Raw genomic sequence first — 121896 nt, 5'->3', positions numbered from 1 at the left:
CAATTTTCCCCCCACAAAACTTAAAATAATGAAATAAAGGGTCCAACATTGTATATACTCCAGGCATAATAGACCTACTCTGGGAATTAAAAATACATGTATTTGGTATTTTCACATCTGATCCGTGGTTACAGTAAATGATACACATTTGTCACTCTTTTGTGAACAGTTGTGCACCATGAAGCTGTAACGGTAAAGTTTTGTTTGTACCCCAGGTTAGATGGGGAAAACCCATATTTTCCGAGATCTGGATGTCTATTGCAGAGAGCACTTAATGAATACAGATGGCTACAAATGCATGTTGAGGTCTTTTTTAAATATGACATTAGATTATTTATGTTATTTTGATCAAATGTTACAAGATTCATTTCAAACCACTCTGTCATGATGTCACAGTTTGAAATGAAAAGAAAAGCCATGCATCTAAAATTTGATTATATTACAGTATTTTATAGAATCAAAAACATTTTAAAAACATACCCGTGTAACCTATAGGTGCATTTAAATTAATTATTTTGAGTGATAGAGGCATAAGCTGCAAGACTTATTGAAACTACTTAGTGTTTAAAACCTCAAAATACATTTGTTAACACTGCATTTGAAATCTTACAAAGATACAGTTTTTTTCCTCAATACAAAATCAATTTTGTGACTGTTTTAAAACAATTAACCTTAAAGACAGATGCTTATAAATACATGTATCATAATGATGACTAAAGAGCAATGATTGAAAAATGAAGACCCATTGTGATAACACATTTAATTCAATTGTCTTTTGAACCCATCACTGTGTAGTAATTTAGATCTTTCTATGAAGAAAGACCAAAGTTTGACATTTTGCTGACAAGTTCAACATCCAAATCAACTACAATATCAATTTGTGATATGTTATCATAGATTATCAAAAAACAATGGTATGCTAAGTAAATGTGTATACATATTTCAGTTATTGACTTTTAATTTGTTTTTCTATCATTTCTTCTTTCCTCCTCCCCTTGAGTTGACCTTTTTCATCACCCATTGCATACCCTCCTGAAAACATGAAAACAAATTCAATAAAAAAATACATTCAAGCACTTTTGTTATCAATAAGTATGGCCACAATAAACAAAATTGCTGAGCAAATATTACTATGTTTTCTGCTCATGGCCGCAGTATAAAATACAGTGAGTGTTAGTCTGCAGAGCTTCCCTCTGCAGCAAAATAATCTTTTTTTTTGTGGTTGGGTTTAATGTCACACCAATACAATATAGGTCTTAAGGCGATATTACCAACTTTACTGGAGGAGGACCTCACCTGCCCCTCTGTACATTATTTTAGGCATGAACGAGCACCTGAGAAGAACCACCGATGTTCCATAAGCTAGCTGGATAGCTTCCTCACATGAAAGAATCCAAAGTCTGCCTTGGATTGAACCCACAGCGGCAAGGGGAAAGTGGTTTGAAGTCAACGACCTTAACCACCCAGCCACGGATGCACCTAAAATTACCTTTTAACAACAACAGTATCAATCCCCCCCACCCCCACAGTGAGCCCTAAGGATAATTTCTACTCTCTAGAGCAACACCTGTCAGAACAACTTAAGTCTTTGTCTCCCAAAAGGTACTGCACTGCAGAGGTTTTGCTGTACTGCTAAATTACTTAAAACAGTTAAAAAAGTGGCATAATTTGATAATAATGTTCTCTGGCTGATGGTTACAAAACAAATGTTAAAAATTTTTTGTGTTACAAAATGATTAAACAGAAATTGTGATGGTGATGGGGGTATATATGCTGATGCCCCGAAAAGTATGAAAGTTCATCCTCTTATTATAATAATTAACCAAATTAGCCAATTACTAATTGAAACAAGCAATTATCATAGTATTGCAAGCAATCCATAAGTCCCCTACCGGTTAGAACCCCATCAACATTCTGAAGGGCCATTGGCCATTCACTAATGTTTCAATTTTTTTTCTATTTTAAGTAAATTTGTTGGAAAAGTTCTTTAAAAGCGATCACAGGAAACAGTTTTTATGAACAGACAGACAGACGGACTGAGGACACTCTAAAGTTAATATTTGAAACATCCCTGTTACCAAAATATAACATTTTAAAGCAAAATTCTTAAAGAGGAGATAACTCTTGAATTAAAGATGCAATTTCACAAAAATTTTCAGCTCTTTTTGACTTATCACAAATATTGTTATATTTTCCATATTTTAAGCCTATTTGTTGCCAAGGCAACTGATATTTTATCAAAATAGGAAGAACAGATAAGACATGCATAATCTCAAGACTGCTATCTACCTATATGTCAAGTTTCACAAAAATATTTCCAGTACTTTTTGAGTTATCACTGGATTCAGTTTATGTGTAAAATTTGCCAAATTTTCAGTCTATGTGTTGCCATAGCAACCAGAATATTCAACATAGGAAGAAAAGAAAAGGACGTGCATAATCTCAAGACTGCCATCTACCCATATGTCAAGTTTTATAAAAATATTTCCAGTACTTTTTGCGTTATCACTGGATCCAGTTTATGTGTAAAATTTGCCATATTTTCAGCATATTTGTTGCCATAGCAACCAGAATTTTCAACAAAGGAAGAAAAGAAAAAGACGTGCATTATCCCAAGACTGCCATCTACCTATATGTCAAGTTTCATAAAAATATTTCCAGTACTTTTTGCGTTATCACTGGATCCAGTCTATGTGTAAAATTTGCCATATTTTCAGCCTATTTGTTGCCATAGCAACCAGAATTTTCAACATAGGAAGAAAAGAAAAAGACGTGCATAATCTCCATACTGCCATCTATCCATATACCAAGTTTCATAAAAATATTTTCAGTACTTTTCAAGTTATCGCGGGATCCAGTTTTGTGGACGGACGGACTGACGGACTGACAGACGGACGGACGGACAGGACGGACGGACGGACAGACGGACGGAGGGTAAACCTAAAGTCCCCTCCGGTAAACCGGTAGGGGACTAAAAAAACTTCATCAGTATCAAACTTTTTTATACCACAATAAACAACATTCAAAGTTTAAGCCATAACTAGGAATCAGCTCACCAGGTAATTCCAATATTGTTAAAATAGTTTCATTAACCGATATAATAATTATTTAAGCCAGCATACCTTAACTCCTTCCCCTTCACGAGCAATACACGGTTGTACTTGCCAGTCACGATCTCGCATACTTGTTAGTCCCAGTTTAGACGAAATTTCGTCTGCACTTGCTGCCATTTCAAGATCTTGTTTGTTGGCAAAAATCAATACTGGAACACCTGCCAACTTAGATTCCTCTAACAATTCATCTAATTCCTGCATAAAATACAACCACAAGAAGGCAATGCTAATGTACAAGTATGTTGTAACACAATAATATACAGTCAACCCAAATTTCGTACTGTTGTGATGAAAAAAACCGACAATACTGTGCAGTTGGCACAAAACCTAACTTGAGGATAGGACAGTTTGTAGTAATAATTCATCAAATAAATAAGATTTTTAAAATTATCAGATCAGAGCTGCTAAGAATTATTGACATTTTAGATAGAGCTTCAAATAATTGCGACTTTCTAATTAATAATTAACCAGTGCTTTATGCAATTGAGCTGTAACAAACTGAATTGCTGTAACAGTGAATGACAACACATTGAGATAAATCAATTCAATATATTATATTGCCATTTTGTAATTGCCCTTGTATCATTTATTGAATATTTTTAACAATTACAAATAATATAGCTTTTAATGAGTAGTTACTAAAGGAGTGTAATTTTTGCTAATAATCAAATTTATTAAATCTAAGTCAACCAGTAAGATTACGTATTAGATATAAAAAAAGTTTGTTTTTGTTCTACATGAATGTTTCTATATCTTAACTGGATTATTTCAGAATGTGTTGATCTAAAATGGTTGAAATGGCAACCTTCAAGGACTGCCAAAATGGAAAAATTTACAAGTATTAAAAACTCCATTTAATTTAGTCGGTCCATGTACTGCAGTAATTAAAGATGCCCTTATGCATCAACTAAGGAAGCTAAATAAAGCGAAACATGATATTTAAAATTGTGTTGTTTTTTTTATCTATTTGTCCTACCTTAGCAGAATTCAACATTTCTTCATGGAGATGGTATTTAATTAAAAATTTCTTTGACTTTTCATTATTTTCATTTAATGTTACAAAACATACCTTAATTCAACAAAGTTAAACACACATAAATTTAGAAGAATTGTAAACATACCGTTTGAGTTTCTTCAAATCTTTTCCTGTCACTACTATCTATAACATATATCTGCAACATAACAAAAATAAATTCAAACAATACTCTAGCTGAACTGAATATGGAAAGACTTAACAAATAACCTCTCTTTTTTTACTTCTCTGAAAACAACAGTTGTTTTAGAAGTTGTTATCTATAAACTCTGTATTTTAACTGGCTGGTTTTTAAGCCACACAGACACACACTCTAAAAGGTCATCGTGCCATTGCAGCTTTACTGGTGGAGGATGAAATTGGGTGCCTCTCAATGCATTATTTTAGCAGGCAACAGATTAGAATCAGTAACATTCTGTTAGCTAGCAGGATAGGTTCCTTACATAAAAGACATGGCAAGATTTTAACCCACAGCAGTGAGGAGCAAATACTTTGAAGACACTGGCCTCAACTAACAACATCTCAATAAATCCTTTAATCTTAAGAGTTTTATGATGACTTAATGGTTAAGGTATCTGCATCTCATTGCAGGGGTCATGGGCTCGAGCCCTTCTGTGGTCACAATCATGTTTCCTCAAATGACACTAATACTGTTTAGTTCCAAGTATCTAACTAATGACTGATTCAAAGAAGCATCAAACTGTTATCGCATTTGACATACAATAAATGCATGCCTGTTTAAACTAAATCTTCACCATTAAATCCATGGCTAAAATTTTTTCATGCATGTTAATAATGTAACTATCTTAACCTATGAAATAGTTTCATGAGCTTACCAAGACATCTGTGTTATCAAAATAATTTCTCCAGTATGGTCTTATTTTTCTCTGTCCTCCTATATCCCATACATTAAGCTTAAAACCTGAAGACACCACTGATTTAATATTGAATCCCTAAAATATAAATATATATATATTAAACAAAATCACATATTGCATAAATAAAAGATGAATTTTTTTTGGACATAGATCTGCTTTAGATAATCCTTATTCATAGGCATATTACACAACAATACATCTGTAAATTATGATCATACTGATTTTATTTAAGATATTTCACGTCCTCGTCCTTATAGATTATAATATACACACATAAATTTTTAACACTTATAAAACCGTACTGTACAATATTATATTTTGCTTTAGATTGAAATTTAATGTGAATTCTTTCCTTATTGAAAAAATGCTTATTTTTAAACTTATTTCTTGAGATGAAAAATTTATAACCATACAGGCATCATTACATGATTAGAAATGCAGGATTTTGTTTTCTGTAAAACATGGCTTACCTGTGTCGGTGTTATATGATCTACTTCTTCTGATGCTAAATTCTTCAGTAATGTAGTTTTACCAGCATTGTCTAAACCAAGCAATAATATTCGCAGTTCTTTATCATTACTAGACTTGAGCTTTCTTAGTAACGCCAGAAGTCCCTGCAGATATATTTGAAATTTATATTATTTATGTGGTACTTATGAATGCACAGTTCTGTTCAGCTTATTTGCAACCTGTCACAAGAAAACCAGGCCCCTGTTCTTTTCTATAATACTATGCATTTGGTTTACATCTAGTAATTACTCTAGACATGAAAAAGGGCAGGGTGACAACAGTCTGTGTCCTTTAGGCTTAGCATGTCGATCTGATATTTGACAGACACTTTATGGTGTAGTCACATTATGATGTTAAATATTAAATCTTTATTGCTACAAAATTCAATCAAAAACTAAACAAAGATAATTATAAACAATTATATGCTGCCAACTTTTTTCATTCTTAAGTGGCCATTCTTTAGTGACGAAGTTTAGTAATTTACTTCTAAAAAAGTTTATTAACTAAACAATCTATATTATAGGTTTTTATTATTGGGCCGAGTTGACTCGACCCTTTACCATTTAAAACACTGTTTAACTAATGTTGTTTTTTGCATTGCAAAATCAATTTTACTTCCAATCCAGATTAGATACCTTTTTTAATAATTTTATCTATTTACAAAGTTCAAAAAATGTGTGTCACATACAACTAGCCTTTCTTCACTGTGGAGACTAGCCGTACGGCATTTTTAAAATAAATAATCTAAAGCAATAATGACTATGCAAACTTAACAATTTTAGTGAAAATGTAATTTTAGACGTTTTAAGTTTCTGACTTCATCATAGCAGTAAGTTATCTGTTTAATATTGAAAAATGGCTGTGCACCTATCATTAGTGATGGGAATCAGATGAAATTTGTCCCAATCGATCATCGGTTCAGTCGGATGGGACATAATTGATAACTTTTCTAATAAAATCGCGGTAGAAAGAAATAGGGAAGTAACATTTCTTCCCAAGGCACTTGATTATATTCAGTAACATGAACTTCATTTAGAACTTTTCAACACAGTTTTAACCTTACATAGTCATAATTTTACGAAATATATTTTATTTTTTAAAGGATGTCAAATAATAGCGAGCTCGACGAGCTGGCCCGAAGGGCCTGCTCGCAAAGCGAGCTTTACGGTAACGCGAGTACCTGCTAAGTGATGGTTTTGAAAACTTTCGTCCAAAGTACCGAATTGGACACATCGCAACCTTTCGAATTTAAAGATAGCGATAAAAACTGAGGAATTCTGACTGAAAACGGATGTGTAGACTGGTCACCCGCGTACGCCTATGGGAACCATAATTGGACAGGGAACCAGAATAACGGAAGCTGTGTATAAAAAATGAAAATCCAAGGCGCCATTTTGTTTGAAATCTGATAAATAAAAACAATTTTTTGTCGAATTTTGTGGTGAAAACTATCTAGAATGAAAGAAAATGGTCTAACTAAGAAAATGAATCCGAACACCAATATCTTTTATTCAGTCGTTAACGCTGTACAGACGTTTAAAGTATTGTTTATGTGACGTCACAATGTAGCGCCAAACAGCACGTGCAAAACAAACAAATCAAGTAGGCTATTTTAATGTCGCAAACGTTTTAAGTTTCACATTTATTTCAATTTAAATAATCTTTATTTCGCTTGAAAAGTTATAGGGTGAAATAAAATAAACAAAGTTTTATCAACGTTTTCAAAACTCGTTAATCATTTCACGACAGGGGCGGAGCCATATTTAACACAGTACGTGTGACGTCACACGCACTTGTCACTGCATTTGAAATAAAAATGAGCGATTATTTCATACTATTTCACGTAAAAAGTACATCGAGCTCGCTTTGAGGCTTTGCCTTTTTCATATTAACATTCAAATCACATTATATTACTATTGTTTACATCCCTTATTGATCCTGTTCAACTCCAAATTGTCTCTGAGATGATTTTTTTTTGCGATTGGCAAAGAAAATTACTGTCAGAATTAATTCCGTTTCATACTTTAAACATTTTCGATGTCGTCGCGGAACAAATTTTTGTGAATCGATTATTGTGCCTTTACATAACAGTAACTGATTATCGGAGACTTGCGACAATCGGAACATCACTACCTATCATCAACATAGTCCAACTTATTAGACTTGTCAAAGAGACATCAAGATAATTTTTGATCAGCGTATCTTTTTCCAAACGGTTTGACAGTATTGTGATTCTAATATGGGTCAAAAATGTGTAAAATGGGTCAAACCGTTCACGCCCAATTAATTAGGCTAATCATCAACAGTGCGTATAGACTAGATGTACATGATTCACGCCATGCTAGAACTTTTGACCAGCAGTACGGGTCCGTATTGCGGAAGTTGAAACATCTGGCACAAGCGAGTATAAGTGGTGGCGCGATAGCTCAGTTGGTTAAACCACTGACTATCACTCCTGAGGTCCCGGGTTCGATCCTGGGTTACACCCTTGGGATTTTTCAGAGACACTTTCAGTGTTTCCCACCTACATAGAGGTGTACTGGTAAGAAATCCAGGAAATCCTCGCATGTATCAGTGCTATACACTGGGCATGTAAAAGAACCAAGGGGTCTACAACACAACAGGATCTTGACCGCCTACAAGACTGGGAGCAAGACTGGTTGATGATGTTTAATCCTGACAAGTGTGAGATGATTCGCATTACCAACAAGCGGAAAGTGATAACTTGGTCCTATGCCATCCATGGCCAAACACTCAAGCAGACGAACAAGGCAAAGTATCTGGGTGTCACACTTGACAATACGCTTTCCTGGAACAGCCATATTGACGCTACTGCAAAGAAGGCGAACACCACCACTGCCTTTCTACGCAGAAACTTATCACACTGTCCACAGAACATCAAGGCAACATGTTACAAAACATTGGTAAGACCTCAGCTCGAGTATGCTTCGTCAGTATGGGACCCACACACCAAGGCCAACATCAGTAAGCTCGAGAACTGCCAACGAAGAGCAGCCAGGTTCTGCACAGGTGATTATCGTCACACCAGCAGCGTCACTGCAGTGATGGAAGCTCTAAGCTGGGACACTCTAGAAGCCCGCCGTCAGCAAACCAAAGCAGTGATGATGTACAGAGTCATTAACAGCCTGGTGGATATCCGAGCCCATCACATACTGATCCCTGCTGGAGTACACACCCGAGGCCATGCCAACAAGTACCTACAACCCTTTACCAGTGTCAACTCGTACAAGTACTCGTTCTTTCCTTCTGGGATCCGACTTTGGAACAGCCTACCAGAAGTCGTGATGACAGCCCCGTCCCTAGAGGTCTTCAAGACGAGGATGGGTGCGCTGCACGAGTAACTCTGGAGCATGTTGTTTTTAACCTGTTTTTAGCTGCACTTGATGTTCCCTTCACTCATGTAAATAGTCACAATTGTGCGACGATGCTCCAGAGGGGCCCAGCACATTACCCGGAAGAAGAAGTCTATTCAATAAGAGCTAGGGACTGGTTCCCGGATTCCCTTGTATCTTAAAGCTGTTTCTTAAATGTATACAATGTATACCTGCCTGTAACACTCGTAAGAGGGGTTGGCAGTATCCAGAGATAGATAGATAGATAAGTACCCCACCCACTAATTGAAAAAGAAACTATAAAAGATGTATACATTATTATTTTGATCACAGATAACTAATCGAATTTTAAGAATTTGAAATAAAAGGAGAAAATTAAAGGAATGGTCACGATAAAAATATCTTTATACGTATGATTATGATACAATAGAAATATATTGGTTTTCTTACCATTTTTAAGAAAATATTTCGGCTTTGTGTAACTACGCGTGACGTCACGTTTTGTGCAGGTTATATTTGCCTCCCGAAACGGAAGAGTCTCTACATTTTGGAGAACTTCTGTAGATAATGATTTAAATGAAATGACATTGAATTTTAAAGGATAATATACTGTGTTAAGCTTCAAATTCAAATTTATACCATCCTAAAATCTGGCGAATGCAGTTCTATTTGTTGCTAATATTAAGATTCACCTAACTTCGATTCGGCCCAAAACTATTCGAGCCACCTGTAAATGTAACGATTCGTCCCAAAACGATTCGCCTCAGATGAATAACTATAATCAGTTACCAACAGGTATGATTCATGATTGCACTTTGTTAATATGATTAGCGTTATCATTTTCAGATGATTTATTTGTATGATAGTTTTTTTAAATCTTCTGTAGGATCGGACTGTAAATCAGACTTTGCTTCTCACAAAATTTTTACTGCAGGGTTTAGCATATAGGTATAGGAACAAATTACAATGAGTCTATGTGTACCTGCAACAGTCCATGGCCTTAGCCTTGGCTTCTCCCCATGACATCCTTGTTTTGCGGAGCTCTATATCTAAGGTGCTGCGCTAGACCTGTGTTTGTGGGTCTTCCTCCTCGTCTGGTGCCTTGAGGATTCCAATCTAGGGCTTGTCTGGCTATATTGGACTATTGTCTTTGCAGGGTGTGTCCATTCCATCTCCATTTCTTCTGTACCAGATGGAGTCTGTGATTGGTTGTTTTTCTGTCCTTAAGCTCTCGGTTTGAGATCCTGTCTGGCCCATGACCATATCCGAAAGATCTGCCCCAAGCATGTGTTAATGAAGATTTGCAGTTGTTGGTCCTTCTCCATGTTTCTGCACCATACAGAAGAATGGCCTTCACTTTGCTGTTGAAAAGCCTCAACTTAGTCTTCAGGTGGATGTTGTGATTCTTCCACACTGCCCTTAATGTAGGGAAAGCATAACAGGCTTTTCCTATCCTAGCCTTAAATGTCTTCCCCCTGTCCCCTCCTGTTTTTTACTGACAAGCTGAAAAAGAAAGAAAAAGGAAATAAAAGGGTCTTCTAGGGCCCCTTGCCCTCCATGTCAATACCCGTGATTTCCTGGTTTTAACTCAGGCATTTTGTTTTGTCAAACTTTTGGATCTCTGGCCCGGTTGTTCTGGCTATTTCTTGTATTCTTGCTTTTTTTGTCTGTATCTGGTTGCAGGTATGGGACAGGAGACTAATGTCAGGCCATCCTTAAAAAAATGTTTGTTTGCAGTAACCCGACCCAGAATTTTCAAAGTGGGTAGGTAGGTCGATTTTTTTTTTTTTATTGAACTGTACTCCCAAATAAACATAAAAATAAGATAATAGACAAACATATTAATATTCATGTAACCTATTATAAATCAAACAATACTTTATTATTTAGTCCATTTGGAATCATAGTATTTAATTTATGGATCCAAAAAGATTCTTTACATAACCGGTCCATGTTGTTGTCTATAATTTCTATAGGTAAAAATGAAAAATCTGACAATGAACACTTATTATCGTTTGATCCGAAATGGATCGCAACATGTGAAACTGGATTAAGTGACAATTTTTATATCAAATCTATGTTTATTCATTCTGCATGATACATTTTGATTAGTCTGACCTACGTATTGCTTTTTACAGCCTTTACATGTAATGAGGTAAATTACATTACGCGTAGTACAATTAACATCATTGTGTAAATCAAAAGAACTACCTGTTATGCTGCTATTAAATTGGGAACCAACAATTATATTGTTACAATGTGAACATCTACTTCGTAAACATTGGCTAGATAAAAATGTGCGATCAAGTAAAACACTTCTAATAAGATAATCTCGAATGTTTTTAGGACGTCTATATGCTAAAATAGGTTTGAACTTGGTTATGTATATTTTTTAACGCTTACCTTATCAGACAAAAGTAATAGATCCCAATATTTATTTAAGATTTCACCAATATTAGGCAGAGATGTATTAAAACATACAGTAAAAGGTATTATTGAACTAGTATTTTTAACGACAGGACTTAGAGCATCATTTTGGGACATGCCTTCAATTTTAGAAAACGCTTTCTCAATAATAGATTTAGGATAATTTCTATCAGAAAAATATCTATTTAACGTATCTAAAGACTGCTTAAAAGTACCGTCATCGAAATGACACGTCTATAACGTTTAGCTTGACTAAACGGGATACCACGCTTACATGATAAAGGATGAGAGGATGTAAAATCTAAATACAAATGCATATTTGTAGGTTTGCAAAATATATCGGTAACAATTTTTCCTGTTACGTCTTTAGATACAGAAACATCAAGAAAAGGTACCGAACTTTTAGAAATATTGTAAGTGAATTTAATATTCGGGTGGAAACTATTTAAGGAATCTATAAAAAAGTTAAGCGTTTCCAAAGAATCATTCCAAATCATAAAAATATCATCTAGGAAACGTAACCAGACATCAGGTTTTACATAAGTAGAGTTAAGAAATTGCTCTTCTAGTCTACCCATGAATAATGAAGCATAAGAAGGTGCCATAGGGCTTCCCATTGCTGTGCCCATGGTTTGTAAATAACTCTGATCGTTTAAACTCAAAGCAATTATTATGTAAAACAATATTTAACAATTTCCTTATATCATTAGCTTTGATGTTATTGTTTCCTTTATCTTTCTGTAAAAAATATATACAAGATTCAATACCTTTATTATGAGGGATATTTGTGTATAATGATGAAACATCAAGGGTAACTAGATAGGTGTCTTTGTTTAATTTAAGATTACGAACCTTATTTATGAAGTCGGTGGTATCCTTGATATAGGAAGGCAAACTTTGCATATAAGGATTTAAAATAAAGTCTAGGTATTTCGCTATGTTCTCAGTACTGGAGCTACATGCTGAAACAATGGGACGACCAGGGTATCCAAGAGGAAGTTTCTCATCATATGATTTATGCGTTTTCGGTAAAATGTAAAATTGAGGTGTACGAATAGTAGACGGGAACATGTCAAATTGTTTAGTAATGCTTACATTATTTTCCTGTATTTCATTTACACATTCTTCTATTTTTAACTTAGTCAAATTATGTTGTTCCTTTTCTACTTTTTTGTAATATCGCTCATCGTTCAGTTGTCGATTCACTTCAGGAACAACATAATTTGACTAAGTTAAAAATAGAAGAATGTGTAAATGAAATACAGGAAAATAATGTAAGCATTACTAAACAATTTGACATGTTCCCGTCTACTATTCGTACACCTCAATTTTACATTTTACCGAAAACGCATAAATCATATGATGAGCAACTTCCTCTTGGATACCCTGGTCGTCCCATTGTTTTCAGCATGTAGCTCCAGTACTGAGAACATAGCGAAATACCTAGACTTTATTTTAAATCCTTATATGCAAAGTTTGCCTTCCATATCAAGGATACCACCGACTTTCCTAAAATAAGGTTCGTAATCTTAAATTAAACAAAGACACCTATCTAGTTACCCTTCATCATTATACATATCCCTCATAAATGAAGTTATTGAATCTTGTATATATTTTTTTAAGAAAGATAAAGGAAACAATAACATCAAAAGCTAATGATATAAGGAAATTGTTAAATATTGTTTTACATAATAATTGCTTTGAGTTTAACGATCAGAGTTATTTACAAACCATGGGCACAGCAATGGGAAGCCCTATGGCACCTTCTTATGCTTCATTATTCATGGGTAGACTAGAAGAGGCAATTTCTTACTCTACTTATGTAAAACCTGATGTCTGGTTACGTTTCCTAGATGATATTTTTATGATTTGGAATGATTCTTTGGAAACGCTTAACTTTTTTATAGATTCCTTAAATAGTTTCCACCCGAATATTAAATTCACTTACAATATTTCTAAAAGTTCCGGTACCTTTTCTTGATGTTTCTGTATCTAAAGACGTAACAGGAAAAATTGTTACCGATTATATTTTGGCAACCTACAAATATGCATTTGTATTTAGATTTTTACATCCTCTCATCCTTTATCATGTAAGCGTGGTATCCCGTTTAGTCCAAGCTAAACGTTATAGACGTGTCATTTCCGATGACGGTACTTTTAAGCAGTCTTTAAGATACGTTAAATAGATATTTTTCTGATAGAAATTATCCTAAATCTATTATTGAGAAAGCGTTTTCTAAAATTGAAGGCATGTCCCAAAAATGATGCTCTAAGTCTGTCGTTAAAAAATACTAGTTCAATAATACCTTTTACTGTATGTTTTAATACATCTCTGCCTAATATTGGTGAAATCTTAAATAAATATTGGGATTCTATTACTTTTGTCTGATAAGGGTAAGCGTTAAAAATATACATAACAAAGTTCAAACCTATTTTAGCATATAGACGTCCTAAAAAACATTCGAGATTATCTTTATTAGAAGTGTTTACTTATCGCACAATTTTTATCTAGCCAATGTTTAGCGAAGTAGATGTTCACATTGTAAAAAATTATAATTGTTGGTTCCGCAATTTAAATAGCCAGCATAACAGGTTAGTTCTTTTGATTTTACACAATGATGTTAATTGTACTACGCGGCGTAATTTAATTTACCTCATTACCATGTAAAGGCTGTAAAAAAGCAATACGTAGGGTTCAGACTAATCAAAATGTATCATGCAGAATGAATAAACATAGATTTGATATAAGAAATTTGTGACGTTAATCCAGTTTTCACATGATGGATCCCATTTCGGATCAAACGATAATAAGTGTTTCATTGTCAGATTTTTCATTTTACCTATAGAAATTATAGACAAACAACATGGACCGGTTATGTAAAGAATCTTTTTGGATCCATAAATTAAATACTATGATTCCAAATGGACTAAATAATAAAGTATTGTTTGATTATATAATAGGTTACATGAATATTAATATGTTTGTCTATTATCTTATTTTTATTAACACTGTCTAATAGACATCTGTATCACTGTTGATCCATTTTAATTCATGTACCAGCTTTATTTATAGCATAAATATTTGTTTTCTACATGTTATCATAGTTTTGCCGCTAAACGCCATAACGTTTTTCGCGCGTTTAACGCGTGTTCCGTTATGACGTCGCTTCCGGTAATTTTATTATGTTTTGCACTGATGAAGGCATATAGCCGAAACGTTTGCAATTAAATTAAATTACTAAATGTTCGTGTTTGTGTGGCTTGTCTGATTACCCAAATAAACATGGAATTTCAAAATGCTGGACAATATATGCTTTGATAATCTGGTAACAATTAATAAATTGATAACTGAATTCTAATTTAATAAGACATACATTTTATTTCTTCTATTAACCTTTAAAAGAATGAAAACAAAGCACAAGGCATAATTTTCTGATTAAAAAAAATTATTTTTTTATCCAGACCATGAAAAAAAATTTTGAGTAGGGGCAAATTTTGTGAGTCGGTCGCGTTACTGCAAACAAACATTTTTTTAAGGATGGCCTCATCTGTGTAATCAAGGTCTTCCAGCTGGCTTGTCAGGATCCATTCCATTGTTTCCCTCTTGGTCTAGCCAAGGTTCTTTTCATCACCCAGTCTATAACGATGAAGAAGATCATTGGGGAGAGTAAGCAGCCTTGTCTGACACGGGTATGCACTTTGAAAGGTTCTGAGAGATCCATGTCGTAGATGACCTGGCAGAGATTGTTGTACAAGCTCCAAATTATGTTGACTATCTTATTGGGAAGGCCATAGTGCCAAATATGACTCCCACGTTTTTTGTAAACATTTACACGATTGCCAAGAAGCGAAACGATACCATTTAAACGGTGGTACTTCTATGTACTATACTACACCATGAATTCAAGTCGGCAAATGATGACATACTTTCTATTTTTAATACATGTACAAATAAATAATGTTCAGGGCTCATCACGATTGAGTCGGCACACATTTTCTGCATTGTATCCCCATTTCGCTCTTTTGAAAGATCAAAGGAAAATGAACTTTACCAAAAATATATTATGCCACAAGTGATTATTGCACGGTGATGCTGTTTGGAGGGTTGTAAACACCGGGTACATTTTTTATTTTTACTTTGGAATAATTCAACTGGAATTGATAAAAGCCGTGATTACAGGCAATGGTTAAGATATTTTGTAAGACAATATTATGGTCATTCCTATTAAATGTTAAAAAATATTGTAAACGTTTAGGAATGAAAATCAAAACAAATCCGTTTAAACGTGTAACCGTGGGGGCCTTAGTGCCAAATAAAAAAATTAATATTGAATAACAAATTCTAAAATCTTTGAAAATAAGAACTTTTCACTGCTATGGTGTTTAAATGTTGGTAGATGCCATCCTAGACAATTATTCTTTGCATTCATTTAATCACTGGAAAATTTAAGTCATGCAATTTTTCCCATGTGCTGTGACTTCTGCCAATGCCTTCTTTGCCTCTGGTGGTATCTTGTCAGGTCCTGGAGATTTTCCACTTTTCATCTTGCAGATGACATGGGTGATTTCCAGCTTGGTGACTTGTCATGTGTTGATGTCCAGATCTGGGCCCTCTTCTATAGTGGGTGGCAGGCTAATCTGTGTGGCGTTGAAGAGTTGATCCACCGATTTAGCTGTTCTTCTGGCTTTGACGGGATGTTTCCTCTGCTATTCTTCACTGGTTTGTGCTGCTGTTTAGTCATCCTGCTAGTTGGCGAGTAATCTGGTACCAGGTGGTCAAACTTTGTCTTCTTGTCTGTCCTGCAGCTCTTCTTTACCTCCTTCTGAATGGCATAGCATTCACTCTGGGCTCTCTGCTTCTGTTCTCTTGTCCTTGCTTAAAGAAGCCTCTGTCTTGCTGTCCTCTTTGTTTTTATCTACTGAATGGTTCTGTCTTGAGAGCCAGGTCTTGTATGTCTAGGTGCCCTAGGTTCTCCTTGCAGACTGATGTGCAGGTGTCCTTTTCATTCCATTTCTGTTCTACATCTCTGCCAGAGCTTCAAACCTATTCTTCAGATTGATGGAGAACTCTTGTTTTGCTTATGGAGATTTTAACTTGGATGTATTGGAGGATGGACTTTTGGTTTTCCCCTGCTTCCTGATACTTGCAATCCTGACCTGAAGCTCTGCGATGATGAACTCAACTCCCCTGTGAGCTCTGACATCTCTGAGAGTCTTCCTCCATAGACGAGATATTGCGATGTGGTCTATCTGATTCCTCACTGATTTGTTTAGAGATGTCCATGTGACCATATGTATGTCCTTATGGGCAAATGTGGTGCCTCCGATGACTAGATATCATTTCGGCTGCAGAAGTCAGTGAAGAGTTCTTTATTCTCCCATTTCCCAGTCCCTGTTTTCCAATGATGAGCTTTCTCCCAGAGTTGTCACATCCAATCTTGGTGTTCATGTCTTAGTCTGATGTCACACTTGGGGACCCTGTCTATAACACTCTGTAGCTGGACGTAGAAAGTTTCCTTTATGTCGTCATCTGCTTGGTTGGATGGGGCATAAGTATTGTATAATGGTGACTTCCTGGAAACTAATTTGAAACTTCGCTCTTAACAAACGGTCATTTAATGGGTTCCCATTCATGCAGGCTCTTGAAGGCAGTCTTTGTAAGAAGCAAACCCACTCCGTAGTCCTTTGGACCCAAAAACAGAAGAGTTTGTCCAGAGGCTAGCATGATCTTTCCAGCTTTGTTACATCTTACCTCACTTAAACCCATGATGTCTAGGTGGAACCTTTCCATCTCTCTAGACAGCTGATCTGCCCTTCCTGTTTCGTATAAAGTCTGTACATTCACAAAATCCTATCCGTGAGTCTTTCTTAGGGGAGAGTAGTCTAGTTTGCAGATTTCTCTGCTACATTCACTCTCCTCCCTGTCAATGCCTTAGATCCGGTTGTTGTGTGTTTGTGGGTGTGTTATGTCTTTTAATGTAGCTTGGGTGCTGGCCCTGCGCACAACCTTCCTCCTTCTGAATCCAGGTTTAGAACCGGCATAGGCCGAGTTTTAGGGTTAAGGTCAAATAAAGGTTAAGGTCATGTTTGAATTATTAAACACACCAGGTTTGTCATAAAGATTGTTTGATTCATTTATTTTACTATAAATGAAATTCATTAACTAATCACATAATTTTGACAATCTAAGCAAAATTCAATAATTTTACATTGACAGTCAAGATTATTTAAGGATCTGTAACTCATTTTGTTTTAACAATTTTATCTTCAAGGTCAAGTTGCCATGGTTTAATATATAAATAGTAAAAACAATGAAATTGGATATATACAACTGTAACTGAGATTACTGTGACTACTAAAAAAAAGTAAAAAATTCTAAGTGCAATAACTGCTTAACTCCTATTAATTAATATAATTTTAGAAGGACTTGACCTGTTACTGCACTAATGTGACAAATTGTTCCATTTATTTAAAAATTATGATAATAATTTCCTTGGAATTGCACTAGCATGATTCCTTCCTAGTAATGCATTGACTCTAAAAAATCCAAGACAAATTTTTTACAGTCAACTTCCATGTTTATGTGGCTTGAGGTGGGTAATCAGACAACACTAATGGAGGTTTGCTGTATTGTCTGTGACAAGTCAGTGGTAAAAATATGTAAGTTTGTTACTGCTGATGTGATCTTTATATTGTAAGGTGATATTTCCTTCAATTTACTATAAAAATAATTTGGAGTAAGAAATGAACAGGATAATGCTGAAATTTGATATAGATAGAAATTATTATTTTCAGGTGAGTAAGCAATATTTAAATACTGTTACTGGTTTACTTTATTTACATATTCATCTTCATTGTAGGTTAGTCTAGTAGGTATGTGATCTGGTTATGACATAAATGGTGTTGGGATATTTAGATTCAAACCTTAGTGGACAATAAACATATCTGCTGTTTGTAAGTATGATGCATAACTTTTTTTTTTTGTTTTTTTTTTTTTATTTAGCTCATTTCTAAAAGTTGAATCTATTTAGTTATCTGATTTCAGTGAACTATAATTGTGAATTTGTACCAGTTACATATATAGTTCTGGTTTGATGCACAAGTTTGTCACAGGAGCTAAAAATAGATATTAAAAATGAAATCTGATAATATCTTTTAAAGTAATTTAGTGCCCTTTAGGGCGAAATTTAGACATAACTTTTAATGGCTTTTTTTTAACGAATCAATGGATGGATTATCATCAAAATAATCAGTAGCATCCTCAGATCAAATTGTATTCAAATCAAATTTTTCTTCCCTATATGAGAAATTTTTAACTACATGTACATGTATGTTTAAGCAAGTTTTTTCCATTAATTAGAAGATGGGTAACAATGACACTTGATGTGTATCATCTTTTGATTGAGCTTACCTAAGAATGCTAATAAAACATTAATTTGCTCCCTTTAATGGACCATCAATGCTGAAATTTGGTAGAAGTATTTGAACACTGCTGGAACATTGATTCTGGTGAACAATGCAGGGCCATCATAGGAAATTTTATACAATTTTTGAATAATATTATATTATTAGGATGTTTATCTCAGTTACATGTAAGTTAACTATGTTGCTGAATAAAAGGAGTTCCATAGTTTGATAGATCCAATGTCAAGGACAAACTAAAAGTTCAAAAGTAAAAAATGGGATATAATTTTAGGATAATATCCACACTCTAAAGGTCACATTTTTTATTGGATTTTCATCAAACTTTGTCACACATGGTTTGTGTCCATGGAAATTTCAACATTGGTCATATGGAGGTCAAAAACTAGGTCACAAGGTGAAATCAAAAGGAAACAACATCTAGATACAAAGTTCATCAATTTGTTATCAAATCAATTTGAAACTTACTTCAAGTGTCTTTCTTGGTCGATCTCTTAATTTGAATATAGGTCACATGGAGTCAAAAACTAGGTCATATTAAGTCACATCTCAAGAAAATCATACAGAGGTCCTTGTTTTGATAAGAAAAGTGGGAACATAAAAAAATTATTCAATAAAATTATGTGTAAACCATTCAGATTTTTATTGTAATATAAACTTTTAAAAGGAGAAATGTTTATCTTTTATTTTAGGAAATGGCAGACAGTCGCATCAACTTAGATAAACCAATATGGGATCAGAATACTTTTATTGGGCGTTTAAAATATTTTACATGGGTAACAGACCCTAGACTTTCATTGTCATCAAAACAAAGCTTGCTGGAAGCTAAGACGCTTGTTTCACAGTATAGGTATTTTTTCAATTATTAATATCAATTTTTATTCAACATGAAAAAAACAAACAAAAAAACTAATATGGTGTATTAATTGGGTTTTCACTTCCACGTGATATATTTCTTGAATAAAATTTGGTTATGGGTTCTTGTCAGTGATTAGTTTGTTTCCAATAAGAAATACATTTAAAATAAATGACCAATGGTTATCCCTCACAGCCTGTTTTAATTCTTACTGTAATAATCAAAACATAACAAAGTTAACAAATCGTAATATGATATAATGTTAGACAGAATAGACAGAATGATACTTTGTAAGGAATAGTATCATTATGGTAACACAACTTATCAGAATACAAAAGTATAATAATAGTTAACATAAACCATACCTTTTGTTATATTATTATGATGGTATTTTCAAATACTTTAAGGAAAGGTGAGGAACCAGTTGGCACCACAGTACAACAGGTGAGACAAGCACAGAGAATGTGTCTCTCTGCCTTCCATCCTGACACAGGTGAACTACAGAATGTGATTGGTCGAATGTCCTTCTATGTCCCTGGTGGAATGATTCTCATTGGTGCCATGATTACATTCTACAAGTATGACTTTATTACATTAGCTGAATTTCTTAAATGGACTTGAAGCTGTGAATATGAAAATTTGAAGTACTTCAGTCAACTGTTTAGACCCTGGTCAGGCTGTAAGGATGTACAGGCTGGCCCATACATGCCATATTTCCAGCCACCCAGATAGGGGGATTTGGCTTTAAAAAGCAGGGGATTTGGACCAAAAATAGGGGGATTTTTAAGCAAGCACAAACCAGTGCTTAAAACAATGCAAACATATAATTAAATTTTCCATTTTTGTGTTGCCTCTACGGAGTAGTGGCGACATATAGGGATCACTTCTCCATCGTCTGTCTGTCCGTCCGTCTGTCTGTCCGTCCATCACAAAACTTGTCCGGACTACTCCTCATAAACTACTGGTGCAATTTCATCCAAACTTTACAGGAATGATCAGTACCAAGTCTACTTGTGCATATTGTCAGCATTTTCTGGTTCAATGATTTTTGTCAGAGTTATGGCCCTTTAATAATTTTTATTTTTAAAGTTTGTCCGGACTACTTCTTTTATACCACTAATGCAATTTCAATGAAACTTTACAGGATTGATCTGTAGCTCAAGTCCTTGCGCATATTGCACGGGTTTTCCGGTTGAATGATTTTTGGCCGAATTATGGCCCTTTGTTTAAAAGGTGTTTTTTTTCTGTGTGTTGCCAGATACACAAAAGCTTGTCCGGACTACTCCTCATAAACTACTGGTGCAATTTCATCCAAACTTTACAGGAATGATCAGTACCAAGTCTACTTGTGCTTATTGTCAGCATTTTCTGGTTCAATGATTTTTGTCAGAGTTATGGCCCTTTAATAATTTTTATTTTTAAAGTTTGTCCGGACTACTTCTCTTATACCACTAATGCAATTTCAATGAAACTTTACAGGATTGATCTGTAGCTCAAGTCCTTGCGCATATTGCACGGGTTTTCAGGTTGAATGATTTTTGGCTGAGTTATGGCCCTTTGATAAAAAGGTGTTTTTTTCTGTGTGTTGCCAGATAAACAAAAGCTTGTCCAGACTTCTCCTCAAAAACTACTGGTGCAATTTTATTCAAACTTTACAGGAATGATCAGTACCATGTCTAGTTGTGCACCGTCCGTCTGTCTGTCCGTCTGTCACAAAACTTGTCCCAACATAAAATTGGCCATCATGAGGCGACACATGTGATTACTGATCGCTCTTGTAATTATGAAAATGAACATTTAAGCTGCTACTGTCAATATCATCAGCCGGATAAAGCCTTGCCGGATAAACTTATCTATCTCCAGTCTTTAAGTCATATGATGACGTCACATGTTTAGCAGCAAAACAAAACTACATATAGATGCTATTTTATCGGGAAAAAGAAGAATGAAGCCATTTAATTATTCTAAAAACATTATTAAAAGCAGGATAAATCAAATACATGGTTGATGTTTGGCTGGAGAAGGTTTATCCGGTTCGCTGCGAAAGTGATACACTTTCTCGCTCAGCGGATAAAACTTCTACATCCCGACATCAACCATGTATTTTCTATATTTCTACAACATCATTTGATATTTTCAAGCTTTAAACAAAATAAATAACAACTGAAACATGTATCTGAAATATGGTACATCCGAAATCACATACTTTTTTTTCGAACTTAACATTGTTGTTTCGTTCAGCAATATACAGTCGAGACTTGTCATATGTGACTTTCCAAGGGACCTTCAAAAAAAGGTCACATATGACTGGGAGTCTCTTAATACAGTCACAAAGAAAATTAAAATAAAAATGCCATCTTTATACCATTGTGACTTAACATACATAACTGTGTGAAGGAATAATATGTAACTGTATGTAATTGCAAATAAACACAGGGATTTTTTTTTGCCTATTTTATAGCCGTTATTGGGTCATATTCCCAATTGAAACTAGTATATTAATTTCCCAATCCACAGGAAAATAACCCCAATTGAAAGTTACAAAATGAAAATATTGAATAAAGAATTCTAAAATCTTGAAAACAAGGGCTTCTTCACTGTAATAAGTGTTTAAATCCTAGACAGTGATTGTTTGCATTCATTTAATCACTGCAAAATTTCAGTCATGCATTTTTTCCCAATTTTTAACAAAACATCGCTGAAATTCCCAATTCCATGGGTATGGGTCATGTTCCCAAAATCCTGGGAAAAAATCCCTGCAACATAGGTACTTTAAATATTTGATGTAAATAAATTAAGAATCCCTGTGAAACGTTTGGTTTCTGCTCAATAACTTGAGTTTGCTTCAGCCTATTGACACCAAATTTGGTGTGTAGGTAGCTCATATCAAGAGGCAGCTTGGGACATCGTCGGATACCCACGATTAATAAACATGTCACATAACATGCAATCAAATGTTAATGGTTCGGCCGTGGTTATCCGACGATGAGCTTGGGATTGCTACCCAGGTGTCTGTGATCAAGGTCAAGGTCACTGTTACAAAAAAAAGAAATTCAGTTTCCGCTCAATAACTCGAGTTTGCTTTGGCATATTGTCACCAAACTTGGTGTGTAGGTAGCTTATATCAAGTGGCAGCTTGGGATTGCTACCCAGGTGTCTGTGATCAAGGTCAGGTCACTGTTACTAAAAAAAGAAATTCAATTTCTGCTCAATAACTTAGTTTGCTTTGGCCTATTGACACCAAATTTGGCGTGTAGGTAGCTTATATCAAGACGCAGGTTGGGATTGCTACCCATGTGTCTGTGATCAAGGTCAAGGTCACTGTTACTAAAAATAGAAATTCAGACTCTGCTCAATAACTTGAGTTTGCTTCAGCCTATTGACCCCAAACTTAGTGTATGGATAGCTTATATCAAGAGGCAGCTTTGGGTTGCTACCCGGGTGTCTGTGATCAAGGTTAATGTATTCAATTTCACATAAAAAACTTGAGTTTGCTTTGACCTTTTGACACCAAACTTGCTGTGTGGCAGCTTTGGATTGCTAATTGGATATCTGGAAGCAAGGTGAAGGTCATTTGCTTACAATGGAATTTTCAGTTTCTACTCAATAATTTCAGTGCACTTTGACCTATTGATTGCTGTCACATCAAAACTTGGTCGTTAAAAACCTGGTTTTCGTAGCATTGCGGCGCTTCTTGTTTGTATCTTACAGTGAGGATATCAAATTGCTGCTTTAATTTTCCTTTAAGTGTCACATCATTATTCAAGTAATTTGTTTCTGGATTTATTTATAGGAGTACACAAGCTGTTATATTCTGGCAGTGGGCTAACCAGTCTTTCAATGCTTTAGTCAACTACACCAATAGAAATGCCGAGTCAGAGATAACACCACAGTAAGTTTATCAGTTAACTAAAGTAAAATATGAATAAATTAAAAGGGCTGGTACTGTAGCAGATATCAGATATTTTTCTTGCATATTTTACCATGTCTTAATTAATTTGTTTTTCATGAACATTTTGATCATTTAAAGCATTACTATTTTCTTACAATAGCGTAAATTCACAACTTCATTCATAATGCATGACAAAATGACAGCATCTTAAGAACGCAGTTTCATTCTATAAAGACATTATTTTAGGACATGCATCTCATTTGGCCAACTTTATTTTGTTAAATTCTGGCAGGTCATCAAAGCTGTTGTCTGTTATTGTTGATATTTATAATCTTTTTTAAATAAAGTTCATGTAGAATTTGCAAGTTCTTTCTTATAATTTTATAAAGAGATAACATAAAGACAATGAAGTTTATATAAAATTATTAAAAATACCTTTTGTAAATTCTTTCTAATAATGTCATATTAAGATATCTATGATAAATGTTTCAGGAGGATTGGGGTTGCATATGTATCAGCTACTGGAAGTGCTTTAATTACAGCACTTGGTTTGAAGTCTTACCTAGCCAAGGTATGTAAATTATACATAAATTCCTCTAGAGCAGGCATTACATTGTGTATGAGGATAATTAATACATTCATTCTTTTCATGCTATTGAGTGTATTCCTGGCATGTTCCACTTCGCTGCACAAAATGGTCAACAGAGTTAAAAGTAGAAAAATCTTGTCTGGTTTTCACAGGTTAAACTGCTGGTGAGATTTCAACGAAACTTCACAGGAGTGATCAGTACCATAACTACATGTAGTTGTGGGAGACATCAAGGGCGTAGCTTCCATTACGCACAATACGCAATTGCGTATAAAAAAATCCGAAGGTAAAAAAATAAAGTAGAGAAAATCTAAGTTTTAATGGTTTTATCGCAATAGATTTAGATCTCCATTTCAGGCGTCATACTGTTTACTACAAAGTGTAAACTATGATTGCGTCACTCTATCGTATGACGTTTCTATTAATTATCGTTATATATGTGCAATAGAAATTTAAGTTTTTCGTTAACTCGAAGCATTTACAAACTTATTGCCGAGGGATAAATGAAAAGCTCAGCATTAATTTATCTACAAACTAGGCTCATAATAACTTATCGTTGGTTAAATTCTCAGAAAATAAAGATTATTAAGACTTTTCTTAAAGATTTAGACCAATCCTTTCTAAATCGTTTCCTTTGGAATAGCTCTATTTTAAAATGACTTTAAATCTTTTAAGTTCTAGATCAAGATTTTAAAAATCATCATCTCGGGGCAAAATTTATTTTTTGTTGTGTAATTAGTTGTCAAAATGAAAAGAAACAGAGGCCAAATTCCAGGACAAGCGACCCTTTTTATGGTCCTAAAACAGGACCCCATTCAAGTCGATAATGAATCTGACCAGGTAGAAACTAAACAGAATTCACAAGACCTGGCATGTGACCCTCCTGTGATCAGCAAATCAGACAACTATGTCGCGCCTCCTTTTCCCCCTTCTTCTTCGCCCACCTTCACCTTTTTGTCTCCCCCTGCTTCTTCTCCCCTCGACAACCTCTAGAAGCTCCCTGGGAGCACGATTCCTGGATATCGGAAGTATTAATATCAGAAGCCGACTAAGAATGCCAGATTCTAAGAAAATGTAGTCCTCACTGAACGGTTCGAGCCACATACAGGTTGGGTTGCACCTCTCAGAGAACTCGAAAAAAGCACCCATCTACTTAAGGTACATCATTTATTTGATGGGGTATTTTGTGCTCCATGTTTCGCCTTTAATGCGGCTGAAAATGTGGTTGTTGCTCGTCCGTTGATTGACTGGAGCAACGCAAGAAAAGTCGTTAATCGGCACACAAACTCAAAAGAGCACATGAATTCCATCACAAGAGCCGGCCATATTTTTTGTGGGCAACAAAATATATCTATGAGTAAGTCCGTTACTTTCTCATCACCGCCTGAGGAGACCTATAGAGTGATCATTAGACCATTTAATATCTCGTTGTATCTGGTAATTTCCCTACTTTCTTACGATGGAATAGAAGTGTTCTCAGAGTATAATTTTTTTGTGCATTTGGAAATAATACATACACTTAGATAAATAAGACTGAAGGCTTAAGAGAAAAGCCGTTTTTACCAAACTGATTTGATGAGAAATGCTAAAAAAACTTGTTATCTGGTTAAATGCGTTTTACAATTGAACGGACATTCATACATAAACCAATTTCATGATCTGCATCCTTAATTAAACCTCACATGGAAAATTGTTTGTGTATGTTTATATGCACGTGTAAAATAAGATAACTATAAGGCATACACTGCCTTTTTTCTTTACAAATCAGTCCGAAGTTATAATGAAATAAGCTAGAAAGTAAAACGAGATCAATTTATGGGGAAAAATGACTTGAAAATGCTTCATGCTTTACGTGCAAAAGGTGCTTCAAGACATGCCAGAGCCCACGATTTAACATCTAATTTTTGAAAATTTTCCGGGGGAGACCCCCCGTACCCCCACCAGCGGGAGGGGGTCACCCCCTCCCGCACGCTCCCCCTCTCGGCACTTCGTGCCTCGCTTTGCGTATATTTTTTCAAGCCCTAGCTACGCCCCTGGACATAATATGTTTTTGTGACAAAAACCTCCTAAAAAAAATAGAACGACTTCATGAGACATTAATTATAATGTATACATATATGTCATGAACAGTAGTATCAAGACATTATTTCATTCTAATGAAACAGAATACATGTATAACATTTCAGAGAGCCTCACCTTTGATGCAGAGATTTGTTCCCTTTGCTGCTGTTGCTGCTGCAAACATGGTGAACATACCACTTATGAGGCAAAGGCATGTTTCTTTTTTACCTCATATGAAGCAAGTTAGGTGTATACTGTAGATACATGCATCAGAGGAAAACTGAAAAATATCCTTACATAGGGAAATATAATGCATCTTATCAGGCCAAAAAGACTCACCATTTATGAGGTGAGGTACCTTTATGAAGCAAAGGACTGTCTTTGATGACCTCTTGTTTGCTAAAGAAAAATATTTATTTATTTATCTATTGTGAGATTTTTTTCTAACAATGGATTTAAGATGCATGATTTTTTATGGTCATTAAAATGTATCTTAAATAATAAAAAATTCAAAAGTCTCTCTAGAATCTCTGTGAGAAGAGTATTGTGTAATTTAAAATAATCTGACTTCCATTTCAATATAAATATCGCTGAAGTTTCAGTTTTTATTAAACCAAGCCATATAATATGCAACTGGTTAAAAGTAACAAATGAACAAAAGTACAGGAAGATGTTATCTAATAGGAAATGATGATATTTTCTTTACTTAAGAAAACTGTTTTAAGCAGCAAGAACAGAAATAGAGGATATTCAAGATTTTTCTATGAATACATGATTTATTTTCATCGAGTGGTATAAAAATAAATATTTCATGAGTGGCGGTAGCCACGAGTGAAATTTGGTAATTTTCATGCCACAAGATGAAAATAAATCATGTATTTATAGAAAAAACTTTGAATTTTCTGTTTATTATGTACATTTTTCTCTTTTTTGCGATAAAATTTGAAAAACATTCCCTTAAAAAATTTTGTGTACTGGTAGAATTTTAAAAGAAAGTAGTCCGGCAAGACACCAGTGAAAATACGGAAAATATGTTTCACTGCAGTGAAAAATAATTTTTACAGTGAAAATACGGAAAATGAAAATACGCATTTTATTTCATCAATATTTTCTCAATATTTCATTTATAAGTATATAATAAATAGAGGATATTTCAAGTTTTTTCTATAAATACATGATTTATTTTCATCGAGTGGTATGGAAATAAATATTTCACGAGTGGCGGTAGCCACGAGTGAAATATTGTAATTTTCATGCCACAAGATGAAAATAAATCATGTATTTATAGAAAAAAACTTTGAATTTTCTGTTTATTATATACATTTTCTCTTTTTTTGACATTAAAATTTAAAAGACTTTCCCTTAAATTTTGTGTACTGGCAGAATTTAAAAGAAAGAAGTCCGGCAGGACACCAGTGAAAATACGGAAAATATGTTTCACTGCAGTGAAAAATAAATTTTTACAGTGAAAATACGGAAAATGAAAATGCGCATTTTATTTCATCAATATTTCTCAATATTTCATTTTTAAGTATATAATAAATATGAATATCATTTAAGTTTAGAAAAAGATTTCTACAGAACACACTCTGCTTACATAAATAGTCTTCCTAAGGTTATTGATTATATTTTGTGTTGTAAATAATGCAAGTTTGAACTAGATAAATTTGTCATGAAATTTTTCTTTTAAGTCTTGTTTAGCAATAAACATTACCAAGTGAATCTATGTATACTATTTAACCTTAATTTTAGTGAATTGATAGATGGTGTATCAGTCTATGATGAGGATAACAAGAAAGTATCACAGTCCAGATACGCTGCCCTGAAAGGAATTGGCCTTGTAACATTCAGCCGTATATTGATAGCTTCACCAGGAATGTGTAAGTATTCTTGTTATAATTTTGATCACAATTTTCATTGGCTGGTTGTCTTCATGCAGTAATTCATGACCGACTTACATGAAAATTTGGGATTGATTTGAATATTATGAACTCTGACTTTGCACATGTCTTTAGAATCATAATTGTAGATGACTACCAAAAACCCTAACTAATGCATGGATTTTCGATCAGATTACAGCCCTTTGTTAACTCTTTAATTCCTTATATCATCCACATCGTTGTTTTATACTACTAAGAATAGAGCATCTTTTGTTAGCTCACTTGAGCCTATAGTGCTCAGAGGTGAGATAGCACGATGCCCTTCATCAGTTAGGCATTGTGTTTTGTCTGTTCTATTATCCACAATTTCTTTCAACAAAAAATCTCCTTGACCATATGGTAGATTTTGACAGAAATGAGCATTCAATGATATATTGAACATGTTTGATTGTAGAACATCAGGTTGAAAAAAAGCCACCAGTTCAAATCAAGGAAAAGTCTTGTCACCATCTACTCTTTTTAATAAAATTAGAATATTGGTTGTTTGGGGATTTTTTTTATATCAAAGGAAAAATCTTTATCATAGAATTATCCTTGCACTTTGTTGTACATAATTATTAGATAGAAAGAAAGTTTTACAGTTTTCACTCAGGTAAGCTCTTGTTTATGAAGCCCTTTCCACTTGTTGAAAACAGATATATAAATCTTTTGAAAAGGAGAAAACTGTTAAAGTATGATTTATAAACATACATGAGATGGAAGAACATAGTTCTAATGAATCACTTTGTAGTTCTTTTTAAAGAATCTCAATTATGTTTCTTTTTCATTGAACATTTAAAAGTTTTCAAAGTCTGAAACAGTATATTTCAATACAATTCAAACTGGAATGTATTGGATTGAAATATATTTTATAGTGTATATTGTGAAGGCATAGTATTTTCTTATTTGTTTGTACTGAAAAAGGTAAGTTTTTGATATAGAGTGATATTTTAATATAATTGCAGTGATTTTACCTCTTGGAATGGAGCACCTGGAGAAGACAGCTTGGATGAAAAAATATAGAATCATTAATGCCCCACTTCAAGTTCTTTTGTCTGGTGTGACGTAAGTACATTGTTTAAGTAACAGACTTTATTTTGCTTGTTAACAAATCAAATACTTCAATCTGCTTCATGTTTATAACTGTTTAGGTTTTGTGGATAAAATACTATTGACAATTAATTGGTGGCAAATACTTTTGTAAATACTTAAAATCAAATATCATTTTATACAACTTAACATTTGTGAATGGAAAACACCAAAAAAGTGTCTATTCCATTCACTAAATAGCTTTTGATTCAGATATATGTACAAAAAGAAAAGGTTTCTTCTGTTTAGCAATACCACAGACACTTGGGGCGTGGAGCTTAAAACCCCTTTAAAATCCAAATAAAATGTATATTTGTCAATCCCAGCACATGTACTGATCATATATATAAACAAGATTGCATTTGAGAAAAATGCTATGCCACCGCATGGTTCAAATTTCATAGCTGTACACCAAAGGACAAGAAAGTAGGTCACATCATCAAAATCTAGGTCACCTGATATCAAAGTTCAATTTTACAACTAAAACTGTGTACATGGTCAAAATGTCATTGCTGTACATCAAAGGACAAGAAAGTAGGTCACTGTCCCCTTGGGCAAGGCATAATTTTGACCCAAGGGTTTAATTTCAAAACAATTTTGATACAGGTCCACCAAACAACATTTCAAGTCAAATATCTAAGCTATAGCTTTTCTCCCATTCAGAAAACATTTGTTTTATTTTCTGTTTTTACTATGTGTACATAATGAGAATCACTGCCCCCGGGCAGGGCCAATTTTGACACCAGGGGAAAATTTTGAACAACTTTGGTAGAGGACCTATAAATGATATTATATATCAAACATCAAAGCTCTATGCCTTGTACCTTCAGACAAAAATATTTTTTATTTTTTCACTATATGTACATAATGAAAATCAATGACCCCCGGGGCGGAACCAATTTTGACCCCAGGGCTATAATTTGAACAATCTTGCTAGAGGTTTACTACACAATGTTTCATGCAAAATATCTAACCTCTAGCATTTGTCAATTGCTAGAAGAATTTTTTTTGAAGTTTTTACTACAAGTTTTTACTATATACATATAAGGAAAACCAATGACCCCCGGGGCGGGGCCGATTTTGACCCCAGGGCTATAATTTGAACAATCTGGGTAGAGGTCTACCAGACAATGCCTCACACAAAATATATAAGCTCTAGGCCTTTTGGGTCTTTACAAGAAGGTGTTTTAAGTTTTTACTATATGTACATATAGTGAAAATCAATGACCCCGGGGCGGGGCCGATTTTGACCCAAGGGCTATAATTTGAACAATCTTGGTAAGGGTCTACCAGAAGATGCCTTATGCAAAATATCTAAGCTCTAGGCCTTTTGGGTTTTTTACAAGAAAGGTATTTTAAGTTTTTACTATATGTACATAGTGAAAATCAATGACCCTCGGGGCGGGGCCAATTTTGACCCAAGGGCTATAATTTGAACAATCTTGTTAGAGGTCTACCAGACAATGCCTTATGTAAAATATCTAAGCTCTAGGCCTTTTGGGTCTTTACAAGAAGATTTTTTAAATTTATTCTTATAATTCCTTTTGGTTGCCATAGCAACCAGATTTCTGCATGGAATGAAATTCTTTGAACAACTTTGGAAGCCCTTCACCCAAGGAACAATCCTGCCAAGTTTGGTTGAAATTGGACTAGTGGTTTTTCACAAGAAGATTTTTTAAGTTCACTATATAATCTATATAACACACACACAAACACACACACAAACACACACACAAACACACACAGGTGAATCGCTATATGCCACCGCATCGCAGATGCTGCGGTGGCATAAAAAAAACTTAATATAAGCCGTTTTGAAAAAATTTCAAATTTCACTGTCTATTATTATAGACGTTGAAATTTGAAATATTTTCAAAACGGCTTATATTAAGTTTTTTATGCCACCGCAGCATCTGCGATGCGGTGGCATATAGCGATTCACCTGTGTGTTTGTGTGTGTGTTATATAGATTATATAGTGAACTTAAAAAATCTTTCATTGATTTCAATATATACATATAGCAAAAAATAAAAAAATCTTATTGTCTGAAGGTACAAGGCTTAGAGCTTTAATATTTGTTAAATAGGTACTCTACCAAAGTTGTTCAAATTTTGCCTCATGTGTCAAAATTAGCCCCGCCCCTGGGAGCCATAGGTTTATCTTATATGTATATAGTTTAAACTTAAAAAATCATCTTCTCTAAATTTACAAAGGATAGAGTTAAGATATTTTGCATGAAACATTGTGTAGTGAACCTCTACCAAGATTGTTCAAATTATAGCCCTGGAGTCAAAATTGGTTCCGCCCCGGGGTCATTGATTTTCATTATGTACATATAGTAAAAAAAAAAAATTTTTGTCTGAAGGTTAAAGGCATAGAGCTTTGATGTTTGATATACTCTACCAAAGTTGTTCAAATGTCAAAAATTGGCCCTGCCCGGGGGCAGTGATTCTCATTATGTACACATAGTAAAAACAGAAAATAAAACAAATGTTTTCTGAATGGGAGAAAGCTATAGCTTAGATATTTGACTTGAAATGTTGTTTGGTGGACCTGTATCAAGATTGTTATTAAACCCTTGGGTCAAAATTATGCCTTGCCCAAGGGGACAGTGACCTACTTTCTTGTCCTTTGATGTACAGCAATGACATTTTGACCATGTGCACAGTTTTAGTTGTAAAATTGAACTTTGACCTAGATTTTGATGATGTGACCTACTTTCTTGTCCTTTGATGTACAGCTATGAAATTTGAACCATGCGGTGGCATAGCATTTTTCTCAAATGCAATCTTGGATCATATATATGATCAGTACATGTGCTGGGATTGACAAATATACATTTTATTTGGATTTTAAAGGGGTTTTAAGCTCCATACCCAAAGTGTCTGTGAGTTAAAATAAAATTTGACCTTGCAAAATTAATTCAATGGCAGTTGGAGCAAAATCAATAGAGACTAAGTAGCTTTTTAATTCTTAACTGCTGGGTAGATTTTATTAAAACAGTATTTGACTGATTCTTTGATAGTAGTTCTTGACCATGAACCATTATAGCCTAGCTTCTTTGGTCCTGTATTTCAGGACCATATTGTTTTCTAATTACATCATTAAATGATGATTTATTTAGGTCTTTTTTTAACTTTCAGTTTATTGTTTATGGTTCCAATAGGATGTGCACTGTTCAACCAAAAGAGGTAAACACCTTAAAAACAGATTTATATTTAATTAAGAATTCTAACCCGACCCACATTTTCCACCATTGAACATAGAAGACCCGAATATGAGTGTTATTATGCTATAAAATCACAGTTTGATGTTCTATTTTTAGACATGTGACATAATCACAGTGTTTTTTATGCCCCCGGGCATATAGTGATTGAACCGTCCGTCCGTCTGTCCGTACGAGGTTAACCTAGAACGGCAAGTTGGATTTTTCTTAAGTTCTACCTGTACCAATGGCTTCTAAGTTTACACACTTACTAATCAATACAAAGTACTTGATCTGGGCAAGTTACATAACTCTGGCTTTCATATTTACCAAGTTATTGCCCTTTTCAGCACTTAGAAGATGAATAATGGTTAACCTTTTACGGCAAGTTGGAAATATCTTAAGTTCTATCTATACTAATGGCTTTATAATTTCCACACTTACTTATCAATACAAAGTACATGATATTGCCAAGTTATATAACTGTGTCATCCATATATCCCAGTTATTTCCCTTTTTTCACTTTGAAAATAGGGCCAGGTTTGTCTGGTTAACCTATTTCGGCAAGTTGGATTTATCTTAAATTTCTCCTAATTGCTTAATTTCTTTAATGATATCTTTCATATTTAGTAGGTGGATACCTTTGATGGTCCTCTAATTTTTTGTGGAGTGAGCGGTCTCTAGGGTCAAGGTCACTGGTTTAAAAAATAAATATAAACATTTTTGCTCATACAGCCTTTATATTTTAGTTGATGTTTTAGTTTAATACAAACAGTCATGCCAAAGGAGGTCCTCCTTTGGGTGTAGTAAGGGGTCATTTGGGTCAAGGTCAATGTTACCAATGTCAAGGTCACCAATGTTAAAAATAGATTTTTACATTTTTACAGGTGTATTGACCTTATTCTATAGACAGATGCTATTTATAATTGATAGAAACATGAACTTTGATGGAGTTAGTGGTCAGTTGGGTCAAGGTCACCAGTGCTAAAAATAGATTTTTACACATTTGCTCATACAGCCTTTATTAAGTGACAGATATATTTTATATTTGGTAGGAAGATAACTTGCATGTATTCATCCTTTTGATTGGGTAGGGATCAGTGGGTCAAGGTCAGTTGTGCTAAAAATAGATTTTTACACTTTTGCCCATACAGCTTTTATTTATTGACAGATGTATTTCATATTTGGTAGGAAGATAACTTGCATGGTATTCTTCCTTTGGATGGAGTAAGGGGTCAGTTGGGTCAAGGTCACCAGTGCTAAAAATAGATTTTTACACTTTTGCCCATGCAGCCTTTATTTATTGACAGATGTATTTCATATTTGGTAGGAAGATAACTTACATGGTATTCTTCTTTTGGATAGAGTTAGGTCAAGGTCACCAGTGCTAAAAATAGATTTTTACACTTTTGCTCATACAGCCTTTATTTATTGACAGATATATTTTATATTTGGTAGGAAGATAACTTGCATGGTCATCATTTTTATTGGGGTAGGGAACAGTGGGTCAAGGTCACTTGTGCTAAAAATAGATTTTTAGAACTTTTGAACATACAGCTTTTATTTATTTACAGATGTATTTCATATTTGGTAGGAAGATAACTTGCATGGTATTCTTCTTCTTTTGGATAGAGTTAGGGGTCAGTTTGGTTAAGGTCACCTGTGCTAAAAATAGATTTTTACACTTTTGCCCATATAGCCTTTATTTAATGACAGATGTATTTCATATTTGGTAGAAAGATAACTTGCATGAAGTTGAATATTTTTCATCTTAACAAGTCAGAGCAATGACTTGGCAACTTATATTTTTGACAATTACAAAATGCTATGACTTTGTCAAGCTATATAACTTGTGTTTACAATTTTTTGGCAATTTTTCTGTCCATAACAGAGTGAATGGGTAAACATTTTTTGAAATATTGCTACTGACAAGAATCTGAGCCGGGGGCATTTGTGTTTAACAAACACGTTCTTGTTTTCTCTACCTTGGGAATGGTGCCGGTACCAGACTGATTTGGAAAAAATGCATTATTTTGACTTAAAATTGTGAATTTTTTTATGCATTTTTTCAGCTACAAATAAGATTAGTCATCATAAATAAAGATAGCTAACAGCCTCCACTGTCCAGGTAGATTACTATTGTGTGGTGATTTATATGAATATGTTGGATTTAAATGATTTCAGAGAAATCACTTGGCCTTGTGGAAATTTTGAACAGCCATTTTAAACATTGGAAATTTTAATGTCTATTTTCTATTGGGAACAGTACCGTTTAAGTAGTAGTTGTATAAAGAAAAAAAACACTGTAATCATTATATACACGTGACGTAAAAAATAAGAAATCAGTTCTATCATTATCTATTTTTCAGCTCAATGCCTGTATCAAGACTTGCCAGTATGGACAAAAAGGATTTGAAGGTTTTAGAATCTGAATATGGTAAACCACTACCATCAACTGTATATTTCAATAAAGGATTATAAACTTTATTAAATGGTGTTAACTACAAAGTGTTTCGAAAATATTTGAAATTTGTTCACTTGTACAATGTTTTTCAAAACTGGATTTTAAAAGCTAGAGATTGCATGACTGATGTGGAATAGTGAGATTTGATTTTTCTTCTTTTTTTAAATACATGTACAGTACTTGTGTATTTACTGAATATTTTATTATGTTATGTTATCATGGAAATAAGAGATTATAAAAAATACTTTTTGTTAGTTAGCAAAGTTGTTAAATCTTTATTTTTTAATGATATATTAATCAACTGTCTGAATGTGTAAGCATTTCTTGTGTACTTTAAACAGACTTAAAAAATCTGCAAAGTAGTTACTAGTAACACAGTGTCTGTACCATGTGACTTGTGCAATTTTTGTGAGGTCAAGTTCTTGTTTGCCTTTAAACTACCCAAAATCCTCAGTGATTTATTTGCTCAAATCACTGCCTTCACAAACTTTATGTTACTGTAGATGACTTTAAAAGAGAGGCTTCTAAAACTTTGCCAAAGACAACTGTTATTACGACTTGTAAGGAAAGAAAGGAAATGATATTCATTATTCTAACACGACCCACATTTTTCACTATTGAATATAGAAGAACCGAAAGTGTGTATTATTATGCAACAAAGTCACAGTTGACGTTCTATATTTAGATAAGTGACGTAATCATTATACATGTGACGTAACCACTAAAAGAATCCGAGGCGCTGAAAATGAATAAGAAAACAAATCAGACGCAATTTTGCTTAATATCAGGTACGGCAGATTCATTTGTCGATGTTGTGTTAGAATCGAAATAATATATCCAAATCGGTGATTTTATCGCTTGATAACATCACTGTTTGTCGTTTGGATGCGTATCATTATATCACTCGGTCTACGCCCTCGTGATATAATTCGTCGCATCCGAACTCCAAACAGTGATGTTATTGAGCGATAAAATCACTGTTTGGGATATATTATTTCTTAAACTAAATACACAAAGGACAAAAACTTTAAAGATTTTTAGTAAGAATGAAAGCATCCTACTTTCACTTTACTAAGACTAAAAAAAATATGTTGGGGAACAGAACAGTGTTTGTAAAATATTTATCACATACCTGTACCACTTGCCCCTCACTGTGGGTTCGAATCCCGACAGGGTCTTTGGATTCTTTCATGTGAGGAAGCTATCCAGCTAGCTTACGAAACGTCTGTGGTTCTACTCTGGTGCCCGAATAAATGCATGGAGGGGCACCTGAGGTTTTCCTCCACCAGTAAAGCTGGAACGTCGCCAAATGACCTATACTGTGGTGACAGTGTGACATAAATCCGAAATCAAACAAACAAATCATATACCCGTATCGTTTTTGTTACTCAATAAAGCAGTGGCTGGTGAAAGGTGGGGGGCTACTTAGCTGTGATAACTTATTATACCCCCAAAAACGAAGTTTGGGGGGGGGGGGTATATAGGAGTCACCCGGTGGTCCAGACGTCCGTTGCATTTTCCTTGTCCGGAGCATAACTTGAAGACTAATGGTTGGAATTCAATATAACTACATACAATGGTCAAGCACATTGAGAGGAAGTGCAGTGCACAAGAACCATAACTCTATTTTGACTAATTACACAGTTATTGCCCTTTGTTACTTTTCCTTGTCCGAGGCATAACTTGAAAACTACTGGTTGTAATTAAAAACAACTTCATACAATTGTCAAACACAATAAGGGGAAGTGCAGTGCACAAGAACCATAACTCTATCTAAAGTAATTACAGAGTTATTGCCCTTTCTTACTTTTCCATTGCTTTCTTTTGTCGGGACCATAACTTGAAGACTAATTGTTGGAATTCATTACAACTTCATACAAGGGTCAAGCACATTGAGCGGAAGGGCAGTGTTCAAGAAACATAACTCCATCTTGACTTATTACAGAGTTACTGCCCTTTGTTACTTTTCCTTGTCCAGAGCATTAAATGAAAACTACTGGTTGGAATTCAAAACAACCTCATACAATGGTCAAGCACAATAAGGAGAAGTGCAGTGCACAAGAACCATAACTCAATCTTGACTAATTACAGAGTTATTGCACTTTGTTACTTTTCCATTGCTTTTTTTGTCCGGAGCATAACTTGAAGACTAATGGTTGGAATTCAATATAACTTCATACAATGGTCAAGTACATTGAGAGGAAGTGCAGTGCACAAGAACCATAATCTTGACTAATTACAGAGTTACTGCCCTTTGTTACTTTTCCTTGTCCAGAGCATAACTTGAAAACTACTGTTTGGAATTCAATACAACTTCATACAGCTGTTAAGGACATTAAAAGGAAGTGCAGTGCACAAGAGCCATAACTCCATTTTGACAAAATACAGAGTTACTGCCCTTTGATACTTTTCCTTGTCCGGAGCATAACTAAAAAGGTACTGGTTGGAATTCAAAACAACTTCATACAATGGTCAAGCACAATAAGAGGAAGTGCAGTGCATAAGAACTATAACTCCATCTTCAGCATTTATAGAGTTATTGCCCTTTGTTACTTTTCCTGGTCTTTCTGGAATTCAATAAAACTTCATCAATGGCCAACCACATTGAAAGGAAATGCAACATACAAGAACCACAACTATCTTTAATTGCCACAACCATAACTCTATATTTCAATTCTTTTACAAGGTATTCTGTTACTAATAACATCCTCATTTCCGAAGCAGTCTTGTGGGGGTATTAATCACATTTAGTGATAGTTCTAGTTACTTGATGGATTGTCAAATTTTTGACTCATCTTCATCTTGAAGTTTCTGTTCATTATCTTGTCAAATTGTTATAACATAAGAAAATGCAGGCCAAATGACTTTCAAGTTATGCCCATTGAAGTAATTTTCAGTTTCTGTTCATTATCAACACAACAGTTGCACACATTCAAATTGATATATGGATAAGTCAAAGGAATGCGCAGGTAAAGTTCGAATTTGGTCATGGTTCAGTGATTTTTGGCAGTTACGCCCCTATAACTTTGAAAAATCAAAGCACAGGAGGCACTGAATTTGTTTGGGTCTCAGAATGTCAGAAAGGAGAAGGTTGTGAGATTATAAACCAATTTGTTTTTGTATAGTGCCACCAATGCTTTCCAGCGTTTTAATTGTAGTAAATAAGGGTTTGTAACGACGCTAACTGTTGTTTAACACAGAATGATGTAAATAATCATGTAGCTTACTATAAGCATGTATGTCTATAAAGAATAAAACAATATTAGAAATCTTCGACCATTCGGGAATTATTTTGCTTGAAAATTAATGCGCCTGTCATTTGACCATCTTTACGCAGTGATCTCCCTTGAATTTTTCGGCGTTAGTGTGCATATAAAGGGAAGTAACCGCTTCAAAAAAGCGGACTACTTTCGGCATTTGCAATTAACAGCATCAGAGTCTGAAATTTCGCTACCATTATTTGTTTGGTCTGACAACCCAAACAAATAAAAAAATCATTATTCTCCCATTTAATTGTACACATTCCTATGGATATGTACACATTCAATTCAAAGTTTATATAATAGATACATCATAGGAATAAGCAGGTAAAGTTTGAATTTAGTCATGGTTGATGTTTTTGGACAAAGTTATCCCTCTTGAATTCTGCACTCTTGACTTTTGTGGAAATGTTTGTATAAGGTTAATCACATGTGCAGGTATTTTAGTCAAGTTTGAATTTGGTTTGATGAATTTAGACATTTTATCCTTCTTGAACTTAGAAAAAAAAAATTTTAGTTTCTGCCCGAGGTTGACATTGCAAGTGCTGGGGGGGGGGGGGGGGGGGGGGGGGGGGGGGGATTTTACCAGAAATACAGGTCAAAGTCTAATTTGGTCATGGTCAGACCTTTTTGACAGTTATCCCCCTTGAACTTGGAAAAGATTTTTAAAATCATCATTATCTTGGCTACAAAATATGCAAAGGTTAACACTGAATAGTTTCAAGGCCTTGAACTTTGTATAAGAATGGTTTGTGTTAACATCAAGTAGTTTAATTAAGGGCCTTGAAATTTGAATGGAAAAAATGGTTTGTGCAAAATATAACATTTGAAATTTTGGCTGCATGCAGGGGTATCTGTGGTGTGACAGCAATAATTATTACTAGAACTTTCTCAAGGTAACAACTTAATTAATGGTCCTTATCATCAACCACATCTTATGTGACAAGGTTTATAACTCAAAAATCAATATTATCATTGTTCATCAAGTAACTCCTGTGTATGTGTCAACAGAAATGCATTTGTATAGTTGTTATCACCATTTCAAAACCACAAAATGTGACAAATAATCGATACAGCTGTTACACGGTATATTTTGTGTCCAGTCTATAACTTTCATCGATAACAGGTATTGGGGCAATTCAACAATGACATTTATTTGCTTGAGCCAGACTTTGCATCATACCCAGTCACAGACCAGGGCTTTGACCTCCCAAGCATGAACTTGACATAGGGGTCCAGACATTGCATAGGACATACACATCATTGTGAAAATGTGTGCCAAGTAATTTCAAAACCCTCGAAAAAACTAGAACTCCGCGAGTCGGATGTGTCGCCCTTTGAACAATGTAGTTTAGGAGAAATGGCCAGGACAAAAATGAAATATGAAAAATAACAAAGGGCAATAACTAAAAAATTAATAAGTGCAGAGCAGCAGTTTCTGTGCACTGCACTCATTATCAATAAGATCTATCATTCTATGATGTTTCAAGTCCATAGCTTTCATACTTGAGGAGAAATGACCGGGGACAAAATAAAGTAAAAGAAATCAACAAAGGCAATAACTCAAAAAATAAGAAATGCCGAGTATCAGTTCTTAAATGCAGCTGCACTTTCTCTTAATGAGATCTATCGATCCTATGAAGTTTCAAGTCCATAGCTTTTTAGTTTGAAAGAGAAATGGCCCGGACAAAATTAAAGTATGAAAGTTAACAAAGGGCAATAACTCAAAAAAAAGAACTGCAGAGTACCGGTCCTTGTGCACGTGCACTTCGGGTTATTGAAGACAAGTTTGAAGTCAATCAGACTTATAGTGACTGAGTTATGTTCCGGACAAGCTTTAGGGACGCTGACGAAAAGTAATCCCTATACGTCACCTTTTCAAGGCGACACAATTATGGACCCCCCCCCCCCCCCCCAAAATGTACTCTGTAACAGACCACGCTAAGCTTTGTGTTGCGCATGACACATCATCTTATTAATGTGCAAAGTAATTCAAAACCTCTTATCTATGAAAGTTATGGACACACAAATTATACTCTGTAACAGACCACGTTAAGCTTTGATCTTCAAGTGTGACCTTCAAGGCTTGGAGGCAGGAGTCTCGGTGTTGTGCAGGACACATATAACAAACATTTGTGGAAGTTATTGATGAATGGCTTTAGACAGGAAAAGAGTGTTGACGGACAAAGCCAATTTCTATATCCCCCCCCCACCCCCTTTTAGCTCACCTGTCACAAAGTGAGCTTTTGCAATCTCTTTTCGTCCGGTGTCTGTAAACTTTTACTTTAAATGACATCTCATAAACCGCTAAGCCAATTTTATCTAGTCAACTTTAAAAATTGTTTAAAGAATTTAATTCCAAGCAGAACTCTGAAAGAAAAAACTTAAAATATCTTTTTAGAAAACAGAAAGAGCTAGAGCTTAAATATTTGGCATGAAACATCATCCAGTCAGTTCAAATAAATGCCCTGGGGGTCATTGATTTCCCTTATTTGTACATAGTATAAACTTAAAAGATTTTATGTCCGTCAAGTGGTGTGTGTGGGGGGGGGGGGGGGGGGGGGGGGGAGACAAAAGTATTTTGTACTCTGTTATGAAAACATTCTACCCACTTTAAAATGGAATCAGAACACTATGCTTTGTCTGCTTATTTAGGGCTTGTTAAGTTGTTTGCATATGAGAACTTCAAAAATTTACCTTTGACCTTACAATAATTGTATAACTTTTATCTATATCCTAGATATTTTGTTTTGGTGCTTTTCACCTCGACTTTTCATAGCCTGCCTCATTTTATCTACATGTAAACAAACAAAGAATTTTAACTTTTTATTTCAACAAGTCCGTTTAACAACATTTATTCAAGTTTATTCCTCTCCTTCCTCTTCAGCCTCACCCTCTACACTGTCCACTCCAACTTCCTCATAGTCCTTCTCCAAGGCTGCCAAATCTTCTCTAGCTTCTGAAAACTCACCTTCCTCCATACCTATAAAAATGTTCAATAAATCAGCAATATATTTTAAATGTTTTTATAAGTCGGCTTATTAAACACATTGCAAAATACATGTACTGATATTTTTTCTCTCGAATTTTCCAAACGTGCATGATGCTATATATTCTAGTGTTAGTGCAGGTCAACTTATTAGATTTCAGATTACTTAAAGAAATATTCAGAGAAAATAGAGGACCTTTAAATAATTATTAATTTATAGGACCTTTAAAAAATTATTAATTTATAGCTATCATTGTTTTTGTACAATGTACAAAGTATAAAAGTAATAAAAATTGAATCACAGGTCAGAGAGAAAGAACTTTCACGCAAAAGAGCATAGCAAGTGCTCTGCTGAAAATCTTGCCAAAACTAGAAGAACTTTTAAAGAAGTCAAAACTAGCAATTTTGGGAGGTCACAACCAACTTCCCTAAAAAAAGATGTAGACCAGTGTTTTCAACTTATTGCTTGGACAAGGTTTTGTTTCACTCGGGGGTGTGGAAATATGAATTTTTGCCAGTTGCCCACAAACAAGTTGGGCAGAAATATTTACTTGTCTGCAGCTTTACTTGCCGATAGAAAAATACAAAACATTGGCCATATCTTTAAATAAATGATGACTAAATGGTCCTTATACAAATCTTCATATTTTTATCTGAACTTTGACCTCTGTGTGACCTTGACTGCACAAACCTGAATTTTACGAGCGACACTTGCCTCACAATGGTAAACATTTGTGCCAAGGTGTATTGAAATCCCTCAATACATGTAAAAGTTTTGCTTAAAAAAAAAAAAAATTTTCCAACCTTGACCCTTAATCTAGACCCGCAACCGTTTTTTTTATAGTTGTGAACATTTCTATGTAGTTTTAATAAAATCCCCCCACGTGTGTAGGAGATATGCTACAGACAAAACTGGACACCGCCCACCAGACGCGTTCCTATAATACAAACCCGTTTTTGAAAGGGGGCTGGGCGTATAAAAATCTACTTGACTACAGGCTTAAAGCCCCCGAGTTGGACAAGTCAGGCATAGGATTTCCAAAACCCCGAGTTTCACGGAAGAGACATGTAGGAAGAAATGTAATAATTCTTCTTTGAAGATGTTTGGCAATTAGAAAGAACATACCTTCACCAACATACCAGTGCACAAAGGCACGTTTAGCATACATCAAGTCAAACTTGTGGTCAAGACGAGCCCAAGCTTCAGCAATTGCAGTGGTGTTGCTTAACATACAAACAGCACGCTGGACCTTGGCAAGATCTCCTCCTGGAACAACACATGGTGGTTGGTAGTTAATGCCTACTTTAAATCCAGTAGGACACCAATCGACAAACTGGATGGTCCTCTTTGTCTTGATGGTAGCAATGGCTGCATTGACATCCTTAGGGACAACATCACCTCTGTACAACATACAACAAGCCATGTACTTGCCATGACGGGGATCACATTTCACCATCTGGTTAGCTGGCTCAAAACAGGCATTGGTAATTTCAGCAACTGACAGTTGTTCATGGTAGGCTTTTTCAGCTGAGATGACAGGAGCATATGTGACCAGTGGAAAGTGAATCCTTGGATATGGAACCAAGTTGGTCTGGAATTCTGTCAAATCTACATTCAATGCACCTATAAAAGATACAAGAAATAATGCTGTCAGCTAGTCCAGGGTTCAAACAGACATTCAATGCCTTAATTCAAGCACTTTTTATGCACATTTTCCTATTTTAAGCACTTTGTGGAACACTTATCACTTGTTACTAATAATTTATTAATAACTAGCTGCAAATTGTTTTAAATTCCTCCATTTTAAACCAATTGCAATTTGTTCCCAGTTACGTTACTGACCTTCAGCAAATCTTTTTATCGATATTGGTACAGTAAACTCCGCTTATAGCGAACTCATTGGGACATTCAAAATCTGTTCCTTATATCCGGAGTTCCTTGTAAGCATATAGCGAATAAGTTCTTTATATCAGAAGTTTTTGTAGCGAACAGTTTTACATATAACGAACTAATTGTTTACCATTATCCTCCATTTTGAAAGAGCATTTGATTACTTGGGTTCGTTCATTGTTGTAAACTCAGGCTTTTTCGTTTTCTTTTTCCATTATAAAGAATAAACAGAGGTATTTCGATTTTTGCCTCGGTGTTCCTTTTATTTAATGGGAATTAATCTTCTACATTATGTATTTGTTAAGGGTGACTGTTTACTCAAGATAGAATAGTAGAATATTCTCTCTTTATTCAAACCAAGCGTACTTTCAATGGATTTTACTTCAAGAAATAGCATAGCAACGTTAATTATGTTGAAAACCGATTGCAAATAATTATAATTTATTTTCCTCGCGGCTGATTAATTTTAAAGAAAAAAAATAATAGGATTTTAAAATGAAATTAATTCGTTTTATTCTTGATGACAAGAACTCATGCTCTCAAAAATACCTATCACGTATTTCTATACAAATTCATTTTCATTTAACTGTGTTGGGAAGTACATACCCAACAATAAAAACGGTACATTCGGGTCAAGTTTTTAAATCTGTGCCGATGAAAAACGAAAGTAGAAAATGCGTGATTTGGTTACGGAAAGCCGATTTTGGAGTTCGTTTATAAGTCTAATTTTCTGTACTTTTTATGGCATTGGGACTAAAAAAATAGTTCCTTATAAGCGATAATTCCTTATAACCGTGTTCGCTGTAACCGTAATTTTTCATATTGAATAAAGAAGGGCAAAATTCGGGCCCAAATTTTTTGTTCCTTATAACCGGAAGTTCGCTATATGTGAAGTTTACTGTAATATGATTGTTTCAACAATTTACCTTGCAAATCTTGTCATCCTGTTCATTTTCAAGCACATTTGCAGACAAAATTAAGCACTTTTTGAGAAATTTACCAAATTTAAGAACTTTTAAGCACTATTTTTCATAAAAGGACTGAAATTTAAGCACTTTCTCTGGACTTACGAATGAACATTCATACCCGGTTTTTCATTTTGATTCGTGATTATCCGAGTACTGGAATACTCGTCCCAACCCTAATGAACCCTGTTAAGCCTGTTTTTTGCATGAAAATACCTTACCAATTCAGCAATGATTTCTGCGTATTAGAAGTTAAAACTAGAACAACTGCTTATGATTATCACAAATGAAAGAAACTGTGGAGCCTAAAAAATATATAAAAAGATGTGTAATTTAATGCATTCAAAGAAATATTAAAGATGTACAATAGCGATCTTAATTCATGTAGCTCATTCTTTTTCAAGATAAGCTGAAAACTTACCATCAAAGCGTAATGAGGCAGTGATTGAGCTCACTATCTGACCAATGAGTCTGTTTAAGTTGGTGTATGTTGGTCTCTCAATATCTAAATTTCTACGACAGATGTCATAGATAGCTTCATTGTCCACCATAAAGGCACAATCAGAGTGTTCTAGTGTTGTGTGTGTAGTCAAAATAGAATTGTAGGGCTCAACCACAGCTGTTGAAACCTAAAACATAAGGAAGCCTTGTAATCCCATATGGCACAAGATTACTTAATAATGAACATAGGCAATCTTCAAATTGACAATTGTGTAAAAAACAGAATCTTTTTTTAATGCTGCTACAAAGCGACATGTATTTTGTTATCTCCCTGTCACAAAGATTCAAGTTGAAGATCCCAGGTCATAATTATGTTTATATCAGCCAAGGAAAACTGAAAACCTGAAGCCAATATTTTAGGGTACAGTGTAACTTCTGAAAACCGAACACCCATGGGACTTGTCAAAAAGTTCGGATTTCAGAGGTTTCCGGAATTCAGAGGTTTATAATAATGTGGACAAGACTAAGCCACTAAATGTCAAGGAAAATGTGGCTATTACTGTAATATCATAATTATATAATAGTCTTTTAATCAAGATAAAGATGTGAATTAAAAAATACATTTATATTTAACACTTTATTGATACTTTATAATGATGATACTTATATCAAACATACATATACAACGATTTTTATTGTAAATAAACAATGTTTATGCATGTTAGTTACATATTTGCATCTATTTCTATGTTGCTTAATCGGAATAGGTTTTACTTTGCTCATTTTTATCTTACCTGCAAATGCTATCAGTTTGTAGAAATGTTGTTAATTGCATAAACTTACATATTGTCTGATGCTAGTTAATTAATTATTACATCAAATGCAATAAAATCCCTAAAGACTTTTGATGCATACATTGTCCCAATTAATTGTCATTTAATCCGCTAATAAACACTTCAAATTAACTGACCGTCATAAATTACTTTAATTAACCGCATCAAATTTCACAGTTTGTGATTTTAACGTGTGTCAAATTAGACGATCACCGCTAATTAGTGAATAATCGATAGGGAGATTTAATCTTCCTGCAGGGTAAACATTTTCGATTTACAACGTATTTCACACCTTTGGATATTTCCGGTTTTTGGAGGTAAAATTGCATTGATTTGACTCTAATTTTACGAAAATATCGTCCGGAATTCAGAAGTATTATATCAATAGAAAATAGAAGGGAAAAAATCGGGACCAAAAAAATTGTTTGGTTTTTAGAAGTTTCCGGATTTCAGAAGTTCCGGAATTCGGAAGTTACACTGTACCATATGTATTTAAAGCACACTAAGTCTATAGTTGATGGGATCAAAAATGGAATGTGCCTGTCAGTAATTTAATATACAGTCCAACCTCCTTCAATTTTAGCCATACACCAAATATAACAAGTCCTGTTAAAAACAAACTTATTTTCATTAATTAATCGAGAAAAATAAATAACAACAAAGGATGCGTAAAAATTAAATTTTATTGATACTGAAGACATAAATACTTGCAAGTTTACATAAAATTATCGCTGTCATCTGACCACATTGGACACGGTGCAGCAGAATTTTAATCATAGGCATTGTTTTGAAAAAGAAAAAGAATTTATACAAATATATGGTAGTGTTTGCTTGTTTATTTACTTCTTTACTTAAATTGTATACTTTCATTTTTTTATCAAAATTATTAAATTGAATACTTTAACCGTCCAATAATTAAGAGAAATCACTCGCATACAAGTAATGTTCGGTAATTAAAGTCTATTTAAAAACACATGTAATATCACGTTTGTCAAAATACACGCATGGTTGTTAGAAATTTTTCACAAGTTTTGATCACAGAGTGGATCAGCGGCAATTAGTCTGGGTTCAAATAATAGGTGTAAACATTGTCATAATTGTATAATCCGGACCGAATTTTTACTTAAAAAAATAAGAGGTATTCAGATAATGCATTTTAGAAGAATAATCAATTGAATTTATATTTATTGATATAGAGATAAAAATGGGACCGCCAATCTACTTCGGATAATGCCAGGTATTTGATTAATTTCGAATAAAAGGTTGTCGAATAATCGGGGTCGGCCTGTAGCGAGCATTTTTGACATGCCCAAAATAATATCAGCTTGGTTCCCGGTTTTCTTTTGGGACATGCAAATGTATTAATTATGTACATGCCAGTGGTCTTCTGTTTAACCGGTTTGAACCCATCAAAAGCACAGAGATAGAAAATTCCACTTGTCCGCTCATAATTACAAATAGAATTTAAGAGGATGAGTATAAAAATGTTGCTTGCACATTGGATTTACCAGTGACTCTGAAAATGTTTTTCAATGCCTTAAGCAGACTACAATTGTCTTGCTGCATATTCTTCTTGTAAATACATGCCAATGAGTGGAATTATATATCTCTGAAATGGTCATAAAATTGTGCATTTGTAGTAAACTCTACAGAGAAATTCAAACAATTATTATTATGAGTGCACTATGGTATTTGAATTTGCCCCAAAATATTAAGATGTGGCCTTATCTGAAGACTTCTCAACAGTTAATTGTTTTGTAGTTTATGATTTATCTTGAAATTATGAATTGTTGATAAATTATTCATTTTATTATTCGCTTTGATCCAAGATTCATTCTTTTTATGCCCCCGCCATATAGTGTTACCCTGTTCCGTCATCATCAGTTTCCGTTCATCATCTTAGTAACAGTTGCACACATTCAACTCAAATTTGACATAATTATGGATATGTCATGAGTAAATACAGGTCAAGTTCGAATTTAGTTATGGTTTGATGATTTTTGGCAAAGTTTTGGCCAAAGAGTCTTTGACTCGTGAAATTCTGACCCTACTGAGAGCCCTGACTGTGTCCAAATGACACGGATGTCCCCACTGACAACATATATATGGTATATAGTGAAAAAATCAACAAAGGGCCATAATTCTGTTAAATTTGGTTGCAGCAAAAATTCCTTCCTTTACTACAATCTACACATTAAGGTTGTTCATCCCTGGAAGTTTAAGCATAATCTGCCATCCTGTTTAAGAGGAGTTGCGTTCACAAAATTTCTATATATATAGTGAAAAAATCAAAAAAGGGCCATATTTCTGTTAAATTTGGTCGCAGCAAAGATTCCTTCCTTTACTACCATCTACACATTAAGGTTGTTCATCCCTGAAAGTTTAAGTAAAATCTGCCATCTGGTTTAAGAGGAGTTGCATTCACAAAATTTCTACATAGTATATAGTGAAAAAATCAACAAAGGGCCATTATAAATTCTGTTAAATTTGGTCGCAGCGAAAATTCCTTTCTTCACTACCATCTACACATTAAGGTTGTTCATCCCTGGAAGTTTAAGCAAAATCTGCCATCCGGTTTAAGAGTTGCGTTCACAAGATTTTGGGACGTATGGACAGACGTTCCAACATTTTGGGTTTAGGGGCTATTTTCTTTGTTTTCTTAAGGGCTACTAGCCCATAAACCCTTTGATCAGGGAATGAACCTATTGTTCTCTTTACTGTTATATAGCCCCATAAACCCAAAATGTTTGCTCGGACCGACGGACGTACTGACGGACAAGTGCAACGCTATATGCTCCCACTTTGTGGGGGCATAAAAATCAGAAATTTTAAGTTTCCGTTCATTATCTCCCCAATGGTACACATTCAACTCAAATTTGACATCTTAGGAATAAGCAGTTCAAGTTTGAATTTGGTTGTGGTTCAATGATTTTGGACAAACTTATCTTTCTTGAATGTTTGAAAAAAAAATTGAATTTTCAGTTTCAGCACTCATACTTTTGTGGAAATGTATGTAGCCATTATTTTGGCTACAAATATGCAATTTACAAAAGGTTAAGACTGAATAATTTCAGTGCCTTGAATATTGTATAAAAATGGTTTGTGTTAACATTGAATAGTTTTAAGGGCTTTGAACTTAAAATGAAAAAAATGCAAACAAATTTGGAACTAAATATTTGATGATACATACAGTGTAACTTCCGAAAACCGAACACCCACGGGACTTGTCAAAAAGTTCGGATTTCAGAGGTTTCCGGAATTCAGAGGTTTATGATAATGCGGACAAGACTAAGCCACTTAATATCACTAAATGTCAAGGAAGAAGTGGCCTCAGGGCCTTTTCACTAGTTTTGGGGAAGGCACCCTAGCCCTTTTTGTGGGGAAAAAATGCGCGGTTTTCATACTTTTGGGGGAAAAAAATCATATTTTCCACTGGCAGTTTAACCATTATTACTATAAATAAAGACTTATTTAAATCACACATTTAGGGGAAATATCATAATATATTTGCATATTTTCCTCAAAACAAACTAATTTTAGGAGCTTTCTGCCCACCATAAGTAATTATTAAAGGGATTTTTTTTACAGATCAATTTATTGCCACTTTATATTTGCCCAAGAATACATTGACTCATCTTTCGTAATTATAGAAAATTTACGTAGGGCATGTGAGGGTTCTTGATTTGATTCAGAGGGAACATTAGTATCAGTTCCCACCGTATCACTATTACCAGTGATTACTGGCACTGTTGTGCTAGACTCGCTATTTCCCACACGTGGGCATGTTGTGCTACTCGGACACATGAACTTGCGAGTGGATACATGTATTGGATTCTCTTGGACTTACAGGAAGGTCAACAATTTGTCCAATTTTTAATAAACAATTACAAATGTCACTAAATCGTATTTTCTTCTAGTTCTGTGACTTTGTTTACATTTGCGACATCGTAAATCGGTCGCCGGAAGGTCAACAATTTGTCCAATTTTTAATAAACAATTACAAATGTCACTAAATCGTATTTTCTTCTAGTTCTGTGACTTTGTTTACATTTGCGACATCGTAAATCGGTCGCCGTATTGTCGTAAAAAAATCACGTGTGCAGCGGGGTTTTCCCATGTTGCTTTTAGAAAGTTGCAAACTCAGACCGAGGCTGTGAGTTAACATCAAATGTATTGAATCAAGGTATCCCTCTAGTGGGTAATTGAATAATTAGCTTTCATTGGACAAAACAATGATCTATTTTTATACAAGAAAGTTTGTTTACAAGTTTTTTTCTTCGATTTAACATTTTTCTGAAAGGGAAAATCTTCGCAAGAAGGGGAATTTTAGACTGTTTTTTGGGGAAAAAAGGTAGTATGTTGGCTTGGGGAAGTAGCCGAATACCGGCTACAGCAAAGAAGGGTAAAAAGGCCCTGGGCCTTTACTGTAATATCATATATAATAGTCTTTTAATCAAGATAAAGATGTGAATGAAAAGAATACATTTTTATCTTACTTGCAAATGCTTCTGAATTTCTATCAGTTTGTAGAAATGTTGTTAATTGCATAAACTTACATATCGTCCGATGCTAGTTAATTAATTATTACATCAAATGCAATAAAATCCCTAAAGACTTTTGATGCATACATTGTCCAATTAATTGTCATTTAATCCGCTAATAAACACTTCAAATTAACTGACCGCCGTAAATTACTTTGATTAACCGCATCACTTCAAACATACCATTTCACAGTTTGTGATTTTAACGCGTGTCAAATTACACGATCACCACTAATTAGTAAACAATCGATAGGGAGATTAAATCTTACAAAGTATTTCACACCTTTGGATATTTCCGGTTTTTGGAGGTAAAATTGCATTGATTTGACTCTAATTTTACGAAAATATTGTCCGGAATTCAGAAGTACAGTCTTTCCGAAAGACCGTCGGACCTGACCGGTAAAAAATCAGAAGGTCCAATAAAAATATATGTATTGACGGCCCGACGGTCCGGTAAAAATTAAGGATTTATAAAAACCTTACATTCAACATTTTGCAAAGGCCGATCATTTACCTACATTCAAAACATATCAAAATGTTGTCATTACACAATATAAGCTCGTGCAATGCTTGTCAACTAAACTTTAATGTAACAACGTAAGATAAAAATATCCGACAACTAGTACCAGTGATATTTCTACTTGTGTGACAGACTCCGAAAAAAGGCCTCTTCCCAATTGAAAGTTTCTTTAAAATCATGCACTTTTCCCAAAAATCTGAACTTAAACCAGCTTTTTTATTTCCCAAATCAGCAATTTTAGCGATAATTTTTTCCCAAAATCAGGAGGCCAAGGCCTCTTCCCAATAAAGTGAGAAAAATCACTGAGTACAATTAAAAGTCAATAAGCGGCCGTGTAAATTACATAAGCGGCCCAGATGTGATGTGAAAGGTCACCCGCTATTAGTTTGTTTACACAGATGAAAGTGTCAGTGTATTAATTGGAACAATTTACGTCTTTAATCCACAGACTTGGAGTAATGCTTAATTACACGTGTGCTCAACTGGTGTTTAGCTATGAAAGATCGTCCAAGATGTAACAAGTAGAGATTTTGATGCTAAAGCATCAAGTCGCCGGATAGAAATATGATTGTATTATCATAAATAAAAGAAAATATCAGTTTAATAGAGTGTATAAAGAAAAGAGGAACAATAATAAATTAAGTTGAGTAATGTTTATTCATAAACACGTTTTCATTTACTTGCCACAATTATATCTTTCTTGATGAGAGTTTTATGCAAAAATTTTATCTTATGTTATAATAAAACATCATATTTGAATCAAACTTGCTTAGCAATTTTGTCAAGAAACTGTTATCATTATTAAATAAGCAAGTATTGTTTGGCAATATTTACCCGAGACTCAATAATTTTCGGGAGCTGTTTCGTTTGTTTACATAACTTATTATGATTAATGTAAACGATTTTATTATAAGTATAATTACATATATAATTATATCAATTAATACTGCTCGATGGCCTAGTGGTAAGTATCACGAAGTTGTAACCTACATGTAGTAGGCGCAAGTTCGAATCTCGGAATTGATTTTTATTATATCTTTTAACTTTATGAAACATAATAAGCATATAAGTTGATAAATCGTGTGTTTCATTTCTAGCACTTTTTTATTTCATAATTTTGATAAACGGTCAAGTTTTGCAAAATACAAAAAGTATTATAAAAGAAAACATAAAAAAATCACTTTATTGAACCTACAGTCTTCAATTTGAAACTAACTTAAAATCTAACACCTTGTCATCGAGGCTTGTAAAGCAATTGATATGATTATAATTCTACTTGTAATTCTACTTTATACATATACACCGTTGTACGTATGGTTTTCTTCAGCATCCGATAATTACCGACAAATTATTACCGATCATCGAATATTTGCAAAGTGGCTATGAAAATATATATGCTTAATTGTTGCATAAAACAATGCAATTCTACTGTAAAAGTGGTGTCTGCATCTTATGCAATATCGAAAAAATATATTATTTAGCTCAAATCAATATTCCTGTCGTTATTCAAGTTTTCAAGTTTTATTAAATATATCTCAGTATGTAATATACATAGACATGAGAACAAATTCTAATAATACACGTAATCACAGTGTATTATTGTTTGGTTTTATTAACCTGTCAATTACATACTGATTACACGGTCGATGCACACAGTATATTAATCTTCGGTAGATGTTCGGTAAGTTCCGTGATATTTACGCTGTACGATGGAATTTAATTTAATTTGTATCTCTAAAATAAGTTTTCTCAGCGTTATAGCGCAATGGGGTAAGTCACGAGTTTATAATCTAAGTGCCAAACGTGTTTTAAGTTCGAGGCCGCGTTGGTCCATGTTTTTTCTTATTAATACTTTAACATTATTGAATCTATAATTATATGATTAATATATGTTGTTCGTTTTTTTATGTTTTACTTAATTTTGTTATGTATATACTCTTTTTAAATAACATGTTTTTTAAGAATTCATATTTAAAATTAAAACGGATTAAAATCAATAAATGTCTTTTCAATGCCGTAAAACACACTACAAATCTGTTCCATTAAAATACACTGCAAAAATAAAGAAAGAGTACTAAAACAATGGCAACAGTGAGGATCGAACCACAGACCTCTCATTTATCAGGCATTCTCTTTACCGACTGTCCTATTATATATGTGAACAAGGTTAGCTTTTAAAAAAGCTAGTAGCGACTCGCTTCGTAATATTTTCAAGGGGTGTGTTTAAATGTAAAAATGACAGTTCTGTTAGCTGAAGAGACTTCAGCGAACATCAAAATAAAAGTGAAGTCAACACTGGCCCGGTGCCCGATGGCCAGTGTATATAAGTTCAGGCCAGTGTAAATTTAAGAAAATTTTGTTAATTATTTAGTAGAATAAATTCAAAACTGGAATTCGGGCCAGTAAATTCAAAATCTTAAACTCATTGACTGAAAGTGACATATAAAGTTCTCTCAGTTTAACCAAGATGAGTATGAGTATATAAGAAGGTGCATGTAAACAGATAGAATGAAGAACCTATGTCTATGCACATTTACTATATGGCCTGTTGACCTTGACCACAAAGTGTTAGATAGGTCGATTTCATAAAGATGTCTCTTTATACAAAATTAAGTTGTAATACATGTATGTTATTTAGTATTGGAATGAGAGGCACAAGTCCTAAAGTAAACACAAGTTGTCAATCAATTCAGCCAGAAAAGCCGGGATCCTATTAAAAAATATAGGGATCCCGGAAATTGACCAGTCTAAGAAGATGTTTTTCAGATAAGCCGGGATCCTATTAAAACATATAGGGATCCCGGGAATTGACCAGTTAAAGAATATAGTTTTCAGAAAAAGCCGGGATCGTATCAAAATGTAAATAGATCTCACGGATTGGCCAGTTCAAGGATATAGTTTTCAGAAAAGCTGGGATCGTTTTAAAACATATAGGGATCCCGGGATTTGGCCAATTCAAGAAAATAGTCTTTGATTTTTCCAATTAATTAGGCATATAATTATAAGTATTGTGATTTTCGCATTTTAAGTTTGTTAATAAATAGCTCTAAATATATCTATATTCTAAGTTAAATTAATTTAACGTTCATTATATACAATAAAAAAAAACGTTAAATGGCCTTTTATTACGACAACAATCAACACAAATATAGTTCATTAGGTTTTTCCTCCATATCTTATACGATCCCGGATCCCGAGCGTCCCGGATCCCGGCTAGTAAATACATACACTAAATACCGGAAAGGATAAAATGACCGGAAAAAAAAATGCACAGAACCAGATGTACACTTATGTTAATTAACCAAACGAAAACTTACTACAGATAAAACAGGTGAAATCGCTAAATCAGAAGTCAGTGTAAATATGATTTATTGAAAAGAATTCATTAAGACAAACATTTTAATCATCATTATATCTTTGCGCTCAAAACAATACTTGCTGGTTTTTAAAAATGGCGTGAAAATTGAAGGTTTTTTGACGCTATGTAAGATTAATTTTGATTGGCTAAATAATTTTGGATCCTAGCCCTGATAGATAAATTTTGTAGAAAGCTGGAAGCCAAGCTTCGATTAAATTTTTGGATGGCTTCGGAGTTTTAGGTTGTTTCTCAGTAAAATCCTACCGTAATACCGGCTCGCCGTGGCGAGCCGGCATTAACGAAAACCTTCACATAAAGTTGGCGTGACTTTCAATCCATGACTTATATACTCCACATTAATTCTCGTAAACTACACGGACCAAACCGAAGTGGGATCGATTATTTAAATGAGTCCTATAATGTATTTATAATTGACAGGTTAATAAAATCAGACTATACATACGATAAAGTTAATGTTTAATTGCCTTTCAGTGCGATAAACTATCAACAAAAAGTAGGTTTATTAGTTTTCTCTGTGTATCCAATACGATTCCGACCCCTACTGTCATACCGAGATTTTTCATACAAAATTACTTTGATTTGCACTTTATCAGCTTTATCATTCACATGTTACCTGTATGTCTATCTTGCCAGCCATTTGTTACTATTAATAGATTTCATAACAATAACATACAACGTGTAGTCACGTGATTCTGGGAGAAACTGTTTATAATAAATAAGATAAAAAATAGAATAGGTCTCATAAGATACAAACAACCAGATAATTTAAAAGTGTCATTTCAAATATCATGCATGATTTATTTATCATAAAATAGCAACGCTTGACACTTTAAAAAAAGTAAAAGCATCCCTAAATTCAATGACTGGTCCATAGGGATACGTCATTAATTCATTTTATAAATATTGTAATGTTGCTTTTTACGATGTCGGTATTTGAATATTTCATTTCATTTAGCAACATTATTGTATGTTTGAATTTTTGAGATTACTGAAAACAATAGAAGTCTTTAATTGTTCAGTAATTGTTATGCTTTTATTTACAGAAATTAATGCCTTCTCCTACCATAGGTATAATATTAAACTGTTACAAATATAGTCGCCGGTTTCTACCGGCGACTAATAAACAATACTGTGAAGGTACCAAAATGATTGAACAATTAATCTGTCAACTTCACTAAATTACCGATATATATAATTCTGTTTACATATGCCAGACTTTTGCTGAAATTTACCCTCTCATTTTGCTAGTATATAGTCTGTATGAAATTAAAGTTTAAATAGCAAAATCCATTGAATGTGGGTATCACAATAAATGAATATTTATGTTTACATTTTGATTGTGGTGAAAAAAGATAACTTCACTTCGTTGATAATACAATTTTCTTTTTGTACACAAATTTTTTGACTGCTGACACTTATCAAATGACTCAAAATGCTATACCAATCAGGGTTTTTTCGGTCCAGTAAAACTCAGAAGTCTTTCGCATAGACTGGAAGTATTACATTAATAGAAAATAGAAGGGAAACAATCGGGACCGAAAAAATTGTTCGGTTTTTAGAAGTTTCCGGATTTCAGAAGTTCCGGAATTCGGAAGTTACACTGTATATGATTTGATGTTACATATAGAGCATTCTATTCATCTGTCACACAAGAACAACTCTCTTTAGCTATCTGTTACTTAGTAAAGGTCTCCCATTACTGAGGGACCCTATTATGGGCAGGAGATTTTTCATTTTAAATCCAGTAAATCACTTTACCCGTTACCATGTTATTTTTTTTTAAGGCTCTTGAAGCAACTGCTAATGTTGTTCAACAGCTAGATGTTAACAATTAACAAAAAACATCTTTGACATGTTCCAGTAGGAAAAGTAGTGTTAATGCTTCACAGCCTGCATTTAAGCTACTAGCAGCTGTAATAGGCAACTTTACATCATTAACAAATAATTACCTGAGGTGCTGGGTAGATGGCAAATTCCAGTTTTGATTTCTTTCCATAATCTACAGACAGCCTTTCCATGAGGAGTGATGCAAAACCAGACCCAGTCCCTCCACCAAAACTGTGAAAGATCAGGAATCCCTGCAGACCTGTGCACTGGTCAGCCTAAGACAGAAGCAAATCAATTGAAATGTTATCCCTGCTAAATAAATTTAAGTGACAAAATCCATAACAATAATGCATTTATTACATACTTTTCAGGGGCTAATTGCCACTCATGATTGTGAATGGGTCCTATACAAGAAAAATCGCTAGAATAAATTTGTCTTTTATGTAACAGCTCCTTCTTTGTGCAGTGTTTTTTTTCTTTATATAACTACTACCCTAAAATGGTACTGTTCCCAATAGAAAAAAGACATTAAAATTCCCAATTTCCAATGTTTAAATTTCCCAAAATGGCTGTTCAAAATGCCCACAAGGCCAAGTGATTTTTTCTAAAATCATTTAAATCAAACATATTTATATAAATTACCACTCAAACGTTCTGGACAGTAGAATCTGTACACTGTTGTGTAATAAAATACACTTAAAAAAGAGAAATATGCAAGTCAACAGAACAAAAGTGAATACCAGTTTTCTTATGCGGTCAAGAACAAGATCAACTATCTCTTTTCCAATGGTGTAATGTCCTCTAGCATAATTATTAGCTGCATCTTCTTTACCTGTGATTAGTTGTTCTGGATGGAATAATTGTCGGTATGTTCCAGTACGAACCTCATCTGCAAAATTTTTTAACAAAAGGTACTGCCAAATAACCAGTAACTTCATTGAACTATAAAATGTGTAACTTTTATCATTCAGTGTAAGAAATTAGGATTTGAATCAACTAGGCTGGTCGGACTACCAGATTGGAATATTCACAAGCCCAAAAGACATTTGACTAGCACAATTCATTTGTTCATATTGCCTCTGAAAATACAGAAGCCTGGTCGGGCTTGTTGCTGTGAAAAGTTGGTAGCCCGCGGAGAAATTTAGTAGTCAGGGGCTATAGGACTACTGCTAATTTCGAACACTGCTCATTATGTTAGAAAAAAAAAACGTCTGCAATGTAAACCAAATGACAATGTTATAATAATCATTGTAAGAATGTTTACCAACAACTGTAGGTTCTAAGTCCACAAAAACTGCCCTTGGAACATGTTTTCCAGCTCCAGTCTCGCTGAAAAAAGTGTTAAAGGAGTCGTCTCCACCTCCAATTGTCTTATCACTGGGCATCTGACCATCAGGTTGGATGCCATGCTCAAGGCAGTACAACTCCCAGCAAGCATTACCTATTTGGACACCAGCTTGACCAACATGTATCGATATGCACTCACGCTGAAACAAATATTTCACAATTAAGGCTTCGATTTGTGTTTGAGACCATGGAAATAATAAGGTCTTAATTGTACTAAATCAAAAACTATTAAATTTGATTCATCAATTTAATTTATTTTTATTAGACAATTTATTTATTGGATAATTAGTTTCAATTATTGATATAATAAATCATGAGTGCATTAATTTTGTTTGTCTTGGAAGAAGTGTGCACATGTTAAACCATTAATGGCATACGTTTGTAAATGGTTAAAAACTGATGATGAATCAGACTGGTTTATTTATACTTAAATAAGATTTATTTTACAAATAAATGAATAATTTTTATTTGGATAAAAACTTGACCCTCCATTCAGCAGCCACCTGTCTTAAGCAGCCAAAATGACTGCATCCCTTGGCTGGCTACTTAAGACAGTTTTGACATTATTAATAGTTTTGGGTCGGTAAAATGTTTTTTACTACCATTTTTCAGTCTGAAATTCACAGTTGTCCTATTGCCCGAGACAACCATTTTTTGGTATGGGCAACCAATTTTTAAAAGTTTACTTGCCCGATGGGGGACAAGTAAAAATTTGCAGAAAGTATTCATCAAAATGTCAATGAATAGTGATAAAATGCAAGATATCAAATACAATTAGTTTGCTTACATTTATGACTGTTTCTCACTGAAGATAAGTTTGCAGATTTGATCAATAATTGCTTGGAGATGTTCTGATGAAAATATTCGGGCAACCAATTTTTACTTCGACAACCAGATTTTCTTGAATTGGTTGCCAGAATACAGGCCTTTTTCCCTCTATCCCATTGGTCCGAATATAGGCCCCATTTCCCCATCTAAATTATGGTTTTTTCCCCAATCCAAACATTTTTTTTCCCAATCTAGAAGTCGGCAAGTGAAAGACAAGAGCACCGCTAGGCGGAGCATTATATGCCCGAAAGTGTTTTTTTTTTTTTAGTAAGGATGAAGCATTTGTAAGACATGGGAATTAGCTGTTCATCCTATAAAATTTTACAGATGTAGGTTGTTGATTAATACTTAAGTTATTAATAATGACCTTAACCTTTGACCTTGTGACCCCAAAATCGATAGGGGTCTTCTACCTTATATGGACAATCATCCAATGAAGTTTGAATATTGATGGCCAAATGGAACTTCAGTTATGCTTCGGAAACTGTTTTCAGTATTAAGGTAATAGTGACCTTGACCTTTGACCATGTGACCCCAAAATCAATAGGGGTCTTCTACCCAATATGGACAATCATCCTATAAAGTTTGAATATTGTGGGCCAAATGGAACTTAAGTTATGCTCCGGAAACTGTTTTCAGTCAGGGCCAAAACACCATTTTTTTGGAAGGGGCCTCAGCCTTTTTCTTGGGGAAAATATGTGTGATTTTTGCATACTTTGGGAAAAGGGGTCTCAAATTTAACACAAAATTTTAACAAGTTCTTCAAAATAGAAAAGCAAAAAGCACTGGGAAATCAGGGCCTTTTCACTAGTTTTGGGGAAGGTGCCCTTGCCGTTTTTGTGGGGAAAAAATGCGCGGTTTTCATACTTTTGGGGAAAAAAATCATATTTTCCACTGGCAGTTTAACCATTATTACTATAAATAAAGACTTATTTAAATCACACATTTGGGGGAAATATCATAATATATTTGCATATTTTCCTCAAAACAGCTTTCTGCCCAACATAACTAATTATTAAAGGGATTTTTTTACAGATCAATTTATTGCCACTTTATATTTGCCCAAGAATACATTGACTCATCTTTCCTAATTATAGAAAATTTACGTAGGACATGTGAGGGTGCTTGATTTGATTCAGAGGGAACATTATTATCAGTTCCCACCGTATCACTATTACTGGAACTGTTGTGCTAGACTCGCTATTTCCCACACTTGGGCATGTTGTGCTACTCGGACACATGAACTTGCGAGTGGATACATGTATTGGATTCTCTTGGACTTACAGGAAGGTCAACAATTTGTCCAATTTTTCATAAACAATTACAAATGTCACTCAATCGTCTGGTTCTGTGACATTGTTTACATTTGCGACATCGTAAATCGGTCGCCGTATTGTCGTAAAAAAATCACGTGTGCAGCGGGGTTTTCCCATGTTGCTTTCAGCCCGAGGCTGTGAGTAAACATCAATTGTATTGAATCAAGGTATCCCTCTAGCGGGTAATTGAATAATTAGCTTTCATTGGACAAAAACAATGATCTTTTTTTATGCAAGAAAGTTTGTTTACAAGTTTTTTTCTTTGATCTGAAAGGGAAAATCTTCGCAAGTAGGGGAATTTTAGACTGTTTTTTTTGGAAAAAAGGTAGTATGTTGGCTTGGGGAAGTAGCCGAATACCGGCTTCAGCAAAGAAGGGTAAAAAGGCCCTGGAAATACTAATAAGGCAGTAAAAGACCTTAATTCAACACCATCATTTAATTTTGTCCAAACTTCTATGGGAAATTTCAAAAGACTGGGAAATTTTGAGGACCAAAGTGGGGAAAAAAGAGAGGCTATTTTGGTTGGGGAAGCAGCCTATATTCGGCCTCTACAAAGAAGGTTTTTTTTGGCCCTGTCAGCAGTGTTAGAAATTAGGATTTGAATCCACTAGGCTGGTGGGACTACCAGATTGGAATATTCACTAGCCCAAAAGACATTTCACTAGCACGATTCATTTGTTCAAAACAGTTGTTTATATTGCCTCTGAAAATACAGTAGACTGGTTGGGCTTGTTACTGTGAAAAGTTGGTAGCCCGAGGAGAAATGTAGTAGTCAGGGGCTATAGGACTACTGCTAATTTCGAACACTGTCAGTATCAAGGTAATAGTGACCTTGACCTTTGACCTTGTGACCCCAAAATCAATAGCGGTCTTCTACCCAATATGGACAATCATCCTATGAAGTTTGAACATTGTGGGTCAAATGGAACTTAAGTTATGCTCCGGAAACTGTTTTCAGTATCAAGGTAATAGTTACCTTGACCTTTGACCTTGTGACCCCAAAATAAAAAGGGGTCTTTTACCCAATATGGACAATCATCCTATGAAGTTTGAATATTGTGGGCCAAATGGAACTTAAGTTATGCTCCGGAAACTGTTTTCAGTACCAACGTAATAGTGACCTTTGACCTAGTGACCCCAAAATAAATAGGGGTCTTCTACCCAATATGGACAATCATCCTATGAAGTTTGAATATTGTGGGCCAAATGGAACTTAAGTTATGCTCCGGAAACTGTTTTCAGTACCAAGGTAATAGTGACCTTTGACCTAGTGACCCCAAAATAAATAGGGGTCTTCTACCCAATATGGACAATCATCCTATGAAGTTTGAATATTGTGGGCCAAATGGAACTTAAGTTATGCTTCGGAAACTGTTTTCAGTATAAAGGTAATAGTGACCTTGACCTTTGACCTTGTGACCCCAAAATCAATAGGGGTCTTCTGCCCAATCATCCTATGAAGTTTGAACATTATGGGTCAAATGGAACTTAAGTTATGCTCCGGAAACCAAATTGCTAACGGATGGTTTTCAGTATCAAGGTAATAGTGACCTTGACCTTTTGACCCCAAAATCAATAGGGGTCTTCTACCAAATATGGACAATCGTCCTATGAAGTTTGAACATTGTTGGCCAAATGGAACTTAAGTTAAGCTCCGGAAACCAAATTGCTAACGGACAGAAACTGTTTTCAGTTTTAAAGTAATAGTGACCTTTGACCCTAAAATCAATAGGGGTCTTCTACCCAATATGGACAATCATCCTATGAAGTTTGAACATTGTGGGCCAAATAGAACTTAAGTTATGCTCCGGAAACCAAATTGCTAACGGACATAAACTGTTTTCAGTTTTAAGGTAATAATGACCTTGACCTTTGAACCCAAAATCAATAGGGGTCTTCTACCCAATATGGACAAAAATCCTATGAAGTTTGAACATTGTGGGCCCAATAGAACTTAAGTTATGCTCCGGAAACCAAATTGCTAACGGACGGAATTCGTTTTCAGTTTTAAGGTAATAGTGACCTTGACCTTTGATCCCAAAATCAATAGGGGTCTTCTACCCAATATGGACAATCATCCAATGAAGTTTGAATATTGTGTGTCAAATGGAACTTAAGTTATGCTCCGGAAACTGTTTTTAGTATCAAGGAAAAAGTGACCTTGACCTTTTGACCCCAAAATCAATAGGGGTTTTCTACCCAATATGGACAATCATCCTATGAAGTTTGAACATTGTGGGCCAAATGGAACTTGAGTTATGCTCCGGAAACCAAATTGCTAACGGACGGACGGACACCAGGGGGTATAACATAATATGCCCTTTGGGGCATATAAAAAAGTACCGCATTTTCAATTTTGGTGTCACGAAATAGCGTTATGGAATATATTCATGCTTTATGAATAAAAACAGGATTTTTTTTACATTTGTACACATTTTAGCCTGTCCTTGTATTTTTGATAAGACAGAAAAAGCTGAACAGTTTAAGTAAGATTTATTTTAACAATTGTAACAACTTGAATGCTAGCATATTTTCCCAAATTTGCAAATTTTACGAGTGGTGTTTTCCCAAAATAGAGGGGAAGTTTCGACTCCAAACCAAATCGGCCCCTAGACGTTTTGGCCCTATTTTTACTACATTCAAAAAATAATTTTTATACTTAAAATTGTTAAAAAATGTAGTATATTGATTGATGATGGCACACAAACAATTAAGACACTTTAATCCTTAATTAATAATCCATTCAGTAATTTTTTGCCGAATAAAGGCCGTTTCCCCTAGCCCAAATTAGATATATTTTCCCCTAAAATGCCTTGTGCTCTTCCTAACCAGAACCATGACTTAACAGCATCCGACTTATATCATCTAGAAGACAGAAATATGTTCCTATGTATAGCCACTGCTATGTACCATACATGTTAAATTGAATTGATATTAATTTTTTACATAAAATGTGTGGGTAAATTCCATTTTCTGTTATTGGAATTTGATTTCAGGTTTTTCCCCTTTTTTGATTTATCGCGCTATATTTTCCTTCAGAAAGCCACAGGTTGTTTTGAAAATTGGAAAAAAAAAATCACTGCCATTATGCCTTATTCTCATCGTTTCGTGCCTTCTCATCGATTCATGACCTAAATAATTGTCTGGTATAAAAACTTCTGCAAGGACATACACCATCCGAAAACTACACAGGTTTTATTAGACACTCGATTTGACAATTCTATCCAATCAAAATGCGTAATTGAACAGGTGTAAATGAGCTAACCCTTCAATCAGCTGATGACCTAATTACTTTAAAATATTCGATATTGATGTTTTAATTTATCAAACACACTTACAATTAAGCCAAAAAAATATTCATTATGCTGTAAGAATTTACTTAAGACTTTGAAACATATATTGATCAGATCGGACTGAAAATAAACATGCGAACATTTAGTGGTGTGAGCACCTATATTTTGACGACGTCACAGGGTGAATCTGATTTCATGAATCGATGGGTAAGCGTCCAGCTGAGCAAGACAGTCATGGTTGACATGTTCAGATTCTGTAATCTTTGAGCGGTTGTTTTTAAAAGTAATTTAATGTTTTTGAACTTTTAGATAATGAATTTATTTAACAAATGCACTTATTGAACTGTATGTATGTCTGATATTTGTTGTGCAATTTTTCCAAATAAGAGTCAAGAATCGACGAGAGAAAAGCATATCTATCGATCTCTTAATTTAAATATTTAGATAAATGCTATTTTTTTCAAGGTGTAGCAATAAATAAATTAATTAAATTAATTTTTTAACTTATGATTTGTTATAATTCCTTGTTAATATTTTGAATTATTATTATAACGTTCACATTGAAAATCTGTCACTTTTATTTGTTTTGATCTACTACTTTAGCCTCATTTTATTACAAAATTATATCCTGAAATATTCGGTTCTCGATAATGTAACAATAAAATGCAAAAACAACAAATGGAAAAAAGACTCACCTTTATTCTAAATACATCATTGAATCCATAAATATATTCTCTTTAAGTTTTTTAATTGTTAACAATCAATGAAATAACGAATAAAAAATATTTTCAAAAAATATAACAACTGTCAAAAAAGGATTTCCAAAATGGCGTCTTGAATTCTCGATAACTCGAGATAAATCTCAAAACGAGGCTGTATTAAGTATGGTGGCCCAGTGTTGACATGCTATAAACAACAGTTGCAGTAGAACACTGTATTCTTTCTCACAACACGGACTGGAGAGCAGTATTTAAGGTGAACCCAATGGGAACAAGTAGCATTATCACACTGTGCCCAGTGGGTGAATTCTATTGCACCATGGGAATGTTTGTCTACATAATATTGATGACATTGGCAACACTTATCTTGATCAGGTATTTCTGATTCATTTTCACTATCAGAGAGGTCTGATTTTTCAGAAAGTTCAATGTTTTGTTTGGATGGACCTGGCTTTTGTTTATCATTTATTTGAAGATTGAAGCTGGTGGCTGAATTCTTTTTGTTCTTAGGAGTTTTAGTTTTTTTCTTTTTAGGATCATTTGAACTAATTTTACTGTTACTTTCATCAATGTATTTTTTCATTTTTACTACAGTTTCACCTTCCAATGCTTTTCCACCAACAATACTATTAATGCTTTTACGTTTTTTCTTCATGATTTTTATATGTACATCACCACCTTTTTTATCAAAAAAGTTATTTTCTGCTGTTTCAGATTTTTTGTGATCTCCTGATGCTGTCACTTCATCATCAACTATGTAAAGTTCAGATGGTTTGATTTTACTTTTTAAAAGTTCAACCATAGAGGACGAGTTCTTGAATGGATAAATGCCTGCCTTATTGAAAGAAGCTTGTAAATTTAAAGGACTTAGAGCAAATGAGTACGCCTTGCAAGCAAGTGAGCAGACATCATAACGAGTGACAACTCTGTGATGTGTTCTAGCAAATTTAAAACATTCTTGAGCGTATTTCAGTTGCAGGGGACCAAAACATCCAATGTCCATAGGCTGGAGGATATGAGAGGTGTGTGGTGGCAAGACAAACAGAACAATATTTTGCTGTTTAGCCCATTCAACAAGATCTACTGATATGTGACTACGATGACCATCATACAGTATAAGAATTGTGTCATCTGATTCTTCCCTGGCAAAACTTCATAAAATGATTTTGCAAATAATCTTTAAAAACAACACTATTTGACCAACCACTTGGTGTCATGATACCATCAGCACCTGGACTTTTTCCTTCCAAGAGACCATCTAACATTCGGACACCAGGGAAAACAAAATATGGAGGGATTTGCATTCCAGCTGCATTGCCAGCCCCTATTATAGTGACAGTTTTACCACGCTCAGACATGATAACTTGTGCCTTACAATCTTTTCCACTAACAACACTAGGGGGTTTATATTCAGTATTTATTCCCTTTTCATCAATGTTATAGATAAGGTGCGGTTTGTCAAATAAATCATATTTACGTAAAATTCTTTCAAGTTCATTAAAGTATTTAGTGACAGATTCTTCACTGGCACATTTAGCACGTTGTTCAGACAGACTTGAAGGACGGACAACATTAAGTTCTGGCCACCTTTTTATGAAGTTATAAAACCAATTAAGAGTGAATGGCTGATCATCTTTCCTCTTGCCTAAAGAAACAGCATAATCAGAGGCTAAATTGACTACTTCAGCCCTCGTGTAACCATATCCAACAGAAGCAAGATCTTTTAAGTGTTCACACAATTTAGCTTCTTCATCTAAAGAAAGCACAGGGCAGGGTCCTGATTTGACACAATCAATTGATATTCTATTATCAACCCGGTCTCTCAAAGTAGTAAGAGGAACTCCATTTAGCTTTGCAGCTCTATATACTGGAATTCCTTCATCTTTCACCATTTTATAAGCTGATGTCATAGCAGTTGGTGACCATAGCCGTAGTCTTGACCTATCTGCAGGTTGAGTAAGCTGAAATGAACCAGAATAAACAATCTTTTAATGCATATTTTGGCTTATTTTGAATACCACATATATTAAACATGAATAAATAACAAAATGTGTTCATTTCCTTTATTAGATGGTCTTAACATCAACTTAGATTCAATACAGATTATGTCCAGTCTGTATTTAACTATTGCAATTAATAAGATCTATGGCCCTGATTTGCTTCCGTATTTTATTTTTTTGACAGGTGCTAGTGACGTATCACTTGGTCTATTTTTAGAACTAATGTTGATTTGCTTGCGTCATCCATCGGCTGCTGTCAGAGGCTTGCAGATAAATTAAAATGGAGGATTGTATAAAACAGAAAAAAAGCATTAGTGAAAACTGTATAAAATTGATGATTTGTAAATAAAAGAGTAAGTTTACCTTTATCCTGAACATTTTTACTGTGAAAACAGTTTTTATTGAAGCAGCTGAATACACAGTGTTGACTTGGAGGTTTCCTTGTCAAATGACGTCAAACTCGTGAAAAAAACACGCGATTATTTATTCTATCGGGAATTCCATTATATCGAGAACTGAATATCTGAGGATAATTTAATCATTCAATTAATTCTCTCATTCCTTTTATTCATTCATTTATTGAAATGGTATAAAACACGTAAAGGTAATAATTTTCTTAACAAAATATAGTGCCGATTTAGTAAAGGGCCGAAACGTCTTGGGTAATTTGAGACCGATACGTCTTGGGGCCGAAATGACTCGAAATCCAGCCTATATTCGGTCTCTACAAAGAAGGGATTTTTGGCCTTGCCATCTCATTCTAGAGTGCAATTTAACTAAAATACCAAAGAATTTTATTCTTTTCTACTTTTCTTAAAGTCTTGTCTTATATATTTTTTTAATAAAGAACGTGTACGCTGAAAACTCCATTCACATTTCGGACTGGCCCATTTAATCTTTTTCATCTATTTCCCGCCTCTGAACTATTCAAAACTTTAATCTAAATGATAAAACAAGAAACACATAGCTTATAAATGAAAAAAAGACATTTTGTAAAAATGATTTAAAAAGCAATACCATTTTGTAACTTGTGTCGATTTCAAGGGATCTTTCACAACAGTTCAAAGAAAAAGAACGCGTTCCCTTTTTATATTAACTGCAGCCTGAACACGCGGGTCCACTGGATACGCTCTTGCACGTCATTGCTTTTTTTTTTAAAATAAATTTGCCTGTTAAGAAATAGTTTTGTGTTTTAAAATACTTTTAATCATTACTTTGCTTTCTATTTGAAAAAAAAATAATGACAAACTTGCTTTTGTACATACTCACGGAAATGTCCGAAAATATCATCGGCTCATCCCGCGAAAATGACGTCATTTCGATTGCAGCGACCCCATGTACACAGAGAAAACAAAATCTTCGTACCCTTTCTGGGCATAGTAATAAATCAACAATGTTTGTTTGTCATCCGTAAGTTTTGACTTATCGTCAATGAAAACAATTAAATAGAATTGAATTTAGATTGTTGCTCTGTTCCGAAGAAATATCCCCGTCATATTTAAGCCGTCTAATTTTAGTGGGTGGGGTAGTATGCTAATTGATTTATCTCAAACTTAGTTTAAGTTTTCCTTAACTATATGACTAATCCATTGATATCATTTCAAACTAACATGCTCTATAATATATTTCGAGTATTTTGTTTATGTGGGTGTCAGTGGTAGAAATAAGAGAGAGAAAAAACGTAAAGTCAAAATATCAGAACTGTCAGACTCAGATATGTCTCTGTCAAATAGAATAAGATCTACGCCTTCTCATCCATTCATGACTTCCCTTACATTGTGACTTAATAAATGTCTGGTATTAACACTGGTGCACTGACATGTTGTCCCATTGAATATAAGACAAGTTTTAGTCAACTCTCGATTCAACAATTTTATTCCACGGAAATGAATAATTAAACTGGTCTGGTGTAAAGCTGCTAAATCTATACAATCTATTTGATGATAAATTTTTATAATTTTGAATGTTAGTATAATTTTGAATGTTACATAATAAATTTGTCAAACACACAGTCTTGCTTAAGGTCTTCAGCATACCTATTTTTATACTGTGACAGAACAGGTAGGCTGAAGGCAATGGAAGGCTGGCATCCTTGTATTCTCTTGAGTGACAGATAGGGTGAACTGTGAGACCAGGTTGTAGATGATTCCTTTTGATACATTGAAAACTGGTTTTCTTGGCGCCAATTCGATTCTGATGCCAACTGTCAGAATTTTTTTCCAGGACTTTGGGCACATGACCCATACCCATGGAATTGGGAATTTCAGGCGTGTTTTGTTAAAAATTGGGTAAAAATGCATGACTGAACTTTTGCTGTGATTAAATGAATGCAAACAATCTAGGATGGCATCTTAATTTAATGAATGCAAACAATCACTGTCTTATATATATATATATATATATATATATATATAAGCAAAAACGCTATTTAAATTTATATACGGCAAGTTAGAGATTTTACTTATATATATATATATATATATATATATATATATATATATATATATATATATATATATATAAATAAAACAAAAAACACAGTCCATGAGTTAACTTATTTAATTATTTGCCAACCGGTTTCTCTTATGATCATCAGGGCAAACCGGTAAATCATAAGAGAAACCGGTTGGCAAATAATTAAATAAGTTAACTCATGGACTGTGTTTTTTGTTTTATTTATATGTGACTTTTTTCCGGCACTTGTTTTTATTTTTTGTATATATATATATATATATATATATATATATATATATATATATATATATATGTACATGTTTGTACTCTTAAGTGGTTCCAAAATTCACTTGAATTATGTCACACAGTTCTCAAGAAGTTGAGTCATAACTGGTAGTTGTAAATAATGTATTGAAGTGAAATAGGCAATCTTAATGAGTGCATTTATAATTTGATACTTTAAATGGTATAGTTTGATGTTAAAATAATTGTCTTGTCGAAAATTGAAAAAGAATTAATGATGAAAAGATGATTTGCGCATTAAAACAAGATGCATGTTATTTGTTATAGTTTCATAGTGTGTGTGATCCAAAACTTTTATGCCACAACATATTGAAAAAAAATATTTAAAAAACCCAAACTACTAACAGTCTAGCAAATTATGTTATTGTTTAGTTATATGAGTAAAATTTACTCAAAAAATAAAAAAAAACATATTGTCAGATGGAAAATAACCAAACTAACATTTAATTGTTTGGATATCTATATCTTGATGATGTCTTATGGTGAATTGGATTTCACAAATCAAATCAATGAGAAAGCATCCAGTTAAGAGAGAGAGAGTCATCGATGACCTGTTTAGATGTGCTGTTCTTATATTATGTTTGTTAACCAATTACTGCATGAGCATTTTGTGAAAAATGGCTGTTTTCATTGAAAAGTCTCCCTTTACAAGTTCAAATTGCTATAAAACTGTAAAAAACTTCTTCAATACTAATCAAACTTGGCACAAATGTTGACTGGACCATTGCCTTTGTAACAACATGCTCGGTCTTAAATTTCCTGTTACCATGGCTATGAAGGACATCTCAAAATTGCCAAAATCACTATTTTGCGTTGATTTTTTCCATCAATATTGATATCAAAGTGCTGAAACTTCTCAATGGATAAGGCTGTTGGTTACAAGTTACCTTATGATCGACCTGGGGTCAATTTTAGCCTCTCACTAGTCCAAATTTTCTTGGCGAAGAAACAGAAACAGAGATTTGATTGTCCAACCAAATATTGTCCATAACACTAAATAATTAAGATGTGTCACGAAAAAAAACTCGGGTTTTGAATTTTGTTGCATCATAAATTGTCAGGGATTTTTTGTTTAAATTGGGAATGGGTCCGGGTTTGGTCCAATAGGGGAAAAAATGCTTTGTGTGATGCCAAATTTTGGATTTTTAAAAAAAGTTAACACAGTATATTTTTTTATTTATTTTTCTTTAGATTTCAGATAAATGTCACTAGTTTTTTGGGTTTTTTTGTTTTGTTTTTTAAATGTCTCAATAATGTTTGAGATTTGAGTGTCAGACATAAGATACTGCCCTTCTGCGCAAAGAAGCATTAAAGATGTAAGAGTTTCCTATGAGTATGACAGGCGATGTTTAAATCCTAAACAAAAAAAACATCAATACAACTTTAGTAAGTAATCAATCCTCGAAAAATACTCCATTAAAATTTAGATGGCGTGGATGGAACATGTTACCATAGTAACAATAAGATAATCAAGCACATCTTCCACTGAATTGATTTTCACGACTTTTGTCCAGTCATGAGTCACAGTAGTAAATATTATGTGAAAAAATTTCAAAAACAAGTCAATGCCATATTTGCTCATGTGAATCATGACGGGACAATGTTAAGTCTACTAAAGCTGATATAGTTGGGATTTTTTTATATATTTTCAATGTTATATATTATTGATATTATATACTCATGTCATCTTCACAAAATTTTCCCACATTCCATTCATTTCAGACTGTATTAACTGTCTACAATAATTAGACTGATAGCATTGTTTTAAAAAAAGACAAACTCTTATGTAAATATATATATTATAATATATGTAACATGACTCATGTGGTGAAAATTCAAGATAGTTAAATAACATAAATAAAGAACATAAATAAATAACCATCTTGATAATTGTCATATAGAAAATTGCTAAGATTGTTGAAATTGTCTTGTACTTGGTGGCATGATATCTTTATGAACTTAACAGGAAGATAAATGAATGATTCTCGTTAACAACTAAATTTTAATTGCTTGACCTTGGTAACCAAGCCTATATTTTGTATAAGTAGTTGCTATGTGGAATATTGTGGTTTTCGCAAGTTCATATAAAACGTGAAAATATTAGCCAGTGAAAATTTAATTTACCCAAGTCCCTATTTCTTTTGGTAACCAGACTGATATTGGAGACATAATTTTCAACACATTACATTAATAATTATCCTTATTAACTTGTGGTTATTGATATACCTGACTGACATCACCTGTGTCCGACTATAAATGGGCATTCAAACATTACTCTGTACAATTAAATTGAGGTGCAGTTTGATAGTTACATTTACTTTCGTATCAACAAAGAGATAATTATTGTCATTATCTTTCAAATTCAAGATCGTTTAGCAAACAGTGAGAAAAGAATTCAGTTTTCACAACATATGTATTGTAAAATCAGCAGTTACACTTCTTCATCAAATATGAATATATTGCGTGAATAAGTGAGGATTTTTTTTAAGAAAATATTTGGGATTCAAACATTTCCATATACACACGAAATGTTATGAAAATTCCAGAAATTGTGATTTCACTATAATATCCGCTTTTAGTAGAAATTCTGAATTACCAAGCATAATGTTTAAACCATAAGAGCTGTGGCTGGTATATTGGATTCTGTTGGTCAGACATGTGTTATTATATATAATTTTGCATTTTGTCATATGGACTACCAAAAGTCTACAATATTGTGGAGATGAAATCATCTGTTTTGATTTATTTTTTCAGTGGGAAAATGGTGATCATAGCTGGATAGGTCAAAGATGGAAGATGCTGTAAGTAGAAGTTCCCTGGACTCATCATCAACAGGGGATGAATATGTGCTTGTCAATGCTGACCCCAAGTTAAGAATTACAGGTGACATCAATGATCTAAACAGTGAAATCTGTTCCGAGAACCAGTCTAGATTCAAACAATCTGTCAATAAAAGTATGAATGACAGTCTCGTTGATAAAGAGATTGGTCATGTGATGCCAAGTAGCCAATCAGTTGATGTGTTAAATACAAATGGATCAGCAAGTAATGGTAGGTATTTCAGAGAGAAAATAAAATTCCTTTTGTTTGAAATCAGACTGTTTGTAGTCAGTTAGTAATATCATGAAAATACCTTTGAAATTTCATGTAAACAGGGTATTAAAAACTATCTGATTTGTATGATTTGATAATTTGAGCATGGTAAAACCATGTTTTTAAAATTTTTGTTTACTAAATTTTAGTCAGTGGCCGAGTGGTTAAGGTTGTTGACTTCAAACAACTTGCCTCTCACCGCTGTGAGTTCGAATCCTGTCAGGGACTTTGGATTCTTTCATGTGAGGAAGCTATCCAGCTGGCTTACAGAACGTCGGTGGTTCTACTCAGGTGCCCGTTCGTGCCTGAAATAATGCACGGAAGGGCACCTGAGGTCTTCCTCCACCAGTAAAGCTGGAACATCACCATATGACCTATACTGTGTCGTCGTGACGTAAAATCCAATTAAACAAATTAAACAATACTAAATTTTATCTGCTTTGAACTTTGTATGTCTGTAGTAATTATATCACATGAAAATTAACTATCATTGCCTTGGGCAATTATAAATGGAAATTATATCTTATTATTTACTGTTTTGAAAACTAAAATATTTGAATAAGTCAATAGTGTCAACAAACTTTGTTTATGCAGAGGCTGAGCCAGGGGCAGCAGGGTCTGTTTCTCTTCCAACAACTCCAACTGGTGATTGTATAGTATTTCATGGAGTTACTTACTTGGGTTGTGCTACAGTTAATGCTCCACGAAGTGAGGTGGAAATATATCGCAATATGGCTGTCCTGAATGAGCAGTCACAAGGAGACATTCCAATAGTTCTCTCTGTACCTGCCACAGCAGATGGCACTGTAAGGTGCGTAAAACTTACCTATACTATAGTCGCTTACAAAATAAACATCTCAGAATCAACTCCCATTTTCATTGTTTATTTTAGTTAGAAATTTATGTTAGCTGGCATTGTCAATGTAAAATTTAAAAAGATCTAGAAAAATGCACATTTAAATAACATGCCCTGTGGCTAATTTGAGTGCGAGTAAGCTTTTTTTGTCGGTCACAAAGGCTCATCTAGGGAATTTTCGAAAAAATCTGCTTCATAAATGAAAGATGATGATCATGGTTATGGTCAAACTTGCCCAGTCATAGGGGTCACTGGATTTTGCCAAGGCTCATAAATACAGGAAAGACTTTGAAAATTTTGTCTGGTAATGAGCTTAATAAATATTTGCTATGTAGCATTGTCAAGTACAGTCAAAACTGCTCATTGGGCAGATTAATTAAAGCAGCACCTGCCTAAGTACACACCTCTGAACACCCTGAATAGAAATTACTTTAGTACATGTATTAACTTAGTATCTAAGAAGGCCACCTGCATCAGTGAGGTCAGTCACCCCCAATTTCAGTTCCAAGTAGTCAAAAACAACAAAAAAGACATCCAGATACTGTATAGTGATGGTTGCCACTATTTTGTATTTGTACCATTTATGGACATTACAAATCATTTAATATTTCTGTTTTTTTTTCTGCTATGAATGTGTTATTAATGAGTTATGTAAGGCTTCCTTTTTGTTATCCCCCGCCGAAAATTTTCGGCGGAGGATATAGAAATAGTCTCCGACCTTCCGTCCTTCCGTCTGTCCGTCCTTCCGTCCGACATTTTTGTCCGGAGCATATCTCTAAAAGTATTTGAGTTATCAACTTGAAACTTCATAGGTGGATAGACCTCATTGAGGAGGAGTGCAGTGCACAAGAATGATAACTCTACCTTGCATGAGTTTTGAGTTATTGCCCTTTGTTATTTTTCAAAATTGATTTTTGTCCAGAGCATAACTCCAGAAGCCTATGAGATATTAACATGAAACTTCATAGGTGCATAGATCTCACTCAGGAGGTGTGCAGTGCACAAGAATGATAACTCTACCTTTCATAATTTTTGAGTTATTGCCCTTTGTTATTTTTCATACCTAATTTTTCACCTGAGTGGAGCATAACTCAAAAAAGTGTTTGAGATATCAACATGAAATGTCATAGGTGGATAGATCTTATTGAGGCGGAATGTTGTGCGCAAGAATGATAACTCTTTCCTATACATTTTTTGAGTTATTGCCCTTTGTTTTTTTATGCTATTTTGTCCAGAGCTTATCTCAAAAAGTATTTGAGGTATCAACTTGAAACTTCAAAGGTGGATGGATCTCATTGAGGAGGAGTGCAGTGCTTAAGAATGATAACTCTACCCTGCATTATTGAGTTATTGCCCTTTGTTATTTTTCAAAATTAATTTTTGTCCAGAGCATAAATCAAAAAGCCTTTGAGATATCAAAATGAAACTTCATAGGTGCATAGATCTCACTCAGGAGGTGTGCACTGCACAAGAATGATAACTCTACCTTTTATAATTTTTGAGTTATTGCCCTTTGTTATTTTTCATACTTAATTTTTCAATTCAATTTTTTTCTCAAAAAGTATTTGAGGTATCAATTTGAAACTTCATAGGTGGATAGATTTTACTGAGGAGGAATGCAGCACACAAAAATGATAACCTACTCTGCATTATTTTTCAGTAATTGCCCTTTGTTATTTTCAGCCATCAGTATTCACATAGGTTTCAAATCTGTAATCACTATAGCCATCAGTTTTCATTACCAAAAGACCTCTTAAAATGTAGTTATTCTGCTCTACTACATATACATTCTTCCAATGAGCCAACACATTCGGCGGGGGATGGCCATGTTGACATGGCTCTTGTTTCAATGTTAATAATGACTTGTGTACAGGGAACTGAGTCATCTATTACCGATATGCTTGCAGTTTATCAAATTTAAACAAAAGTTTATTCCACATTTAGCATTGCCATCTACATGTAGTTAATACATTCCTGTTGTAAAAGGATCCGATTAAGTTGGTTATTTTAACTTCAATATGCATGCTTTACTAGGCTTGTATCCTGTTATTGTAATTCTTAGTAACATTCTTTAAATAAATGACCATAGTATCGTAATAATATCTTGCTTGACACTGCTCACTTTTGTGGGCTTTGTGTCATCATAAGAAAAGACACCAAATTCAATTTCACTCAATACCTGAGGTAAATTACAGTACAAAACCAAGAAGCTTCAGTCCAGTTACTTGTTTCTTATAGGATATCAGTTCCATGATTTCGCTTGTTCGATTTGATAAAAACTTGCACACCACCTGTATCACCATTAGTTCTAGAGTGGTATAGTTTTAGCTCCTTAGAGCATGATCTCTGGGTGAGCTATTGTGATCATGCATGTCTGTGGTATATAAGAGCAACCAGAAAACTTGATAAAATTGTTCCTTAGGTGAACTTCTTTGACCAGGTTTTCAATTTTGAAAATCCTAGTTATAAGAATGGCAAATGACTGGCATATGAGCTGGCGTCTCATAGGTGATTTTCCAGAGTTAGGAACAAGATATTGTAATCAAATTTGGTATAAAGTAAGTTTATATGGAAACCTCACTTGGGACAGATTGTTTAGGGCCACCTAGGTCAAGGTCACTGTGACTAAAAAAATGGTTTCAGGATTGAAAACCTTTATGTCATTGCAATGGTTCTTGTTTCAAAAAAGTTATTTTAAGAATCCCTTTCCTACATTAGTATTCCACTTTCCCCGTAATGATTTTCATATCTTGATAGATACAATAGATATTTGGTTTGTTTTTACCTGGTATAGACCACTTCTCTTGAAAGGAGTTTGAAGTTGAATGGCTCAAGGTCACTGAAGCTGATTAAATTTTCATCTGTCTTAAATTGATTGACAATATTTTTTCTTGATATTTGTTTTGTTTTAATTTTGTCCATCTTTGCCAAATTAGCATGAGTAAGCACCCAATTGGTGTCACTGATATTTTAGTTTTCACACTTGTCTATGAAACATTTTAAATTGAATATAACATACTGTCTTGATGAATGCATGTCTATTGATTGTGGTATAAACCTACATATCATGAGATACTTTCTTGTGAGTCAGACATAAATTTGTGTGGGTAGGATTTGGTGTGGTTAAACAATCATGACTTGGCATGAAATGTCAGACATCAGGTGTTCTCAGTGGTATAATGGCTAAGATTGCTGACTTTCAATCACAGTCTCTTACTGCTGTATTTTTATCTTGTTCACCAGAACAGTACATCTTTGGTTAATGATTTCTTTGAGAAGGTGATTTTCTGTCATCTGGAATTAATAGAAATGTTCTCCTGTGAAAATTTTGGTTAGATTTGCTATAAAATTCTGATAAGATTTTCAGAATAAATTACGCCATGTTGTTTTATTTTTCATTTATTCATGAATGAATCACATTTTAAAGTCTTTATTTTATTGCATGCATGTAGAGTCTCATTCTCACAACAACTGAAGGTATCTACTCAAATCATTATTGTAGGTAATCATCAAAGACCCATAACTGTTAACATCAATTTTGAATGAAATATTCCACTTTGAGAATTCATACATTTTATTATCCAGGTGCGTGTTTTACTGTCAATCACGGTATTTTACCACTGACTTGTTAACATCTTTGGAACTGTCTATCTACAATTGGCTCATTTAACGTTACATTAGTTGGTTACTTTTAGCATTGATCAGAGCTGAGAAAAGAAATACTTAGAAGTATTTTCTTTTCATACATCAATAAATAACCAAATTTGGCCTGTGGCATTGCATGATAGTCAGATATCATATTGTGCTGTCCCAAAAGTAGTTAAACCTTTAAACAACTTCTGATGTACCAATGGATCATTTATACAGTACTGAACTTGATCTGATAGGTACAAATAAATATGAAAGACCCCTTTTAGTTGTTAATATTTTGCTAGGTTTATTTTTTTAACAACATTATAAAATATTTCCTCACCTTTTAAGTTTTAGCAGGTATATTATGATGTTGATGATTTATTTAAATCGTCTCTTGTCCCTTTATTGAGACATATTTGAAATTCAACTGGTAAGAAAATGATATTGGAGACTGTTTAGTTTAGTTAATAGGCATTTCTTTGAACTGTTGTCAGAATGTGATATATATTTTTGCTTGCAGTCAATCCGAAGGATTTGTTAGGTGTGTATTTTATTTTTATTTTCTTTACCCAGCAAGTTTCAGTTGTAGTTTCTGTTTGCATTGATTTTCAGATACACATACACTCTATTAATAAATTTGTGTTATAAATTGTTAAAATTTATTCACCTGTATCTTCTGTAAACTTCCTGCAATAAATTATTACTCATTTTACAAATGGAAATTTTTCCTGATATCTAAATATGATCGGTTTGAAATGAATTATTGTGGAAAGGATACAGAAGAAAAGACTTGATTTTCTAAATATTAATCAGAGCAAATTGTTACATTTACAGTATTTGCCAGCTTACATGTAGCATAATATTATGTTATTTGAACAAATATACAAAAACCATTGATTTGTGATTAGTGAGTTAAAAGCTGTTTTGCATACTAATATAAAAGGTTATTATTCCAGAAGTATACACACTAAAAAAATGGTTATATTCATTGATACATTTTCTAGCTCAACTGTTTAAAGAATAGGGAGATTCTAATGATAGGGTCACCAAGGCATTGGTGTCCATGTCACTTTGGTTAAGTTTTTCTGTGCACATTGGTATCTCAAAAAAATCTTGAGGGAATGGGTTGAAACTTTGCACACTTATTTTAGGGCACAATAGGGGTTTACATTCCAAGGCCTGAACTCTAACATAGATTTTGACAGAATTATGGCTTTAATTTCTATATTATCTGGGTTCTTGTTTTACTATCAAGCACTGAGAATAGTCAAGTGTTCTGTCCTACCAACAGCTCTTGTTTAAATTCTTTACTTTGATGCAGACAGGAAAACATGTGAGACGATATTAATGCTGGAGCATTTTATTTTAATTTTCTTTGTCATTCCCATATAAAAGCCATTAATATATTACAATAAAGAAATCCCCCCCACACACACACAAACACATGATTATGATGTTGATTGAAAAATTACAAAATATACCATTTATTCACAGAAGTTCCAAGATCAAAATACCTTTTTACTTTGTTTGTTTTTCAAAAAGAAATGGGTACTTGTTTATTTTGGAATAGTGATAGACTAAAGCATTTTTATAAGAAATTAAAAATTGCACACTTTATGCCATCTATTACACCTATGTATTTTCACATTCCATGTATTCATTCTCTCTAGGCATTGACTTATACACTGTATAATGGGTACTCTAGTTATAGCCACACCCTACCTCAGCAAGGATTACTCCTTTAATTGTTCGAATAGGATGCCCTGGAACCCACTTACTTTCTATTTTAAGGGTCCCATAGACTGGTGACCCAGTTGTCAAAGACCACTTTTAGTTGCAAATAAAAACTTCATTTATGTACCTTTCAACATTAGACAGTTAAACAATCAAATTTTCATAATAATTTATGCCTATTAACTATAAAAACAGTATTTTTAACTGGTTTAATTGAAGCATGAGAAACTGTATGCACGTAAAAGTGACACCAGACTATAACTGCTAAATGTTATTCAAGTTGAGAGTCATCATTATTGAGTAACTTTTTACAAGTGAATATTAATAAGTATTTACAGGTTATTTAACATTGAACTGTACAATACAGGAATATATTTGGATGAACACACAGCTGGAGAAACCATATTGTACGAGCCGCCAGGCCAGTCACACATGATTTCTCAATCTGTGTGCAAGTCCAAAAATATTCTTGTATTGTACCTGTTCAATGATAAATAACCGTTTTTAATTGATGTCTAAATTCAGGAAACCCAAATTGTCACCAAAAATAATCATTGTTTGACCCATTCTGTGCTCTTACAGTAGATTATTTTGTCATTTATCGCCTTTATTGATAATATTACATAAAAAGTAAGTAAGTAAGTAAAGGCTTTATTTATCGAGGCTACACATTTGGTTTCCCAATCTTCCATGTGGGCCTCTAAGAAAAAAAAAGTTAAGATGCATTAATTCTCAAATATGGAGTGATTTATACTAATACAGTCACTGCTATTGTTTTTTTGTTTTTTTGTTTTGCTTTTTAAGGCACATTCAATCAAAATTTATTGTTACATGTATATGTTTTCAAGCTTTATATGTGCTTAAGTATTTGGATACTTTCATTGTACAGAGTGCTGTTTCTTTTGAAAATATACAAATTATTTATTCCTGTCTTTTTGACCGAAAAATTACTCTTTTTTCCACCTATCCAAGCCAACTTCTGTCTAAGCACATTATTAGGTGTATAATAAGCATTCAGTGATAGTATTTGATATTTGTGTATTTGTGTTTTTCACTGGTTTTGTTTGCTTAAGTAATTTAACACAAAGTTGTTACCAGTTTCGAATTATACGGATTCGAATTATATGGATTTGAAATCTTTTTATCAATATTATTAAATACTAAGAAAATTAATAAAAGTGGAACAAACAATCAACACAGAGTAAGTTTTAAGGTTTATTTGATGATGATTACTGACGTTTCGACTCTCACAAGTCTTCATCAGGGTTATAAAATGTAAAATCTTTTGGCGAGCGGCAAATTCTTTGATATGTCTGTTATGCCCCTTTGCAAGACAACATCACTAAGTTGATTAGTGGGGATAGGGGCTTGAATTTCAATCAACCATAATTATAATGTGGCATGTTATATTCAACAAGTTTGTATGTCTCTTTGCATGTTGCCATCTTGAGTGATATTGAAATCTGACCTTTACCCCCAAAAGTGCCTTGAAATTTTTAGCATTATAGAGTAACTTTGTCTATGTAACTTTCTAATTCATAAACAGAACCAGATGGAGTAAAAGATTGGGATCGTTGCTGGGATAATGCCTTTGAGTATTTATAACATGTAATTTTTACTAAAGCTGGATGGTCAGTGGTTCTTCTTAGGTGCGTCTCCTTCCTGAAATAATGCATGGAAGGGCACCTGAGGTGTGTAAAATTCAACAAAACTATGTTACTGAGAACAAACAAACCGAAAGAAAATGCCTTTTCTCTGAACATAATTACATTAAAGAATTCTGGCAGTGAAGTAAATACAGAAATTAATTCAACATGCAACTATTGAAAATAAAATCTTTTAGGGTCAATTTTTGTTATTAAAAGACTTGTATAGGAAAAAATACTTAGATCAGCATTTCAAGTTTGCTTGAGCCTTTTATTAGCTCACCTGCCACAAAGTGACATGGTGAGCTTTTGTGATCGCTTTTTGTCCGGTCTCTATCCGTCCGTCCGTAAACTTTTACTTTAAACGACATCTCTTCATAAGCCTCTAAGCCAATTTCATCCAAACTTGAAAGGAATGTTCGGTTGGTAGTCAATTTTAAAAATTGTTCAAAGAATTTAATTCCAAGCAGAACACTGGTTGCCATGGCAACCGAAAGAACAAACTTAAAATTTCTTCTTTTAGAAAACCGAAAGAGCTAGAGCTTAAATATTTTGGCATGAAACATCATCTAGTCAGCGTCTACCAAGTCTGTTCAAATAAATGCCCTGTGGTCAAAATTGGCCCCGCCCCCAGGGGTCATCGATTTTCCTTATTGGTATACAGTCGAAACTGTACTAACGGTCACCTCTTATCGGCGGTCACCTGACCTTAACGGCCATTTTGTGACGCTCCCGACGAAAACCACCCTATTTTATACATCTGTTCAACGGTCACCTGCTGTCCGCGGTCAACGGTCGCCTAAAATGCTTCCCGAATTTTAAAGTCGGTCATCTTAAGCGGTCAGCCAGGTGAAACGGCCAGGCAATCTTCTGCGGTCAGCCAGGTGAAACGGCCAGGCAATCTTCTGTCATTTATTTTCAAAGATGACATGTGTCACGGATTAACAAAAGCTACTTGTCAGGTGCTAGATATTAACACAAACCACAACATTTCAAAGTTTGCATAATTGCTCATCCGTGTTGTAATTACAAACGTTTGGAACGTCTCAACGCACTTGCAATTCGTTCTTTTGAGTTACTGTACGCTAGTTTTTTTATTTTTCAATTTACCGATTTTAAGAAAAAAAGAAAGAAGAAAAAAATGCATTGTCGATGGCAGAAAGAAGTTTCAGTTTATCCCGATTCAGATAAATTTTGTGCGTACTTGGTACTTACCAAAGAAATGAAAATGAATTACATCGCCGATTGTCTAAATTCCTCAGTAATAAATTCATAAAAACACTTGCTCCATGTGTGAAAATAAAATTGCATGAATATAATGAGGTCACTGTTAAATCACACCCATTAAGTTTACACACTAGATGACCTCTAAGAGGTAACTAGCGGTCTCTTCAAAGGAATCTTTGATGTTTACAAACCTGTAGCCCTGCTGTTTCAATCCGAAACATCAAAGGAAGTGCCGACACTTAGATGACGTGTACACAATATTCTATTGATCAAAAGTTAGAAAAAGAAACTGTCATACTTTTTTTGTGAAAAAAAATATTACGCATTTTAAATTATTGTGCAAGAAGATATTTTTATGGGATAAATAGTTTCTATTATTGACATAATAAATCGTGAGTGCATTTGTTTATCTGTGTTACATTCATGTAAAGCTTTATATGTTGGAAGGATTTTGTACATGTTAAACTATTAAAAGCATACGTTTGTAAATGGTTAAAAACTGATGATGACGATGATGATGAATCAGACTGGTTTATTTATACTTAAATCAGATTTATTTTACAAAGAAATGAATAATTTATTTGGATAAAAACTGAATCCTCCATTCAGCAGCCACCTGTCTTAAGCAGCCAAAATGACTGCATCCCTTGGCTGGCTGCTTAAGACAGTTTCCACTGTATAGTAAAAACTTAAAAAACCTTCTTTAAAAAAAAACAAATAGCTAGAGCTTAGATATTAAGCATGAAACATCTTCTAGTGGGTGTCTACCAAGTTTATTAAAAAAAAAAAAACCTGGGATAAAAATTGGCCCGGCCTCAGGGGTCATTGATTTTCCTTATATGTCTATAGTAAAAACTTTAAAAAATCTCCTTTTAAAAACCCCAAAGAGCTAGAGCTAAGATATTTATCATGAGACTTCTTCTAATGGGTGTCTACCAAGTTTGTTCAAATAAAAGCCCTTGGTTTAAAATTGACCTTGGCCCAGGGGCCTATATACAGGTGAGCGATTTCAGGGCCATCATGGCCCTCTTGTATAAACTTTTGATCTATTTATATATTTTTCTATTTTTCACTAGTTTGTTTATCAGAATTTGTGAATGTTCAGTTTATCTTATTGTGTAAGGCATGCAGTTCTGTATTGTTTCACATTCTTTTGTTCGACAGTATGTAACATTCTGATTTGGTACCCTTCATGTTGTGAGACAGTTTAGTTTGTAAAGAAATGTTGTAATTATAGATCAGTGCATTACCCAACTGATGTTTGACAGATTGGTCCATACAGCTGATTGTAAACTGCTCCTTGTTATTTCAGGTTGCTAGAGCCGGGAACTGACACAGAGATTTCCAGTTACAAAATACACCGTATCTTGTTCTGTGCCCGGGGACCAGTAGAGAGTAATGAGAAACGATGCTTTGCTTTCACATTTAGCCATGGTGATTGTGCTGACTCAGCCATTTTTCAGTGCCATGTGTTCAGATGTGATCTTTCTGAAGCTGTAAGTTTGTTTTGATATACTCAAACATCAACTTCATTTATAGTCTTAAAATCAATACCTAGTTACAAATGGTTCATGAAGACTGAATCAATACTTTTTATCCTATCTTTCCAAAGTAACAACATCAATGAAACAACTAGATTTTTGATAACATAATTATGTTATTCAAGCATATTTCAGGTCAATTCTTTATGGTTAGTAGAGTATGATATTCACAGGGTTCTCAATAACAGCAGGCCACAGGCCAAAATGACTGGCTGAAATCATCAATTGGCCTGTTGGAACTCTATAAGATATACAGTTTTCTTACTTTTATGCAGAAAATTGTTGTTTAAATTACACAAAAGGCCTGCTGGAATTTGCTTTTTGGCTGCCGATGAATAATTTATTGAGTACCCTGTATTCATGGTACATCGGTCACTTTATTGTTGATTTTGGCTGACAGACTTTAGGGCCCTTTAAGGTAAAATGTATTATCAAAATATGGCCACCAGTATGAGATGTTACATTCTCATGTGTACAAAAGATTGAGATTTCTCCCACTTTAAAGTAATTTCATAAAAATAATCTAGTGTTGTGTCACTATTAAAACAAGCATTGAAAATATGGTGTCTTATGAGCCTTCTTTGCTTTAAGTCATACTTCAGCACTTTTGTTTTATGTCTCTTTCAGGTTGCTAAGATACTGTATTGTTTTGCTAATACATTCCGTAGAGTGCCAAAGAATCGATCAAGTGTATCAAAACCAATTCTAGAGTCAAATCAAGACTTTGTGTTTACTGTGAATTTGGAGATGAGAGAGGAAGATGGGAAAGGAGGGTTTACTCTCTGTCCTAGAGACAAAAATGTTTTCAAGTTACGATGTAATCTTGATAAAAGACTCGCATTAACTGTTCAACAAAGTGGATCAAAGGAACTAAAAATTGAGAGGTATAATGTAGAGATATTCTTCTATATATATTTAGTTCATTTGAGCACAAAGCACTCATATAAATAGCTGTCTGTCCTCTTTCTGTTTGTCGCCTGCCATCTATTTAAAGTGTATGTGAGCAGGATGCGTCAATGTGATCAGAGTTTCTCCAACTTGTCGTCTGTTGTCAACTTTTATTGTCATTAACATCTCTTAATCCCTTTGACAAATTATGATGAAACTTTATGGATGATTCTATACAAAAAAGGTAAAATCAGTCTTAACATTATGGCCACCAAAGCTAGACATAGAAATAATCTCTAAAACTTAATATTATGACTTTATCTTGCAACAGTTCTTAGGCATGCAATCCAGAAATACTTTTTAGCCTGTATTTATAATTACAAATGTTAACAATAATGTAATACATTAGATGGTAGTGTACAGTAAAAAGTACAACTTTTAATTCTAGAATTAGGCTATATGAGGGACTGTAAGTCAAAGGTAACATTTCTCTCTTTAGGAAAAAATGTTTGTACTGAAAAACTTTAAACTGTTCTGATGTAAACACACACAAAAATTCATTAAATAATATTCAAAGTCTAAAATTATGTCCCAAAAATGAATGGGAAATAAATTCAATATAAGAAAGTGTTTTTAAAATGTTTTTTTGTTTGTTTTTGTTTCAGATGTTTTGGTCTGCTGATCAGTCCAGGAAGAAATGTCAAACACGGAGACATGACTCTTATTGAAAAGGTTTGTAGTATTGAATATTAAAATGTCTGGGTTTTTTTAATACTTTGGTATTATGTAATTTTTAAAATTAATTTTGTATATTTGAAGTATAGAAGGGGAGATAAATTATTCTCAAAATTTTACTCACTCTGACCAATACTGGGGGCCATGTCTGCATTAAGATTTCTAGTAATTAATGTAAATTAATTAATAATGTTTTGACTATTATTTTAAATAACAACATTGTCTAGAGCTGAGATATTTGGCATTTAGCTTTTCTTAGTAGATTTCCACAAAATTTTATCATTCATGCACCAGTGGTAAAATGTGACCCTGGGTAGTTTCTGTTTCATTGACTTCTTTTGGAAACTAACTTCATAAATTTGATCAGAAACCAAGGAAGTATATAATATACATGTAGTTGGGGAACAAAATATTAAGGAAAGAAATCTGTATCGACTTAAGTAGAAGGTCTTTTAAAATGGTTTTCACAGTAGTCTAATATTAGCATTCAGATCAGGTAAAAGTATATAACTTGATTGTGATTTATTAAATGGAAATTTCTGTATTCACTCAGACATCTATGGGATATGCTGGTGAAGATGGTGTCTATTCTATAACTGGTCACTGGGATCCAACAGAGAGCAGTTTTGCTGTACTAAACACTGAAACACAAAAAGGTATGTGTTATAATTATGATAGATTATATATGTTATGTGAACTCTCTAAATGATATGTTCTGTGATAGGTTATCCAGTTACTTTTAGATATTATCTATTTGATATACTTGAACTCATGAAGGTGAAAATGCAAATTTAAAAACCACCAAAACCCTGGTTCATTGAAGACATTATTTCCATAAAATGACAGTATAATCTCACATCCAAGAACATTAGAATTTTCAAAACAGTACATGTAATTTCTCATAAATAGAGAAAATCGAAATATGCTAAGAAAGTTCTCAAGTTCAAAGAAGATTTCATTAAGTACTATTGGATTGCAGCAAAAGCTCTAATCTGAAGTAAACACAGAATAGTCTGCTTGATAAGTTTTCTTAGTAATTTATAGCTAAGATCAAGAAAAAAAGATGGCCGGTTAGTTGTACAAATAGTTTCTGTCTGATATGAAAGTTACAGATATTATTTTTTTTCCAAGTTCTCCTCAGTAATTATAATGCAGCTGATACATGTTACATGTTGTATGAAGCATTGATATCAGTCATACCCTTGGGGTCACTTATTTTACTTGTTTCACTTTAAATTATTTGAAAAAGTCACCTCATACATTATTTTGTCCAGTTTCATTTACCTAGATTGTAGTGAATAATGATGAATTTTTTCTTCTATTATACAGATACACGAGTGTTTTTGACAGTTGCCATAGATCTAGTCATAATAGGAATACAAGAGCCTGTGAGATTTGCTATTGAAACAAAAGCAAAGATATTTCCACAGACTGAGAGATTTTGGTACTTCATGAGTAAACCCCATACAGAGCTCTTCCATGTTAAATTAAAGCCGGTAAAATTTAATTTTTAAAGATATTGTGATTTAAAATTTTATGCTGGAGCAAGTGAATAGGAGTTAAAAATATAAAAACCCTATAAAGGGCATGGTTGAGTTTAGTGTAATTCAGTAGGAATTGTCTTTGGATGGTCCTCAATGAAAAATAGCAAACAGTTATTCAGAATCTGGTTGCAGTCATCGAATTTAGCACTGGCCCGGTGGCCCATGGCAAGTGAATATAAGTTGGGCCTGTGAAAATTTTAAGAAGTCTCTCCAGGGACTTTGGATCCTTACATATGCAGGGCAATCGTTTGGCCATTTTTGGGGCCGAATATCGGCCCCATTCCCCTCTCAAAATCATATGCTTTTTTCCCCTATTTCAGTAGAAAATTCCCCTAAAAAAAAAATTGTAGTGTAAAGGTTTGATATCTAACAAAAAAAGTGATGTTTTGATTTCATAAAAATAAAATATATTTCTGTTTAACTTTCAATGGATTGAAAACTAAAATACAGTTGTCAACAACGCTGTATGTTAAAACCGAAAGTAGCAGGAAGTGAGGTAACAAGGGAGGTAACTCTCGTAAAATTATTGACAAAATTAATGTGGCAGATAATCATCGTAGGAGTTTACCTTATATTCAATTTGTTTAGAGAATAGACATACATTGTCATATTCTACTAATAAATAAACAAAACTATTTTAATTTCTGTCAGTTGTTGTTGGAAAAACGTATTTCTCTTGCAGTTTTGTACTCAAATATTTTCGTACCAAATATTTTCGTACCCAGTTTTACAGTTACAGACAATATCCTCTAAACCAAAACCTTTTCTAGAAGAGGCATAAAACTTTCTTGTTTATTTTTATTTAATTCTTATTTCAATTGTTACAATTGTTTCAATCTAAAGAACAGGCAGAAATATGTTGAAAATAGATTAAGAACTGACCAGTGCAGATTGCAAAATAGTGTGATACATTTTTAACTTTAGAAATAAAGAAAACATTAATGACTATAATAGGAAATAATTTTGCTGTGTTTCCATAACTTGGGTTCAACATACCCTTGCCTAGGAAAGTCTGCCTTCCCAGAGCTTGTTGCACTGATTCAATTTTTGTTGTACAAGTTTTTTTACAACAACAACAAAAACAACTGTCAGTTTTATTTTTTTATCATAAACAAAAATGCATTATGCTTGTTATAGATTTTAATATAACCCTAACGTTTTTCAGAATTTGCATTTTACCCCTCACTTTAGAATTTGAGGGGTATAAAACCCTTGGCCAAAAGCATATAATTATCTGGAGCTCTGATTGATGTCTGAGTCAGTCAAGTGCAATAAGAAAGCAATAAAGAAAACAATGAGATAGCCTATCTCAAGAAAAACTTCATGTTATATGTTTTATTTGTTATGTCTCTATAGTAATAAATATACTAGCTTTTGTAAGTAATGGTAGGAAATTGTGCCAAGAGTTAGTGTAAAACTTAAATATAAAGAACTTGTATATGGCTTAAAATTCCCCTTTTTGTCTTAAAATGACACAAAATTCCCCTTCCTGAGGGTATGGGTACCTGTCCCCAAAAGTTGTCTAGTGCCCTGATATGAGAATGCTATCAAGCTTGCTCAGTGGCTCTACTCAGAAGCTCACTTGTGCTTGAAATAATGCACGACAGGGCACATGAGGTCTCTCTTCACCATTAAAGGTCTCTGTATAACTTTCACAGTCTCATTGTGATGTAAAATAAAAAAAAAAAATAACAAACTTTATTAATTCTCTGATACATTCTTAAATTTAACATAAAGCTAAGACCACGTATATTTAATAGTGTGATAATGTTGATGTTTGTGTAAATGACAATGTTTGTGTATGTATAGATTGAGAGCAGTAATGGAGACATTAGCCATGAAGTTGTTAGTGTAACTAGTCAGACAGAGTTAGATAGAAAGAAAGGGGGAATGTCTTTACCGTTAGGTCAATCCAAATATGTACGTGATGATATACTGACACCTCAAGATGGACCAGATGAAGAATCAGGTATGTTTATATCTTATCCCTTAACCTGCTAATGCTTTGTAATGGATTTGCTTTGAATTTAGAACAGTCCATTTCAATCCATAAAGGGATTTTAACATCAAAATACAAAAATTGTGCTACCAACAGGAAGACTGTGGGGATATGTAAGCTGGCTTGACTTTATACTGGTGGCAAAGGCTAAACACTTAAGGTTCAAGCAGGTCAAGACTTATTCTACCTCTTGTATCTCTCTGTTGTGTCTATATGTAAAAATGTTTATATTTATTTTAAAGCATGATAAAGATAAAAAACTTGCATATGAAGATCTTGAGTCTTTTTACTTGACCAACCAGTACTGTGTCATATGAGAAATCATGGTCATGACCTCAGTAAGGCTCAGAAGTTTTGGTTTAGAGGCGGATACTTCATCACTATGTCTACTCTCCCCTATTAAACCAATCTAAGCTATTTATATGACTCATCCCCTGAAATATGACTGAATCCCATTAATTATACATTACCATCAAAAGATAGGTAATGCTCTTTTATATGACATTGAATTCCTTGATATTATAAATAAATAAATTGATAAAGTAAAATTACAATATTGTTTACCAGTATACAATATAGACTATGTTTTAGATCCAAAAAAACAAAGATGTAAATTTTGTTATTAATGATGAACTTTTTTTAGAAACTCTTTTGATGGAAATAAGAGATAAAACTATATCTTACAGCTCTTATAAGGTCAAGGAAATCAGTTAAAATATACCAAAACAACACATATTTCTTTAATCTTTACTAGTTTCGACTAGGTCAAGGAAAGAAATACCTATGAAAAAAAGTTGATTGAAGAAATTATTCTTATAGAGCAAAACCTGACAATTGAAAATAAAGACAAACTTTTACACTTACAGAATGAATTAAATGAATTAAGAAATAGGAAAATAAGAGGTGCTATGATAAGGTCAGGGTCACAATGGATTGAATCTGGAGAAAAGCCTACTAGTTATTTTTGTGTCGCCTTGAAAAGGTGACATATAGGGGTTACTTTTGTCGGCGGTGTCGGCGGCGGCGTCTGTGTCGGCGTCGTTGTCGGCGTCCCCTAAAGCTTGTCCGGAGCATAACTCAGTCACTATAAGTCTGATAGACTTCAAACTTGGTATACATGCTTCTTTCAATAACCCGAAGTGCAGTGCACAAGAACTGGTACTCTGCAGTTCTTATTTTTTGAGTTATTGCCCTTTGTTAATTTTCATACTTTGATTTTGTCCAGGCCATTTCTCTTCAACTAAAAAAGCTATGGACTTGAAACTTCATAGGATGATAGATCTCATTATTAAGAAGTGCAGTGCACAAGAACCAGTACTCTGCACTTCCTAATTTTTGAGTTATTGCCCTTTGTTAATTTTCATACTTTATTTTTGTCCGGGCCATTTCTCCTAATGTATAAAAGCCATGGACTTGAAACTTCATAGGATGATAGGTCTCATTAAGAAGAAGTGCAGTGCACAAGAACTGGTACTCTGCATTTCTTATTTTTTGAGTTATTGCCCTTTGTTATTTTCATACTTTAATTTTGTCCGGGCCATTTCTCCTTAAGTATAAAAGCTATGGACTTGAAACTTCATAGGATGATAGATCTCATTATTAAGAAGTGCAGTGCACAAGAATCGGTACTCTGCATTTCTTAATTTTTGAGTTATGGCCCTTTGTTAATTTTCATACTTAATTTTTGTCCAGGCCATTTCTCCGAAAGTATAAAAGTTATGGACTTGAAACTTCATAGGATGATAGATCTCATTAAAAAGAAGTGCAGTGCATAAGAACTGATACTCTGCATTTCTTATTTTTGAGTTATTGCCCTTTGCTGATTTTCTTACTTTATTTTTGTCCTGGTCATTTCTCCTCAAGTATGAAAGCTATGGAGTTGAAACATCATAGAATGATAGATCTTATTGATAAGAAGTGCAGTGTACAGAAACTGCTGCTCTGCACTTATTATTTTTTGAGTTATTGCCCTTTGTTATTTTCATATTTCATTTTTGTCCTGGCCATTTCCCCTAAACTTCATTGTTCACAAGGCGACACATCCGACTCGCGGAGTTCTAGTTTAAACTTAGAGAAAACACATTGTTCAGATAAAGTTATTCCTTTTCTAGAACTCGATGATGGATCTTTTATATATGATCAGAAAGATATTCTTACAAAGACATGTAGTTATTATGAAATTTTATATAAAAATGTTGATATAACTGAAGAATCTAAAATTGATATGGAATTAGAAAATTGTAATGTTACCAAGTTGTCTCAAAATGAAGCATTGAATCTTGAAGGTCTTCTTTCATATGATGAAGTTTCTTTTACATTAAAAAATATGAAAAATGATAAAAGCCCAGGTTGTGACGGATTTACAGCAAATTTTTTTTAAATATTTTGGAATAGAATAGGACATTTTGTTGTGAAAGCTATAAATTTTGCTTATACTGTTAATTCTTTTTCTAGAAATCAAAAGCTAGGAACAATAACATGCATTCCATAAGAAAAAAACCAAAACGATTTTTAAAAAATTGGAGACCAATAACTTTATTAAATGTAGTTTATAAATTAGCTTCAGGTTCCATACATGTAGCAAACAGACTTAAACTTGTTTTAGATATTTTAGTTTCAAAAGATCTGACAGGATTTGTTAAAAATAGATATATTGGTGAGAATACTCGATTATTGTATGATATTATGAAATATACTGAGGATAATGATATACCAGGTTTAGTAATGATGATAGATTTTGAAAAAGCGTTTGATACTTTATCTTTTACATTTATAGAGAAATGTCTAGAACTTTTTCACTTTGGTCCTATGTTAAAAAAATGGATATCTTTATTTTTATATAATACTGAAACCTGTGTTATTTTAAATGGATTTTTATCAAAGTTTTTCAAAGTTAAACGAGGATGTAGACAAGGCGATCCTATTTCACCTTATATCTTCATTTTATGTGCAGAGATTTTAGCAATAAAAATAAGACAATGTAAAGATGTCAAAGGTATAAATATAGATGGGGAGGAAGATAAAATTACACAATTTGCTGATGATACTTCACTTTTGCTAGATGGATCAGAAAAGTCCCTTAATACTGTTTTAAAGTTATTAAATACGTTTTCAGAAATTTCAGGATTAAAAGTAAATTTTGATAAAACTAAAGTTATTTGGATAGGCTCTCTTAAATACAGTACAAGATCTATTAAGACAAAATGGAAACTGACATGGGGTGATACACAGGTTAAATTGTTAGGTTTGATATTTGATGTTGATTTAGAAAAAATGATAGAGTTAAATTTTAATGAAAAGCTTCAGAAAGTTAAAAATAGTATAGGATAATGGAAAAAAAGAATGTTAATACCAATAGGAAAAATTACTGTTGTTAAGTCATTACTCCTTCCTTTATTCACTTATTGTTTTACAAGTTTACCAACACCTAATTCAGCATTTTTGAAAACACTTAATGACTTATTTTATAAATTTATATGGGAAGGTAAAGCAAAGATAAAGCAATCAGTAGTTATTAAAACATATCAGGAAGGTGGTCTAAATATGATTGATATTGATAGTTATATACATTCTGTAAAGATAAAATGGTTGAAAAGATATGTTAGTAATAGTAACAGTAAATGTTATAAGCTAGTGATGGCTTTATTCAATATTGATAAAGTGTTTAGCACAGGTAAATTGTTTTGTAAATTGACAATTGATAAAATTAAAAATGCTTTTTGGATAGATGTTTTAAAAGCTTATATGATTTTTACAGATAAACTTTGTATAGACAGTTTAGAACAAGTGTTACAAATGCCATTGTTTTACAATCATAACTTGTTAGCAGGAAATAGATACTTTTATATAAAAAAAAATTTATGGAAAAGGAATCAGATTTGTTAATGATATTATTAATCAACAAGGCGATTTTGTAGATTTAACTTACTTAGAGCAGGTGACACAAAAACAAGTAAATTTTTTACAATATCATAGTTTGAAAAAAGCAATATTATTATACATGCAAAAGCTTAACATTTCTATTTGTAAAGATTTTATTAATGTTCAATACCCTATTATGAGTTGTTATATTAAACCTATTTTAATTACACAAAATAACAATAAGAAATATGTTTATGAAACTCTAGTTAGAAATCAAGATGTACCAACATGTCAAGAAAAATGGAACTCTTTTTTACAAATTTTGATAGAAATTGGAATTTAATATATAGTTATGTACAGTCAAACATGTATTAAGCGACCGGGCAAGGGAAACACCAAAAACGGTCGCTTAATGAAACGGTCTCTTAAGACGGTCAGCATGATATAAAAGTCAAAATTTATAAATGACATCTTTTTTATTCGATGGGATTGTTTTTCAACTTCATTTTTATATAAATGTTGAATAGTAAGTACGCTCCGATAACCTAAACGGATGCAAATGTAAACATAACGTTCTGATATTTATTGACAAAATCAGTTTTGATCCATTACGTACATGTTTGACATTTTTTCCAGAATTTTTTAACTTATCCGTTGTTTTTCCTTGTCTCCAACTCGAAAACCCTATTAGTGAAGATGTTTTCTGTTGTGCATTTTTTCATTTGAAATAAACAAACTAGATCTACATCTATTTGTTACGATTAATTTAATGGCTGATCAAGTTCAAGGTCAATTCAATGCAGTCTAAATGTCAACAAGCGAAGCGTATACACCATCTCAGTATGGGCGGAGCGTTGCATTGTTTATCTGATATTATTGGATAATACATGTCACGCGTATACTTAACTTCATTTGCATACGCTAAAACGGTATGGGAAATAGAGTTTTTCACACGTTTATTGTTGTGTTTTGATTGCTGACACTTGTGACATAACCGAGGTGGCGTTCTCTAAAAACACAATTACTTGACAGGTAAAAGTGGTCGTTTAATGAAAAGATTGATGTCAATTAGGTGATTAATTAGCGGGTCGCTGGTCGCGTTGAGCAAAAGTCGCTTTATACATTAAAGATATAGAGAGAAAATGATCGGGGGGATTTAAAGTGGTCGTTTAAGACAAAAGTCGCTTAATACACGTGGTCGCATGGGCAAGTTAGACTGGTAATTTAAATGTACCAAAGATTCTTATATTCAGTGGTTTCAGACGAGAAATAATTCATAGAACTTTAGCAACAAACTCACTTTTATTCAAAATGAAAAATTGTTAATAGTAAAATGTGTACTTTTTGCAATTGCCAAGAGGAAAAAACTCTGTAGGCATATATTTTGGGGAATGTCCAAAAAAATACAATCGTTATTTCAATATCTGAAAGACAACTATAGATAATTTTGATGATAAAGTTTAAATTGTAAATTCATTTAGTTTAGGTTCTGAAGTAATGATTTTAAATATGATATTTTGTTTTTAGAATTGAAAAGATTATATTTATTTGTCAAAGAGAAAATTTCATGTTACCTATTATACCTGGTTTTTAGAAATTAGTCTTAAATTGGCGTGGAAATATTTACAAAAAATACAAATTTGACCAAAAAACATGTAAATGAAGGATGGCAAATTGTAAGAACTTTAAATAAACACTAATGGGCTACACTTAAATTAAATTTACCCCAAACCAATATGCTTTTTTGTATAATACATTATCATACATAATTGTTATACTTATTTTATGAAAATTGATTGAATGCTTGTATATAATGTATTATTGTAATTATAATTATTATAGATGATGATATTAAAATTATGTAGATATCATGTAAGGTATCAGAGGATGACCCCCGACCCTCTCATACCTATTACGGGGTAAATAAATGGGGTTACCCAGTTGGGGCCTCAAAAAAAAAAAAATCAAAAAAATCAAAAGATAGATAAAATATTGTTTTGCTAATGTATACTACAGATACAGATGAGCCATTGTTAAGTGGATCAGGGGTAGTTAGTAAGGAGATTACTGATGAAAATATCCTGGAAGCCTGGAAAGATGTTCTCAAACGATGGCATCAAAATCTGTCCCAAAAACCAAAACAGGTAAACAAAGATTCATGAGTGATAAAGATTAATATTTCAAAAAATTTTTAAAGGAATTATTAACAGGAAAGTTCCCTTACTACTCAAAACTTGCCACTGTAATAATCAAGAAAAGCCGTTTGAAGGTATTCCAGTTGAGACAGAATTGACATAGCTACATATTTCTTTAGATGACTGTTTACAAATGTTCTTTAAATGCTATCAATCGGATCCAAAGGTCACAAGAGCTTAAATAGGCTTAAAAGGAAATCACTTTAGCTAACACAGACTTGTATGAGAAAACTAATAATCTGAGCGAAAAGTGTTTCTTTCTTTAGCTCTTAATCAAGTTGTATATCTCAAGATATTGCCACACTGGTTTTGTTTTGTTTTTGTTTTTAAATAGAATGCCTCCAGTTACGTATGTATTTTTTATGAGAAATTGCTTTTAATTGTAAAGCATACAAATTGAGATAACATTTTCTGAGGCGCTTGTTATTTACAGAAATTAAGTAAAATGGGGTCAAAACAGGTCATTACATGCATAATTAGGACCTACTATGGTAGAATTCGTGATTCAAAGTAAATTTTTTCATATTTTGCATGCTGTCTTTTATAATAAAATGGCATATATTTGATTACTGCTACATTCTATGATATCAGGTAAACCAATTGGCAAAGAAGGGAATTCCTGAAGCTCTAAGAGGAGAGGTATGGCAACTGCTGGCAGGTTGCGAAACAAATCATGAATTATTAGAGGCCTACAGGATACTTATAACTAAGGTATGTTAGCATATAACCTGTCACTAGAGGTGAAAATATTTCTTTCAACATTTATTCTTGCAAGTAATTCCGGCACTCGAGGTCCACATGCTTATGCTTAACTTCTTGTTTTGTACAATAAATTTTGTAATGTGATAATTGATAAAAAAATTCAGTTTGTTTGTTTCAGGACTCAAGCAGTGAAGCTGTGATACAGAGGGATATTAACAGAACATTTCCAGCCCATGATTTCTTTAAAGAAAGTGGTGGCCTTGGGCAAGAATCTTTGTTTAAGATATGCAAGGTAAATGGGTATTCTCATAGGTGCCTCAAGAACAAGAAATATGAAAGCTTAAAGTAATAATTCTGTCACTTAACCCTTAACTTGCTTTTTGTCTGAAAGTATATGGCCTATGTGGCTGAGGGGTTGCCTGAGAGGGTTGAGGCATCAGAATTGCATCCACCTTTTATCCCTGTGTGATTGTAAGAGGCAACAAAATTTGTTCAAATTACTGGAGTGTATTCATCCCTTAACTTCAGCAGGTGAGGTGGTTTTGACCCCTGGTTTAGTATGTTACACCTGAGGTTACACAAAATCATCTTTCATATGACCTAAATTCTTTTGGTGTGTTGTAAAACACAAAAAAAACAAGACATTATTATGATAATAATATCTCTTAAAAAATGAATTGATGTCTGGTAAAAGACCCAATTTTGTTCTTTATCATTCTTGACAGTGAGTGAAGTTGAAGAGACAAAGATAAAAGTCTGTCAATATTTTTGAACTAGGTCAATAGGCAGTCATTGTAAATGTAAAAAGGATATTTAGATAGGTAATATCAATCACAAAATGAATAAGTGCTCCTTGATTTTTTAACAATAAAAAAACAAAAAAAACTAATGTCCTCAATCTGATGATGATCTTCTTCACAATTTCAGGCATATTCAGTTTATGATGAAGAGATAGAGTATTGTCAAGGTCAGTCATTCCTAGCTGCTGCTCTCCTGTTACATGTAAGTTTATGCTTACCTACATATTTGTTCTTTTATTAAAGTTTTGTTCATGTAGTATTTCAGGCTGAAACATCAATGATGCTAAGTTAAGCTTCCTTAGGGGCTTACTAGATCAAGTGGTTAAGGAAGCTTGACATTGAGTTAATTACGCCAACTGCTGCGAGTTCAAATCCCACCAGGGACTTTGGATTGTTTCATGAGAGGAAGCTTACTTATGGCAGATTGTTGTTCTACTTTGATTGAGGTTGTATTGATGAAAATAATCATAAATGTTTAGCTTAGCTATTCCCAATAGGTACATTAAAGATGCAATATGTTCAATGTTCCTCTGCCTGCCTGTACAAATATCTGTCCAGTTATAAGTTGTGGCCAAGCGATAAAGATCCTTTGTAGGGGCCTCCGTGGGCGAGTGATTAAGGTTGTTGACTTGAGATCACATGTCCCTCACCGGGTTGAAATCTTTCATGTGAGGAAACCATCCAGCTGGCTTACGGAAGGTCGGTGGTTCTTCCTCCACCAATAAAAGCTGGAAAAAAATCTTGGCGGGACACTCTAGGATGGCCCGACTTGAGTGTACGGTCGCTCATATGGGCTTTCCGGCGGCAACCTTAAATAATCGCATTAAAAAAAAAAAAAGATCCTTGACTTTAAACAGTCTTTAATTCTTTCATGTGAGGAAGCTATCAAGAGAGCTTATGGAATGTTGATTGTTTCTACCCAGATGCCAGCTTGTACCTGAAATAATGCACAGAGTGGAACCTAAGGACGTCCTCCACCAGTAAAGCTGGAATGTTGCCACATGCCCATTACGATGTCAGTGTGACTTAAAACTCAAAAACCATTAATAACTAATTAAAAATATTAATAACGTTTAAACTTTAATTATAATCCTAATCTTTTTTAGATGCCTGAGGAGCAAGCATTCAGTGTTTTAGTGAAGATTATGTTTGACTATGGACTAAGAGACTTCTTTAGAAATGACTTCAATGTTCTACATCTGCACTTTTATCAATTAGAACGTCTCTTACAGGTAAACTGTTATACATTGTATTTTCTCTTAAAGTTTTTCATTATTTGAAAAAGTGGTCATTTATATTAAGTCTTTTGTTGGAGCTATGGAGTCTCTACAAATATGATTGATTGATAATATAGAATTGGTCTGTAATTAGTTGATCTAGAAAGCTAGATTGCAGGAATCGCAAAATATCAAGAGAGCATGATTGTGAAAATCACATTTTATAGAGGGCAAAATTGCATTGATCAAGAATTTAAGATTGTGCAAAAATAACACGCTGTCACTATATAGAGGGCATGATTGCATTATTTATATTATGTAGAAAGTAGGAGTGTGAAAATGATGTCCTATCTAGAAAATATGATCCCATGAATCAAACTATATAGAGTGTGTAATTGTGATAATCTCAAACTGTCACTGTTCTATAGTCCAATAACTCTCTTATTTCATTACAGTATCTGAAGGCATGCAGCAGAGTTAACCTATTAGTTATATGAATGTTAGAAGTTGTTTGGTTATACATTGTATTGTGGAATTTATATTTTCAGGACCAGTTAGTTGATATATTTGATCATTTCATGGAGATGGGAGTAGAGGCTCACATGTATGCTTCACAGTGGTTTCTCACATTGTTTACAGCCAAGTTTCCACTCTTCATGGTCTTCCACATTCTAGATATCTTCCTTAGTGAGGGCCGTAACTTTATCTTCAATGTGGCGCTTGCCTTGCTGAAGGTATATATGAACTTTCTAGAAAATTACTGTAGAATTTTGGGGTTGATTTTAGTTCCATGATGGGCATATGTAACTGCAGTTTCAGTGTATCATTCTATTTTGTTTCTTTTTTGTATTACATTGATGAATTTTAAAGTAAACAACATTTTAATATAAGATGTGATGTGCAACTGTAAATATCATAACTATGTCTCCTGTTGTTTATTAAAGTGAGGAATTATTTCACATGATGTTCAATGTTATAATTTTATTTTCATGTCATTTATCTCAAAACTACATCATTTACTATAAGAGCTATTTTGCTTGATGCATTTTGCTTTTATAGGTTCTGTCATTACAAAATATACAAATCAAGATTTTCACTCATATTTTACAATCAAGAGATCAAGTTCAACAAAATAAAGAAGCTTTGATCATGTGACAAGTACCATAAGGCATGCAATGTAAATTCACAAAATATGCTTGTTTCATTTAGGTTTCAAGAAAGGATTTGCTTGCATTGGACTTTGAAGGTGTTCTTAAATATTTCCGTGTTCAACTACCTAAGAAATTCCGTACTGAAGAGGCTACAGGAGATTTGATGCAGACTGCAGTAAGCTGTAAGGTAAATGCACGTAAACTGAAAAAGTACGAGAAGGAATATCTTGCCATGAAGGAGGAGGAGCTACAGAAGGAAGACCCAGTAGAAAGGCTTGAGGTTGGTAGTTTTAAATATAACACTTCTAGAATAACAATAGAAAATCTAAAAAATAACCTCTCATGAAATTTTTAATGGATTATTACCACATTGATACTTATGTTTGATAGCATAGGATATCATATCCTTGGATGGTCCCTATATGAGCTCACTTGGCACAATCATGGGCTGTAAGAGCTGAAGTTAGAAAACAAACATTCAACATCTTCATCTCATAACAAATTGTAGGACCTTGACCAACATGGTTTATTATTTAACATTCTTGAACTTTTATAGAGGTTGTTTAAATGACTGAGGTTGTTTAAATGACTATCAGCTCTAGATTGTTGAAATGACTTTGTCAGTTCTTTTGAGAGGCCACTGAAACAAACTGTATTAATCCTTTTCAAGAGCTTATTTTGCGGAGTAAACACACAAATAAACGTGAATAGTAGAGCATAGCATAGTGATAATTTGTAATGTTCTGTATGTTTAATAAAATTGTCTTCATTACAGCGTGAGAATAAAAGATTAATGGAGGCAAATATTCGTCTTGAGCAGGAGAATGATGATATGGCACATGAACTGGTGGAGAGTAAACTTAATCTTACCAAGAAACTTGATTTGGTAAGTCAATTCTACTCATATAACCTTTAAATGGTTAACAATCTCTACTCAACCTTACCAAGAAACTTGATTTGGTAAGTCAATTCTACTCATATAAGCTTCAAATGGTTAACAAACTCTACTCAACCTTACCAAGAAACTTGATTTGGTAAGTCAATTCTACTCATATAAGCTTCAAATGGTTAACAAACTCTACTCAACCTTACCAAGAAACTTGATTTGGTAAGTCAATTCTACTCATATAAGCTTCAAATGGTTAACAAACTCTACTCAACCTTACCAAGAAACTTGATTTGGTAAGTCAATTCTACTCATATAAGCTTCAAATGGTTAACAAACTCTACTCAACCTTACCAAGAAACTTGACTTGGTAAGTCAATTCTACTCATATAAGCTTCAAATGGTTAACAATCTTTACCGAAACTTGATTTGGTAAGTCATTTCTACTCGTAGTACTTTCATTTGGTTAATAAACTTAACTTTGTAAATTTTTCCCCTATAAGCTAGTATTCTACAGAAACATACTTGATTTTGCAGTGCCAAGATACGAGTGAAGCTTTAACATCGGAGCTAATGCAGACAAAGAAACGTTTGGTAGAAACTGAAGAGGAGAAACAAAGATTGGAGCTAGAATCACAACAGGTTGATAGTTTATAAGTTTATACAAGTGATATTCACAACCATGTATAATGATTTGTTTACACTAACACTTGTATTTGTTGCTGCTCTATATATGGTTTGTGATATTGTTAAGTGGGTCTGTACATTGGTTGTCTATGAAGTAGTATTAATCATGCCCATAGGGTCTGAATTGGCCCTTGGGTCACTTTTGATACATAGACTTACTTATAGGGGGAGTGAGGGTCATTTAAAGATCTCCTTTTAGCTTGAAAAAGCACAGGCTTCAGATATTTGAGGAAATAGTGTTTCAAAACGTGTTTAAAATTTTGTTCAGCACACTGTATAGGAGCTTTAATGTAGATGTTACTCCTGTCAATTCACACATTGCCATAAATATACAAGTATTGCCCTTTAAAGGCAATATGAATTTTCCTTTGTTATTTTCACATTTTAAAGCTTGGTTTGAAGTCAAGGCTAGCTGGTAGAATTACTGATAGTGTAATACCAAGTCTTTGTACTCTGTTCTTGTTATTTAATTTCTTTAATTTTAATACTGTATATACAGGTTAAGGAGATGTGTAGAAGGGAGTTAGAGAGGTTGGAAGCAGACAACAGTCGTAATACAGTCATCATAGCCGACTATAAACAGATTTGTTCTCAACTTAGTGAACGCCTTGAGAAGCAACAAACAGCAGCCAAGAAGGAATTAGAAGCAATAAGGGTAATGAGTTGTAATGTCTTCTTTCTTTCATTAGTCATTATTGATTATAACTCACTATTTTTGTTAATGATTTCTATTTGGGGCATCTGTGTCCCAGTGATTAAGATTGTTCTTCAAACTTCTAGCTGCTAAATGTTCGAAACCCACAAAGGACCTTAGATCCTTTCATGTGAGGAAGCTCTTGTCTGAAATAGTGCTTTTTGGGACACCTGAGAGATTCCTCCACCAGTAAATCTGAAAATTCAACATATGACATTACAGTGTCAATGTGAAACCAAACAAAAAAATGAACAGACTTTAAAAAAGGAAAGTTAAATTAAAGAATATAATAAATGTTATCATAAAGAAACATCTATTTTATTTTAATTGACTTTACAAGCTTAGATAATGCACATAATTGAATTTATCTGTTTAATATGAACAGATGCAATATATTTGTTAATTACTTGTTTTTAGAATGCAAACTGTATAGAATGATTTTACTTATTATTACGTAAGTTTTATAGATAATGCCCTTAAGATCAAATTTGACCTGCCATTTGGGTCACTTAAGTAACATACACTTAGGAAGGAAAACATAAATCTCCTTGTGAGGAACCACATGGTAATCAAAAAACCTAGGGTAAAGTTTTGTTGATATTGAACTTCAACCGTTAGTGATCACAATGATATAGTAATATGGTTTTAAATTTTTAACTTCTTAACTCAAATTTTGACCTTTCATACATTTCAGTGTTTGAAATCAAATTTTGACCTTGAATGACCTGACCTTTAGCCATTGACCTACTTTTGTATTGAAGACAGTATAAAAATATTTATTTGAAAATATTCTGTTGCAGGGTCAAGTGAAATCTTGTGAGCATTGTTCAGCCATGTTTGATCCCGAAGGTAAAGTTCAAGTCCCTGAGCCGAAAGTTGATCCAGAAAGTCTCAACCCGCGTATCATGGAACTTGAAAGACTTGTTCGTGAACTGGAACTTGAGCTTGCTCAGACAAAGCTGGCGCATGTAGAGTCAGAATGTAAAACACAAGACTTGACTCATCAGTTAAACTCTGCTGTCTCAGAAATCCAAGCATCTAAAAATACCTGGTTTACCAAAACAATCAATTCCATAAAGGAAGTAGCAACTACGCAAAAGAAAGATTCAAAGGATTTACAGCGAAAAGATTCCACATCAAAAGAATGAATAGTGTAACAAGATTTAGATGAATGGTGAGACTGTATAAGAGTGACAGCGTGGAAATACACACTTGATTCTGTATCAAGCAAAAATAACAATCTTCAAAAAGTGTTTCCTTGTTCTAGATTATTTATTTTTTTGTGTTCTGAAGTCGCTACAGTGTAAGCTTTTTGTAACATTTCAATTTAGCAAAAGTTGTACTTGTGAAATAATAGTGATAAATATTGGGGCTTTTATTATCAATATACAATGTATGTACATGTTATGTTGGGATATTAAATGACAAACTTAATAACATTCTGTCCCAAAACGGAATACTTGACTGTCATGGGCTAGTCCAAAATATAAGACAATGCGCTTTTTATACCCCCATATAGTTTATATTGGGCAAACGCAATGTGTGAGAAGTTTATGTTGGCAAAAGCAATGTGTGAATGATATTGTTCTTAAACCAGTAGCAAAATACAAATTTTTGGAAATGTTTCAATAGCTTAAGTCAATAATTTATCATATATCTGTTCATTTGCTTGCATAATTACCACTCAAAAATTCTTGAACAGTATATTAACTGATTTTGAATTAAATATATATTAAAACAATTTGGTGTATATCAACTGTACAAGGAATTTGATTTAAAAAAAAAATAAATAAAAAAATTTAAACATGATTTTCAGATGTGACAGTTAATTCAAATGTAATTAATTTTTACTTTAGTTCAACTTGGATTTAAAGCAATGATATGCTAATTTAACAGTGAAATCTTTTTTGTAAGAATAACTTGCAGAATATGCTATATGTTTTTGAGCAATTTTGATATAACTTTGCTTTGCCAAGAAACTACCAGAGAGCAACATAATATTTTATAGGACTAGTCATAGGTGTTAATATTTTTTGTAGATATATTTTAAGTTATTATTATTATAAGATGCTTACACAAGTAAAGAAATGTTTCTTAAAACAATAAAAGAGAAAATTGAAATAAGAAATTGGTGAATCTTTAAGACAAACAAATATACAGAAATGATTATCATAGGATAGCAGTTGTGTACAGTTACATGTGAGGCTTCATATCAGTGCAATATGTATAAACTTTTAACACATAAATGATTTTTGTTAAGTATTTACACATTCTTGATGTTACAGTATTTTATCTCACCTGAGTGTGAAGTTCAGGTAAGCTGTTAGGATCAGTCAATTGTCTGTCATCCACAATATGGTTGTTAACTGTGTAGAGAGTTTTGTTCTGATTTAATGTAAGAATATTTCTTAAACAATATCATAGAAAGGAAGTGATATGAGAAATCTTTGGTAAATAAAACTGGGTCAATAGGTTAAATTAAAGAGAATCATGTATGAGACCTTAGTCTAACTAAAGGCCTCAACAGACGGTAGGATTTTGAAGTACAACACCAATTAAAACTAAGATGTGAAAGCTACTATTTCTTGAATTCCGAAACCTTTAAGTCTAGATGTACGGCATAGGACATGTTCTATTTTGAAAATCTTGTTGTACAGATTTCTACAGACCTCCCACAATGACAAGTAACAGATTACCAAATTATCTCCTGATAATGGGTGTAATGAATGAAATTCCAGAACAATTAGGGCTAAAAGGTGAACATACTGGTAGTAGTAAGATGGGGTAAAAATGATGTTTAAAAACTTTCAGGAGACCCAAAGTTGTGTTATGTTCGAATCCCATATTATTCCGAAAATGATTGTCACGGTATTGAACTGTTCTCTAATAAGGAGAGGGGAGTTAGTTTGTAGGCTGAGGGATATCTTAGTCATTTGATCCGAATTATTTTTTTTTAAATGGAGGTGTTTCAATCATTACTCATGGCGAAAAAAGTATTTAGTGAGTAAAGTATGTATAGGATCAATGTAAAGGGATCCTTTTTAGGGAAACCTCAGATGATCCCTACAGAGTAGAATTACCGTCTGAATGCAAGTGTTGTATTAATTGTACATCTTATCTCTAATTAGTACTGTACAACTAAATCCTACAGTCTGTTGAGGCCTTAAGACTAGCTGCGAGAGTTTTATCTAACGGATTTCTTGGTCAAGTTTAAAATTTGGTTATCTGGAGTAAAGAAAACTATATCAGTGGTGTAGGTTAAAGAAAAATATTTTTAATCTTGTCAAGTCCATACTTTAATGCAAGTCATTATGATATCCAATCACAATGATTGTGTTGAATTAAACATTGGATAAAAGTCACTAATAACCCTACCTTGCTGGAACAGAATGTTACTAGCCTTTGCCACAAAGGTCAGGATCAAATTTAAAACTCAAATATATATTCTCCATTATTTATCCTCCTAGATTAAATATTCAATATTAACTTGATAAAACTGGATTTGAAATAGCATGTTTATGAAATTTAAGAATAAATTTATTGTTATTTTAACAAGATATGGGCATTTTACGGTTGATCCAAATTTTGATCTTGACAACAATTCGATCCGAATATTTTTGTATTTGTACCATTATTTGTTGATTGTATCCCAAAATAGGTTGGTTTCTTTGCAAATAAGCAATTACTTTCAGTTCGTATATGTACCATTTAATTCTAGCATAAAACAATAAGTTTTGCTTTTATAGAACAATGAAAATAAAATCAGGATCATTTGATCCTGATTTTTTCTTTGTGAACACGGGGCCTGACCTCTATGTCAGACTAGGATATACTGTATGCTAACCAACTTAGATTTTCATCGGCATATCTTTAAATGGAAGATGGACATTTCTATGTAAGAAATTCAGCATGACAATTGATATAATAATTATATACCTGCAATGATAGGGATATTACATGTATTACAGCTTTTATTATGCTTTTTAACATTTTAAGTGCAATCATCCAATTGAACTATTTCACCTTAATCTCATCATGAAAAGTTGAGAATGGGGTTTAACATCATTCCTGTACATGTATCTACTATATTGCATTTATTTTTAACTACATGTAAACACCTGAATCCGAGTACATCAAAGTTTACTTCATGCATTAATTTTCACAATCATATTTAAGATCATTTTAATAAAAAAATACATTTTGTTTACCTTTTCTGAGTATGAAACTAGTATTGTTAAACTTTGTTGACAATGTACATAAATGTATTTGCTATATTTATAACTTGGTGAGCAATTTAAAGAGCTGTTATATCAATAAAAGTTACACAGAGCAATAGCATAGATTAGTGTAAACACTAGATGATTCACAACTTTATTGAAAACAAGGTTTTTATGCCCCCACATTGTGGGGGCATATAGCGTTGCACTTGTCCGTCCGTCCGTCAGTCAGTCCGTCCGTACGTCCCGAAATCTTGTGAACGCAACTCCTCTTAAACCGGATGGCAGATTTTGCTTAAACTTACAGGGATGAACAACCTTAATGTGGAGATGGTAGTAAAGGAAGGAATTTTCACTGCGACCAAATTTAACAGAATTATGGCCCTTTGTTGATTTTTTCACTAGATACTATGTAGAAATTTTGTGAACGCAACTCCTCTTAAACCGGAAGGCAGATTTTACTTAAACTTACAGGGATGAACAACCTTAATGTGTAGATGGTATTAAAGGAAGGAATTTTTGCTGCGACCAAATTTTACAGAATTATGGCCCTTTGTTGATTTTTTCACTATATACTATGTAGAAATTTTGTGAACGCAACTCCTCTTAAACCGGATGGCAGATTTTGCTTAAACTTACCGGTATGAACAACCTTAATGTGTAGATGGTAGTAAAGGAAGGAATTTTTCGCTGCGACCAAATTTTACAGAATTATGGCCCTTTGTTGATTTTTTCACTATATACTATGTAGAAATTTTGTGAATGCAACTCCTCTTAAACCGGATGGCAGATTTTGCTTAAACTTACAGGGATGAACAACCTTAATGTTTAGATGGCAGTTAAGGAAGGAATTTTTGCTGCAACCAAATTTAACAGAATTATGGCCCTTTATTGATTTTTTCATTATATACTATGTAGAAATTTTGTGAACGCAACTCCTCTTAAACCGGATGGCAGATTTTGCTTAAACTTACAGGGATTAACAACCTTAATGTGTAGATGGTAGTAAAGGAAGGAATTTTTGCTGCGACCAAATTTAACAGAATTATTGCCCTTTGTTGATTTTTGTTTTTTTCACTATATACTATGTAGAAATTTTGTGAACGCAACTCCTCTTAAACCGGATGGCAGATTTTGCTTAAACTTCTAGGGATTAACTACGTTAATGTGTAGATGGTAGTAAAGAAAGGAATTTTTGCTGCGACCAAATTTAACAGAATAATGGCCCTTTGTTGATTTTTAGTTTTTAACTTGCGGCACATGTAGTCCAAAAAATATTTTACCTAGAGTCATAAGATTGACAGAACAGTGGCGTGTGGGGGCATCCGTGTCCTATGGACACATTTCTAGTTTAGTGTACATGTAAATGCTGGGTTTAGGTTTGTCGGTTTGGCTCAGGTTGGGTGTTATCTGTGAGTCTAATTGGAGCAAAATCCATTGCTTAGAATTTTGAGCAGTCATTTTAAGGTTTATGGGGTTTCAGTATCAAAATACAAGAATTGTGCTATGTGTACCAACATTAAAAGAGCCAATAATATAATATTTGAAAAACAAATGATTTAACCCAAACATTGACACATGTTTTGACACATGTTCTTTTGTTGAGAAATAATTTGGTGAAATCAAGAATCTGATCATTCTAATTAGACAGTTATTGGTCATCTATGCATCTCTGTCAGTTCCCGTAGACCAAGGCTAGTAAATTTGTAATATTTCATTCAATGTTGATTGTTTTATGAAAATACATGTACAAATTCAATGGCGTTGTACGTACGACAATAAAACTAAGTTTTAATATCTTTAAATATTTACATGATAAATATAATCTAGTAAGTTAATAAAACATATCACTATATGTGTACCAAATATATAAGTGACTTAATGTTTCTCAGCCAAATATTCAACTCCCAACTTAAAAATATCCTTTCAAAATTGAAATCTGTGTCTATAAAAGATGGTTATAAACTATAAAGTGACTTTGTGTTTTGTATCGTTGTGTTTAAGTGTATAATGTTATGAAATTCATTATTTCAGCCATGCACTAAATTTGGATATAATAATATATGTATTACTGTTCTGTAAACATAATGATGCTACATTAAGTCACGAATCTCCCACCACATATGATGTTGTCAATAATTTGTATTTAATACTTCAATAAATGTTCATATAAAAAAAGTGTGTTATTTCTTAATTGCCTCATTTTAACACAAAGTGCTCAAAGCAACATAAGTTGTCTCATGTCATCAACTCTTGTCTTATTTTTTGTGCAGCTACATCAGTAGTCTTTCTTGAACATTTTCCCTACAATTTCTTTAAAAAAACAACAACTGATAATGTGTCTGAAGGACATGTATGTTAGGACTCATGACAATATGATTAAAGATGATGTGACAGGACAGCATAGTTGGTATTTAACTTTTTTGCAATAAAAGAGTGACAAATGTTGATAAAAACAGGTTTCTTTTTAAATATTCACAAGGCATTAATTTTAGAGTAACAGAGCAACATTTCTCAGTTAAGTCTGCACTGGAGCATAAAACTGGAAAAAGTGACCATAGGTTTTGTGCAGGACACACACTGTCTTATCATGCCAAGTTATTCCAAAACATAGTTATTGTCCAGGCGAGATTTCCTGACTGCTGACCTTTATGTGTGGCCTTGGAGCAAGGCGTCTCGTTCTAGCCGATTTTGCTACAAATTTTTTGCAAGTTATTTCAAATCCCATGATGCATGACAGAGTTATGGGCCGGACAAGGTTTTCTGAAACACGCACACAAACGAGGAGTAACATTATATGTCCCCAATGCCATTATGGCGGGGGTATAAAAATAACCACATGTTTTTGTTTTGTGACTAATATCGTCAAATACCTCACAGAGTCATTTTCAACCAAAATTCAAGCTTTTACATGACCGGCAGTTTTTAAACAGGATAACAGACAAGATATTGAAATGAATTTTTTTTCCTAACATTTAGTAAGATATAATAACATGGGCCTCTTGTGGATGAGGGGTTTAATTGCCACACATGCAATATCGTAAGAGATTACTAATTGGAGTCTATGCATATCTTAGCTCCAGCAGGTGAGGTGGTTTTGACCTGAAGTTTGTAACACACAAAGTCGTATTTCCTGTTTCGGGGCTATATGATATATACCATGTTTGTGCGCTGTAAAACCAAATAAAATAAACCTAAAATATTTTTCCACTCGGAATCAACTTGAAAATTGATCTTTTTTGCATTTCAAAGCCTACTTGCAACGCTTTTCATTTTTTGTTCATTTTGCACAATAAAATGCTGATTAAAAGCTGACAGACGCATCGTATTATTTTAATATGTACTGAACAAAACAATTTTTAAGACCCGCTTTTATTTTCTATCACACCGAATATAAACATTTTTCACGTCTCCTAGCACTTGCTTAATTGGTATTCAATCCTTAACACAATCGGTTGAAATAGCAGAAGTCTGTTCATAGGAAATGAAAAATGCAACATCTCCGACTTCAGAAGAATTCAATCCTCAATCCAAAACGCATTGACATCATGGATCTAAAAGGGCCTAAAAGTTTTAGCAACACAACATCAAAGTACCATACCAACGTCCAAATTTATACATTTTAAATTGCCAATATTTCGAAAGCAAGGTGGATGGCGCTTTTATTAAATTTACAGAACGGTTGAGAATCCAAACCTCGGTAACTTTATGCGTACTTGTTACGTATTCATTTTATTCGCAGGTAATTCAGCAAAATCTGTACCTGTGGGTATCGACAATGAAAAAGTCGGGGGAACTTTGGTAGTTAACTGCAGCATCCCACAGAAATAAAAGGGTAGTTATTCTTCACCTGAATAAAAGATCTCCAAAGTACTTCTTTAAGTTTATTTATCTGTTTTACAGAAATGTAATATATCAAATTATATTATTATAATAATCACCAGTTGTTCTGTCAATGGACCAGCCATGCCTTACACCAGAAAAAATAAAATATGATGAATTGTTTCAAAAATTCGATGGAATAATTAAAAAGTTGGAATAATTTTGCAAAGTCTAGCAGTAAGATATAAGCTATTCCCTATAATTCGATTAGCCCGCCATTACCATTTTGTCCAGAAAGATATGGTGTCTCGTCTCAGATTTTGACATTGCGCTGAAAAGTTATGATAAGTGTACATCTTAACTAAGAACAAGAGCCACCACCTGACAGGGGCAACGCTCGACTTTTTACTTTCTCTATAAGCAAACAAAGAAAATTAATGTAACTGAACAAAATCTTAACGTTTCCTTTTTATAAATTTAATCACATGTCTTGTGATCTTGTCACATTAGTTTTGTCTATATATTTTGTATATAAAAATATACTAATTTGTATATATATATATAAATAGAAACACACAATTCTATAAATAGAAAATTCTATAAATAGAAACTCGCAATTCTATAAATAGAAAATTCTATAAATTGATACATGATGTGGTGTCACGTGGTGGTGACATTTGGTGGTGGTAACACGTGGTGGTGGCAACGGTGACACGTGATGGCCACACATGGTGGTGTCAAGTGGTGATGACATGTGGTGTCAAGTGGTGGTGTCATGTGGTAGTGGTGTCATGTGGTGTCACGTGGTTGTAGCGACACGTGGTGGTGACACATGGTGGTGGTGTCACGTGGTGGTGACATGTGGTGTCACGTGGTGGTGACAGGTGGTAGTGGTGGCACGTGGGGGTGACATGTGGTAGTGGTGGCACGTGGGGGTGACATGTGGTGGTGGCGGCGGTAACACATGATGGCCACACAGGGTGGTGGCGACACGTGGTGGTGACATGTGGTGTCAAGTGGTGATGACACATGGTGTCAAGTGGTGGTGTCATGTGGTAGTGGTGGCATGTGGTGGTGACATGTGGTGTCACGTGGTTGTGGCGACACATGGTGGTGGTGTCACGTGGTGGTGACATGTGGTGTCACATTCTTTATTTGTACATGTATAAAAAATAGAAAGAAAGATATCATTTGGCCACTTGAATACATGGTGTGTATAGTACATAGATGTACCACCGTTTAAACGGTATCGTTTCGGTTCTTAGCAATCGTGTAAACGTTTACAAAAAATTGTAAACGTGGGAGCCTTAGTGGTGACACATGGTGTCACGTGGTGGTGACGTGTGGTGGTGACACATGGTGTTGGTGACACGTGGTGGTGACAAGTGGTGGTGATATGTGGTGTCATGTGGTGGTGACACGTGGTGGTGACACGTGGTGTTGGTGACACGTGGTGGTGACATGTGGTGTCACATTCTTTATTTGTACATGTATAAAAAATAGAAAGAAAGATATCATTTGGCCACTTGAATACATGGTGTGTATAGTACATAGATGTACCACCGTTTAAACGGTATCGTTTCGGTTCTTAGCAATCGTGTAAACGTTTACAAAAAATTGTAAACGTGGGAGCCTTAGTGGTGACACATGGTGTCACGTGGTGGTGACGTGTGGTGGTGACACATGGTGTTGGTGACACGTGGTGGTGACAAGTGGTGGTGATATGTGGTGTCATGTGGTGGTGACACGTGGTGGTGACACGTGGTGTTGGTGACACGTGGTGATATGTGGTGACACGTGGTGGTGACACGTGGTGTTGGTGACATGTGGCGGTGGTGACACTTGTTGGTGACATGTGGTGTCATGTGGTGTGACACATGGTGGTGTCACATGGTCGTTTCACATGGTGTTGACACGTGGTGTCACTTGGTGGTGGTGACATGTGGTGTCACAAGTGGTGTCATGTGGTGGTGATAGCACGTTGTGACACGTGGTGGTTGTGACATGTGGTGTCACGTGGCAATGACATGTGGTGTCACGTGGTGGTGTCACATGTTTGTGGCGACATGTGGTGTCACATGGTGGTGAGACGTTGTTTTATTGACACATGTTGGTGACATGTGGAGTCACGTGGTGTGACATGTGGTGGTGTCACATGGTGGTGACACGTGGTGACATGTGGTATTTCATGGTTGTGACACGTGGTGGTGACATGTGGTGTCACATGGTGGTGACATGAGGTGTCACGTGGTGATGATATATATGTTGCCTTGGAGCTAGGCTAGCTTTAATTACTGTTAAAACAAAGTTTTGCTTGGAGACAAGTATCAGTTCATACGTGTTTTAAAAATCAGAGACATAAATAGCTCTTAATTATGTCTCTGTAAAAATCGAATATTTGTTTCGAAAGCTCTACTGTAGAATTTATGTTTTTAATGAAAGCTTGTAGTGTTTTGTGTAAGGAAGATATCCAGGCAGGTTAGTTTTACTCGGGTGCTATTTTGTGCATAAAAAGGAATAAAGGGGCACCTCAGATCTTCCTTCTTCACCTTCAAAGCTGAAAAGTCACCGTAATATGTTAATAAGATTTTTTTTAAGTTACATGGTCACATATTTCACATTTGTTAGTCTCATTACCATACATGTGACATCCCGGCGGGATTTCAAAAAATCCCGATATTTCAACACTGATCCCGATTCCCGATATTACAGCTTGAATTCCCGATATTTAAAAAAAAAATCAACATAAAAAAAATCAAACACGGCACCTGTATCTAAAATGTAAACCGTGCCTCCGGGCATTGATTGTTATCTGTCCATATCCTAAATTATAGCGGATTAAATGTTGAGTCGCTAATTGACAGCAAGGTGACGTAATAAACAGTTCCAATACCCAAAGTTATTCTCACGTGTTTAACTTATCACGTGTCGTGTGTCAGTCAATTGACCTCTTTTGTAATTTGGCAGTAGGTATTACACGATACGTCATCAACACTACCCTGTAAATTTACATGTATGAATTCGGCTCAACCTTTGATTTTCTTTGATTAGTGCCACACTGATAAAAATAAAAGGTGAGCAGAATCATTTAAAGTGGATCATTCAAAAACCTGTTCGAGATGTCTAATTAACCTATTTTTAGTGAGTGGGTAATTTTTTGTTTTGTTTAGGAATTACACAATCATCGAGGCAAAAATGTGGATTTAATTAACGGAACGATTCTTGCATTTATTTTGAGTCTTCTACTTATGTTACGTTATTTAACTGTCATAGTCTTATGTTCATGAATAGTTGTTGCATGTTTTCAAATAGCTTGTGTTTAATTATTGAATGACTGAAAAGACATATAATTCTTCAAACTGAAAATAATGAAATGTGAAAGTGTGACTGTTTTAGAAATAGCCTGCATGACTACACTTATCTATTTATCTATTTATTTATTTTTTTGGTGAAATAAATTAATATTGATCAATAAAAAAATCATAAAAAAGTATAATCATTTAAGGATTTTGAGGGTAATATAGATTCTTTGAACCAAATGTTCCAAACACGCATTGAAATTCGAGTCGATAAAAAAATCCAGTTTTGAGCCTCAAAATCCAGCTGAAAATCCAGATTTGGCCCATTTCATTTGTCACATGTATGCATTACCAGAGTGTACTTTTGCCATATGTGCTTTAAGTCTACTAAACAGTGCAAACGAAAAACCACATATATCACATTTATGATTCCTCTCACCAGTGTGTATAGTCATATGTCCTTTTAGACTGCTTTTTTCCATGCAAATCCACGATCACAAATCTCACATTTATAATTCTTCTCACGGCTGTGTAAAGTCCTATGTCTTTTTAGACTACAACTACGCATAAGAGAAAGACTAGATTATCAGTGGTCTCAATAGTGGGGTATAACAAAGAATAAAACAATGAAATAAAACTGCATGGTAGTCTTAAAAATGGAAAAGTGAGGTGGTCTTAAATGTAGATCATGTTACCTTTAAAATAAAGAACTGAAAATATCGTTCTTTTGAAAATTGGTCTTAATAGAAGGGGTAGTGTTAAAAATCAAGGATGGTCTTAAGTATGGGTTCTACTGTAATCAAATTTGAATAGAAGGAATTAATATGTACACTCTTTAAATTAATTAATTATTATTACCAGGACATGATAAAACATTTATGTGTAAAGTTTACAGTAATTGTGAAAAATTCAAGGGTTATTTCATACTAATATGTTGTTTACAGAAATATCTTCATGTGTAAATAAACAAACATATACAATGTACAACTTCTGTATTCAATTCTATGTTTATTTTGTTTTAACATAAATACAATGTTCATAGCCAATACATGTAGTATAACGGCTGCACAAGACAAAACAATACATATTTAGAAGATGACAAGAGGATGATAATAACAATTACATATTTTGGACACAAGTAAAACCATGATAATAACAATTACATATTTTGGACACAAGTAAAACCATGGCATGATAATAACAATTACATATTTTGGACACAAGTAAAACCATGATAATAACAATTACATATTTTGGACACAAGTAAAACCATGATAATAACAATTACATATTTTGAACATGAGTAAAGCATGATAATAACAATTACATATTTTGGACACAAGTTAAACCATGATAATAACAATTACATATTTTGGACACAAGTAAAACCATGATAATAACAATTACATATTTTGGACACAAGTAAAACCATGATAATAACAATTACATATTTTGGACACAAGTAAAACCATGATAATAACAATTACATATTTTGGACACAAGTAAAACCATGATAATAACAATTACATATTTTGGACACAAGTAAAACCATGATAATAACAATTACATATTTTGAACATGAGTAAAGCATGATAATAACAATTACATATTTTGGACACAAGTTAAACCATGATAATAACAATTACATATTTTGGACACAAGTAAAACCATGATAATAACAATTACATATTTTGGACACAAGTAAAACCATAATAATAACAATTATGGTTACAGTTACTGTCTGTGGTGTACATATGGGAAGGCTGTTTAAAAATGATATTTTACCGAGACAAAATTTTAATAAGTGTAACAAACAGATAAATGTTTTTACTGGAATGTAGTTTTTTAGACAAATGTTTTAGCTACACTAAGACCATGGTCTCTTACAAATATCAAACATTTTTACATACTATTTCAAATGGTAAATAATATTTTATAGTTTAAACAGTCTTAGAATGATTTAATTAGACAGTGTAAAGTTTCATAGTGAAAACAGACCTAGGAATTATTTGACAGGATATGGTTTTATAAATGTCATTAAATGACTTACCGTAAAATTCCTAATAAACGATCCTCCCCTAATAAAAGCCCCCAGGCTTTTTGATATGGAAAAAAATCTGCTCATGAGTGGTGAACTCTTTAATAAATCCGTAATTTTATTCAAATCCTTCAGAATCCATTTTATTTCATAGTAAACACAAAAATGTATCACATTAACTTTAAAATCTTAACACATTTTAATGTTATTACCAACCCATGTTACTGTACACTAAATGTTTTTTCAATGATTTTTGGATTTAGGAAAAACGTGTTGTAATAATAGCCCCCCCTTTTGGAAAATGTTAAGCCCCCGGGGGCATTTAATAGGGATATTACGGTAAGTAGTATGAACTACCATATATACATTATATATTGGACCACTATCTGTTGGGTCTGTATAAGACATCCATTGACTAAACCAATGTATTGAATGGATAAAACAGAACTTCATGTAAATTTTGTTTAAGAATACAAATTTTTTTAAGTCGTTGGTAACATTTTGAGAATGTGAAGTTTAAAGTATATATATATAACTCCAATGTTAAAGTGTCAATAGATTGACGTTATTTCTGTAAAATTATAACATAACCTTTTAATGAATGTTAATGATCATATGAAATTTGTGTAACTAGGTAAGTGCATAAAACAGTAAACTGCTGAGATACTAATAATAATGAACTACCATATATACATTATATATTGGGCCACTATCTGTTGGGTCTGTATAAGACATCCATTGACTAAACCAGTGTATTGAATGGATAAAACAGATCTTCATGTAAATTTTGTTTAAGAATACAATTTTTTTTTAAGTTGTTGGTAACATTTTGAGAATGTGAAGTTTAAAGAATAACAAATGACATACTTTCCAATGTTAAATGATATAATTTACACATTTAAACATTTTAGTATTGTTTTTATTCATTGTGTCCCATTTAATACCACAATGTAAACTTCTATAAGAAAAAAAAATGTAGTAGTGTCAATAGATTGACGTTATTTCTGCAAAATTATAACATAACCTTTTAATGAATGTTAATGATCATATGAAATTTGTGTAACTAGGTAAGTGCATAAAACAGTAAACTGCTGAGATACTAATAATAATGAACTACCATATATACATTATATATTGGACCGCTATCTAAGACATCCATTGACTAAACCAATGTATTGAATGGATAAAACAGATCTTCATGTAAATTTTGTTTAAGAATACAAATTTTTTTTAAGTTGTTGGTAACATTTTGAGAATGTGAAGTTTAAAGAATAACAAATGACATACTTTCCAATGTTAAATGATATAATTTACACATTTAAACATTTTAGTATTGTTTTTATTCATTGTGTCCCATTTAATACCACAATGTAAACTTCTATAAGAAAAAAAATGTAGTAGTGTCAATAGATTGACGTTATTTCTGCAAAATTATAACATAACCTTTTAATGAATGTTAATGATCATATGAAATTTGTGTAGCTAGGAGATACAATTCCTAAGTGCATAAAACAGTAAACTGCTGAGATACATGTATGGTCTGTGGAGTTGTCTCCCTTGGAAGCAAAAAGTAAATAGTATCTTGTAATTCTGTTTAGAACTTGGCTTTTCATGGATTTTATGTTTGTGTTCTACTGACACATTTTTTCACAGTCTGTAGTAACATACGTATATAGACATAATTTGTGAAGAAATAACGTTTATTCACAACAAGTTCCGGAAGTTTAGCTACATCATATGAGAAAATGGCAATTATGATATCATACAAAATATTAATGATAAATACATGATTTACATGAACATATTAACTCCCATGTGTTTATCTGTTTACTGGACAGCAGATTTGTCCAAATATTTTCAAAGTATGTTGCAAAACATTGGGAAAAACAAGATTGCATTTGTGAAAAATGCCATGCCACCGCATAAATACAACACTAAATAGTAATGTAGGAACACATTTTTTTTGTTTCTATACAGATTGCCATAATGCATAGATCACTTACCTATCTGTTAATATCAGATAAGTACCTTCAGAAATAAGATTTTTAATTTTTACTTTAAGACATAGTGACTGAAAATCAATGATCCCAAGGGGCCAATTTTGACCCCAGGCCCCGTGTTAACAAAGATTTAAGGATCAGGATCAAGATCAGGATCAAGTTTAAAAACTCCAATATTCTTCATTGTTTATGCTTATATATTAAATGTCTTATATTAATTTGATAAAAATTGACTTGCAATAGCAAGTTTATGAACTTTAAGAATAAATTTATTGCTATTTTTGCAAGATATGGGCTTTTTATAGTTGATCAAAATATTGATCCTGATCCTAAAATTGATCCTTATTTTGATCCAAATATTTTTGCATTTGTTTTGTTATTTGTTGATTTTATCTCAAATAGTTTGGTTACTTTGCAAATCTGCATTTTTTTACATCAGAAAATTTACCATTTAATTAAAGCAAAACACGATTAATTTAAGTAGCATAAAACAATGATAATATTATCAAGATCACTTGATCCTGATCCTGATATTTTCTTAGTGAACACGGGGCCAGGGCTTTAATTTGAATAATCTTGCTAGAGGTTCAATACACAATGTTTAATGCAAAATGTCTAACCTCTAGCCTTTGTTAATTAGAGAAGATTTTTTAAAGTTTTTACTATATACATGTAAGGAAAACCTATGACCCCCGGAGCGGGGCTAGTTTTGACACTAGAGGCAAAATTTGAACAACTTTGGTAGAGTACCTATAGATGATATCATATACCAAATATCAAAGCTCTAGGCCTTGTACCTTCAGACAAGAAGCTTTTTTAATTTTTTATTATATGTACATAGTGAAAACCAATGACCCCCGGGGCGGGGCCAATTTTGACCCCAGGGCTATAATTTGTACAATCTTGCTAAAGGTTCACTTCACAATGTTTCATGCAAAATATCTAACCTCTAGCCTTTGTGAATTTAGAGAAGATGACTTTTTAAGTTTTTACTATATACATATAAGGAAAACCTATGACCCCCGGGGTGGGGCTGATTTTGACACTAGAGGCAAAATTTGAACAACTTTGGTAGAGAACCTATAGATAATAACACATAACAAATATCAAACCTCTAAGCCTAGTACCTTCAGACAAGAAGGTATTTTAAGTTTTTACTATATGTACATATAGTGAAAATCAATGACCCCTGGGGCGGGGCCGATTTTGACCCCAGGGTTATAATTTGAACAATCTTGGTAGAGGTCTACCAGACAATGCCTTATGCAAAATATCTAAGCTCTAGGCCTTTTGGGTCTTTACAAGAAGATTTTTTAAATTTATTCTTATTATTCCTTTTGGTTGCCATGGCAACCAGATTTCTGCATGGAATGAAATTCTTTGAACAACTTTAGAAGCCCTTCAACCAAGGATCAATCCTGCCAAGTTTGGTTGAAATTGAACCAGTGGTTTTTCACAAGAAGATTTTTTAAGTTCACTATATAATCTATATAACACACACACACACACACACAAACAAACAAACAAACAAACAAACAAACAAACAAACAAACAAACAAACAAACAAACAAACAAACAAACAAACAAACAAACAAACACACAGGTGAATCGCTATATGCCACCGCATCGCAGATGCTGCGGTGGCATAATAACAAAATAGAGTGTATATCAAAATCCCCTTGATCATAATCCCCTTGGTTGAAAAATGACATAGTGATCGAAATCCCCTCAACAGAAATGACCGGGTGTTCATAATCCCCTTGATGGATAGTCAAAATCCCCTTGGCAAAAATGATGGGGTGGTCAAAATCCCCTCAACTTGTGAAAAACAACCCCCTTTACTCAATATTCTTTTTCCTTTGATCTTTTGAATTCCATTTTGGGTATTCATGTCTATTGCAGAGAGCCATCATATTATATACCCAACAAAATAACAGTTTGCAGTTAAGTAAAACAAAGATGAAGTAATTTTAGATAGCAAACTGCAATTAATAGCCTCATTTTAAGTTATTATCTGGAAAGATCTAAAGCTAGTGTGCAACAAATTTGCCTTTAAAGGTGTTTATCATTGCAAAGATTAATTGATTGTTTGTTACATATAACTATAATTGCAATGATTAATTATAATCAACTATCATTTATTTGTTTGTATTTTACAATTTTCTCAGCAATAATAACATCAATAAAGGGTGTCATTATTAACTGGCTGTGACAAACATACACCTTTTAATTGTTTGTATGCTTTTCTCTTTTTTTTCAGCAATTCTTGAAGCAGTTGGTTCTTAAATTCATTGAACTAAAAAGAAAAATAAGAAAAGAAATTATTTGAGGGGATTTTGACTACCCACTGAGGGGATTATGACCACCCCTTTATTTTTGCCAAGGGGATTATGATAACCCTGTCATTTCTGTTGAGGGGATTTCGATCACTATGTCGTTTATCAACCAAGGGGATTATGATCAAGGGGATTTTGAGCGTCTCCCGTTTCAGAAAGGTATATTCTGAAAAGAAGGTGGTTCTAGCTGAGCTGATACATATATAAAGGTCAACTGAAAACAACAACTACAAATATATATTAAAATTTTAATATGTTGAGTGTATTAAAAAAAACACACAGTAACATACATATATATTTTGGTTACGGGAGGGCTTTTGTCTCCCTTGTTTATTTCACAGAAGGGCTTTTGTCCGTTTCACATTTATGATTCTTCTCGCTAGTGTGTATTGTCATATGATTTTTAAGACTACTGCTCTGAGAAAATGAATGGTGACATATTTCACATTTATGATCCTTCTCGCTAGTGTGTATTGTCATATGTTTTTTAAGACTACTGCTCTGAGAAAATGAATGATGACATATTTCACATTCATGATTCTTCTCGCCTGTGTGTATTGTCATATGCCTTTTAAGATTACCACTTTGAGAAAATGAACAATGACATATTTCACATTGATGATTCTTCTCGCCTCAGTGTATTGTCATATGCCTTTTAAGACTACCACTTTGAGAAAATGAACCATGACATATTTCACATTGATGATTCTTCTCACCAGTGTGTATTGTCATATGCCTTTTAAGACTACTGCTCTGAGAAAATGAACCATGACATATTTCACATTTATGATTCTTCTCGCCTGTGTGTATTGTCATATGCCTTTTAAGACTACTGCTCTGAGAAAATGAATGATGACATATTTCACATTCATGATTCTTCTCGCCTGTGTGTATTGTCATATGCCTTTTAAGATTACCACTTTGAGAAAATGAACAATGACATATTTCACATTGATGATTCTTCTCGCCTCAGTGTATTGTCATATGCCTTTTAAGACTACTGCTCTGAGAAAATGAACCATGACATATTTCACATTTATGATTCTTCTCGCCTGTGTGTATTGTCATATGCCTTTTAAGACTACTGCTCTGAGAAAATGAATGATGACATATTTCACATTCATGATTCTTCTCGCCTGTGTGTATTTTCATATGCCTTTTAAGATTACCACTTTGAGAAAATGAACAATGACATATTTCACATTGATGATTCTTCTCGCCTCAGTGTATTGTCATATGCCTTTTAAGACTACTGCTCTGAGAAAATGAACCATGACATATTTCACATTTATGATTCTTCTCGCCTGTGTGTATTGTCATATGTTGTTTAAGACTACCACTTTGAGAAAATGAACGATGACATATTTCACATTGATGATTTTTCTCACCAGTGTGTATTGTCATATGTTGATTAAGATGACCACTATGAGAAAATGAATGACGACAAATTTCACATATATGATTCTTCTCACCAGTGTGTATTTTCATATGTTGTTTAAGACTACTGCTCTGAGAAAATGAACGATGACATATTTCACATTTATGATTCTTCTCGCCTGTGTGTATTTTCATATGTTGTTTAAGATTACCACTTTGAGAAAATGAATGATGACATATTTCACATATATGATTCTTCTCACCAGTGTGTATTGTCATATGTTTTTTAAGATAATCACTTGCAATAAATGAACGATGACATATTTCACATTTATGATTCTTCTCGCTAGTGTGTATTGTCATATGTTTTTTAAGACTACTGCTCTGAGAAAATGAACCATGACATATTTCACATTTATGATTCTTCTTGCCTGTGTGTATTGTCATATGTTTTTTAAGACTACTTCTCTGAGCAAATGAACAATGACATATTTCACATTTATGATTCTTCTCACCAGTGTGTATTTTCATATGTGTTTTAAGATTACTTCTTTGAGAAAATGAACGATGACATATTTCACATTTATGATTCTTCTCACCAGTGTGTATTGTCATATGTTGTTTAAGAATACTGGTTCTAGAAAATGAACGATGACATATTTCACATTTATGATTCTTCTCGCCTGTGTGTATTTTCATATGTTGTTTAAGATGACCACTTTGAGAAAATGAATGATGACATATTTCACATTGATGATTCTTCTCACCAGTGTGTATTGTCATATGTTGTTTAAGAATACTGGTTCCAGAAAATGAACAATGACATATTTCACATTTATGATCCTTCTCGCCTGTGTGTATTTTCATATGTTGTTTAAGATGACCACTTTGAGAAAATGAATGATGACATATTTCACATTGATGATTCTTCTCACCAGTGTGTATTGTCATATGTTGTTTAAGAATACTGGTTCGAGAAAATGAACGATGACATATTTCACATTCATGATTCTTCTCACCAGTGTGTATTGTCATATGATTTTTAAGATCCCCACTTTGAAAAAATGAACGATGACATATTTCACATTCATGATTCCGATTCTTCTCACCAGTGTGTATTGACATATGATTCTTCTCACCAGTGTGTATTGTCATATGTCTTTTAAGATGACACTTTGAGTGAATGAACGATGACATATTGCACATTCATGATTCTTCTCACCAGTGTGTATTTTCCTGTGTCTTTTAAGATGACCACTTTGAGTGAATGAACGATGACATATTGCACATTCATAATTTCTCTCACCAGTGTGTATTGTCATATGTTTTTTAAGATCCCCACTAGATGAAAGAAACCGATCACATATTTTACATCTGAAACTTTCCTCACTAGTAGACATTGTTAAATATACTTGAAGATTGAATCTACAAGTAAAAGATTTAAAACACACTGTATTGACAGGTGTATTTTGAGGTTACCAATTTTCTACAATGATTAATAAAATAATTCTTTTTAACTGGATATTCAGCCACATGTTTCTTCATGTAACATTTTCGAATACTGGAATATTTACTGCTCAACAGTGTTTTTGTTGTTGTTGTTGCTTTCTGCCAGTACCACGTGGTTGTCACTGTTTAAAAAGAAAGAAAGGAACAAGCAACTGTTAGTAAACATTTGTAAAAATATATTTACTTAGTGGAAATTCTGTTAATCCTTTCAAGACCTTATAAAACTGCATTTAATAAATTTCATAAAAACAGAAATAGCGACATTTTCTTAATAAATTGGTTTTCATATCGACTCTAGATCTTATTTTGGTGTCAAGACAACCAAAGCATAACAAGAGCGATCAGTAATCACATGTGTCGCCTCATGATGGCCAATTTCATGTTGGGACAAATTTTGTGAGAGACAGACAGACAGACGGACAGTGCACAACTAGACTTGGTACTGATCATTCCTGTAAAGTTTGGATAAAATTGCACCAGTAGTTTATGAGGAGTAGTCTGGACAAGCTTTTGCGTATCTGGCAACACACAGAAAAAAAGACCTTTTTATCAAAGGGCCATAACTCGGCCAAAAATCATTCAACCGGAAAACCCGTGCAATATGCGCAAGGACTTGAGCTACAGATCAATCCTGTAAAGTTTCATTGAAATTGCATTAGTGGTATAAGAGAAGTGTGTGTGTGTGTTGAGTTTATTTACCCTCGCCACCGGTTAAAAACCATATGGGCGAGCAAATAAGAAGTAGTCCGGACAAACTTTAAAAATAAAAATTATTAAAGGGCCATAACTCTGACAAAAATCATTGAACCGGAAAATGCTGACAATATGCACAACTAGACTTGGTACTGATCATTCCTGTAAAGTTTGGATGAAATTGCACCAGTAGTTTATGAGGAGTAGTCCGGACAAGCTTTTGTGTATCTGGCAACACACAGAAAAAAACACCTTTTTGTCAAAGGGCCATAACTCCGCCAAAAATCATTCAACCGGAAAACCCATGCAATATGCGCAAGGACTTGAGCTATAGATCAATCCTGTAAAGTTTCATTGAAATTGCATTAGTGGTATAAGAGAAGTAGTCCGGACAAACTTTAAAATTAAAAATTATTAAAGGGCCATAACTCTGACAAAAATCACTGAACCGGAAAATGCTGAAAATATGCACAACTAGACTTGGTACTGATCATTCCTGTAAAGTTTGGATGAAATTGCACCAGTAGTTTATGAGCAGTAGTCCGGACAAGTTTTGTGACGGACGGACGGACAGACAGACAGACGGACAGACAGACGACGGAGAAGTGATCCCTATATGTCGCCACTACTCCGTAGAGGCGACACAAAAACCTGAAACATTTTTGTGGCTAAATCGGAAGTACAATTTCTGTTTGCAGGAGAAACTCTGCCTTCTGATCATCCATACAATGTACATTAATGTAAAAACAACAAACATGGCTATAAATAGGTTTGGGTCATGATGGTGAACAAGTGTGCAAAGTTTCAAAGCCAATATTATGTCAATGGACTGTGAAAATATTTGAGGTATTACAAAAACTTTAACGTCAATTCTAAGTGGAAAAAGGGGCATAATTCTGTCAAAATGCTTGATAGAGTTACCTCCTCCTGTCTACAGGTTGGGATCATGATGGTGAACAAGTGTGCAAAGTTTCAAAGCCATATGTGAATGGACTTTGAAAATAGTTGAGATATTACAAAAGCTTTAACATAAGTGGTTACGCCGACGCCGACGCTCGGGTGACTACAATAGCTCTACTTATTCTTATCAAATAGTCGAGCTAAAAATGACACGTTTGTTAGTGCCATTAAAACCTGCAATAAACATACTATTTTGTACTTGTACAAATCCTTGTGTCTATGTGCGATTTTGTCATTGTTTATTTTTCACACTTACCTGCACTTGTCGACTTAAAAAAATGTGAGATATTCTTTTATTCAAATTGTGTTTGAATGTAACTGTTATTGTCTTTTGTTTATTAACGTGTACATATATCTACTGATACATGAAGATTATGACGAGACACATTATAAGTCGTCAGAAGTAATGAAACACAACGAATCTTGAAATGTTGTCTGTTTTATTGGTTGATTTTGAATAAATATCTTAATTAAAATGCAGAAATAAATCGCACCAATGCGAGAGGCATAAAATACGCAGAAATTTGAAACCCATTATTTTAACAAAAATCACAGAATATTAAGTCCGCAGAAATTAGTACTTATATGGTACATCTATAGCTCTTTATACATCTCTCATCATAAAAATCACACATTTTAACAAACTGTTTCTTTTTAATACACCACGCCAAAATATATCATGAATACTGTATCGTTACGAGCTTTTGACAAATATAATGCCTGGTCTGAAAATGGCCACCATCAATCGTCAAAATGTCAACAACAAGACTAAGTGCAAACTTTTAGTTTATCATTTTTCTTTCTGTTTATATCATATAGTATGCCCAATAAACAAATTA

General features: G+C 33.6%; 5 protein-coding genes and 2 long non-coding RNA genes across 10 annotated transcripts in view; 3 read left to right on the top strand and 4 right to left on the bottom strand.

Moving 5' to 3' along the window:
• Nucleotides 1–646: 646 nt before the first annotated feature.
• LOC132723475 (ADP-ribosylation factor-like protein 3) lies at nucleotides 647–9440 on the bottom strand. Its single transcript, XM_060708200.1, has 6 exons — nucleotides 9338–9440; nucleotides 5495–5638; nucleotides 4983–5099; nucleotides 4235–4285; nucleotides 3123–3308; nucleotides 647–1032 (listed from the first exon to the last, which is right to left on the bottom strand). The coding sequence occupies exons 1-6, from the start codon at nucleotides 9338–9340 to the stop codon at nucleotides 973–975; spliced, it is 561 nt and encodes a 186-aa protein (XP_060564183.1). The 5' UTR covers nucleotides 9341–9440; the 3' UTR covers nucleotides 647–972.
• Nucleotides 9441–9535: 95 nt separating this feature from the next.
• On the top strand, nucleotides 9536–35117 carry LOC132723474 (sideroflexin-2-like). Of its 2 annotated transcripts, none has more exons than XM_060708197.1 (11): nucleotides 9536–9682; nucleotides 18175–18268; nucleotides 19429–19586; nucleotides 20000–20170; nucleotides 23386–23484; nucleotides 23977–24055; nucleotides 26260–26345; nucleotides 27887–28014; nucleotides 29019–29118; nucleotides 32286–32333; nucleotides 34717–35117. In XM_060708197.1, the coding sequence occupies exons 3-11, from the start codon at nucleotides 19432–19434 to the stop codon at nucleotides 34826–34828; spliced, it is 978 nt and encodes a 325-aa protein (XP_060564180.1). In that variant the 5' UTR covers nucleotides 9536–9682; nucleotides 18175–18268; nucleotides 19429–19431; the 3' UTR covers nucleotides 34829–35117. The 2 variants fall into 2 exon arrangements, with proteins under 2 accessions (XP_060564180.1, XP_060564182.1); XM_060708199.1 differs by lacking the exon at nucleotides 9536–9682 and adding an exon at nucleotides 17953–17974.
• A 5767-nt stretch (nucleotides 35118–40884) lies between these two features.
• On the bottom strand, nucleotides 40885–66131 carry LOC132723471 (tubulin alpha-1A chain-like). The gene is made up of 7 exons (XM_060708194.1): nucleotides 65978–66131; nucleotides 56722–56944; nucleotides 56198–56346; nucleotides 55580–55732; nucleotides 44338–44545; nucleotides 42187–42684; nucleotides 40885–41054 (listed from the first exon to the last, which is right to left on the bottom strand). The coding sequence occupies exons 1-7, from the start codon at nucleotides 65978–65980 to the stop codon at nucleotides 40936–40938; spliced, it is 1353 nt and encodes a 450-aa protein (XP_060564177.1). The 5' UTR covers nucleotides 65981–66131; the 3' UTR covers nucleotides 40885–40935.
• Nucleotides 66132–66240: 109 nt separating this feature from the next.
• LOC132723470 (rab GTPase-activating protein 1-like) lies at nucleotides 66241–102906 on the top strand. 2 transcript variants are annotated; one of them, XM_060708192.1, is made up of 21 exons: nucleotides 66241–66370; nucleotides 70472–70768; nucleotides 71405–71621; nucleotides 75820–75840; nucleotides 81219–81402; nucleotides 82075–82331; nucleotides 83001–83067; nucleotides 83624–83726; nucleotides 84400–84566; nucleotides 86424–86583; nucleotides 92491–92618; nucleotides 93261–93380; nucleotides 93550–93663; nucleotides 94299–94373; nucleotides 95278–95403; nucleotides 95937–96122; nucleotides 96598–96819; nucleotides 97315–97425; nucleotides 97963–98067; nucleotides 98612–98767; nucleotides 99607–102906. In XM_060708192.1, the coding sequence occupies exons 2-21, from the start codon at nucleotides 70507–70509 to the stop codon at nucleotides 99952–99954; spliced, it is 3129 nt and encodes a 1042-aa protein (XP_060564175.1). In that variant the 5' UTR covers nucleotides 66241–66370; nucleotides 70472–70506; the 3' UTR covers nucleotides 99955–102906. The 2 variants fall into 2 exon arrangements, with proteins under 2 accessions (XP_060564175.1, XP_060564176.1); XM_060708193.1 differs by lacking the exon at nucleotides 75820–75840.
• A 286-nt stretch (nucleotides 102907–103192) lies between these two features.
• On the bottom strand, nucleotides 103193–104071 carry LOC132723472 (uncharacterized). The gene is made up of 2 exons (XR_009624747.1): nucleotides 104011–104071; nucleotides 103193–103341 (listed from the first exon to the last, which is right to left on the bottom strand). It is a non-coding gene; the product is annotated as an uncharacterized LOC132723472 (long non-coding RNA).
• Nucleotides 104072–116666: 12595 nt separating this feature from the next.
• The window catches only part of LOC132723468 (zinc finger protein 271-like), an 18005-nt gene continuing 12775 nt past the window's right edge, over nucleotides 116667–121896 (bottom strand). For both annotated transcript variants that reach the window (XM_060708190.1, XM_060708189.1), the window contains exon 2: nucleotides 116667–119526. In XM_060708190.1, the coding sequence (XP_060564173.1) occupies nucleotides 117740–119101 (1362 nt within the window). In that variant the 5' untranslated portion in view covers nucleotides 119102–119526 and the 3' untranslated portion in view covers nucleotides 116667–117739. The remainder of the gene's footprint in view (nucleotides 119527–121896) is intronic.
• Nucleotides 119534–120327, top strand: LOC132723469 (uncharacterized). Its single transcript, XR_009624746.1, has 2 exons — nucleotides 119534–120080; nucleotides 120150–120327. It is a non-coding gene; the product is annotated as an uncharacterized LOC132723469 (long non-coding RNA).

This window comes from Ruditapes philippinarum, unplaced genomic scaffold, assembly GCF_026571515.1.
Source record: "Ruditapes philippinarum isolate M1 unplaced genomic scaffold, ASM2657151v2 ctg611_1_1_1_1, whole genome shotgun sequence".
Lineage (NCBI taxonomy): Eukaryota > Metazoa > Mollusca > Bivalvia > Venerida > Veneridae > Ruditapes > Ruditapes philippinarum.
This window is presented reverse-complemented; position numbering and strand designations above follow the sequence as displayed.

Coding starts and splice junctions, on each gene's coding strand:
- LOC132723474 (XM_060708197.1), top strand. CDS start 19,432: ATGGCAGACAGTCGCATCAACTTAGATAAACCAATATGGGATCAGAAT. Junction 19,587..19,999: donor ACGCTTGTTTCACAGTATAG/GTATTTTTTCAA, acceptor AAATACTTTAAG/GAAAGGTGAGGAACCAGTTG. Junction 26,346..27,886: donor ATACCACTTATGAGGCAAAG/GCATGTTTCTTT, acceptor CCTTAATTTTAG/TGAATTGATAGATGGTGTAT.
- LOC132723470 (XM_060708192.1), top strand. CDS start 70,507: ATGGAAGATGCTGTAAGTAGAAGTTCCCTGGACTCATCATCAACAGGG. Junction 84,567..86,423: donor TCCATGTTAAATTAAAGCCG/GTAAAATTTAAT, acceptor GTGTATGTATAG/ATTGAGAGCAGTAATGGAGA. Junction 96,820..97,314: donor ACCCAGTAGAAAGGCTTGAG/GTTGGTAGTTTT, acceptor TCTTCATTACAG/CGTGAGAATAAAAGATTAAT.
- LOC132723471 (XM_060708194.1), bottom strand. Junction 44,546..55,579: donor CCATCTACCCAGCACCTCAG/GTAATTATTTGT, acceptor CTTATGTTTTAG/GTTTCAACAGCTGTGGTTGA. Junction 41,055..42,186: donor GCACTGGTATGTTGGTGAAG/GTATGTTCTTTC, acceptor ACATTTTTATAG/GTATGGAGGAAGGTGAGTTT.
- LOC132723475 (XM_060708200.1), bottom strand. Junction 3,309..4,234: donor GATTTGAAGAAACTCAAACG/GTATGTTTACAA, acceptor TATTTTATGCAG/GAATTAGATGAATTGTTAGA. Junction 1,033..3,122: donor GTGAAGGGGAAGGAGTTAAG/GTATGCTGGCTT, acceptor TCATGTTTTCAG/GAGGGTATGCAATGGGTGAT.